The sequence below is a fragment of the Lissotriton helveticus genome, chromosome 1_1 (genome assembly GCF_964261635.1).
Source record: "Lissotriton helveticus chromosome 1_1, aLisHel1.1, whole genome shotgun sequence".
NCBI lineage: Eukaryota > Metazoa > Chordata > Amphibia > Caudata > Salamandridae > Lissotriton > Lissotriton helveticus.
In genome coordinates, this window is record NC_136057.1 from 107469982 (window position 1) to 107614160 (window position 144179).

At 46.7% G+C, this 144179-nt stretch overlaps 1 protein-coding gene across 1 annotated transcript; it reads right to left on the bottom strand.

Moving 5' to 3' along the window:
- Nucleotides 1–68152: 68152 nt before the first annotated feature.
- Nucleotides 68153–121069, bottom strand: LOC144768000 (uncharacterized). The gene is made up of 3 exons (XM_078651394.1): nucleotides 120903–121069; nucleotides 82094–82280; nucleotides 68153–72080 (listed from the first exon to the last, which is right to left on the bottom strand). Exon 3 carries the CDS (start codon nucleotides 71386–71388, stop codon nucleotides 69967–69969), a length of 1422 nt encoding a protein of 473 aa, XP_078507520.1. The 5' UTR covers nucleotides 71389–72080; nucleotides 82094–82280; nucleotides 120903–121069; the 3' UTR covers nucleotides 68153–69966.
- Nucleotides 121070–144179: the final 23110 nt, after the last annotated feature.

The window sequence follows — 144179 nt, forward strand, 5'->3', positions numbered from 1 at the left end:
TTCCCATGTGCTGCTGAACACTGCAATGTCATCCAGGTAGGCGGCGCTGAACTCAGCCAGTCCAGCCAACACCTGGTTGACCAATCTCTGGAAGGTGGCAGGGGCATTCTTCATCCCAAATGGCATAACCCGGAACTGGAAATGCCCATCTAGGGTGGAGAAGGCTGACCTCTCTTTGGTCCCATCAGTCAGGGTGATCTGCCAGTACCCAGACGTTAAATCAAACGTGCTAAGGTACCGGGCAGCCCCTACCCGATCAATGAGCTCATCAGTTCTGGGGATGGGGTGTGCGTCAGTCTTGATGACTGAATTGAGTCCTCTGTAGTCCACACAGAACCGGAGTTCAGGTGTGGCTCCCGGCTCTGCAGCCTTTGGGACCAAGACCACTGGGCTGGCCCAAGGGCTGCTGGAGGACTCAACCACTCCCAGAGCAAGCATCTTTGAGACCTCCTCTTTGATGCAGGCTCTGACCCTGTCAGTTACTCTGTAAGCCTTGTGCTTTACAGGCAAGCTGTCTCCTGTGTCCTTTCATGGACGCACCAATCTGTGACACCAGGAACCAGGGAGAACAGATCAGGAAACTGCCCCAGTAAGTGGCGGCAGTCACTCTGTTGTTCAGGAGTGGGTGAGAGGTTAACTCCATCCACTGACCCATCTTTCTCAGAGGCAACCAAGAGGTCAGAAAGAGGCTCAGTCTCCTCCTCCATCCCATCATCAGTTGCCAAGAGCATGCCCACTGCGGACCTCTCCAAGTGGGGCTTAAGGCGGTTAACAGGTAGGACCCTCAAAGGGTTCCTGGGAGACTGCAAGTCCACCAAGTAGGTGACAGGACTCTTGCGCTCCACAACCTCAAATGGACCTGTCCACTTATCCTGAAGTGCACAAGGCTCCACTGGGGCCAAGACCCACACCTTTTGTCCAGGCTGAAGCTCCACCAGAGTTGCATTCTGGTCATACCACCGCTTCATCTCTTCCTGGCTGGCTTCCAGATTTGCCGCAGCAAGTTGCCTGAATCGCCTGGTCTGGTTTCTGAAGGCCAGCATGTAACTGTATACATTCTGGGGAGGTTTCCTGGGAGATTGCTCCCAGCCTTCCTTAACCAAACTCAGAGGTCCTCTCACTGGGTGACCATACAGAAGTTCAAAGGGGCTGAACCCTAGAGACTTCTGTGGCACCTCGCGGTATGCAAAGAGAAGGCATGGCAAGAGGACGTCCCATTTACGCCTCATGGGTTCTTCTAGACCCATGATCATGCCCTTCAGAGTTCGGTTGAATCTCTCAACCAACCCATTTCCTTGGGGGTGGTAATATGTGGTGAATTTGTAGGTTACACCACACTCTTGCCAAAGGGATTTCATATACTTGGATATGAAATTGGTGCCCCTGTCAGACACAACCTCTAGAGGTAATCCCACTCGGGAGAAAATTCCCATTTGTGCCCGTCCCACCACGGGGGCCGTCACTGTCCTCAGAGGGATGGCTTCAGGGTACCGGGTGGCATCATCCACCAGGACCAGCATGAACCTGTTGCCCATGGCTGTCCTGGGGTCCAGAGGCCCAACAATGTCAATTCCTACTTGCTGGAATGGGGTACTGACCACAGGGAAGGGTTGGAGGGGAGCCTTCTGCTTCCTACCACTCTTCCCAATTGCCTGGCAAGTCTGACAAGTTCTGCAATGAACATCTGCGCTCATGCGCATTTGAGGCCAATAAAAGTGGGTGAAAAGCCTTTCAAAGGTCTTGTCCTGCCCCAAATGTCCTGCTAAGGGAACGTCATGAGCCAGCCCCAGTAGGAAGGCTCTGAACTTCTGGGGTGCCATCAGCGCACAGGCTGACCCAGGTTCAGCAACCTTAGGTTCTGAATACAAGAGGTCATTATCCCAGTAAATGAAATGTGCACCGGACTGACTACCATTGGCTTGGTCTGCAGTCTACTGCCGCACACCCACGAGAGAGGGGCATTCTCTCTGCTCCTTACAGAATTCCTCCCTGGAGGGGCCTCCTTCTTGCTGCCAATGGGTCAGCTCAGGCAGGTCCCCCAGTTCGGCTATCTGTTCCCCGGTAGGCTCCAGGGTATCCCCCTCAAGGTCTGCTTCCTCCTGGGCCGTGGGAATTTCAGGGGCCGGTTTCCCACGCCCCCTGCGCCCTCCCTCTAAGGCCGGTTCCTGGGCTTCTCCCTCAGGCTCCAGGACCTCTTCAACACCCCTACTGGCTGCCATTGACCGGGTTGTCACACATGCCCAGTCAGGTAAACTCACCATCCGCAGGTGAGTTGCTTTCTCTACCTTTTCCCAAGGGGAGTTCTCCAGGTCATTCCCCAGCAAACAGTCTACAGGCATGGCAGTTCTCACAACAACCTGCAGAGTACCAGAGCCCCCCCCCCCCGCACTCAGAGGGAACCTGAGCCATTGGACATTGACTCTCTGAGTTGTCAGCATTGACAGCCCTACAGTAGGCATGGGATATAACCTGCTCTTGAGACACCAGGTGCTACCTCACTGCAGTCACACTGCCACGGCCCTAGGAGGGGGCGAGGGGGTGCAGTCACAGATCCGGCGGGAGGAACACACGGCTCCAGTCAAACAGTCGAGCGAAGATACAGGAACCCACTGGTCCTGGGGTTCCGTTCAGGGGGGCAAGCTCAGTCAAGCCCTTGGAGATAGTTCTCAGCATAATAAAGCAAAGCCCTGGTCAGGGCTTCTCCTCTCCTTCCTCAGCAAGGCAAACAGCAGATCAGTCCTTCAGCTTCTTATTGGGGCCTTCTGGCTGGGCAGAGGTTTGTTGTGGGAAAACAGGATCTGATTTACCAGGAGCAGGGCTCCTACATTTATAGTCAGTTTCTTTTGTCTTTTCAGGCCAGGGGGGCCTTTGCATAGCCCTTTTCAGCACTGGAGCACTTTGTTGTGCAGACTCTGCCTTCTCCTTCCAGTGTGTGGGGCAGGGACAGCAGACGCCCCGCAGGAGGTGGAGCCAGCATTGAAATGACAAGTACAGTCAGGAGCACTTTGTTGACACTCTTCCCTCTTCCTGGGCTCGGTGTCGGGCAGAGTCATTAGCCGCTCCCCAGGAGGTGGACCCAGCATTGTGGTGGCAGAGCACAGCCCTATGTCAAACAACAGAAGAGTGTCGTCAGAGGAAAGTCTGGTTAAGCACAGCCTTAGAGAAGGATGAAATCAACCTAAAAGTTCACAATGGAAGTCACTTAGGGATTTCTTTAGAAGCCCTCACTCACCACCCTGGGTGGTGACATGCTTCATCATTGGGACCACCAGGAGAAGCCGAATGATTCCCTGGTGTGCTACAACGCCAGATTACTGCAGAGCTGTTTTTTCGTGACAATAGTGTGAAAAAATAAGTGGATTAAAAATGCCGAAAAGCTGTACCGTACAAAAAACTTTATTCTGTGGTCAGCCAGACATTAATTAAAATATATGTGTCGGGAAATTTACCAACTAATGTGTTGGGTATTTCCACTTAAAGTGGGATCGACATCTTTCTGCCCGTCTATGTGTAAATTTTACTGGGCTCTCATCAGGACCGCGTAACAATGTACCTCAGTGGTGTGGGCGCCCTAAAGCCCACCCTTACCAGAGGATGTGAAAGTTAAAATTCTGTGTAAAAATAGGTGCAAAAAGAACAAACCAGAAAAAGTGGGTGTTCCTTCGGGTTTGAGGAACCTGTGGTCTGAAGGAAAATGACAAACACACAAAGAAGACAACAACATGACATTAATATGGTGGGTCTGGAACGTATTTTGCAACACCTGATCTCTGTACACTGTGCTTGGGCTAGTCAATATGCGTGCCCGTGGTGCCATATAATGCTATATTAGTGCCTGAAACGCTGTCCTGGAGTACAGGCAGTCTCGGGCATGCACTGAGGCAAAGAGAGATCGCCGACTGACAGGATAGTTAATTTAACATCACTCGTGGTTCAGCGATCAATGTGCCCGAATGCGGGGCTGGTGGTGATGTAATGAAGGGTTAACTATAAACAAAAGATTAAAATAAGTGGAGGAATTCTCACTTGTTATTTAAAAGATCCACACCCCATGGGTCTCGGGAGGGGGGTGGTGGCGACAATGGCACACCCTGGAAAAGGATATAGAGGTTAGATGCACGATGAAAAAAGAACACAGGTTATAGGTTACTTAGCTGAGCGCTGATCTGAGAGATGGTCTTACGCCCGCAACGCCAAACACCCGCTCGGCACCTAGCGACTCCTTCTATCGGACCCCGTGGATGAGGTCCCGGAAGCGGAGTAGTGCTAATGAGGAGTGTCCGCGGGGCTGCGGGCGGGGCTTGGCCGTGTGAGCGGCCAATTGGGGAGAGCAAGCGTGAGGTGACGTTCGCGTGTGGGCCTCCAATCACCGAGCAGATTGAAAGCGAGGCTTGGAATACAAGCCCTCGCATGGTTGTCACCGCAACCGCAAAAATGCTAGCGCGGATGAGGTTTGGAAAAGGCTGTGTTATCCCGTGGGTACAGCGTTGGCCAGGCCAGAATAGTGAGCCACTGGTCGGTTGTATGAGAAAACGAGAGACTGAGAGAGTGAGGGTAAATGGTACTCATTTTAGCAAGGAGGTATATCTCTGTTTTATTTAGTAGTTAACAACCAGTGGATTTCCATTGTGGATTGAGGAAACTACTAAAATGATGGCGTTGAATACATCAGAGGCTAAAGCTATTCCACCGTGGAGGATGGGAGTAACAGTTCTTAAGAAAGGGGGGATTTTGCAGAACTCATTCGGAGGATCATTATTCTTTGAGCACTGAAGACCAAGGTATTTGATCGTTCAGTCCGTTATTGTGAGTTCCCAATCTTTAGACCCAGCGTTGTTCTTTCTCGAAAAGAACACTGGCAGTATTTCTTTCCGTGGGGATCTGTTCGATGATTGTCCAGCGAAGATCATTAGCTGTATGGTTCTGTTGGAGGAAATGTTCGCTCATCGTAGTTGTTGACTTGCGGCACCTGATATTACTATGGTGTTCACAGATACGCTGTTTTACCTTGCGTGTTGGCATTCCTATGTATCTCTTCTGACAAGGACATGTTATCAGGTAGACTACATTTATAGAGTTGCAGTTGGTGTGTGTCCTCTGTGTCCATATTTTCCCTGGTTCCAGTGAGAGTTGTATCGTATCCGTTGTCAAGTGGCATACACTGCAATTTGAGCAGGGAAAATGTCCAGTCACTGGGGGTAGACCCCAAGCATTAGTGACGGATCTCACATTGAGGGTGTTCAGCACGTCCGTTTTAGGGCGTGTATGTACCAAGGAGTCTTTCAGGCTCATACCTTTTTTGAACGAAAAGAAGGGTTTCTCCCAGGTCTTTTTGTTACTTGTTATAATTTTCCAGTGTCTGTTCACAGATTTTTTCATGGCATCTGAAATGGAACTATATGTGGTCACACACGTTAGCAGTATGCTAGAGGCTGCTTTGACAGTGTCTTCAAGGAGTGCTTCACGGGGTTGGTTTCTGGCGCGTTTATTTCCTTTGTCCAGGAGTCACAGGAGGCACAGCCCTATTCAGAGTCAAGGGGCACTCCCACCACCCACTTTGGTGTCATCCCTCCATTCACCACCTGTCATCCCCAGCCCTGTCACTCACACAACCCAGGCAGCAGATACACATCCTGGGCTGAAATGGTTAGGCAAGCAAATGCTAACTTTCTAAAAGTAGCATTTGCAAACACAGTATATTAAAATAAACTTTACTAAAAGAAGTATTTTATTATTCTGAGTTCAGGCATACTAAACTTGATTTTCTACCATGCTCCCCGAGTCTGCTGGGATTATAGAGTGTAATAATTCCAGCAGCCCATTCTGGTCTATGGAGAACAGGTAGTCTTACAATAGTGAATAACGAAAATGGCTGTAATTCACTATTAGGACATGCCACACACATCAGGGCATGTCCTACCCTAGGCTTACAATGCACCCTGCACTTGGGCCTACCATAGGGGTGACTCACATGAAGTAAAGGGAAGGTTTAGAGGCTGGCAAGTGGGTGCACTTGCCCAGCCAGCATGACAGTACCAGACTGCACGCAGGGTCTACAATGGCAGACCCTAGACACATTTTAAAAGGCTGCTTCTGTGGGTGGCGCAACCAGCACTGCAGGCCCACTAGCAGTATTGGCATTTACAAGCCCTGGCACTCCTGGTGCACTTTACTGAGGACTGACAGTAAACCCAATGAAATCAATTATAGGTACCGTTTACATTGGGAGCACTTGCACTGCGGCACGGATTGGCCGTGGCGCAGTGCCCTGAGCAGCGAACACCATCAAAACATCTGAGGCACATCAGCAAAAAGTGGAAGGGTGACTCACGCCAAGGTGCCAGGTCTAACAAATCCCTTGCTGAACCCTTGGTAGCTGGCAGCGAGCAGGCAAGATACAGGTGGGTAATACATTTAAAAACACCAATACAAAACTACTTTATAAAAATTGTTTGTATTTTTATGAAGGAATTGACACCAAAACCACAAAAATCCAATTTAGGGAACTGGAGATATGAATTTTTAAAGAATAAACACTTTTTAGTACACAAAAACAATAGCGCCAAATTAGGAAATCTGCTCACTCTTGGCCAGGAAAAAGTCAAAGGTTGAGGCCGACCACAATGGATCCCCGGTTGGATACACTAAGCGGGAGGCCACAGTCAAAATTTTACCTTTTCACTTAGTCATTTTTCAGGAACTTTTTCTCTCGACACCAAGCAAGGCTCCTCTTCAGGCCAGATTTTTGTCAATGTCATTGTCTAGGTGTTCTTTGATGACCCTACGAAATCCTGGAAGTCTGCAGCTCTGGAGCTTACAGTCGGATGAATCTGAAATTCAGGCCTAGTCGCCGGCGTTAAGTCGGTCAACTTATGGAGCTTTTTACAAAAAGGTTCCCAAACTTTACCAAACTTCTGGATCTTCTTCCAGAAAGTCCCCATGAGGGTTCAAAGTGTCCACTACACAATTCCAGGGGTTTGGAGTCTCTTAGATGGTCCTTTTGATGTTGGTACTACAAATCCCACAATGCACCTGGTCAAATCCTTAAAAGTCCACTGGACACATTCCAGACTAGGGACTTCTTGGTGGAGAGGATGCAGGTGGGCTCAGTTAATGGGTAGCTTGCAGAGGGTCCACTCCTTCATCCTTCTTGAAGGAAGGCACAGTACTTAGAGTGCAGACCTTTGTAATTTCTTCTCGTTGTAGTTTCAGGCAACAGATTGGAGTTGCCATGCAGCTTTTCCATATTTATGCAGTGGTCCTGGGTGTCAAATGAGGGGGACCCCTGAACAATGAGATGAACTTCCTCCAACGTGTGGCATATTCTTGTCTTAGAAGGCACTATTATTCCAAAATCCAAAATGACACAATCTGACCAGGCAAAGCCAACCGACTGATGTGGCTCAGATTCCTCAACACTCCTCTTCCATCCCATTCCCTAATCTAATTAAAGGGGCTCCTGTGTGGCAGGGGTTGCAGGATGTGGGGGTGAACCTGTGCTGACCTAAAGTGTCCTTCTCCTTTTGATGACCAGTCTAGTTCCTCCACCCTATCCTCTCGGTTGCTTTTTCCACTGTAGTTCTCCACCCACAGAAAATCCTTTGGCTACTTCACACCACATTAAGATAGCTTGGCTCAGCCTGGCAAGGCTAGCCAATCAGGAGAAGGCAGCTGGAAGGCTGGATTTTGGCTTACAGAAAAGAAAATGTATTAACGTATTTTCTGCGATAGTTATTATAAATCTAACAGTGTCAAGCTAGTGGATTTATCATAACTATCATTTTAAGTCCTTGAATGACATTTTGAGCTCCTTCCTATCAATATTTTTGCTGAAATAAAATATTCCAAGGTTAGCCTATGGAGCTTGTTATCTACAATGGGGAAAACAAATTTAGCAGTTCTTTCACTTACCAGGACTTATAAAACATCTTTTATAATGTCCCAGCTTATAGTTACATGTAAACATAAGGTAGATCATGTGTATAGAGGTACCTGTAATTCCAAAGTTGAAGTTGCATACGCATTACTTTTAAAGACAGTCTGCAAAGCAGGGCAGCCATTAAAATGACAGCAGGAAACACAGCAGTGCAAACTCCAATGCAGGAAACCTACTGTGCCTCTAAACTCCCTGCTCCATTATATACTAGTGACTAGGGACTTATAGGTAGTTTGAATCCCTCTTGCCCTATTATATCCTAGGGACTTACAGGGGTCTCTCATTGCCAATCCTAATTATACAGAATTACAATATACTTTCAATCAGAGCAGAGGCCCTGGGTCTGGTTAGAAGAGCCCATGGAGCTGTCAGAGACACAAACCCAGCACCTACTAGGCAAAATGGGGGCTAAAAGTGGGGGACACTGCAAACAGGTCCTGATGTCTCACAGTGCACAATTACCTCTTCACATGCGGGAAAGATCAAGAGTTTGTGGGAGAGAGAATCCGGGACTGCCTGGCGCTGGTCTTCGACTGGTTCCAACGGAACGGTCTGAGGGCCAACTCAGGCAAGTCCGAGATTTTATTTTTTGGTTGCGTTGCCGATCCGGAGTGGCAGCATTGGTGGCCGTCCGACATGAGTCCTCCCGCACAGTCCTCCGTGGTGGCCAAAAATTTGGGCGTCAAGCTAGACAATCAGCTGTCGCTCCGAACTCACATTCTTGGCCTGGTCGGCACTTGCTACGGACTATTGAAAATGCTCCGCAAATTTTTGCCCTTGTTATCTGAGGAGCACAGGAGGATTACTGTGCAGGCTCTGGTTGGTTCGAGGCTAGATTATGCCAACGCTCTTTTTCTCGGCCTCCCGGACTATCTGGTCCAGCGCCTTCAGGTGGTGCAGAACTCTGCTGCCCGGGCGATCTTTGGCTTAGGGAGGCGCGCTCGAGCTTCCGGCCTGCTCCAGGCGCTTCATTGGCTCCCCATCAGGAAGAGGATTCAGTTTAAATCCTTGATCCTGATGCATAAAGCTCTGCATGGATCAGGAGCGGGCTATCTGCAGCAGAGACTATCTTTCTACCGTCCAGCTCGTTCCCTTCGTTCGGAAGCTCTTTTAAAAGCGGTGGTTCCACGGGTGAGGAAGGCCCGTGCGGGAGGGCGGTCTTTTGGCTGCAGAGCCCCCCAGCTCTGGAATCTGCTTCCTTTTTCTCTTCGGAGTACTGTCAATCTGCTCCAGTTCAGGAGGGGCCTGAAGACCTGGCTTTTTAACTCCTAGTCTGTTTTCTAATTTCCCACTGTTTTTGCATGGTTTGTTGTCTGTTTTTAGCTGTGTTGTGTTATTTCCTATGAGTTGAGGGTGGAAAGCGTCGGGACACTCCCTGTGAGTAGCTGTACGCTATACAAAAAAATTGAATAACATAATAACATAACATAACTATGTATTTGCCTCTTTTACTGCATCTGTAATACAGTGTGGAGGCAATGCAAAAAGGTTGCCTCATTTCCATGGTCTTTCACTTGAACCGGACGCCACACTGGCAAACAGCAGGAGAAAATGCACTCTAAACTTTTATATACAACAACCAACTTAAATATTCATCAAACTAGGAAGTATAAATGATGACAACATGTGTACTGCGCCCTGATGAAGTTCTTGGTGAACGAAACGCATTGGCTACTGTTCTATTGAGGTGATTGTAAGAAAAAAGAGATGAATAAAGATTTACTGAAAGAAGAAATTATTTTCACATCTGTTTATTGAGACTAGATGATGATATTGCTTGAAGTTACACATTGTGAAATATAGACTCAAGTTAAACTAAGTACATTTAACAATTTTGGAATTGAGTGCTGAGCCACTACCTTGTGTGCCTGTGTAGAGATGTTGTGACTAGCACAGCCTGATAGTGGGCCTATCTCCGATTGTCCAAACAGTACAGTGTTGAAAACTAGAATTCCAAATAAAAGCTGTGCCTTTCACCATGAGACCTGCTGCCTCAGGCTACAATGTAAAATAAAGTTGTGCCGGTCACAAGTTTGAAGTCATATGCTAGCTATATACAAGCATTTCACATAGGTGTAGCTGTCACCGTCTATGCTGTTATAAAATATCACAGGTAACAATAAATAAGCGTATTTACTTTTAGCTTCTTTACGATAGCTCCCTGCACTGTAAACAGACACCTGCATCTTGAGGTTGCTGTGCTGATTAGGCAAGCCTCTACCCCCAGAGTGTTAGGTATCTGTATTATATATTTCCACCCTGGAACTGTGATGCTTTTACTCCGCAACATGGAGGATTCCACTTCTGGAATCTGGTGTGTGTGGATTTTGAGAAGCTCTGAAGGAGACAGTTGACATCGGCCAGAGATCAGAAAGGTGCCCAGGTCATTGTAACCTGCTGAATGAAGCTCTAATTAATGTTATCCTATGAGTCCTGTCTTGCAAAACTGGCAACGAGGATAGGATCCTGTTGAAGAGGACACAGTGGAGAGGAAGAAGATATGTATTGTTACAATGTTTTTACTTGAAAGCTCAATGTCGATGTTAAGGGGTTTTCAGTCTAAAATGGAGAACAACACAGGGTACACAACCCTTTAACGCACACCTAAGGTTAAACAACAGCAAAGGGTACCTGACCCTTCAATGTACAACTCAAGTTAAACAACAGCACAAGGAACACGACCCTTAAACGCACACCTCAGGTTAAACTTCAGCACAGGGTACCTGACCATTCAACAGACACATCAGGTTAAACAACAGCACAGGGAACACGACCCTGAAACACACACCTAAGGTTAAACAACATTACAGAGTACACAACCCTTCAATGCACATCTCAGGGTAAACAACAGCACAGGATACACAAATATTAAATGCACACCTCAGGTTACCCCTTCACCCCGGTAGTAATTCCCCCGCTGTGCTGGGGGGAGGAGGGGTGCACACAGCGCCCCAGTGCTCGTGACGAGCTCAGCTCATCACGCAGCACGGTGGCGCTGTGCTCATGACGAGCTGAGCTTGTCACGGCCACACCGTTTCCTCGGTACGTTCAGCACAGCGGGGGAATTATCCCCGCATGTGAGCGCCGCGGCCGTTATGACAAGCTCAGCTCGTCATGAGCACAGCGCAACCGTGCCTCATGACGAGCTGAGCTCGTCATGAGCACGCATGAGGTTAAACAACAGCACAGGATACACGACCCTTCAATGCACACCACAGGTTAAAGAACAACACAAAGTCAGAACCTATAAAAAATATGGCCAGAATAAGCAATCAGGTACATATGTGAAATCACAGTCAAGCCAACACATGCAGACTATCACCATGAAGAGAATGTTTTCAAATATATGTAGGAACAGATCAAGAATGGAAAAAACTGTTACAAGCAAGCAGCAAAACTAGCACACCACATACTTAAATGCACGTTCAAAATTTTTATTGGCAAAATAGGAAAGGTTAAATATTGCACTGCTCACCATTAAATTATTGCTATGCACAAATGCAGAAAGAAAACGTTTGTGCAAATAACAAGGCATGTTAAGAAAATTGGGGAGAAATGATAAGGCATGCTAAGAAAAATTGGAGAGAAATGACACCGGTACACAAACCTAGTACCCGAGTATCCCCCTGCTGGGAAGGAGAAGGTTATCAAACTACATAATAAGTGCACAATCCTGGAGTACAAATGAAAATATTCCATGATCTCACAATGGAGCTGGGATTTTTGCTGTTCTATGCACCGCACATTTTTGCGTTTTAAAATCAGCTGTGTCGGAACACCACGATAAAGTAACTATCTGCACCTCTTTGAGCAACAATTCACTAGCCTGAGGGTATATTCAATAGCTTTTGCCAGTGAGTTAATGGAGGGTAAGTTATATATTTGGCGCAGCTGACGTGGACTACAAACCCGACCAGACGATGTAGTGGCAGGACAATTTTCTTGAGTGCTTTTCCACCATTATGCATTAATGGTTAACTTTGTGGGCTGTGGCTGGGCACGTGCCACAGGCTTGGCTGTGCTCGTGACCCAGCTCGCACAAAACGCACATTCTGCATAACAGTTTTTAACCTCTTCTCGGGTCCTGTGATAGGATGTCTGTCTGCCTCCCCAGACAAGGCAACTTTTTATTCCTTCACCCGACTCACGGGCAAAGTGTGTCTCTTAATGGTTCAATACAAGGCGCCCGCTGCTGGTGGGTGCCATAGGAGGCCGTCTCCTGCATCCTGGGCCTAGAACCACATGCCCAGGAATGTGTTGTAGTACCCCAGCAGCCCTGGCAGGATGGCCCTCGCGCTGCTCTCCAACTGTTGACACGAGCTCCACTTGTTCACACGAGTGAGGAGTTGAGGCACTGAATGCACAGCACAGCTTTACTGACCCATTTATCTTCAGCGATGCCAATAGGGCGGAATGACAATGCTGTGCAGTGAAGTTGCCATAAACTGGCGGTTTAAAGCCTTTAATTTGGCTGATCATTGAACTGAAGTATTCCGGGAAGACAGGGGGCCATCTGTTTTCACTCAGCTGTGTGTTTATATTTGCATCACACTTTCACTTTAAGTGAAAGGGCCATGCAAAAATAAAGACGGGGCTGAGTGAAAACAGATGGCCCCTATAAAGATAAGAAATTGCTTTGTGACAGCAGCAAAGCAGACAACCCTGTCCGGATTGGCCGGACGAAAAGGTGAAAGGGCGTCAACAAAAATAACTAATTTCCAATGGCAGGCCACCATTTAGCACAAGCATTAAAAATGCCTTTGATTAAGTTAATGCTATTTGCTTTGCTAATGGTATTGTATAGGAAAGCAAATGGCTTTAACTTATATAAAAGACGAGACCTATTGCATTTTAATGCTTGTTTAAGAGGTGATTTCATGTAGATTATAAAGCAGCATATAGGACTTTTCTTGAACTGGGTGATGAGGAGTTAATTATCTGTGTAGGGGCTTTTCTGAAGACTACTGTCCGAGCTCGTAAGTCGATGAATACTGTATGATTGTATTTTAGTGTACTTTCTTTTTTATGTTCCCATTATTAGGTATGTTTTGATGAATAATATTTTGTCTTCTATGGATGTTTTTATCCGAATAAAGCTATGAAAATGGAAATGCCCAAGTCAGGCAAGGAAAGCAGTGCTTTAGCCATGTGAAAGGGGATCAGGGCAGATTTTCCAAATGCTGAGTACATGGTTTCTCATATTGGATTGAGCAGTTCAGCAAAGATTCTGCCTGAATTTCCAGGGCAAGAGTATTCATGTGAAACAGCATAGGAAATGGGAAATGCTTGTATTCTGACCTTGTATGGTAAGAAATATATTTGGTCTTGGATTACAGCATAACAGAATGGATTTACATTCTGTGTCGAATAGCTATGAGACAGTCAGAAGCTTTAGATTGCAGACCAGGGTAAAAGTTGAGAAGGAGTCAAATATTTGAGCATCACTGGCAAAAAGATGCCAGGCAAAACCAAAGTTTGAAATGATGTCTCCAAGACATGCAATGCAACAACAGAAAAGCAGAGGCCTAGAACCAAGCCCCGGGGATTCCTAACTGACAGGTAGGAAACCTTGAGTGGAAAACACCATGAGTCTGAGATACATTAATCAGAGCAATAACAGAAAAATCGACTTAGTGCTTAGAGAGTTGACTACAGTATTGAGTACTAAAATTATGGTACTATGGTCCACGGTATGAAAAGCGAGCGCGAGGTCAATACATTCATACACTAAAACACATCTCATAAAATGTTGAAGATTATGCCCTTGAAATTCCAATTAGCTAAACAACCTTAATGGATGATTTCATAGGTCTGCCGTTAGCACCTTTTGAATTTACTAAAATTATAAAAGACGGGCTAAAAACCACTACATATCTGTATGCTGTTCTGGGTGAAATTAATTTGTAAATGGCATGGCAGCAGACCCGCGGATGAAGAGGACTGACTAAAGGATATAGCCAGTCCCCTTCATCCACAAGTTCGCTGTCATGCCATTCACATATTACTTCCAAACACAATTTCTCAACACGAGCAACTCTAGTAAAATCAAATGTCCATGTCAATAACAGCCTTTTCACTTTGTACACTTTTTGGTCTTTTATTTATTTTTCAATGTAAATTCTTGATTCCATCCAATCACCGGGTACAGGATATAAATAGTTCTTCAATGTTACAAATAGCCAACAGATTGTGCCAACACGTGTTTCGTCTGACTTCTCGGCCAATGACTTTGTCAGGGCAATTCTAATATCTTCCAACTTGTATCATGAAAAAGGTTTTTTGCTCCAATTCAAATCAATAAAATTCCTAAACGAAGATATTTATCGCTCTGTAATCTTCTCTATAAAGTGTTAGTCTGCCAGTATTTCGACCAGTTAGTTCGAATCTCAACTAGTGAGGAACATATCCCATTCTAGTTGAGAAGAAAACCGGTTCTTGTAGCTCAGTATATCTTTCGAGCTTGAACCGGCAAGAAGAATTTTCTTCAATTCCCGTCTTGACTCCTGTTCGCGTGGGCGTCTCTTTTACTTCCACCTAGCACAGAACAGGGCAGTGGGTCAGCCCACTTCAGCCATTGGCTAACATCCCTGAGTGAGGGCATCCTGCTCTTTCATAAAGTACATATCCGTCCACAAAGAAGTTCCCTTCAGAACCAGGAGCTACTGTGACAATAACATACTTTTGGTTTCATCCAATCCTTTTTATCTCATTGGTAGGGGGTCCCGTAGCTCCCACAAAAATAACGTTTTACAAAAGCCACGGCAAAAAAAAAAAAACATTGGCAAAGATAAAACGCCAACAGCCAAAGTATGACCTATTGGTTTTCCTAAGGCTCGTTTTAAAATGTTCTCTATATTAAACCCATTCATTTAAAAATATGTTCGCCAATAAACAGGTAAGTGAAAAATATGTACAACTGCTCAAAATGTCTTCGAATCAATGCTTCAAAAATGCAAGTTGTATTTTTCTATTGAATTTAAACACGAGCCTTACAACTCCAAACCTATTCAAAAATATTGTCTCAAAGTGATGCATTTATAACTACAAAGGTGGCCACTTATGTTACTGAAAGTACTTTTATTAGCTGTCCCCATCAAGCCCATAAAATACAAATTACCTAGAATGTTTTCACAATATAAAAACAAAAAGGTACACCTAAAAGCAAAGCCCTAACGGGTTAAAATGTATGAGTCAACATAGACAAATTGAATTTAGAGGCATCGCAGATCAAAACGAGGGCTGCTGTTTCTTGGAAAATATAGTGGAAAAGTAAAAACAGATTAATTAACCTGGTTGGAAGCGTGAGGAACTAAAATGCCAGCTTCAGAGTTTTTGTATTCAGCAGAAATGCACACACTAATGTACACAAGATCGGAATAGATGACAAATGTTCCCTTCACAGTTATCACATCCGGATATGACGCGTGACATCATCCGCCGGTCTTGGCTTTTTAACCAAATACCACGTTGCATAATATGGTCCTTGTAGTTTCACTTTTACATTGGGGACTACGGGCTCCAGAATGCCTAGTGCTGAAACAAAACATAAAACCAGCAAACACAGCAGAAGAGAAGTACCTGGTTCCATGAGGGTGGTTACAAGCTCCCTGTCAGGGCAGCATGGCTTTAACTGAAGAGACTGAAATAGTAGTGGGAGCAAGAGAGGAGGCATGTAGGAGGGAAGGAATTACAAGGAACACAAACTCAGTGTTTGAATGCACAACATCCCTGCCTTGTGTTGCTGCACGGCGCTCTTTGCTGCTGGCAAGCACACGGAAGAGCATCAGGACTTGATATTTCCCTACATTATACAAAGGAAACAAAACCTTATTAAGGCAAGGTACATGGCTGACATTCAAAAAGGGGCAAATACTGACGGTGCAGAGAGACACAGGAAGAGTGGCGGGAAGGGGAACACGAAGATAGACAGGCATGGAGTATATCTGACATTCAACCAGAGGCAAGCGTTGAGGGAGGCAGGAAGTGGTACTTTATTTTTATAAATAAAATAAGTGAACAGTTACACAGCAAAATGTAGGGAACAATTAGAGGTGGACGGAGTGCCAACACTTTTTTTTAGAGAGGGGGCCCTCGCCCTTAGCTTGAGGCAGAAAGAGGTTTAAATATGTCACCCCTAAAGGTGTAATATAGTTCCTATATTCCCAATAGGCTTTGCGCATTGGAATAATATATTCAGCAGTGTAGACGTAGGACTGAGGTCGACTAGGTCTCTACTGACTATATTCGACTTAAGGTTTGCCAGCTAGCTCAGAGGTCACTAGAAACTTTCTCGAATAAACGAGGAGGAGTTTAACCTCCCTGGATAGACAAGAAGGGATTAGCTTCTGACAACCATAAAACATGACAACTTTGCTCCCTCAGAATAAGAGTTTATCTCTAGAGTCGTGTGAAAACAATAGACAGCTATTTCACTCAGTCAAATGTGCATACTTAGTTTCACCAGATTGCAGAGAATAGAGAGACGGGCGTTTTCAATAAAAGGTGTAATTTATTGAGCAGTCTTCTTTCTCATGCAAGAAAAATGAATTGCCACAATTGCAATACTCATAGTAAAGTAAAGTGCGTACAGTAAAAGGAGGATTATAAAAGAATACTGTAAAAGCATTGATATGGTTTCTTAGCCATATGATACTTTAAAATAGATAAAATATACACATACATATATACATTGACTAACGTACTCAACTGGTGCTTCTAAATACGCCTACCCCGGTGTACCTGACCTAAGCCTAATACGTGGGAAGGAGTAAGTAAGTAGCAGTTTAAGTTAAGTTTGTTTTGCCAAGAATCTGACTCAAGAATTCTCTATAAGGGTTTAGTCAGCTCCGTACCTGGGTAATAGAAAGCAGGAGGTCTTGTATCTCTCTCTCAGGACTCGATATCCCAGTAACCCGCGAAGGTATCTGGAAACACCAGAGCTGGATTTCTTGGCAGGAGAAAAGACAGCGTCTCTCTCAGTGCGTCAAAGAGGAGGGGCAGCGTCCGTGGGCTCTCGCAACAGCTGGGCTCTCGGGCAAGGAGATAGCTGCTCTGCTCCAAAACCACCACTGTGTCTTTGCTTAAGGCAACGTTGGTATATTTATACCTGAAAGGTGCTGGGTTTGACGTAAGGCTGGACATAAGACGTCAATAAAGATGTCACTAAGAACTGGCCGTTCTTACAGTGCTTTACAGGAGTTCTAGGACGAAATCAAAACAAAGGCAAGGGGGATTTCCCAGGTTGCTGGAGGCTTGGTTTTGTTTAGAGAACTCGGTGTGCTTTCTAGGGGGCCGGAGAAGTAGCCTTGCTTAATGTGGCAGCATGTGCTACGGCTGAATTATGAATAGGGTTTTTATGCCGTTTTATGGATATTATTGATTATAACCGGACAAGGACAAAAAATAGAAATATCGATTCTGGTTCCTAGATAAACACACTACACCCACTCCACGAATTAATGTCCATCATTACTAAAACTAAGCAATAGTAAACATATCTAAAAGGTGCATGTGTATACCAACCCACCCCAAAATACATTTTTGCATTTGAAATGGTGTATGCGAAATACATGAAAATGGTTATAGGTACTGTACGCTTTTTAAGCAGTGTAATCATTCATTAAAAGGATGCATATATATATCAGCTGAATGATTATGCGAAAATTACACATGAAATGGCTCTTAATACAGAAAAGAAGTGCGAGACCATTCCATCACATATAAATACAGTTATTTGTAAAAATGCTAGAGGCTGAGGTAATATATTGTCTCTAGAGTTCCTAAAAATAGAAGCTCTGTTCTCTAAGAATAGTTCTACTTTAAGCAGAGTACAAGTGCCAAAAAAAAAGGTAAATATTCTGGAATCGGGGAAAAAAATAATTTCGCTTTTCAGGGGAAGATGAAAAAATAGTTCCAAATATTTTCTGTAGCTTTTGTTTTGTCAAAGCTGAATGCCAACATCAGAGTTCAGGGAACGCTGTGTGCTTGTTTGCTTTAAAGTTATTCTTTCTGTTCAGGGGAGAACATCATTTCAGACAGACTTTTAAAAAAGCAGTTTACCGCTTCAGGTGAAAGTTCGACCAAGTTGGAAAATGCCGCAACTGTGCAGTCGTGAGAATGATTGCTATCATCGATGTCTTGATCAGCAATGCTCACAGAAGGTCGTACCTGGGTGATGCTGCTCTCATCTTGCACTTCACTACCCTTCAATCGTAGTGGTGAAGTTTCTACGAATGCCGTCATCAGGATGGGTAACCACTGGGGACAACACGATGCATGAGCCGTTACAGGACTTAGCAAAGTATCTGTATCCAATTGTACTGCTGATTGTAGTGTAAGACAGACGTCCAACACGCATTCTTCTCCGCATAGCATACATCGAAGCACAGGTAAGATACAATTCTGCCAGATGGGTCTGAATGAAAGAAACCAGGTCATATTCAGATCTCTTAGCCGGGCTAATCCAAGGACTTTAGTTATGCGGCCCGATAGCGTATAGCTAGGATTGTTTCTTCCATTGTTGCTGGAGTCTTGTCTGTGACATGGCTTGCCATAACGAAGCAGGAGAATCAAAAATAAAATGCCTGCTACGAGTCCCAACAGGAGTGGTAGGCCGCCAAAGACCGAATGGACAAAATTAGGAAAGATGTCCAGAACTGCTTTGAAGGGTGTTAACAGTCCCGAAAAAATTGTCTTAAATACATGTGGGACACCACTGGTATCAGACATATTTAGGATTTGGCTTAGCATTTCCGCGAAATGTAAGGGGCAATTTGTTGATAAAAGTGTATGTATTTCTGCCGTTGTCCTTGCAACTTGAAGATCATACGCTTCTTTCGATGACGTCAAGGGCACAGTTGTCTGTAGAAGAACAGACTTCATTCTGCTTAAAGTATCAATTCGAATAGAAGAGATATTCACAAAGGGCCACATTTTTTCCTCCCTGTCTGGAGCGCTGTTTGGATACAATACTTGCATACAACAAGTGACCATGGAACTAACGCTAACTAGATAAGCTTTTCCTGGCACCATGCCACAACATCTGTGGTCCACTATTAGAATGTAGCTCCCGTTAGAAAGCCGTCTAAAAAATGGCTCTATTCGAGTTGCAGGTGTGCCATGCTGGTGGCATGAAAGTTTATTTGAAGTCCCCTCACAGGCCCCATGTAGGTTTATACCCTGACACAGAAGTATACCACTTAGTGACCGTTTACAATTATTACCACTAAGAAATACATTCTGTCCTTTTTCACTATAACATATGTGTGTGTAAGGTAATTTCCATGATGACTTAATGTATCCTTTACCCAACTTTTCATACTGGCCTGCTCGTATATACTCTTGGCAGTATTTAAATTGGAAAGTTGTTATCGGAATAGTTATGATTCCGTGTATTATCCATTCAATGACAGGTCGTTCTGACATTGTCAATGGTAATCTCTCAAGTTTTTCAATGCTCAGAATTGTATATTCCGCTCCTTTTTGTGCCAAGCTGATTTGTGTATCAGTAAGGTTAAAGATAGAGAATAATGACGTTGTGTTGATTTAACGCCAGGGCACGTAGCCTGAACGCAGATTTTGTAACGTCCAGCCAAGCTGTACAATAGAACGTAATTGAGACTGATCGTGTTGTAACATTAGTAAGTCCTGTTCTATTATATCAATTGCAGATGATACAATACTGTCCAGGGAATATATTCTGGAAGACAGAGTCATTAACCCATTGTCCACAACAGAAAGTGATTTTTCCAAATTAATACGGTCAATTTCCCGTATTTTTTCTGCTGTTTCAATTAGCGTTTCTTTCCAAGCTTCGTTGTAAGCTGCGTATATACTGGCTGCTATGGAACGTTTTTGACGCTGTTTGCGTGGTCCCATTAGGAAATCATGCAAGTCAGCACCATCTTTAAGTAAAGTCAAGTGTTGCTTAATTTCTGCCAGTGTGGATTTCTGTAGCCATTCGAGGCAGAGTTTCCCTACACTGTATGTTGTAACTATCCCTGGATGTTGTCTCTGGGAGTATCTAGGGTCCGGCCTGGTCAATTTGAACCCCTGTATTTTGTTCAGGAATCTATCTTGACAGTTATTTGTGTCTGTGGGCCAGATCAACCATTTTTTCCAATCAGGATGTGTTCTGTTTTGGTTAAAAATATGGGATACGTCTATCTCAACATCTGTAGTGCTATTACTGTCAGGTGTTGGCTTTGGAATAGACAGTTTGTTTAAGTCTTTAATTTTGGCTAGGCCAAGACAGGTTGTCTGTTGAATTGTGTCATTCAAGAATATAATTTGTTCTGGGATCATGCAGGCTCTAAACATTGATTCTAAACCTTGGACCTGCCAATCTTTGGTGCCCCAGATGGTTTTTGTTTCAATGTTGTTTTTCCAAAAATCAAAACCAAATGTAGTCATTTTTTCATAAAATGTTTCTGAATAGATTAAGTTAGTATTTGTCACCATTGTTTTCATTCCTGTCTTATTTAACAGTTTGAAATAAAACATTTCTGCATCACTTGTGTTAAACCCTGAGAAGTATGGGAATTTCTCATAAAATGTTTTTGAACTGCCTTTAGGTGGAGTTGCACAATGTTCCCATTGATTATAATTAAAAACATTTCTAGGTTTAGCAGATTTATGCAAATACTGGTGTGCAAAGTGATTGTAGCAGTACATCTGTTCATAATTTGATGAACCCTGTAAGTAATCATGTTCTGTAAATTTTGCTGACATTACTAAATCTGACATCATATCATTAGTACTTTCAAAGTCCCAATCATCAGAGAATGTGCTCGGTTTTACAAAGTCACTTAATGAAACCTTAAACTGGTGTGGATACTTCAAGAGTTCGACCGGGCCATAAATTTCGTAATCTGTTTTGTCCCAAGCTACCCCAGCGGGTATTGGATTGGCTGTGACATTTACTGATGATAGTTCTCTTTTCTCGATGTGAGATGACTTGTGTGGCTTTAGGACCAAGTTGATGTTCTGACTTGCTGTGTCCATTGTACTGTATTTTCCCTCAATGAATTTTCCCAAACAAAGTACCAGGATGAGTCAAAGCAGGAGGAAAAGTACACCTAACACAATCCAGAATTCAATCCATGGAGAAATCAGATAGGTTTCTTTGAGTTGATGAAAGAGTTCTGTTGCTTTGTCTTTAAAAGTTTTTGTTGTTGGCTGTTCTTCAGGTTCGCTTGGATCCTCAGAAAAGTCATCGAAGTTGATGAAGTAGCCAGATGCAGTTCTGTCAATTTTTGGAATCGCTTCTGGATTTTTATTTGCTTTTGGAATATTCTTCGTTCCATTAGCATAGTCTGTGGCTACATCGTCATAGACAGGTGTTTCTTGACGAACTGTTTTAATTCGGGTTTTAAGAGGCATAAGTTCCATGGCTTTGTTGCATAGTCCTTTTTGATTCACTGTAGGTTTATCAAATGTGATTAGTCTCTCAGTTTGAACCTCTTGTATTGTAGCAAGTTTTGGAGTTTTGCTACATCTTGAGTCCACTGGGCCTACTACTTATTATTGGCCACATGATTGTGGTTTTACCAGGTCGATGGATACAACTCGGTTCTCCTTTTTACCAGCAAGGGGCGGTAGTACAACTGATCTTGTTCCGTTGACAGCTAAGACAGGTACTGCTTTTCTGTAAGAAGGCCCAAATTCCTTCTTCACCGTGATCTTCTCTCTGACCAGATCCCCAATCTTTGGAATCCAGACAGGCCTTGCTGTGACAGGTGGTTTCTCTTTAGTGGCTGTTGGCTGCTGTTTTAACTTTATGTTGCTCAGGTCTTTTCTTGTTTCATTTAAGTCCTGTAAAATAGCCAAACGATCTTTGATATCAAAGCATTTCTCTTCTACCACTGAAGTCTGACTATCAAGGTCCTGGATATGCATTCTAGTCCCGAACAATAGTTCGTACGGACTGAAACCTTTTAAGGAATTTCTTGGCAGATTGTTAAGACTACGTTGGACACTTGTTAAATGTTTGACCCACCCATCACCCGAACCTAATACCCTTGCCGTTATAGATTGCTTTATGTCTCGTTTTTTTCTTTCCACAATCCCGTTTCCCTCAGGAAGGAAGTGACAAGAGTACTGCGATGCAATGCCCATGCTGGTCATGTCCTCCCCATAAGCTCGAGAGCTAAAAGCAGGACCCTGGTCAGAATGTAGCATGCCGATTGCGTATATGCCGATATAGACTCGCAAATCTTTTATAACAGTTCTGGCGTCAGCCGAGCGCTGGGGTCTACATTTTTAGTGAATCTAGTCCTAAATAATATACATTGGGACGCATTTCTCCTGTTTGATTATGCGTATAGATCGCCTTATGCTTTCTATCAGGGGTCCTGGCACTACTGTGGCTGGTTCGCCACTGCGATCTCTGTTGCAATCTGGGCAGCTTATTGCAAATTTGTGATGTTGCAGGCTCATTCCCGGCCACCAGTATTCTGATTGCAATTCTTTCAGAGATTCCTTGATCTGATGGTGTCTTAGACCCTCACACATGTGTGCGTCTGCTATTAACAAGACTCTCCTGTTCGTGTTTGGAATTACCCTATGCCCCACTCCAGGGATTCAAGCAAAAGGAACGGAGTTTGCGTCTATTATGTATGTATAATTGAGTGGATAGTTCACGGGTAGTGCTGCACAGTCGCCTTTTGAAGACATTTTTACCGCCAGCATAGTTTCCCCGTCTATGTATTTTTCTGAACGCTTTTTTGTGGCTACGGAAGCCGGTTTAGTTGCTTCCGCTGTGGCTGTCTCAGCCAATGAATTCCCTGCAACGTGAACGCCATCACGCTGATGACTCAGTGTATGTATCACGTGAGTCTTTTGTAGTTCTTTCTGTAAAAGAACTACTTGTTCCCAAAGCGATTTGTGCTTGATTGTGGCACCTGTGTCATCTTTGTAACCGTTTTGACCCCATTTCTGCAAGTCATTATTGTATGATTTGACGCAGGAATGCGAATCGCACACTATTAGTGTCGGGAATTCGCGATCGGCACTATCGAGCGCCATTTTTAAAGCTATTAATTCAGTTTGTTGACCTGAATTGTCTTTTACAGATTGTGACATTGTTACCAGTGGTCTCAATTTACCTCCGCGCCACCGGCATTTACCAACCTCGCACGTAGCGTTATAGGCTTGTTTTCCCCAAACTGAGGGTTGTGCATATCCGTCTGTATATATTACACAGGCGTAAAGTTGTAGGGGCAGAATTTCGATTGGCAGAGGATATTCTTTTTCATATGTTAGATCTTTCAGTTTGTTCATGTTCGGGCCAAAATAGTATTTCACTTTTTCTGTAGCAAGAGAATTTCCCCATTGTATCCATTTTGGATCTAATGCCACGGTAGTTAAATTGCGTGGTCTTGTTAATGCTTCAAAGGCTGATTCTGCTGTTAAAACAGTAATCTGTCTGCCTTGGGCTTGGTCTCTCTCTTTTGCTACAGCTGTTTGAACCGCATTTACTTTTTTTTTTTTTTAAATCTTTTTATTGAAATGTTTTACAATTATATACAGGGCACGGCAATATTAATAAAAAAAAAAAAAAAATAAAAAATAAAAAAATGCATCACATTAAGGGAGAACATCAGATGAAGCAACGACAGCAATAATAAAGAAAACTGCATCCCATTAGGGCGAAAAAGTAAAGTAAGTTAAACCATAATATTATTCCAAATTCTACAACATAAGGCTATTCAAACAGAGTTACCCTTCTCTTATGTTTCCATAGGGTCAAATATATCTCTCACATTATTACTAACATAACAGTTAATACCTCATATATAATCCTGAATCAACCATATTTCAGACAGATCAGAATTTTAATCTATTACTCCATCCTTCCACCGCGTAATAGGATCCCATATTAGCTTACCCAGCTTCCTCCCCCTTTTTCCTTTCCGTGCATAAATCTCTTTCTCCACATTGTATGTTGTTATTAGTTTAGCCAACCATTTATGGAAGGTAGGTGGTGTAGAATCAATCCATGTCGAGGCTATGCATAATCTCATAACAGATATTGCTACAAATAAGAATTCCCTCCCGCTGAATGATCGTACGTCCTCCAGATTCACACCTAATAATATTGTTCCGGGGGTTAACACAATTTCAGTTCCTAAAATATTATTTATGAAGCGTTCAATATCCTTTTTTAGTAAATCTAGATGAGGACATGTTGCAAATACATGTTGTAAATCAGCATCAATACTTCCACACCTATAACACTTAATACCCATTGTGCCTCCCCATTGTGCTATTTTAGCAGGCGTATAATATAAGTGATATATCGTTTTATAATGTTGCGCCTGCAAGGGTGCCGAACATAACAAAGAATGTCCTTTTTCTAGAGAGATACCAAAACTATCTCCACTTATATTAAGATTATCCTTCCATTTTTCGCTCCATTTTTGATGGTCATCCTGTTTTGATTTTATCATTTCTGCATAAAACCTTTTAATTGTGCAATCTTCCCCTCCTTGAATTACATCCATAATTGAATTACGCCTAAACCCCAACACACCTCCTTTTTTGTTCAAAAGGAAACTCCTGATTTGTAAGTATTTAAAAAATTGCCTGGTTTCGATATTAAATCTAGCTTGTAAATCTGAGAATTGAGCGATCCCCTGCTCCCCCTTTACATCACCAATAGTTCTAATTCCCCTGCTTTCCCACTCAGCAAATATGGGCCCCGAAAAAATATCTTGTGGAAGATTTGGGTTATGTGATAGTCTAGTGTACACATGGTATTTCCCCAAGCCTATTCTTTTAGAAAAACTTTTCCAAATTTCATATGCTGCTATGAGCGTCTTAAACTTTGTCCTCTTGTAATAACTCGCCTCTGTAAATTTCAACAAAACATTCTTCACTTCCTTTCCCAAAGTTAATCCAAAAATTGCCAGTGTTCCAAATTTGCTCCACACTTCTGATTCTTCCCCTCCCAGCATGCCAGTCATATTTTGTAGAGCAGCCGCCCAATAGTAAAATTTTAAGTCTGGAACTCCCCAGCCTCCCCTTTCTCTTGGAAGTGTCAAGAATCTCAGGGCTCTTCTCGTTTTCCCCTTTGCCCATATAAATCTATTGATTATACACTAATTTTTTTAATATTTTAACTTCGAATAATAAAGGTATTGCTCTAAATAAATATAAAAATGTTGGGAGGATCAGCATTTTTATTATGTTTGTCCGCCCCACTATTGACATATGCAAGTTGTCCCACCTATTCAGGTCTTTCTCTACTTTCTTAATCAAAGGAATAATATTCTTTTCTACTAGCACTTCCAGATCTGCCATGATAATAACCCCTAAGTATGTACCTTCCTGCGTCACTCGATTATCTATACAAGGAGTAAATGAGTTATTTATTATCTGCGTTTTAGATGTATTTAATTTATACCCCGATATCTTTCCAAATTTCCTCGCCTCGAATTCTAGATATTCTATAGATTCAGAGGGATTTGGAGTAATCACAGCAATATCGTCTGCATAGGCTAAGATTTTACACTGGCCAATGAGTGTTGTTAGGGGTACAATCATCCCAGATGTCTCTATTCTACGGATTAATGGATCCATGTATATAGCAAACAATAGCGGAGAGCAAGGACACCCCTGTCTAGTACCTCTTTTTATTTGAAATTGACCCGTATTTCCCCCATTCACCCGTAATGTTGCTACCGGATTTAAATAGAGAGTCTGTATGGCTTTAATAAATCCTTGTTTAATGCCTGTTCTTTCCAAAGCATACCAAAGATAGCCCCAGGAGACCCGATCAAATGCTTTTTCTGCATCGAGTAACATTACTGCCATCGGGTCCCCTGTGACTGAAGTAACATCGAATAGAGTTATTACTTTGCGTATATGGTGGGTAGTTCCTCTCCCTGGTATAAAACCGTGTTGACAACTACTAACTATTTTATGGATAATTCTGGCAAGCCTTGATGCCAACGCCTTGGAGAACACTTTCACATCTGCATTTAATAAAGTGATGGGTCTATACGATCCTGGATCTTCCGGGTTTTTCCCTTTTTTTAATATCACTACCACCTCAGCACTCCCCCATGACTTAGGTATTGATTTACCTAGCTGTGCCAGTTGCATAACCTTCATTATCTCTTCTGCCAACAAATCCCAAAACACCTTGTAAAACTCTATAGGAATTTGGTCAGGGCCCGCTGCTTTACCAGAGGGCAGATTCCATATTGCCTCCTTAATTTCTTCCGTCTGCAAGACCCCCTCTAGACCATCTGCTTCATCCTCCTCGATTATATCTATAGGGATCTCTTGGAGATACTCCTTCATTTCCCCATTATCTCTTTGCCGGTCTCGCCCCTCTAATTCATCGTCGTACAACCTCTCATAAAAAGTCCTAAATACTTCCCTTATTTCATTTGACTCTGAGTACACCGTGCCCGATGTATCTTTAATTTCTCTAACTATTCCCACCGCTTCTTGTTGTCTTGTCCGTGTAGCCAAAATTCTCCCTACTGACTCACTCAATTCATAACACTTCTCTCTTTTAGTATTATAGATTTTCGCTGCTTTGCTAGCAATTTCGCCCTCTGCCGCGCCTTTTGCTTTCGCTAGTTCTGTCAAAGCCTTATCCATAACACTCCCCATCAAAACACAGTTTTCTAAGTTCTCCTCTGCCTTCAGTACCTTCTCAGCTAGCTCTAGATTCCTCAGCTGTATTTGCTTCCTTTTATAAGAATTGTAACTCTTTGTTTCCCCTCGTACCCCAGCTTTAAAAGTGTCCCAGACCACTCCCATTTCTGCTGTGTCCCTATTGAAGATAAGGAAATCAATAATCCATTTATTCATGTGTTCTAAGTATTTGTCATCTTTAAGCAGCTCTCTTTCGAAGGTCCAATTTGTGTATTGTCTAGTGCTTATTTTTGTTGCCGTTGTGAGTACTAAGGGGTTATGATCACTAAAGATCCGTGGCAGCCTTTCAATCTTTGAGTTCGATATAGTGGTGCTTGAAACAAAAAAATAATCTAATCTTGCACATGTTCGGTGCGGAGCCGAGTAATATGTAAAGCCTTTGTTGTCCAGTCTCTTTTTCCCCCATACATCCGAGAGAGCATTGTTTAGAACTAAACTATGTAATGCCTGGTTGACTTTCTTTTTCCTGCCTTTATATTTCCCAAAGGAACCCAGACCTAATCCGTCTGCTCCATTTATATTGAGGTCGCCTCCCAGTATAATTTTTGGTGCCCAGGTTGCCAGTTCGACATCTAAGAATTGAAAAATTTCGGGGTCATCCTCTGTTGAGCCATAAACGGTTACAAGCGTTGTCCACTCTCCATCAATAAAACACTCAACCATGGCCCATCTTCCCCATTTATCCTGTGCTTTCTTCCTGGTCAAAATATTATTATTTCTAGCTAAGATAGCTACCCCTCTTTTTTTGACCCCTTGGCTTGAGTGTACTAATAGATGGAATCCTAAATGACTGAGGAAGTGTGCTTGTGTTACCATAATATGTGTTTCTTGTATAAATACGAAATCCACATTCATTTGTTTCAAGGCTACCGCAATATTTGCTCGTTTTTGGGGATCATTTAAACCGCATACATTCCATGTTACAGACCTAGCACCCATAGTACACATTATCATGTATCTTTTCCCACCTACAATCTCTTCTGCACTCTAGCCATGTAATCATCCAACATATTATCAATACTCCATTGACGTTATTTCTTATGTTGCCTCCTTTAAGTTTTCGCCGCCCCACCTGTTCCCCCTTTTTTGAAAATGTTCTTTTTAAACTCCGTCTCTCTATTGTATATCCTGCCGTGCCCTGTTCCCCCCCTGAGCCGCATTTACAATGTTTCTGCAAGACTGAATGTTTTTTCAGCTTCTGTGTACAAATGTGATTTGTAAGCTATTGGTACCGTTTCTCCCTCATTAGAGGTCAGGTACGTGAATCCGCATCTTCCTGGGATGACTCGGATTACAAGGTTGCATGTGTTTTCGCGAGTTTGCAATTTTGTTTTAGCTAACATGTCTGTTTGCAATGATCTCAAAATTTCTGTGTGTTTTTGAGTCCAATTGATTGGTTTAAAATCGGGTTTTATTAGTTCATAGAGAGGTTTAACCCTCTCTGCATAATTTAGAATGTAAGTTCTTCCGAAATTCAGGAAACCTAGAATTGATTGTAAGTTCTTCAGCGTTTTTGGTGCTTGGAGTACAGCGCAGAAATTGTCTGCCAGGCTTTTGCCTTCACTTGATAATTCATATCCTAAAAACAGGACAGTTAGATGGGCAATTCATGATTTTTTAAAGTTGAATTTGTAACCCTCTGCTGCGAACCCAAGTATTATGGTGTTCACTCTCTTCAAGTGAGTATCCAAGTCATCATCTGTTAGATAGATGTCATCGACATAAGATAATACCTCATCATCATACATTTGTAGTAACTCTGGTATCCTTGCTGAGAATAATCCTGGGCTATTCTTGAACCCCTGTGGGATTCGACAGAAATTTGCTGCGAACCCATTATTGAGAAAGCGGTCAAATACCTCCTTTCAGGTGCTATGTTTTGACAAAAGAATCCATTAGAGATGTGTAATGTTGTTTTATATTTTTTGCGCACGATGTTATTCATTAGTGCTGCACTGTGTGAGTTTTGTACTGCAAATGTCTTACAACATGAGTTTAGGTGTCTGTAGTCCAAAACTAGACGGTATGAATCGTCTGGCTTGGAGACAGGAAACAAAGGATTGTTGATTTGTGAGGTGCATGTTTCAATCACCCCCTGGTATTCAAGATGATCTAAGATCTCCCTGACCTGTTTTTTAGCTTCTTGCTTAATTGGGTACTGCCTTTGTGCAGTTGGTTGACATTTTAACTGGATTTTGTGAGGAGGAGAGTGCTCATCCCATCCTACATGATTTTATATAATGCAGGAGCTTGGGCTACTGCCCACTTTCTTGCATATAATGCTTTTTTATGAATTGAAATATGATTTGAGAAGGCAGGCATAATCATTTCTTCGCCATGAGGGCACTCCCTGACAAACTCTGGTGGCCAATCTTTTTTCAGCTAAAAGGATGTCATAGCCTTTGGAAAGGTTAGCCCAAAATAGACCCCTTATTTTCCTAGTCTTATCTCCCTCTATACGTAATGTTATTTCGTATATCTTATGAGGTTTGCTAACTCTGGTATCCGCAGTTTCCACCTGAATGTATTCATTCGTGTCCACTGTCTCCAGATGATTCATCAGGATCTTGCGAGCTATGCTCACTTCTGCTGCGCTGTCTAGCATTGTCTGGGCCCATTCTCCGTTTTTCAGCTGTGTCCCCAGAGAGTGAAAGCGAGGGCTCTAAGATACGGTCTTTGGTACGAGGATCACATCTCCCTAGACCTGGATGCCAGGTTGGAACTGAACTGGTGGCTAGAAAACCTGGAAGCCTGGAACGGAAAAGCGATTTTCGGTGCGAAACCCGAATTCGTTTGGAGTCAGATGCCAGCCTACATGGCTGGGGAGCCTGCCTTCTCGACCAGAATACCGGTGGAACCTGGTCTCTGGAGGAATCCTCTCAACACATAAATTACTTGGAACTCACAGCTGGTCTCTACCATTGATGAGTTTCAAACACTCCCTTCAAGGAAGTCCATCTTCAAGGAAGATCAGTCATCTTGAAGATGGACAACATGTCTGCAGTGACCTATACTAGGTGGCACCAAGTCTGCGGACCTTTCGAATCTGGCCCAAAAACTTTGGATGTTCTGTCTAGAACACAAAATTGCTCTAAAAGCAGAATACCTTCCAGGGAAGACCAACATCTCTGCAGACTAGAACTCGAGATTCCTCAAAGACCACAGCGACTGGAAACTCGACATTTCCATTTTCAACTGTGAACAAGGTTTGGGGACCCTTGGAAATAGATCTTTTCGCAAGCAGATTAAAATTTCAACTGGAAAAATGCTTCAGTTGGATGCCCGATCCGGGAGCTCTAGCCGTGAACGCCTTTCTCCAATCCTGGAAGGATCTAGGGGCTTATGCCTTTCCCCCCTTTTGCATGATCCAGAGAGTTTTACAGAAAGTGAGTATCGAACAATGCTCCCTTGTTCTAGTGACTCTCTTCTGGCAATCTGAGGCCTGGTTCCCAGCGGCTCTGGAACTGGCTTGCGACACTCCCTTCCTAATGCCTTCCCTGGATCATCTCCTAACAGACTTAGATGGCGGAATTCATCCTCTAATCCAGACAGGGAGTTTGAACCTTCTTGCTTGGAGAGTGTCAGGAGATCAAACGAGATCTCAGAACATTCGTCTACAGCTTTAGCTCTCCTCTCAGAATCATGGTCTCCTGGCACCCACTACAGATACAACAACATTTGGAGAACCTGGGCTCGTTGGTGCGTGGAAAGGAACCTGGATTCCCTTGAGGCACCTATTGTTGACGTAGTTAATTTCCTCTGTGAACAATTTGATATAGGTCTTAGCTATAGATCCATCAATTGCTATAGATCCGCCATATCTGCTGGTCATATTCTTGTGAATGGTAAAACGGTAGGTAAGAATGTTATCATTTGTAGAGTTATGAAGAGCATCCGCCTAAGAAGACCCCCAAAACCAAAGTATGATTCCCTTTGGGATGTTAACTTAATTTTGGACCTTTTCACAAGTTGGCCTGATAACTCTTTCCTTAACAGAAAACTTCTCTCTATCAAACTCGCCAATCTTCTATGTCTTATTTCCTGTCGAAGAGTCTCCGATGTTAAAGCCTTAGACATTTCTAATAGGTCCTACAACATGCTTGGCGTGAAATTTGAGATTTATAGAAGAACTATGACTATGTCCGATTCTATCTTCTATCCCCGCTTTGTATCCTGTCCTAAACTTTATGTTGTTGATTGTTTAAGGGAGTATGATCACAGAATGTCTCTTCTTCGTCCCCCTGATGTCAATCAGTTACTTATTTCCTTTGTTAGACCTCATAAAGCTATTTCCTCTACTTCCATTGCTAGGTGGGTTAAAACAGCTATGAGCTTAGCAGGTATTGATTTACGTATGTTTCAGGCTCACTCTCTTAGAGGTGCTATGGCCAGCAAATCTCTCTGGTCTGGTGGTAAGCTAGATGATATTCCTAAAGCTGCTGATTGGTCAAATGCTAGCACCTTTGCTCGAAATTACTGTAGGGCTATAGAACATATGTCTGATGTAGTTTAACAAAGCTACCAACATGCATAATGTAGCCTCCGTTCTTGTAATGAAATTGCGATTCTCCTATTACCATGACTAGAGAATCTGGATTTCATTAAAGACACGGAGGCTCACATTACCCCACCCATCCCTCCCTGGGATGTGATCTTTTTTATCTGTTTACTATGTTTACAGCTTTTCATCATTAATTTGTATTACCTTTTGATATGGCTTACAGCTAACATATTGTTTTATATTCATTGTGATACAAATGTTATTATCTTGTCTATTTAGTTTGGTTTGCTCCAAATTTACATTTTTTCTCCTTTTCAGATAATCCTTCTTAATTTCGAGATGCTTGGATCCTTCCGCAGTTTTGCTATCTTCTGATTTTTTTAGCTGAAGTTCTTCTGAAGTTATTCGAATATTTTGGAGTTTATTGTTCTTTTACGGACTTCTCTGTATTTCCACATTTAAAAGAGGCAGTCTCTTGTTGGCTCATGCCCTTTATTTGTTCTGAATGTTCTTTATGGAACCTTTTAACTATGATGTACGCGGCTGCTTAGAGATGCATTAAAAGGTTTATGCATAATGTAAGCCTCCGTGTCTTTAATGAAATCCAGATTCTCTAGTCATGGTATTGAGAGAATCGCAATTGTCATTCGCTAATTTGCAGTTACCAATTTGGTAACTGCAAATTAGAAAATGCAATACCATTCATTCCTATGGGCCTGTATTACCTAATAGTGATTTGTTATTTACCGAATCGCTATTAGGTAGTAATAAGGAATCGTGAAACAATATGCGATTAGGTACAAATCGCTATTTTAGGATCGCAAGATTCTAGGCACAAACATCTGGCCCCTGTAAAGAAGTGCTGCAGGCGACCAGAGGAAAGGTGTCCGGGTGGATCCAAGGGTGGATCGGAGATCTGAAGAACCTGAAAGCAGAGGGGACAGAGTCTGGGTCACTAGCCAGTGACCAGGAAGGTACCAGGAAGGAACCAGGCCATGTCGGGTGCTTTCGAACTGAAGACGGTGAGCTTGTCTCTTCAGCCACGTGGTCCTAGAGGCATCGACGATGACCAGGCGCTGGATTCGAGCTGTCTCACGAAGGATCTAGTTGACTGCGGTGTCGGTATCCGGATTGGACTCAACAAGCCTTGGTAACCGCAACCCACGCAAGAAGTCGAGATGAGCTCTGTTGCAGACCAGCAAGGTCTGGGGCGCTTCTCCTTTGTAGCCACAGTCAAACCAAGTGCTTTCTATGTTTTTGTCCATTTAATTGCCATAATGTGATAGATACAGAAAAGGGGGTGGTGATGAACAGAGTGTCTGAATTAAGCAGACCACTCTTACCCAGTCCAAAGATCAGGGCTTGATCCATCACCGTTATTTATCTCACTGCCCCATCCCAGCTCAGAACCTGGCTATATGCAAATTAGTCTGTCCCTGGCCCAGTGCATCATGGGAACAGGGCAGACCAAACTACCAAGCCAATTCTTCACCAGAAAGGAGACAAGCTACCGGGGACCGGTTTCTGGCATTTCAGCCTCTTCGGCCCGGCTTGCTTGAATCCTGATGGAGCAGTGAGAAAGGGACTCATGTCTGAGTATACCCTGCCACACCTATAGTGGCCAAAAACGATACAGAAAAGGGGGTGGTGATGAACAGAGTGTCTGAATTAAGCAGACCACTCTTACCCAGTCCAAAGATCAGGGCTTGATCCATCACCGTTATTTATCTCACTGCCCCATCCCAGCTCAGAACCTGGCTATATGCAAATTAGTCTGTCCCTGGCCCAGTGCATCATGGGAACAGGGCAGACCAAACTACCAAGCCAATTCTTCACCAGAAAGGAGACAAGCTACCGGGGACCGGTTTCTGGCATTTCAGCCTCTTCGGCCCGGCTTGCTTGAATCCTGATGGAGCAGTGAGAAAGGGACTCATGTCTGAGTATACCCTGCCACACCTATAGTGGCCAAAAACGATACAGAAAAGGGGGTGGTGATGAACAGAGTGTCTGAATTAAGCAGACCACTCTTACCCAGTCCAAAGATCAGGGCTTGATCCATCACCGTTATTTATCTCACTGCCCCATCCCAGCTCAGAACCTGGCTATATGCAAATTAGTCTGTCCCTGGCCCAGTGCATCATGGGAACAGGGCAGACCAAACTACCAAGCCAATTCTTCACCAGAAAGGAGACAAGCTACCGGGGACCGGTTTCTGGCATTTCAGCCTCTTCGGCCCGGCTTGCTTGAATCCTGATGGAGCAGTGAGAAAGGGACTCATGTCTGAGTATACCCTGCCACACCTATAGTGGCCAAAAACGATACAGAAAAGGGGGTGGTGATGAACAGAGTGTCTGAATTAAGCAGACCACTCTTACCCAGTCCAAAGATCAGGGCTTGATCCATCACCGTTATTTATCTCACTGCCCCATCCCAGCTCAGAACGCTGGCTATATGCAAATTAGTCTGTCCCTGGCCCAGTGCATCATGGGAACAGGGCAGACCAAACTACCAAGCCAATTCTTCACCAGAAAGGAGACAAGCTACCGGGGACCGGTTTCTGGCATTTCAGCCTCTTCGGCCCGGCTTGCTTGAATCCTGATGGAGCAGTGAGAAAGGGACTCATGTCTGAGTATACCCTGCCACACCTATAGTGGCCAAAAACGATACAGAAAAGGGGGTGGTGATGAACAGAGTGTCTGAATTAAGCAGACCACTCTTACCCAGTCCAAAGATCAGGGCTTGATCCATCACCGTTATTTATCTCACTGCCCCATCCCAGCTCAGAACCTGGCTATATGCAAATTAGTCTGTCCCTGGCCCAGTGCATCATGGGAACAGGGCAGACCAAACTACCAAGCCAATTCTTCACCAGAAAGGAGACAAGCTACCGGGGACCGGTTTCTGGCATTTCAGCCTCTTCGGCCCGGCTTGCTTGAATCCTGATGGAGCAGTGAGAAAGGGACTCATGTCTGAGTATACCCTGCCACACCTATAGTGGCCAAAAACGATACAGAAAAGGGGGTGGTGATGAACAGAGTGTCTGAATTAAGCAGACCACTCTTACCCAGTCCAAAGATCAGGGCTTGATCCATCACCGTTATTTATCTCACTGCCCCATCCCAGCTCAGAACCTGGCTATATGCAAATTAGTCTGTCCCTGGCCCAGTGCATCATGGGAACAGGGCAGACCAAACTACCAAGCCAATTCTTCACCAGAAAGGAGACAAGCTACCGCGGACCGGTTTCTGGCATTTCAGCCTCTTCGGCCCGGCTTGCTTGAATCCTGATGGAGCAGTGAGAAAGGGACTCATGTCTGAGTATACCCTGCCACACCTATAGTGGCCAAAAACGATACAGAAAAGGGGGTGGTGATGAACAGAGTGTCTGAATTAAGCAGACCACTCTTACCCAGTCCAAAGATCAGGGCTTGATCCATCACCGTTATTTATCTCACTGCCCCATCCCAGCTCAGAACCTGGCAATATGCAAATTAGTCTGTCCCTGGCCCAGTGCATCATGGGAACAGGGCAGACCAAACTACCAAGCCAATTCTTCACCAGAAAGGAGACAAGCTACCGGGGACCGGTTTCTGGCATTTCAGCCTCTTCGGCCCGGCTTGCTTGAATCCTGATGGAGCAGTGAGAAAGGGACTCATGTCTGAGTATACCCTGCCACACCTATAGTGGCCAAAAACGATACAGAAAAGGGGGTGGTGATGAACAGAGTGTCTGAATTAAGCAGACCACTCTTACCCAGTCCAAAGATCAGGGCTTGATCCATCACCGTTATTTATCTCACTGCCCCATCCCAGCTCAGAACCTGGCTATATGCAAATTAGTCTGTCCCTGGCCCAGTGCATCATGGGAACAGGGCAGACCAAACTACCAAGCCAATTCTTCACCAGAAAGGAGACAAGCTACCGGGGACCGGTTTCTGGCATTTCAGCCTCTTCGGCCCGGCTTGCTTGAATCCTGATGGAGAAATGAGAAAGGGACTCATGTCTGAGTATACCCTGCCACACCTATAGTGGCCAAAAACGATACAGAAAAGGGGGTGGTGATGAACAGAGTGTCTGAATTAAGCAGACCACTCTTACCCAGTCCAAAGATCAGGGCTTGATCCATCACCGTTATTTATCTCACTGCCCCATCCCAGCTCAGAACCTGGCTATATGCAAATTAGTCTGTCCCTGGCCCAGTGCATCATGGGAACAGGGCAGACCAAACTACCAAGCCATATCTTCACCAGAAAGGAGACAAGCTACCGGGGACCGGTTTCTGGCATTTCAGACTCTTCGGCCCGGCTTGCTTGAATCCTGATGGAGCAATGAGAAAGGGACTCATGTCTGAGTATACCCTGCCACACCTATAGTGGCCAAAAACGATACAGAAAAGGGGGTGGTGATGAACAGAGTGTCTGAATTAAGCAGACCACTCTTACCCAGTCCAAAGATCAGGGCTTGATCCATCACCGTTATTTATCTCACTGCCCCATCCCAGCTCAGAACCTGGCTATATGCAAATTAGTCTGTCCCTGGCCCAGTGCATCATGGGAACAGGGCAGACCAAACTACCAAGCCAATTCTTCACCAGAAAGGAGACAAGCTACCGGGGACCGGTTTCTGGCATTTCAGCCTCTTCGGCCCGGCTTGCTTGAATCCTGATGGAGCAGTGAGAAAGGGACTCATGTCTGAGTATACCCTGCCACACCTATAGTGGCCAAAAACGATACAGAAAAGGGGGTGGTGATGAACAGAGTGTCTGAATTAAGCAGACCACTCTTACCCAGTCGAAAGATCAGGGCTTGATCCATCACCATTATTTATCTCACTGCCCCATCCCAGCTCAGAACCTGGCTATATGCAAATTAGTCTGTCCCTGGCCCAGTGCATCATGGGAACAGGGCAGACCAAACTACCAAGCCAATTCTTCACCAGAAAGGAGACAAGCTACCGGGGACCGGTTTCTGGCATTTCAGCCTCTTCGGCCCGGCTTGCTTGAATCCTGATGGAGCAGTGAGAAAGGGACTCATGTCTGAGTATACCCTGCCACACCTATAGTGGCCAAAAACGATACAGAAAAGGGGGTGGTGATGAACAGAGTGTCTGAATTAAGCAGACCACTCTTACCCAGTCCAAAGATCAGGGCTTGATCCATCACCGTTATTTATCTCACTGCCCCATCCCAGCTCAGAACCTGGCTATATGCAAATTAGTCTGTCCCTGGCCCAGTGCATCATGGGAACAGGGCAGACCAAACTACCAAGCCAATTCTTCACCAGAAAGGAGACAAGCTACCGGGGACCGGTTTCTGGCATTTCAGCCTCTTCGGCCCGGCTTGCTTGAATCCTGATGGAGCAGTGAGAAAGGGACTCATGTCTGAGTATACCCTGCCACACCTATAGTGGCCAAAAACGATACAGAAAAGGGGGTGGTGATGAACAGAGTGTCTGAATTAAGCAGACCACTCTTACCCAGTCCAAAGATCAGGGCTTGATCCATCACCGTTATTTATCTCACTGCCCCATCCCAGCTCAGAACCTGGCTATATGCAAATTAGTCTGTCCCTGGCCCAGTGCATCATGGGAACAGGGCAGACCAAACTACCAAGCCAATTCTTCACCAGAAAGGAGACAAGCTACCGGGGACCGGTTTCTGGCATTTCAGCCTCTTCGGCCCGGCTTGCTTGAATCCTGATGGAGCAGTGAGAAAGGGACTCATGTCTGAGTATACCCTGCCACACCTATAGTGGCCAAAAACGATACAGAAAAGGGGGTGGTGATGAACAGAGTGTCTGAATTAAGCAGACCACTATTACCCAGTCCAAAGATCAGGGCTTGATCCATCACCGTTATTTATCTCACTGCCCCATCCCAGCTCAGAACCTGGCTATATGCAAATTAGTCTGTCCCTGGCCCAGTGCATCATGGGAACAGGGCAGACCAAACTACCAAGCCAATTCTTCACCAGAAAGGAGACAAGCTACCGGGGACCGGTTTCTGGCATTTCAGCCTCTTCGGCCCGGCTTGCTTGAATCCTGATGGAGCAGTGAGAAAGGGACTCATGTCTGAGTATACCCTGCCACACCTATAGTGGCCAAAAACGATACAGAAAAGGGGGTGGTGATGAACAGAGTGTCTGAATTAAGCAGACCACTCTTACCCAGTCCAAAGATCAGGGCTTGATCCATCACCGTTATTTATCTCACTGCCCCATCCCAGCTCAGAACCTGGCTATATGCAAATTAGTCTGTCCCTGGCCCAGTGCATCATGGGAACAGGGCAGACCAAACTACCAAGCCAATTCTTCACCAGAAAGGAGACAAGCTACCGGGGACCGGTTTCTGGCATTTCAGCCTCTTCGGCCCGGCTTGCTTGAATCCTGATGGAGCAGTGAGAAAGGGACTCATGTCTGAGTATACCCTGCCACACCTATAGTGGCCAAAAACGATACAGAAAAGGGGGTGGTGATGAACAGAGTGTCTGAATTAAGCAGACCACTCTTACCCAGTCCAAAGATCAGGGCTTGATCCATCACCGTTATTTATCTCACTGCCCCATCCCAGCTCAGAACCTGGCTATATGCAAATTAGTCTGTCCCTGGCCCAGTGCATCATGGGAACAGGGCAGACCAAACTACCAAGCCAATTCTTCACCAGAAAGGAGACAAGCTACCGGGGACCGGTTTCTGGCATTTCAGCCTCTTCGGCCCGGCTTGCTTGAATCCTGATGGAGCAGTGAGAAAGGGACTCATGTCTGAGTATACCCTGCCACACCTATAGTGGCCAAAAACGATACAGAAAAGGGGGTGGTGATGAACAGAGTGTCTGAATTAAGCAGACCACTCTTACCCAGTCCAAAGATCAGGGCTTGATCCATCACCGTTATTTATCTCACTGCCCCATCCCAGCTCAGAACCTGGCTATATGCAAATTAGTCTGTCCCTGGCCCAGTGCATCATGGGAACAGGGCAGACCAAACTACCAAGCCAATTCTTCACCAGAAAGGAGACAAGCTACCGGGGACCGGTTTCTGGCATTTCAGCCTCTTCGGCCCGGCTTGCTTGAATCCTGATGGAGCAGTGAGAAAGGGACTCATGTCTGAGTATACCCTGCCACACCTATAGTGGCCAAAAACGATACAGAAAAGGGGGTGGTGATGAACAGAGTGTCTGAATTAAGCAGACCACTCTTACCCAGTCCAAAGATCAGGGCTTGATCCATCACCGTTATTTATCTCACTGCCCCATCCCAGCTCAGAACCTGGCTATATGCAAATTAGTCTGTCCCTGGCCCAGTGCATCATGGGAACAGGGCAGACCAAACTACCAAGCCAATACTTCACCAGAAAGGAGACAAGCTACCGGGGACCGGTTTCTGGCATTTCAGCCTCTTCGGCCCGGCTTGCTTGAATCCTGATGGAGCAGTGAGAAAGGGACTCATGTCTGAGTATACCCTGCCACACCTATAGTGGCCAAAAACGATACAGAAAAGGGGGTGGTGATGAACAGAGTGTCTGAATTAAGCAGACCACTCTTACCCAGTCCAAAGATCAGGGCTTGATCCATCACCGTTATTTATCTCACTGCCCCATCCCAGCTCAGAACCTGGCTATATGCAAATTAGTCTGTCCCTGGCCCAGTGCATCATGGGAACAGGGCAGACCAAACTACCAAGCCAATTCTTCACCAGAAAGGAGACAAGCTACCGGGGACCGGTTTCTGGCATTTCAGCCTCTTCGGCCCGGCTTGCTTGAATCCTAAGCGTGGAAGGGTATACTCAGATGTGAGTCCCTTGCTCATTGCACCATCAGGATTCAAGCAAGCCGGGCCGAAGACGCCTGAAATGGCAGAAACCGGTCCCCGGAAGCTTGTTTCCTTCCCAGTACAAGAATTGGCTTGGTAGTTTGGTTTGCCCTGTTCCCATCATGCACTGGGACAGGAACAGACTAATTTGCATATAGCCAAGTTCTGAGCTGGGATGGTGCAGTGAGCTAAAAAACGGTGATGGATCAAGCCCTGATCTTTGGACTGGGTAAGAGTGGTCTGCTTAATTCAGGCACTCTGTTCATCACCACCCCCTTTTCTGAATCATTTTGTCCACCATAAGCGTGGAAGGGTATACTCAGATGTGAGTCCCTTGCTCATTGCACCATCAGGATTCAAGCAAGCCGGGCCGAAGACGCCTGAAATGGCAGAAACCGGTCCCCGGAAGCTTGTTTCCTTCCCAGTACAAGAATTGGCTTGGTAGTTTGGTTTGCCCTGTTCCCATCATGCACTGGGACAGGAACAGACTAATTTGCATATAGCCAAGTTCTGAGCTGGGATGGTGCAGTGAGCTAAAAAACGGTGATGGATCAAGCCCTGATCTTTGGACTGGGTAAGAGTGGTCTGCTTAATTCAGGCACTCTGTTCATCACCACCCCCTTTTCTGAATCATTTTGTCCACCATAAGCGTGGAAGGGTATACTCAGATGTGAGTCCCTTGCTCATTGCACCATCAGGATTCAAGCAAGCCGGGCCGAAGACGCCTGAAATGGCAGAAACCGGTCCCCGGAAGCTTGTTTCCTTCCCAGTACAAGAATTGGCTTGGTAGTTTGGTTTGCCCTGTTCCCATCATGCACTGGGACAGGAACAGACTAATTTGCATATAGCCAAGTTCTGAGCTGGGATGGTGCAGTGAGCTAAAAAACGGTGATGGATCAAGCCCTGATCTTTGGACTGGGTAAGAGTGGTCTGCTTAATTCAGGCACTCTGTTCATCACCACCCCCCTTTTCTGAATCATTTTGTCCACCATAAGCGTGGAAGGGTATACTCAGATGTGAGTCCCTTGCTCATTGCACCATCAGGATTCAAGCAAGCCGGGCCGAAGACGCCTGAAATGGCAGAAACCGGTCCCCGGAAGCTTGTTTCCTTCCCAGTACAAGAATTGGCTTGGTAGTTTGGTTTGCCCTGTTCCCATCATGCACTGGGACAGGAACAGACTAATTTGCATATAGCCAAGTTCTGAGCTGGGATGGTGCAGTGAGCTAAAAAACGGTGATGGATCAAGCCCTGATCTTTGGACTGGGTAAGAGTGGTCTGCTTAATTCAGGCACTCTGTTCATCACCACCCCCTTTTCTGAATCATTTTGTCCACCATAAGCGTGGAAGGGTATACTCAGATGTGAGTCCCTTGCTCATTGCACCATCAGGATTCAAGCAAGCCGGGCCGAAGACGCCTGAAATGGCAGAAACCGGTCCCCGGAAGCTTGTTTCCTTCCCAGTACAAGAATTGGCTTGGTAGTTTGGTTTGCCCTGTTCCCATCATGCACTGGGACAGGAACAGACTAATTTGCATATAGCCAAGTTCTGAGCTGGGATGGTGCAGTGAGCTAAAAAACGGTGATGGATCAAGCCCTGATCTTTGGACTGGGTAAGAGTGGTCTGCTTAATTCAGGCACTCTGTTCATCACCACCCCCTTTTCTGAATCATTTTGTCCACCATAAGCGTGGAAGGGTATACTCAGATGTGAGTCCCTTGCTCATTGCACCATCAGGATTCAAGCAAGCCGGGCCGAAGACGCCTGAAATGGCAGAAACCGGTCCCCGGAAGCTTGTTTCCTTCCCAGTACAAGAATTGGCTTGGTAGTTTGGTTTGCCCTGTTCCCATCATGCACTGGGACAGGAACAGACTAATTTGCATATAGCCAAGTTCTGAGCTGGGATGGTGCAGTGAGCTAAAAAACGGTGATGGATCAAGCCCTGATCTTTGGACTGGGTAAGAGTGGTCTGCTTAATTCAGGCACTCTGTTCATCACCACCCCCTTTTCTGAATCATTTTGTCCACCATAAGCGTGGAAGGGTATACTCAGATGTGAGTCCCTTGCTCATTGCACCATCAGGATTCAAGCAAGCCGGGCCGAAGACGCCTGAAATGGCAGAAACCGGTCCCCGGAAGCTTGTTTCCTTCCCAGTACAAGAATTGGCTTGGTAGTTTGGTTTGCCCTGTTCCCATCATGCACTGGGACAGGAACAGACTAATTTGCATATAGCCAAGTTCTGAGCTGGGATGGTGCAGTGAGCTAAAAAACGGTGATGGATCAAGCCCTGATCTTTGGACTGGGTAAGAGTGGTCTGCTTAATTCAGGCACTCTGTTCATCACCACCCCCCTTTTCTGAATCATTTTGTCCACCATAAGCGTGGAAGGGTATACTCAGATGTGAGTCCCTTGCTCATTGCACCATCAGGATTCAAGCAAGCCGGGCCGAAGACGCCTGAAATGACAGAAACCGGTCCCCGGAAGCTTGTTTCCTTCCCAGTACAAGAATTGGCTTGGTAGTTTGGTTTGCCCTGTTCCCATCATGCACTGGGACAGGAACAGACTAATTTGCATATAGCCAAGTTCTGAGCTGGGATGGTGCAGTGAGCTAAAAAACGGTGATGGATCAAGCTCTGATCTTTGGACTGGGTAAGAGTGGTCTGCTTAATTCAGGCACTCTGTTCATCACCACCCCCTTTTCTGAATCATTTTGTCCACCATAAGCGTGGAAGGGTATACTCAGATGTGAGTCCCTTGCTCATTGCACCATCAGGATTCAAGCAAGCCGGGCCGAAGACGCCTGAAATGGCAGAAACCGGTCCCCGGAAGCTTGTTTCCTTCCCAGTACAAGAATTGGCTTGGTAGTTTGGTTTGCCCTGTTCCCATCATGCACTGGGACAGGAACAGACTAATTTGCATATAGCCAAGTTCTGAGCTGGGATGGTGCAGTGAGCTAAAAAACGGTGATGGATCAAGCCCTGATCTTTGGACTGGGTAAGAGTGGTCTGCTTAATTCAGGCACTCTGTTCATCACCACCCCCTTTTCTGAATCATTTTGTCCACCATAAGCGTGGAAGGGTATACTCAGATGTGAGTCCCTTGCTCATTGCACCATCAGGATTCAAGCAAGCCGGGCCGAAGACGCCTGAAATGGCAGAAACCGGTCCCCGGAAGCTTGTTTCCTTCCCAGTACAAGAATTGGCTTGGTAGTTTGGTTTGCCCTGTTCCCATCATGCACTGGGACAGGAACAGACTAATTTGCATATAGCCAAGTTCTGAGCTGGGATGGTGCAGTGAGCTAAAAAACGGTGATGGATCAAGCCCTGATCTTTGGACTGGGTAAGAGTGGTCTGCTTAATTCAGGCACTCTGTTCATCACCACCCCCTTTTCTGAATCATTTTGTCCACCATAAGCGTGGAAGGGTATACTCAGATGTGAGTCCCTTGCTCATTGCACCATCAGGATTCAAGCAAGCCGGGCCGAAGACGCCTGAAATGGCAGAAACCGGTCCCCGGAAGCTTGTTTCCTTCCCAGTACAAGAATTGGCTTGGTAGTTTGGTTTGCCCTGTTCCCATCATGCACTGGGACAGGAACAGACTAATTTGCATATAGCCAAGTTCTGAGCTGGGATGGTGCAGTGAGCTAAAAAACGGTGATGGATCAAGCCCTGATCTTTGGACTGGGTAAGAGTGGTCTGCTTAATTCAGGCACTCTGTTCATCACCACCCCCTTTTCTGAATCATTTTGTCCACCATAAGCGTGGAAGGGTATACTCAGATGTGAGTCCCTTGCTCATTGCACCATCAGGATTCAAGCAAGCCGGGCCGAAGACGCCTGAAATGGCAGAAAGCGGTCCCCGGAAGCTTGTTTCCTTCCCAGTACAAGAATTGGCTTGGTAGTTTGGTTTGCCCTGTTCCCATCATGCACTGGGACAGGAACAGACTAATTTGCATATAGCCAAGTTCTGAGCTGGGATGGTGCAGTGAGCTAAAAAACGGTGATGGATCAAGCCCTGATCTTTGGACTGGGTAAGAGTGGTCTGCTTAATTCAGGCACTCTGTTCATCACCACCCCCTTTTCTGAATCATTTTGTCCACCATAAGCGTGGAAGGGTATACTCAGATGTGAGTCCCTTGCTCATTGCACCATCAGGATTCAAGCAAGCCGGGCCGAAGACGCCTGAAATGGCAGAAACCGGTCCCCGGAAGCTTGTTTCCTTCCCAGTACAAGAATTGGCTTGGTAGTTTGGTTTGCCCTGTTCCCATCATGCACTGGGACAGGAACAGACTAATTTGCATATAGCCAAGTTCTGAGCTGGGATGGTGCAGTGAGCTAAAAAACGGTGATGGATCAAGCCTGATCTTTGGACTGGGTAAGAGTGGTCTGCTTAATTCAGGCACTCTGTTCATCACCACCCCCTTTTCTGAATCATTTTGTCCACCATAAGCGTGGAAGGGTATACTCAGATGTGAGTCCCTTGCTCATTGCACCATCAGGATTCAAGCAAGCCGGGCCGAAGACGCCTGAAATGGCAGAAACCGGTCCCCGGAAGCTTGTTTCCTTCCCAGTACAAGAATTGGCTTGGTAGTTTGGTTTGCCCTGTTCCCATCATGCACTGGGACAGGAACAGACTAATTTGCATATAGCCAAGTTCTGAGCTGGGATGGTGCAGTGAGCTAAAAAACGGTGATGGATCAAGCCCTGATCTTTGGACTGGGTAAGAGTGGTCTGCTTAATTCAGGCACTCTGTTCATCACCACCCCCTTTTCTGAATCATTTTGTCCACCATAAGCGTGGAAGGGTATACTCAGATGTGAGTCCCTTGCTCATTGCACCATCAGGATTCAAGCAAGCCGGGCCGAAGACGCCTGAAATGGCAGAAACCGGTCCCCGGAAGCTTGTTTCCTTCCCAGTACAAGAATTGGCTTGGTAGTTTGGTTTGCCCTGTTCCCATCATGCACTGGGACAGGAACAGACTAATTTGCATATAGCCAAGTTCTGAGCTGGGATGGTGCAGTGAGCTAAAAAACGGTGATGGATCAAGCCCTGATCTTTGGACTGGGTAAGAGTGGTCTGCTTAATTCAGGCACTCTGTTCATCACCACCCCCTTTTCTGAATCATTTTGTCCACCATAAGCGTGGAAGGGTATACTCAGATGTGAGTCCCTTGCTCATTGCACCATCAGGATTCAAGCAAGCCGGGCCGAAGACGCCTGAAATGGCAGAAACCGGTCCCCGGAAGCTTGTTTCCTTCCCAGTACAAGAATTGGCTTGGTAGTTTGGTTTGCCCTGTTCCCATCATGCACTGGGACAGGAACAGACTAATTTGCATATAGCCAAGTTCTGAGCTGGGATGGTGCAGTGAGCTAAAAAACGGTGATGGATCAAGCCCTGATCTTTGGACTGGGTAAGAGTGGTCTGCTTAATTCAGGCACTCTGTTCATCACCACCCCCCTTTTCTGAATCATTTTGTCCACCATAAGCGTGGAAGGGTATACTCAGATGTGAGTCCCTTGCTCATTGCACCATCAGGATTCAAGCAAGCCGGGCCGAAGACGCCTGAAATGGCAGAAAGCGGTCCCCGGAAGCTTGTTTCCTTCCCAGTACAAGAATTGGCTTGGTAGTTTGGTTTGCCCTGTTCCCATCATGCACTGGGACAGGAACAGACTAATTTGCATATAGCCAAGTTCTGAGCTGGGATGGTGCAGTGAGCTAAAAAACGGTGATGGATCAAGCCCTGATCTTTGGACTGGGTAAGAGTGGTCTGCTTAATTCAGGCACTCTGTTCATCACCACCCCCTTTTCTGAATCATTTTGTCCACCATAAGCGTGGAAGGGTATACTCAGATGTGAGTCCCTTGCTCATTGCACCATCAGGATTCAAGCAAGCCGGGCCGAAGACGCCTGAAATGGCAGAAAGCGGTCCCCGGAAGCTTGTTTCCTTCCCAGTACAAGAATTGGCTTGGTAGTTTGGTTTGCCCTGTTCCCATCATGCACTGGGACAGGAACAGACTAATTTGCATATAGCCAAGTTCTGAGCTGGGATGGTGCAGTGAGCTAAAAAACGGTGATGGATCAAGCCCTGATCTTTGGACTGGGTAAGAGTGGTCTGCTTAATTCAGGCACTCTGTTCATCACCACCCCCTTTTCTGAATCATTTTGTCCACCATAAGCGTGGAAGGGTATACTCAGATGTGAGTCCCTTGCTCATTGCACCATCAGGATTCAAGCAAGCCGGGCCGAAGACGCCTGAAATGGCAGAAACCGGTCCCCGGAAGCTTGTTTCCTTCCCAGTACAAGAATTGGCTTGGTAGTTTGGTTTGCCCTGTTCCCATCATGCACTGGGACAGGAACAGACTAATTTGCATATAGCCAAGTTCTGAGCTGGGATGGTGCAGTGAGCTAAAAAACGGTGATGGATCAAGCCCTGATCTTTGGACTGGGTAAGAGTGGTCTGCTTAATTCAGGCACTCTGTTCATCACCACCCCCTTTTCTGAATCATTTTGTCCACCATAAGCGTGGAAGGGTATACTCAGATGTGAGTCCCTTGCTCATTGCACCATCAGGATTCAAGCAAGCCGGGCCGAAGACGCCTGAAATGGCAGAAACCGGTCCCCGGAAGCTTGTTTCCTTCCCAGTACAAGAATTGGCTTGGTAGTTTGGTTTGCCCTGTTCCCATCATGCACTGGGACAGGAACAGACTAATTTGCATATAGCCAAGTTCTGAGCTGGGATGGTGCAGTGAGCTAAAAAACGGTGATGGATCAAGCCCTGATCTTTGGACTGGGTAAGAGTGGTCTGCTTAATTCAGGCACTCTGTTCATCACCACCCCCTTTTCTGAATCATTTTGTCCACCATAAGCGTGGAAGGGTATACTCAGATGTGAGTCCCTTGCTCATTGCACCATCAGGATTCAAGCAAGCCGGGCCGAAGACGCCTGAAATGGCAGAAAGCGGTCCCCGGAAGCTTGTTTCCTTCCCAGTACAAGAATTGGCTTGGTAGTTTGGTTTGCCCTGTTCCCATCATGCACTGGGACAGGAACAGACTAATTTGCATATAGCCAAGTTCTGAGCTGGGATGGTGCAGTGAGCTAAAAAACGGTGATGGATCAAGCCCTGATCTTTGGACTGGGTAAGAGTGGTCTGCTTAATTCAGGCACTCTGTTCATCACCACCCCCTTTTCTGAATCATTTTGTCCACCATAAGCGTGGAAGGGTATACTCAGATGTGAGTCCCTTGCTCATTGCACCATCAGGATTCAAGCAAGCCGGGCCGAAGACGCCTGAAATGGCAGAAACCGGTCCCCGGAAGCTTGTTTCCTTCCCAGTACAAGAATTGGCTTGGTAGTTTGGTTTGCCCTGTTCCCATCATGCACTGGGACAGGAACAGACTAATTTGCATATAGCCAAGTTCTGAGCTGGGATGGTGCAGTGAGCTAAAAAACGGTGATGGATCAAGCCCTGATCTTTGGACTGGGTAAGAGTGGTCTGCTTAATTCAGGCACTCTGTTCATCACCACCCCCTTTTCTGAATCATTTTGTCCACCATAAGCGTGGAAGGGTATACTCAGATGTGAGTCCCTTGCTCATTGCACCATCAGGATTCAAGCAAGCCGGGCCGAAGACGCCTGAAATGGCAGAAACCGGTCCCCGGAAGCTTGTTTCCTTCCCAGTACAAGAATTGGCTTGGTAGTTTGGTTTGCCCTGTTCCCATCATGCACTGGGACAGGAACAGACTAATTTGCATATAGCCAAGTTCTGAGCTGGGATGGTGCAGTGAGCTAAAAAACGGTGATGGATCAAGCCCTGATCTTTGGACTGGGTAAGAGTGGTCTGCTTAATTCAGGCACTCTGTTCATCATCACCCCCTTTTCTGAATCATTTTGTCCACCATAAGCGTGGAAGGGTATACTCAGATGTGAGTCCCTTGCTCATTGCACCATCAGGATTCAAGCAAGCCGGGCCGAAGACGCCTGAAATGGCAGAAACCGGTCCCCGGAAGCTTGTTTCCTTCCCAGTACAAGAATTGGCTTGGTAGTTTGGTTTGCCCTGTTCCCATCATGCACTGGGACAGGAACAGACTAATTTGCATATAGCCAAGTTCTGAGCTGGGATGGTGCAGTGAGCTAAAAAACGGTGATGGATCAAGCCCTGATCTTTGGACTGGGTAAGAGTGGTCTGCTTAATTCAGGCACTCTGTTCATCACCACCCCCTTTTCTGAATCATTTTGTCCACCATAAGCGTGGAAGGGTATACTCAGATGTGAGTCCCTTGCTCATTGCACCATCAGGATTCAAGCAAGCCGGGCCGAAGACGCCTGAAATGGCAGAAACCGGTCCCCGGAAGCTTGTTTCCTTCCCAGTACAAGAATTGGCTTGGTAGTTTGGTTTGCCCTGTTCCCATCATGCACTGGGACAGGAACAGACTAATTTGCATATAGCCAAGTTCTGAGCTGGGATGGTGCAGTGAGCTAAAAAACGGTGATGGATCAAGCCCTGATCTTTGGACTGGGTAAGAGTGGTCTGCTTAATTCAGGCACTCTGTTCATCACCACCCCCTTTTCTGAATCATTTTGTCCACCATAAGCGTGGAAGGGTATACTCAGATGTGAGTCCCTTGCTCATTGCACCATCAGGATTCAAGCAAGCCGGGCCGAAGATGCCTGAAATGGCAGAAACCGGTCCCCGGAAGCTTGTTTCCTTCCCAGTACAAGAATTGGCTTGGTAGTTTGGTTTGCCCTGTTCCCATCATGCACTGGGACAGGAACAGACTAATTTGCATATAGCCAAGTTCTGAGCTGGGATGGTGCAGTGAGCTAAAAAACGGTGATGGATCAAGCCCTGATCTTTGGACTGGGTAAGAGTGGTCTGCTTAATTCAGGCACTCTGTTCATCACCACCCCCTTTTCTGAATCATTTTGTCCACCATAAGCGTGGAAGGGTATACTCAGATGTGAGTCACTTGCTCATTGCACCATCAGGATTCAAGCAAGCCGGGCCGAAGACGCCTGAAATGGCAGAAACCGGTCCCCGGAAGCTTGTTTCCTTCCCAGTACAAGAATTGGCTTGGTAGTTTGGTTTGCCCTGTTCCCATCATGCACTGGGACAGGAACAGACTAATTTGCATATAGCCAAGTTCTGAGCTGGGATGGTGCAGTGAGCTAAAAAACGGTGATGGATCAAGCCCTGATCTTTGGACTGGGTAAGAGTGGTCTGCTTAATTCAGGCACTCTGTTCATCACCACCCCCTTTTCTGAATCATAATGTGATAGAGGCGGACAAGCCACAGAAGGCTTGAATTGCATGTGTGGCTCTGCCTGCATAAGGTTTTTTGTGTCCTTGACCTCAAAACAAGCCAAGCTTTTGTATGTCTTCTGCCTGCCACCTAGGGTCACTAAGAATTAAAGACAAAGTAATGTTCGATGTAAAAGGAGAGAGAAATAGATAGCCATCTAGTAGCTGATTAGCACGATGTCAAACGAGAAACCCTGTTCCCATGAGGCACAGGGTCAAGGCTGATTTGCATATGGCCATGTCTGAACTGGGGTGGTATGTAGTGCAAAAAAACTATGGATTTAGGCCCAGATCTCTGTGCTGGGGTGAATATATGACATTGTTCTGCATTCTGTCCATCAACTGTTATTTTTGCAAACGAGAAAACCTGGCATCAGTCCGAGCTACTCCACTTGACCAAAATATGTGATCCTCTGCCATTCTTCTATTTCACCTTGCCTTTCTTTTTATGTATCATGATATATGAGAGCATCTTGAAATATGAGATCAACATGTGCGTTGAACATAAACTTTTCTTGTCTTGCACTCATTATTGGACCAAAGAAAAACCAAAGGTTGTGATGGATGGAGCTTTGACAATACAAACACTCACCCCCAGTCAACTGATCTGGGTTTAATCCATCACCGTTCTTTAGTTCACTCCGCCACCCCAGTTCAGACATGGTCATATGCAAATCAGTCTGACCCTGTGCCTCATGGGAACAGTCCAGCCCGAACTGCCAAGCCATGTCTTCCCTGGACTGGAATCAAGCTTCCAGGACCGGTTTCTGGCATTATAGCCGTCTTCAGCCGGGCGTGCTTGACTCCAGTGGCAAAGTGAGCAAGGGACTCACGTCTGAGCATACCCTGCCAACTTAGGGCAAACAAAGAAAAACCTCATTATTGGACCTACATGTATCAAGTTGTATTTCGGAACAAAAAGGTATTTAGGTGAATTAATGAATGAACTACATCCACCTTCTTGAATAGAACGCTGTTAGTTTTGAGAATACATGGGTGAACCCTCAAAAGCTGTGGATCCAGGCCTAATTTAGCCATTGTGGGAGCAATTCCTGAAGGTTATAATTGCTGAGAATCAATTAGTGAAACCTCAAAGGTTGAAATTCTGACACTTTTTAGCTGCAGGTTTTTAACCTTTTGAATATTCCCCAGCATCAGAGAAGATCTGGAAAATCTTCAGCAGTACCCCTGCGTGCCTGTAGTTGGTACCGTGCAGTTCTGTGCCAACGTTGTTCCACTCCTGAAGTGTCATAATAGTAAGGAGTAGGTGAGTGGCCCCTTAACTGTGTCCATGAAGTTGTTTATCAAAACATTTGAATGCAGCACTCTTTCTTTATTAATGCATAACCAGTCCTATAAACCAGACTGAGGGTCTTATTACTATCTTGGCAGACAAGGTTACTCTGTCACAACCGTGACAGATATACAGTCCACCAAATTAGAATTCCATAGGATATAATGGAATTGTAATTTGGCGAACAGGATATCCTTCTTGTCTGTGATGGAGTAGCCCATCTTCCAAGATCGTAATCAGGCTCTGAGTGAGTGTAAGAGGTAATGAGATGTGTCTGTGAGTAACCGTGCAATACACAGACTTTCTATCCTTAAGAGTCTTACATAGATCCATTGAATACACAAAAAAAATGGAAAGTCTCTACATCTCCTTTAAATCAGATATGTACTTTATAGCAATCACTACAAAAACATGTTTTGTAAACACTGGAAAAACATAGTTTTGGAAAACCCTAAGAAAACGCCATTGAAATCCTTAATAAACAAACACTGTAAACATGAGAGACAGGGTGGATTTGGTCATTGTTGGGCAAGGTGAGTTGATTTAATTAGCTACCTCATTTGGAATGTTCTGTTTATGAAATGTCTTAGTAATTTATTGTAAAACTCTACCATGCCAAGGAATGACCGTAGTTCATCTTTGTTGCTTGGAACGGCTAGGTTTATGTTAGAGTTCATCCATGTCATCCTTTGGTTCAGTACCTTTCCTGGAGATCTTGTTCCCCACATACGTTATTTATTCACATGCAAATTTGCACTTGGCTGCTTTTACTGTGAGTCCAAAACTTTCAAATTTCTCTAGTATTTTCACAGCCCTCGCTTCGTGTTCTGTTTTTGTTGCTCCACGTACCAACACATCTTCCTCGTAATAGATACTCCTGTAATGTCTTTGAGCATTGTTGACATTGTTCTCTGGAACACTGGTGCTGCAGATACCAGCCCAAAAGGCATACGTTTGAACCTGTAAGCGCCTGTGGTTGTGATTAAGGCAGTGAGGTCTTGCGACTCAGGGTGCAACCTTATTTGGTAATAGGCTGATGACAAATTGAGGGTTGAAAAACAGTTGTCTCCCATTAAGGCTGTGGACATTTCATAAATTGTGGGTAGGGGAAATCTTTCAAACGCTACTTCCTTGTTCAGTGCTTTTAAATATACGCACAATCTCACCTTGCTGTCGGCTTTCGTGCTCCCACAATGGGAGCTAACCACTCTGTGTCTTCGACTGGCTCAATGATATTCTGTTCACATAATTTCTCCAATTCGATTTCTCACCAAATCTTTATAATTTCACTGGTAGTCTACAGGCCTTGGATACACGAGGGGTTGCATTAGATTTTAACTTAATTTTGTGGATGTATGATTTGAGACATCCTAATTTTCTGCTAAATACTTCTGAACAAAACAGTTTTCTTTGATCACTTGAAATTGGATTTGTAGTGAGGCATTAGGATCAAGAACTACACCTAAGATTTTCTGGACTGGCCATCCTAAAATGTTGTCACCTTTCTTAGACAAGTATACTTTGCTTAGGGTTTTCTTTCCACAGACCCGAATATCCTCGGGACTACCTTCACCTGACTCATTCATTTGCAAGGCTATTTAATCACATATTTCAGATACTTTGGGACTTTTATATCTTTTCTCATTTTGTACCTTCAATATGCAACAAAATACCCCTGCTTGCCACAACCCTTAGACACAGCCTTCCATTCTGGGCATTCTCTCCAGTTAGCCAAATGGCCTGTTATATCTCACCTGAAGCACTGCCCTTTGAAGCTCTGGCATTCATTTTAATTATTTCCTTCTTCTCTTTCACAACATTTACCTCCCTCTTATTTTCAAGTGAACTGCTTTTGTTCTCAACTTTTGCTTTCACACTGGACGACATATATTCTACTTGCTTTGAAACCATTAACACGTCATTAAAGGGGGGGGGGGTCATCCTTGAGCCGTAATTCTTCATGTATCCTAGCTTTGTTACAATTGGACAAAAACTGGTCACAGATGCGTTCATCTAATGAAACACCAGAAAATACACATCACTGCTAGTCTTCTTAGATCAGAAGCAAATTCTTCTATACTCTCACCCTCTTTCTGACTTCTTTTACCAAAATGATATCCAGGATGGTGCTAATTCTTGGAAAACAATGTTTTCCAGTTTTTTACACATATTTCATAAGCATGTTAAACTCCTGCCTCATGCTCAGATCTGATAGGTATTCCTAGAACCACCTGTCCCTCCGCTCCAAGGCAGCGTGCCATTAATGCTTTTTTCCTGTCAATATTCACATTCGGACCACACACGGTGAGATTATTATCAAACACAGTTTTCCATTTACTCCATAATATTGGGGGTTCGCCTGGCATGTTGATATAGAATGGAGGTGGTGTGATGTTTTGCATTGTGAATAATGATAAACAAGTAAAGAGCCACCGGAAGTAATGTACAGGCTCGTCCCTTAGGTTGTTACATTTGACAATAAACACATTTGTAAGTACTTTACAATTCTTAATGAGGTGTCCACTCCGAGTCACTAGAGCTATAGTGTGTGAATTATGTTCCTTGCCGTGTGCTCCACTGTAATCAGATGAAGACACAGAAAGGTAGAATGAAACAATTAGGATAGTGTGTGGATCACTAAAAGTGGCTTGAATTAAGTACTGTTCCGGAAAACACATGCTACTATAGTGTGTGAATCATTGTGTGATCCACTGTGCTTTGAGGAAAGTTTACCCAGTGGGCGGATCACTGAAAAATATTTATATCAACTCCCAGAATAATCCTACAATTTACACAAGGTTCCAGTAAATAGTGCAATCACCTTTTAAAATATATTTCTAAAGACCGTGATGGGTTCCACCGACAGAGCACAAGGTATCTAGTCATCGCCAGTGACCGGCTCCACCTTCAGAGTTAAGACACTGTGGCGATCCGGGCTGTGCTGACCTCCTTTCACTCTCCTATGACTCCTATGTTAGCTACCCCCAACTCTATGCCAGGGATGCACTAGGAGAGGTTTTGGTGGTGGCCAGAGGGAGGCTGTAAATGCATAGGTTGTTTGTTAGACACCCAGGAGATAATCCCATTTCATGGATTATGGTCTGGTGGAGGCAGACCACATCCAGTGCTTACAAATACAACACTGGGTGATGCAACTGTCTATGTAACCCTATGCAGAGTGCCGCCTTACTCTTGCCACACGGACCTCGGGGGAAACGCGGGCTCACGCTGCCGGGGCCTCTGCCTCCTCAACTGCCTCCTTGAGCATCTCAGGCATTGCGGCCCCCTCCTCCTCCGCTCGGCCGGGCCTGGCATTGTTGGCTCTCGGCTCGACACCGGGGCGGCTCTTGACCGCCCGGTCGGGTGGTGTATCTCGGCTGTCTTTACTCCTTCTGCCCGCGGCCCCCTCCTGGGTTTTTTTGTTGCGGTACTGGACACTCCTGGCAACCCGGTGAGGCCGAGACTGATCCCAGTGCCCCAGGGTTACCGCGCCCTCACTGGCACTCCCTCGTGCTCAGCTCCGGACATGGGCCTGTCGGACTGTGGAGGCACCCACTCTGTGGACGGCAGCCCCCCCATTCCCGGCTGCTGTGGTCCTCGGTGGGGCTGATCTGGACGGGGCTGAGAGCGCCTGTTGGTCTCCTGGTACCCGACTCGCGGCGTGACTCCGTGGTGCGGTAGACAGGTGGGTGCACGGCTGGGGGTGCATTGGGGGACTGACCCCCTGCAGGTGGTGTCCCGGTGGAGGGGCTGCTTAACTAACGGTGCCGGTGTGCGGGGGCTGGGGCTGGGGATCGGCCACTGTACCGGGTGGCGGAAGGTGTGGCGGCGACCTTGGGCCTGCCCCTCACCCTTCTCCTCTACTGCCCTTGGTGCCCTTCCCCTTCGGGAACCCTAGGCTGGCTTCACTGCACGGCGGCTGACCCCGGACCCGGCCCCAGTGCCACCTGGTGTCTCAAGAGGTGTTCTCCTTGGCGCAATTGTCTGGGCTGCACCGGACCTGACTTTGACCAGTGTTGCGACCCAGTGTGGATGGAGTGGACCGCCCATCGTTGCAGAGCTGCCCGGGGCCAGGGTCGGGTGTGTATCCTCCCTGCTCCTTCAGAACATACTCCGATGGGTGGGTTACAGACGGGGGACCGGCCACTGTGTCGGGTGGCATGGCAGGGTAGTAACCTAGCGACTCTGCCCCCCCACATCTCCTTTCATCTTTCGGCCGGGAGTGGGGCTGATGGACCACTTTGACTTCGGGCATCTCGACTGGCCTGGCTGTCCCCTGGGGGTCTGCCCTGCTCAGCCCCGAGGGCGCGCCCGGGGTGCTCTCCCCCTCCTGTCTCAGTCTGGGTTTGGGGGGGGTGGACCTGGGTGCCCGGATCTGAGCATTGACGTCTGGGTGACTGGGAGCCCCCCCTTTCCCCACCCTTCCACTCCTTGGAGGGGCCGATGCCTGGGCCTGCCGGGTCATGTTAGCCCTCTGCCCCGGGAGAATGGGCAGAACCCGCACCACACAAACTCCTGTTCCTCCAACCCAAACAAAAAAGGACCAATTCACTACATCTGATTGCGACCCGGGCGGAGGGGCGACCGTCGCGTCTGGAGCCACCTGGGTGATCTCGCCACCATCCTTCAGGCAATAAGCACATCGCAGGCTTCTGTGGAGAGCAAAATTGACGAAGTGAGGGTGGCTCTTATTCGCCAAGACCTACGCAACGCCATGACGCGCATCACGGAGGCGGAAGCCCGCGGACCCTGTCGTATATTGCTGCCGCACCGTCGAGCTGGGGATACACCGCAAGGTAAGGGACATCGTTCCTCCTACGCTTGCTTTCTTGGACCCCAGGGAATGTAAACGGAGCTGCAAGCCTACGGCCGCTTCATTAGGTAGTTCTGCGCGCGCGCGCTCACAGCGAACTCGTTTGTGCACTAAAGCCCTCCCGGTACAGAGGAGGAACATTCAAAGCACGAGAGCGGATGTTCCTGTCGCATATCAACGCCCACAGCACGCACTTAGGGCGGTCAGGACGAACTGTTTGCCCTAAAGCATTTGACATTAGATACAGAGGAGCCAGTGAGGATAACTGCTCACCCAGTGTAGTTTACAATTGATACCAGAACGTTAACCGTGGTTGGAGGACTTCCCAGACCGGAAGCCCTTAGTTCTTCGGGTCTCTGGTATTAAACACCCAGGCATACTGTACCCCACGTTGGTGAGTGTCGGGATCGGCATTCTTGCGGGGGACGGTGCAGACTGAGTATAACAGGAAGGTCGAGTGGCATTGTCGGCCACTACTTAGCACTGTGCCCTAAGTTGGAGAGTGCCTGGATGGGCACTCATGCGGAGGACTGTCTGAAGGCGTAAAGAACACCTAGGGTGGCGTTAACCCTTGTTGTCCTTACGAGTGTGAAACGTACCAACCTGGAAGTATATGCTTTGCTCATAAAACCCTATTACACTACCCTTGAATTATTCCAGTGTATGTGCGTCACAGTCTACGAGATAGGTTCACACCCAATCCCGAGGGCACTCAGGGATTACACAGGTCTTGAGATGCTTCCTGAAGGCGAGGTGGTCATGTGTCAGCCGGAGCTGGGTGGGAAGGGAGTTCCATGTCTTGGCTGCCAGGTAGGAGAAGGATATTCCTCCGGCGGTGGCTTTGCGGATGCGTGGAATGGTGGCAAGGGCGAGGCTGGCCGAGCGGAGCTGGCGGGTTGGCGTGTAGAATGCGAGGCGGTTGTTGAGGTACATGGGGCCCTCGTCATGGAGAGCCTTGTGTGCGTGGGTGAGGAGTCGGAATGTGATTCTCTTATTGACGGGGAGCCAGTGCAGGTTCCTCAGATGGGCGGAGATGTGGCTGTGGCGGGGGATGTCCAGGATGAGTCTAGCCGAGGCGTTCTGAATGCGCTGTAGTCTTTTCTGGAGTTTGGCCGTGGTTCTGGCGTAGAGGGTGTTTCCGTAGTCTAGGCGGCTGGTGACGAGGGCCTGAGTGACCGTCTTCCTGGTTGCGGTGGGAATCCATCGGAAGATTTTTCGGAGCATGCGCAGGATGTTGAAACAGGACGAGGAGACAGCGTTGACTTCCTTGGTCATCGTGAGGGAGGAGTCCAGGATGAAGCCCAGGTTGCGTGCGTGGTCTGTGGGTTTGGGGGCGGTGCCCAGGGCAGGTGGCCACCAGGAGTCGTTCCAGGCCGAAGGGGAGGGGCCCAGGATGAGGACTTCCGTCTTGTCTGAGTTCAGCTTCAGCCTGCTGAGCGTCATCCATTCCGCAACGTCCTTCATTCCTTCCCGGAGGCTTGTTCTGGCGGTGGCGGGGTCGTTGGTGAGGGAGAGGATCAGCTGTGTGTCGTCAGCGTAGGAGATGATGTTGAGGTTGTGCTTGCGTGCGATGGCCGCGAGGGGGCTCATGTAGATGTTGAAGAGGGTGGGGCTGAGCGAGGAGCCTTGTGGGACGCCGCAGATGACTTCGGTAGCCGCGGACCGGAACGGGGGGAGGCGGACTCTCTGGGTTCTACCGGCGAGGAACGAGATGATCCATTCCAAGGCCGGGCCTTGGATGCCGGTGTTGCTGAGGCGCTGTATCAGGGTGCGGTGGCATACCGTGTCGAAGGCTGCTGAGAGGTCCAGGAGGATGAGTGCGGTAGTTTCCCCGTTGTCGAGCATAGGCCTGATGTCTTCGGTAGCTGCGAGGAGGGCGGTCTCGGTACTGTGGTTTGCTCAGAAACCGGACTGTGACAGGTCGAGGGATCCGTTTGTCTCGAGGAAGGCGGAGAGTTGTTTGTTGACCGTCTTCTCGATGACTTTGGCCCGAACCGGGAGGAGCGAGATGGGTCGAAAGTACTTGAGGTCCGCGGGGTCCGCGGTGGGTTTTTTCAGGAGGGCGCTGAGTTCTGCATGCTTCCAGCTCTCTGGGAAGGTGGCTGAAGCGAAGGAGCAGTTAATGATGTCGCGGAGTTGGGGTGCGATGATGAGGTCGGCTTTGTTAAAGATGTGGTGTGGGCATGGGTCGGTGGGAGAGCCGGAGTGGATGGTGCTCATGGTGCGGGTGGTGTCTTCGGTGCTGACCGGGTTCCAGGTGCAGAGGGTGGCGGTTGGGTGCGCTGGTTTGGTGGTTGGGTGGATGGTCTGTGTGCTGAAGCTGTTGTGTATGTCGGCGATCTTGCGGTGAAAAAACGAGGCGAGGGAGTCGCAGAGGTCTTGCGAGGGTGTGATGTCGTTGTTGCAGGCGCTGGGGTTGGAGAGCTCTTTGACGATGCTGAAGAGTTCCTTGCTGTTGTGGGTGTTGTTGTCCAGGCGCTGTTTGTAAGTAGTTCTCTTGGTGGTACGGCACAGTTGGTGGTGCTTGCGGGTGGCGTTCTTGAGGGCTGTCATGTTATCTGTTGTCTGGTCCTGGCGCCAGGTTTTCTCCAGGGAGCGGCAGGTTTTCCTTGAGTTTATGAGGTCGTCCGTGAACCACGAGGCTTTCTTGCCGTGGGGTCTGCTGGGTGGTTTCTTCAGTGGTGCGAGTTCGTCGGCGCAGTCGGTGATCCATTGTGCGAGGTTGCGGGCTGCTTCATTCGGCGTGATGGCGGGAGGGTTTTGGCTGAGGGAGGTGGTGAGCTGGTCGGCGGTGATCTTGCCCCAGCTTCAGCATCAACGCTCCCAGGCGGTTCACCTTTCCTCCTTCGCGGCATCCCACTCCAATCTGACCTGCGGAGTCCCTCAGGGCTCGGCTTTATCGCCCCTCTTGTTCAACCTTTACAATCACCCCCTGATAACCTCCCTCTGTAATAGCCCGGTTTCTGTCTTTAATTATGCGGACGACCTCCAGCTGGTCTTCAAACTTGACTCCACTTTAGCGTCCCGCACTAACTTTCAAACCACCATGCTGTCTATTAGCAACTGGATGTATCACAGCCAGTTGAAGCTTAAACCGATAAGACGGAGCTTGTTTTAACTGGAGGGCATGCTAACCCTTGGAATGCTAGCTTCTGGCCTTCCCCTCTGGGTTCTCCCCCCACCCTGCGGACTCGGTTAAGAGTCTTGGCGTTATCCTTTGCAAAGATCTTTCTATGAAACCTCAGATTAATGCTGTTACCTCTTCCTGCTTTTTTCATCTTCTCAGAATTCGCAAAATCTGTAGGTTTCTGACCACGGAGGCTCTTATTCTTGTCATCATGGCCTTAATCACCTCTCGTATTGATTACGCCAACGCTCTTTATGTTGGCATTCCTGCTTACCAGCTCCATCGTTTGCAGTTGGTGCAAAATCAAGCTGCCAGGCTTGTTTTCCGCCAGCCTAAACATCAACATGTCTCTCCACTACTGAGGAACCTTCACTGGCTCATGGTGGCCTAACGCTGCATCTTTAAACTCGGGTGTACCATTTTTAAGGCTCTCTCTGATCAGGGCCCTGCCTTCCTTGCCTCCAGAATCCACCGCTATGCCCCCTCTCGTGCCTTTCATTCTTCCCACCATAACCTGCTTGTTATTCCTTCATATAAGCGGAAAAAACATGGTGGCCTTAGATTTTCTTTTCTGGCCCCCAGGCTATGGAATTCATTTCCGAGTGAACGTAGACTCTCCCCCAGTTACGTCTCCTTCAGGACACTTCTTAAAACTTATCTGTTTCGGCAAGCCTACGAGTAATCACATGTCCATCATCACCCCTTCGTCTCTAGCGCCATGAAACCACCTGGTGTCCGTGCGCTGCATAAGTGCTTTTAACATAACATAACATAACATGGAACAGAGTCCTAAGCTAGTCAGAGACAAAACCCAGGAGGCTGCTGCTTTACTCCACAGCGAACAAGCCTTATATACATTTTTACTTCACTCTTTTGGCATTCAGTCCATTGTGAATCAGGGCGGTGTTTGTAGTGGATGACCTGATCAAGGCGGTGTTTGTAGTGGATGACCTGATCAAGGCGGTGTTTGTAATTGATGAACTATTCGATGCTCGGCATTCATACCATTGTTCAATCAGCTTGATCAAGGTTCGGCATTCAGACCATTGTTCAATCAGCTTGATCAAGGCTCGGTCAGTCAGACCATTGTCCAGATAACCTGACCACGGTGTCAAGGATGTTTACCAAGCAGGAAGCAGAAGATGAAAAACAAGCTTGTTTACACAGGGCGTAGGTGTCTCATGGCTTTCTGTAGATGAATTGGCTAACTGCAAAGAACAGGGAGGCTTGGGTATGTGATAGTTTTGAGCGTCGGCAGAAATGGAGGATTTAGGCAGGGTTTTGTCACGAGATGGCAAGGAATGGAGGAATGTACGGAAATTAATGGAACCTAGTGAAACTCATTTTCTTCAGGCATCTCTGCTTCTCCATGTGGGAGGGGCCCCTGTCTTTCTCCATGTAGGAGGGGCCCCTTGCTTCTCCTTGTGGGGGTGGGGTGGAGAAGTTAGATGGATGGAAAGAGAGGAAGAGGAAGGGGGAGGCTGGGACATCTTAAGGATTGTGGGGGCCCTGGACTGAACATTTTGGGGATCCTGCTCAGACCAGTTGCGAATTCATGATCCAATCAGACTGCTCCAGACTCTAAAGTGTGTCCAATGACTCAGCTCACTGACGTCACTGCGCACAATCCTTGCCACCCACATATAATAAAAATATATGAAAACAAACTGTGTTTAAAAACCATTCAAAGTCATCAGGGCAGGGCTGTGTGGAGAACAGAGCCAGGTCTATCAGGGCCCCCTGAAAGCTGGGGCCCGGGGCCAGAGCCCACTTTGCCAAGGCCTTAAAACGTCTCTGGGAGGAGGTAGAGGGAGAAACAGAGGGAGGAGAGCTAGAGAGAAAGCGATCAGAGGGAGAGGAAAGAAGTGGAAATGGATGGATGGATGTGTGGATGGATGGATGGATGGGTGGATGGGTGGGTGGACGGATCGGTGGGTGGGTGGATGGATGGGTAGATGGATGGATGGGTAGATGAATGGATGGATGGTGGATGGGTGGATGGATGGATGGGTGGGTGGATGGATAGGTGGGTGGATGGATGGATAGGTGGGTGGCTGGATGGATGGGTAGATGCATGGATGGGTAGATGGATGGTTAGATGGATGGATGGGTGGCTGGATGTGTGGGTAGATTGATGGGTAGATGGATGGATGGGTTGATGGGTAGATGGATGGGTGGATGGCTACATCAATAGATGGATGGATGGGTGGGTGGATGGATGTGTGGGTGAATGGGTGGGTTGGTGGATGGGTGGGTGGATGGATGGATGGGTAGATGGATGGGTAGATGGGTGGATGGATGGGTAGATGGGTGGATGGATGGGTAGATGAATGAATGGATGGGTAGGTGGATGGATAGGCGGGTGGATGGATAGGCGGGTGGATGGATAGGTGGGTGGATGGATGTGTGTTGGGTGGATGGATGGGTAGATGGATGGATGGGTGGATTGATGGCCGGATGGATGGGTGGATTGATGGTCAGATGGATGGATGGGTGGGTGGATATGTGGGTGGTTTGAAAGGTAAATGGATGGATGTATAGATGGGTGGGTGTAATGGGTGGATGGATAGATGAATAGGCCCAGACACTCTCGGCTCCTTTATCTCACTCTTGATTCCACCTTGTGGCTCTTTAATCCACCCCAGACAATCTCAGCTCCTTTATCTCACTCTTGATTCCACCGCATGGCTCTTTATTCCATCCCCAGACACTCTCGGCTCTTTTATCTGACTCTTGATTCCATCTTGTGGATCTTTAATCTACCCCAGACACTCTCGGCACCTTTATCTCACTCCTGTAGATCCCTGCTTTCTCCCTTTATCACTTTTTCATCTTTCTCTTCCTCTTTCTACCCCCCCTTGTGTGTTTTTCACTCCCTTGTTATGGGTCAAAGTCTGATGAGGAAAAATAAGTGCTGGCCCCCAAAAAGTGATTGCTGACCTGCGAACACCGACTGAAATTAAGGTCTAATCAACATCTTACACCTTGGTTGACAAATTAAAGAATTTAGGGCCATCGGGTGGGGTGGGGGCAAGAAGAAAAACAGACAATAAGGAGAAGAAGAAAGGAAAGAAAACACGAAAAAGAGAATGCTGAGGAAGAGAATACGTGCGAGTCGCTCCATGACCGCATCTCCTCGACCCATCACTGTGGACTTCTTATACAGCGAATGTCTGCGTCTTAGCTGTTGCTCCTCGCTCAAAGGCTATGGTGGTCTCATGATCATACGGGTGGGGCAATCTGGTCTGACTCATGGTGGTCTCATGATCCTTCTGGTCGGGGGTAGGGTAATCTGGTCTGGCTCATGGTGGTCTCATGATCCTACAGGTGGGGGGTAACTGATCTGGTTAATGGTGGTCTCATGATCCTACGGGTGGGGGTAATCTGATCTGGCTCATGGTGATCTCATGATCCTATGGGTGGGGGTAGTCTGTCTGGCTCATGGTGGTCTCATGATCCTATGGGTGGGGGTAGTCTGTCTGGCTCATGGTGGTCTCGTAATCCTACAGTTGGGGGGTAATCTGGTCTGGCTCATGGTGGTCTCATGATCCTATGGGTGGGGTAATCTGGTCTGGCTCATGGTGGTCACATGATCCTATGGGTGGGGGTAATCAGGTCTGGCTCAGGGTGGTCTCATGATCCTACGGGTGGTCTGGCTCAGGGTGGTCTCATGATCCTACGGGTGGTCTGGCTCAGGGTGGTCTCATGATCCTACGGGTGGTCTGGCTCATGGTGGTCTCATGATCCTACGGGTGGTCTGGCTCAGGGTGGTCTCATGATCCTACGGGTGGTCTCATGATTCTACGGGTGGTCTGGCTCATGGTGGTCTCATGATCCTACGGGTGGGGGTAATCAGGTCTGGCTCATGGTGGTCTCATGATCCTACGGGTGGTCTGGCTCATGGTGGTCTCATGATCCTACAGGTGGTCTGGCTCAGGGTGGTCTCATGATCCTACGGGTGGTCTGGATCATGGTGGTCTCATGATCCTACGGGTGGTCTGGCTCATGATGGTCTTATGATCCTACGGGTGGTCTGGCTCATGGTGGTCTCATGATCCTACGGGTGGTCTGGATCATGGTGGTCTCATGATCCTACGGGTGGTCTGGCTCATGGTGGTCTCATGCTCCTACGGGTGGTCTGGCTCATGGTGGTCTCATGATCCTACGGGTGGTCTGGCTCATGGTGGTCTCATGATCCTATGGGTGGTCTGGCTCATGGTGGTCTCATGATCCTACGGGTGGCCTGGCTCATGGTGGTCTCATGATCCTATGGGTGGGTGGTCTGGCTCATGGTGGTCTCATGATCCTATGGGTGGTCTGGCTCATGGCGGTCTCATGATCCTACGGGTGGTCTGGCTCTTTCTTCCAAACATCTTGTGTCGGTGTAAATGTGGCCAAAGAATGTGATCTCTTCTTTTTCTAGTTCATGCTTGACTGGATTCAGTCAATCCAACGCCGTCCTGCTGGTGGTCCATCCTCCTCAGTTGGGAGCCCCAGAGACTCTGGGCCTCATTTATGAGGTTTTGGGTAGGGCAGCACCACAAGGAATCTTGCTGCACTGCTCTACACCAGAACAAAAGGGCAGGAATGTGCCGTATCCATGTGATTCAGCTCATTCCTGTCCTTTTCTCCAGCGCAAGCGCACAATGGGCTGCCATGCGCCAATACAGACACCCTTTTTCCATGGTGCAATGCAAAAAGCAGCACACATAGAAAAAGGAAAGCACGAAGAAAAATGAAAAAAATTCTCCTTGTTGCACCTCCCTAACGTGGCATTAGATTCTGACAAAAGTCAGAAGGGTGTGGTACGTGGACCGTCTGCGCCTCTCCTTGTGCCACCCACCACATCTGCCTCTCCAGGGCCTCCACCTTTATTTCTAGAGATTGAGAGGGGCGGGACCCGCACCTCGCTCTCCAGAGCCTCCACCTTTATGTCCGGAATTTCAGGGGGCTGGACCCGTGGCTCACCCTCCACCTTAATTTCTAGAGATTAAAGGGGGAATAAACTGCTGACAATAAACTTTTGCCATCAAGTACCACACCTGCAGGAATGCTCAGTGGGTTGTGCACAGCTAGATTAACATGCCTTCTGTAGAAGTGTGTCCCTCCAGAAAGCTGAGTAGATAATACAGTGGGGGTCAAGAAAGGTTTATTTAAGTATCACAGCTGCAGAGACCCTAAGACCAACGGACAAATGTCTCTATTCTAGCCCAACGACTAGCAAATATCCCCACATTCTAGAATATCATGACACAGGACATCACAGCTTCTCCCCCTTACACATTCTAAACTTAACCCCTTCGACGCTCATGACGAGCTGGGCTCGTCATGCAGTAGCCTCCTGCTACGCTCATGACGAGCCCAGCTCGTCATGAATGTGCGAGGATCGCGAAATCCCAGCACAGCAGGGGAATTCCCATAGCATCCAAGAGGTTAAAGAAAATAAAAGGAAACTTAATTATGAATGCAAAGAATACAAAAAACATAATAGAGAATGCAGTTACGATCTTTGAAGAACTCAACAAAGCGATTTTATAGGCAAAGAGAATACTGGGATGCATGGTGGGAAAAGCGCTTACTTTAAGAAACACAATTGTGCAAACGACGGGGAATACATTTCAAGCGAAGTGGCCTAGAGCCGCTTTCTAATGCAACAGGCTCTTCCATCTCAGAGCCCGAATAAGGCCCACCAGTTGCGGTGCTAATATCAAAACTAGCATTAGCCTGACACTTCGCCACTCTACTTAGATTCCAAATTCTATAGTCACTGGTCTTTATTGCATTTTTGAAAACCTTGATAACCTTAAACGGAAGACTGAATTTGGATCTGCCTCCGCCTTTCCTTGGAGACTTAATCATTAACCTGTCTCCCACGTCGATCACTGTTCTCTTCACAGCCCTCCTTTTATCATACAAGATCTTTCTTTTTTCATCAACCCCTTTCTCTCTTTCCAGCCCTCCATACTGGCCACCTTTTCATCCACTAAGGTTCTTTTGGTCGTTACCCACAATGGAGTGACGTCCATGTTGGGGACCCTTCCTTCAAATAAACGAAAGAGAGTTTCACCAGTTGATGAACAAGAAGTGAACCTATAGTCCCTAACCTTCTTCCTCATGGCCAACTCCCAACTTTCACCACAGGCAACAGATTGTTGCAGAGTCTCTTTAAGAACCTTGACAAACCTTTCCACCACGCCATTGCCATGTGGATGGTACAGGGACGCCTACTTATGCTTGATCCCCCTGGAACTCTGAAACTCTTCCATGAGTAAGGTTGTGAACTGAACACCATTGTCTGACAAGAGTGTTTTACTGGAAACCCTCACGTTCAAATAACTCTTCTAGAAACTCAATCACTTCACCAGATGAAACGGAATCAACCACCTTCGTATCAGGCCAACGGGAAAACATCAATACACACGATCAAATAGCGATCCAGAGTCTTCAACTTCACAGGTCCCAAAATATCTATAGAAATGTCCACCACGGACCAGTAGCCTGTTCCCTAATAACCATGGGTTGTGTCCTCGAGTTTAATATCCTGTCACAACACACACATTCAGCGCATCCACGCACCAACCTCCCTCATGTACATCCATGGCAGGCCACCAATATGCTTACCTGATCCTTTTCTTTGCCTTGGCAATGCCCATGTGCGAGGCGTGAGCACTCTTTACTAGCTTATCCTTTAGTGCAAGGAGTGCAACCAACTTACTACCAGGCATGAGGAGACTACCCTCCACTGCCAGATCTTCCCTAACTCGCCAAAAGACTTTGAGGACTTCTTCACAGTCCTTCTTCTCACACCAGCCACCTGTGACCATGGTTAGGACTTTCTGCAAGTCTAAATAGATCATGTGATGTTCCCTCCACTCTCTCGGAAATCAACCCTTCACTAATCACACACACATTAATTCCTTCCTCTAGTTCTTCACTTCCAAACCACCCAACATTGTCTGTCATTTCACACTCCTCACCCGAGCCTTGACAGACAGTCTGCCAGGATATTATTGGAACCAGGTAAGTATGAGATGTCAAAGTCAAATTCTTGTAGAGCCACAACCCACTTCCGTATCCTATGGGAGACAAAGTCAATGCCTTTCTTGGAGAAGACCTCCCTAAGAGGTTTGGGGTCGGTAAGATTTCTGAACCTTTTCCCACACACAATCTTTCTCAGCTTGGGCTCCGCCCAGAAAACACCCAGAGCTTCTTTCTCCACTACAGAATAGTTGCATTCAGCACCCCTCAAGGGCCGAGAGACTAAACGAATGGCTTTATCCTCCCTATCAACCATCTGCAAAAGAACTCCTCGTATCACCTAGTCATGAGATAAGATACCTTTGTGGGGTCAAAACATCCTCAAACTCTTCCTCACAGCCCTTGGACCAAACAAATGTGCTTCCCTTCTGGAGGAGAGACCTCAAACAAGAGGTTTTCCCTGCAAAGTTCAGAACAAACTTGTGATAAAATTCAGCCATGCTCAGAAACTTTACAAATTCTTCTTTGTTTAAAGGGGTGCCCAAATTACAAAGGGAGTTTACCAATGAGTATTTGGGTTTGATGCCTGCAGCGGACACAAAATGCCCTAGGTACTCTAGTTCTTTGAAATCAAATTTGCACTTGTCAGCAATAAGGGTGAGGTAAGCATCACGTAACTTCTTCAATACTGACCTCAGCCTCCCATTATGCTCCTTAAGATCCAAACCAAAGATGAGTACATCATCTTGGTACACCTTGACACCCTGAAGGCTTCCAAGAATGCCCTCCATCGCCCTCCATAAAACTGAGGCTGCAGAAATCAGTCCGAAAGGCATTCTTAGAAATCTAAAGGGTGTTACAAAGGAGGTAAGGTCCTGGGAATAGGAGTGAATGTTCTGAAGAGGAGTGTAGCCCGGCCTGGTGACAGGTGGAGGTCCAGTCCAAGGATGAAAAATGCCTTACCCCCTCAAGAGAACACAGCATTTTAGTTATGTTGTGGAAAGGGTAATGATCAACAATAACTGCTTTGTTGAGCTCCCTCGAGCCGACACCAAGCCTGGCCTCCCCATTGGCTTTGCGGGCCATAAGAACAGGAGAGACCCACTCCATTGATTCAACTTCTTGAATGATACACTTGGCTAAGAGATTTTCTAATTCAACTTTCATGCTCTCCCTTACTAACAGAGGTGCATTCCTAACCTTAGCTGTCTTACGAACAGCGTTAGATTTGACCTTTATCCAATGTATATAGTTTTTGAGACACACCCAGCTCACCAGCAAAGACCTCAGGGAATTCCTTGATCCAATCTCGATAAGCATTACTAACAACCCTAACTGGTGGTAAGTTCGTTAGGCAGACAGAGGGATTCTCATTAGGATCAAGGCAGATATGTAGATCACATTGATGGGACCAACTTATGAGCAAGTCCCGCTTCATCAAGACATAGATTGTACCAGGGATGACTCTCCCTTTGAAGTCAAGTGTGCCCCAGAAATAACCCAGCAACTCAATAGTCACTCCACCTTAACCTTTTGGTCTAATGTCTGGCTTCAACAGGGTGACCTTGCACGGCAGATAACGCTCATGAAATGTTTTGGGGACTAGCGGTATCTTAGCCCCAGGGTCGAAGAGCATGCTCATGGGAGCATCATTGATCAAAACTACCTCCTGAGGGCACTGTGACTAGGAGAATATTGATTCCTTCCAATTCTTCTTCATAAACTTCAACTTCCCTGATTTTTTCATGCTTGTTGCCCGTTCTGCAGCTCTTTGAGACGTGACCTTTTCTCTCACAAGTTTTTCACATGGCCTTCCAGCCTGGGCGGTCTTTAAAGTTGGCCATTTGGCCAGGGCTGCCTCACCTGAAGCACTTCACCTGAAAATTCTTTGTGTTAAAGGGCTTTGAAGTGGTGCTCGATTTGGGTTTAACGAATCTATCCACCACCACCATGACATCAATGTTCTCCGTTTTATCACCTAAACTGTCTTTGGGTATAATACCAACACACGCTTTTGAATGCTAGTGACTTTTGGCTAGGGTCAGCACTTCTTGAAGCGATGGCTTTTCTTTTTGCCACTGGGCGTCTCTCGTTTTGTCGAGGGCGCATCCCAACATGAACTGATCTCTTAACCACTCCTCTAAAGCTGCACCACAATTGCACATGAAAGCCAATTTGCACAAGGTAGTTATGTACTGTTCGACCGAATCATCCTGCCTTTGCATCCTTCTCCCGAAGTGACATCATTCAAGGACAGTACTCACTTTGGGAAGGTAGTGCAAGTCCAACTTTTTGAAGCAGATCTCATATTCATTAAGAGTGGCAGAGTGACTATCAGAGAGTTCAGGAAGGTGTTTAAAGAATTCTTGTCCCTCAGAGCCCAAACAATGCATTAACAATGAGGCTTTCCTCTCTGCGCTTAAGGAAGTGCCGCAGACACGAGCATAATGTGTGACAACCTTCTTTCACTTCAGCCATGAGAGAGGAGGAACTCCTGGAGATGTCAACAAGAAGGGAGGGGCAGTGACATTTTGTATGATGTACGTACTATGTTTTGACCTAGGTACAACTTAAGGGTGATCTTCAGTGATCTGCTTACAGTGCGCAATATTCACAAACCTTATATGCTGTGCGTATCAGCGAAACTGTGTGAAAATTCAGCAATAGAAATTTAGCCAATGAGCGCAATCCCAGAACCTGTATATGCTGTGAGCATCAGCAGAACCATCAGCCCGATTACTGATGGCACATATTTATATAGGGAGGAGTCACTTTAGTCTGGTGCTCAATTACATGTGTAGATGTGAGTCTGGTGGTGCCTGATAACTGAAAGGCACACATTTATTTACATACAATTTCATATATGTCTGATTCATTATTCCTATTACAGCGCCTTCTACCTTGAGAAGGCCCATCCTAGAAAAGTGTGCGGACAAAACACATGCCAACAAATCGAGGACAAAGGGATTGGAACATGGTCTAGGAACACTTACAACAAATCCTACATCGAACCTCACGTTTAACTGATGAAGCGCAAAGAGCGATATAAAGCAATATACTGAGAAAAAGTAACCTTGAGAATTGCTGCTAATTAAAGTAAATTTTAAAAAAACTAATAAAGAACTACATAACAACAGCGGTGTGACCTGGAAGCTGATTATTTCTACATGTAGCCCATGTCTGTGATTACCTTACAGTGGTCACATTTATCATCCGCGTGAGAAGGGATGGTTGACTGGGTTTTCTGATTACAGAAGCTCATTTACATACAAAGGGGGGTGACAGCCTGCTCAAAACGCACAGCACAACTTGTTTACGTAAAATGCTTGTACACAAACAGGGTAAAGTCTTTTTTTTTTTTTTCATTTTCTTTAATACATCCTGCACCTCGCTCTCTTCTTCTCTTCCTCTCATTTCAATTCATCGTAAAGTACTCAAATTCACTTTTGCTTTATCAGCATGGCACTTGTCGGGGTTGACACAGTTTGATGGGGTCCCCCCTATTATCTAGAAAAGGGACTCAGTTCCACCTAGCTTCTTAGCCTGCAACTGGGAAATGTTACTTTGCTTCTTGCATCTGCAAACACAGGCCTCAGAGTGTCCCCTTTATTTATTTGTGCGAGTAGCGCAAGAGAGGAACAGAGAACTAGACAAAATTAGCCCTTCTATTGCTTAATACACTGTAAATGTGAAACACTTTGGGGCTTAGGGGCTGGATAAAGAACGTCAGGAAACAAACACAAATTAAAGCACATTTTATTAATTTGCCGAACTGTTTAAAAATGTAATTTCCAAGTTCCACATATCTGTTTAAAAATATTTACACTTACAGTCAATTCCGAGTTTAGTTACAAACCGATAGTGGGAAAAACACATGATGTATAAAAACTGAAACCAAAAACTTCTTTTTACATTATTTTATGTTTCTTGTTTTTGGTTTTTAAAACAGGCCGTCAACCTTTTCCGTGAAAATTATTATGAGGGCCGACATCACTTCTTGTGACATCACTACATGTGACGTCATTGCGATTTGCATATGATAATGGGTTCCATCACTATTTTCCTTACTTGTTCCCTGTTTATTTGCATGACATGGGTCTATAGGTATTAAAAATAAATATATAAATTCACAGGTATTCAGCTCGTTTCTCTGGTGATGTCACACATTGACATGTATTTGGCTGCTTCTTCTATTTTAAGGTGAATACAAATCACCTGCCATTCCCCCTCCTTCCATTTCTCTCTTTCTTTTTCTCCCCCTTTCTTTGTCTCTCTCGCTCTCTTTATCTCTCCTCCTCTCCATCTCCCACACACTCCTGTTAGCATTAGCTTCATGAATGTCACTGCCACTTCTGGCATTCATACAACAAATCCTTCAGAACATTTGAGAACAAGGGACAATCAGTGTGGAAGACAAGTTGCTGTGAGTGCAACTGATTGTCCTGGCACATATATGCTTTTGATGTGGGTTTTCGCTATTTCACTACATTCTTCATAGTCTGCTGCTTACAGTGGTTCAATTCTGGTAAAAAGTAGAGTTTGGCAAGACACTGAATTAATAGAGAGAGCCAAGTCGGAGAGGAGCCACGGGTCACACTTAGCTATAAGGCCCAAAGCACAAGCTGATTCATCAACCGATATCAGTCTGTAAAAGATGCAGCAAACGTTACTTAAAAACAAGGTATATGCTCTTTTATATCTAAAAATAGGTTATTTCTTGAACACCTGTGCTTCGCTTTAGTTCATTACATATACTGCAGTGGCATTTGTTAATAGTAATACATAATTTTTTTCAATGAAGCTTCCCATCTCCAGAGCCCTGACAACATGTCAGTTCATAGGTTTTATTACTAATCCGACAAGTTAGCTGAAAATACCGTTGTTAGTCCTAGTATTGCTCAGTGTTGCTTTTACAGGTAGTGTGGTCAGGTGCGATTTAATGTTTTTCTTTGTATCTCTTCTTCACCAAATAAAAATCAACAATGTTTCTTTTCTTTTAGTCCACATTGTGCTCAGCTCCCACTGTGTATCCTGATACATCATGACGCTTTGCTATGTGTACGGAAATGAACAATCACTGGAAACAAACACTTTTATAATTCTGCAAATACTGTTATCTGTTTTTCTTCTTTACTGCTAGTCGGGTCTTCTATCATCTGGTATTTCAATGTTCCACATAATTAGAATTTAATCTTTTTCTGTAATTCATTCCTCTCATAATACCTGCACTGTTCAGCTCTTGTCTATGTCCTCAGATGGGTCAATATTATTTTTGATGTTCTTAAGTTCTTTCCGGAATCTCTGCATCTCTAGCATTATTTCCATGTGAGTTAAATGAAGGAGTGTATTCACTGAGGGCTGTGTGGGATCGGAAATTGACAAAAGCCCTTCTCACTTTCAGTGCCCTTATATGTTTTCCCCCTGTGTGTTTGCTGATGACTTTGTAGCTCTAATAGTAGACTAAAGCTCTTCCCACATTCATTGCACTTGAGTGGCTTTCCCCCTGTGTGTGTTTGTTGATGTTTTCGTAGGGTTGATAACCGACTAAAGCTCTTCAAACATTCACAGCAATCATATGGTTTTCCCCTGTGTGTATTCGCTGATGTCTTTGTAGGTCTGATAATTGACTAAAGCTCTTCCCACATTCATTGCACTTGAATGGTTTTTCCCCTTTGTGTATTCGCTGATGTCTTTGTAGGTCTGATAATTGACTAAAGCTCTTCCCACATTCATTGCACTTGAATGGTTTTTCTCCTGTGTGAGTTTGCTGATGATACCTTAATGCTGAAGAGTAACTAAAACTACTCTCACATTCACTACAATGATAGGGTTTGTTACCGGTATGTGTTCGCTGATGACTTTTTAGCACTGATAATTGACTAAAGCGCTTCCCACATTCACTGCAGTTGAATGGCTTTTCCCCTGTGTGTGTTTGAATATGTCTCTGAAGGCTTGATAAGTGTCTAAAGTACATCGCACATTCACTGCACTTGAATGTTTTTTCCCCTGTGTGTATTCGCTGATGAATCCTTAATGGTGAAGAGTCAATAAATGCACTGTCACATTCACTGCAATGGTACGGCTTTTCCCCTGTATGTGTTAGCTGGTGTCTTTGTAGTACCGATAACCTACTAAAGCTCTTTACACATTCATTGCACTTGAATGGTTTTTCTCCTGTGTGAGTTTGCTGATGTGTTTGGAGGTTTGATAATCGATTAAAGCACTTTGCACATTCACTGCACTTGAATGGTTTTTCCCCTGTGTGTGTTCGCTGATGTGTTTGGAGGTTTGATAAGTGACTAAAGCTCTTTACACATTCATTGCACTTGAATGGTTTTTCTCCTGTGTGAGTTCCCTGATGATACCTTAATGCTGAAGAGCTGTGAAAACTACTGTCACATTCACTACAATGAAAGGGTTTTTCCCCCGTGTGTGTCCGCTGGTGACTTTTTAGGTCTGATAACTGACCACAGCTCTTCCCACATTCATTGCACTTGAATGGCTTTTCTCCTGTGTGAGTTCGCTGATGAGACCTTAATGCTGAAGAGTAACTAAAACTACTGTCACATTCACTACAATGATAAGGTTTTTCCCCCGTGTGTGTTCGCTGATGAATGTGTAGGCCTGATAATCGACTAAAGCTCTTCCCACATTCACTGCAGTTGAATGGCTTTTCCCCTGTGTGCATTCGCTGATGTGTTTGGAGGGTTGATAAGTGTCTAAAGCACTTTGCACATTCACTGCACTTGAATGGCTTTTCGCCTGTGTGTGTTCGCTGGTGTATTTGTAGTTCTGATAACGTACTAAAGCTCTTTACACATTCACTGCACTTGAATGGTTTTTGTCCTGTGTACGTGTGCTGATGAAGCTTGAGTTGTGATGACAAACTAAAGCTCTTGCTGCAGGTGTAAGATTCTTCTTTCTTGGTTACTGTCTGTAGGTCGGGTATATATTTGTCTACATCCCATGACTGCATTTCCTGATGGGCCAATATGGCTGATAAAGTACTTGTGTTTTTCTCACTCACTTTAAATGTGTGCTGTATTTTGCACGTTTGATTTCTGTTTTAACAATAAAATGCAATAGCCACCAAATATTTGCCACACTCCTAATACGTAGAAGGTGTCTTTGTAGCCGATTGTGCCTTTAGCTTGGATTATGGCTATGCACGCTTGCAGGTAAAGTTGTATCTTCCTTCCGGCCGGTGCAAATTGGAACAGCCTTTTGATTTGTAGATATAAGAACTTATGTTTCCTTTAGCCATCAGTTGTCTGGCTCCACTCTGTTGTGCTTTTCTCCGGTTGCTGTGGTTTGGCCAGAAAGAGTTTACAATCCACCCAGAGCACTGAATGATGGTTGTAATCACATCATACCGATACCATACTCAAAGTTGGTATTAGACATTTGTTTATACAGCAGGCGGTTTGTTATTGTTGTTGCCTTAATTTTCCTAAGGTCATTTCTTCGACTTGTGGCATGGAGGTGCACAGCTCAGACTCTTACATCCACCGAACTGCCCTTGACTGCTACATCCAGTAACTGTCAGTTTGTGTGCAGGTTCCTCTGTCGCCGACTGCGCTGATATTTTCCTGAATACTGTAGCTCATTATTTCTGCTATTATTGAAGATTTACAGCATAAGCTTCTTTATACATTCAAGGCTTGCTTTCTGTTGGATGTAAAGATATTTAAAATTACTAAATTGAAACATAATGGAATGAGAATTCACAGTGTTTAACTGGTTGTAAAAGACATTTCGGGGATATTTACCAAATCTCCACGCAATGCGGCGCAAGACCCCTCCCCTTCCCCCCCATGAGGCTGCGCTGCGTTGCGCGACAGGGAGGGAGCAGGAAAGCACCATATTTTCAAAGATATGGCTCTCTCCTTCCTTTTCCCTTGCTCTGGCGAGAGTGTGTGTGTGTGAGGACAGAATCAAACTGACATGGGAAATCAATCACACATCTATTACATTTTTAGATGTCCTAATCACTATAACCCCAATGGGTTTTACAACTGACCTTCATCGCAAAGCCACTGATCGTAATAATACACTTCATTTTTCAAGCTTTCACCAAAGTGCACTCAAAAGACATTTACCATTTTAACAAATGCTTTGTGCCAAAAGAATTACTTCTAATCCGAACTTGGCGGAAGAACGTATTTAAGAAATGGGTAAGAGATTTAGCAACAGAGGGTACCCCAGCAAGATTGTGGAAGAAGCAAAAACTCGTGTAGCTTTGATCTCTAGAGATGACACATTAAAAAGAAGAACCAAGACTGAACACACCAGAATGGTGTTGGTATCAAAATTCTCTATCACGAGCAAAATATTCAAGAAGATCATATTAAAACACTGGCCAATCTTTAGGATGGAGCCCGACTTTCAAGGTATATTTGAGACACCACCAGTGTTTGCATACACCAGGCATGCAAATATTCAAGAAATTCTCAACAAAGAACCAAGTGAAAAAATGGAATATAAAGGCACTCGAGCGTGTCTGAATTGCAGCAATTGCAATAATGTCATCAAAGGTAACGTGGTTACACATCCCATGAAGGGGCATGCCATCAATCTTAAGGTGAACGCAACCTGTGATTCTGCCAACCTAATCTATCTGGTGAAGTGTCCATGTGGCAAGATTTACATTGGCAAAACTGAAAGGAAAATAAAAGTGCGCAACAATGAACATAAATCGAACATAAGAACCTACAATGAAAAATCAAACATTGCTGTACACTTCATGGAATCTAAACACAACATTTCCCAATTGAAATTTATGGTTCTTGAAATCATCAAAAAACAAGAAGGCATAGACAACAACAAACATGTGTTACAATGTGAGATTGCATGGATCTATAAATTGCAATCAATGAAGCCGTTTGGACTTAATGACCGGCTTGAATTCAGTTGTTTTATTTAGCCACCCTTGGTGGTGGTTTTCTGATGCTACATGTACTTACTGTGTGGTTTACACCGCAGATTACTATTCATGCCTATTTACTGACACATTTAATCATGGCCGCCACACTTGGTTGCAGTACACATTGTCCTTTTATTTTCCTTTTTCTATTTTCCCTCGTCACACCCCACGTGACTGTAGCAGCCGATTCGTGCTACTTTTCTTTTGCTATCGGCACTCCCCAAACACTCGCAAACATTCGAGATCACCCATTTGGAACTCCAAGTAAGTTTGGTTCCCCTTTGCATAATACGCATGGGTGACTTTCACTGTTATAAATTGTCCACACGATTTTTAGAGGCGATGTTAATCGTTACGGTTAAATCGAACCACCGGATTTAATATACAGCCTTACACACTCTCACCGAGCACAGCCCCTAGTTGTTCATTACACTGGATACTCTCTCGCTGAGCACAATTAGTTAAATGCTACCCACCACTGCATTGAAGATTACGCTGCTACCTAAGACATGTTTAATTATTTATTTAGAGCTATGGTTACATGCTAATATAAGTTGTTAGATGTTTTATGTGTCAATCCGATGGTTACAAGAATGTTGATTGCCATATCCTTATGTTTCAGGGCTCCTTGATAAAGGGCCAAGATGCCCGAAATGCATTGGAGTATTTAATAATGCATATTTTGAGATAACGACCTTGAATCATGCATCGTGATGAAATATACAATAAGCTTGATATGAATTGAAATATCAGTCTTGGAAAAATAAAGAAATCTTTGAAACTTTCGAAAACTTAAAAGGAAACTTTTTGGAGTATTTTTATTAAGAACCCATGGTGTGCCCATTTCAGGGATGCTCTCACATATAGGTGGTTGCACAGTTTGGTATCAAGAATTGACGTGCATGGATGGACATGTCACCTGCAGGAGCACCCTAACTTATTGAAATCTTAACATTCTATATACAAACTTGTGGAATTATAGCAGTGCACCCCCCCCACCGTTTGCTTTTTCAATACTTTTGTGACATAAACACAGTGCAAAATTATTTGTACATATCCTCCCTCTTTTTTGCCGCCTTTGAAACTTAGCAATATACACAGATATTTAACTGAAAGTTATTTTGATCAGGTGACATCTTATTAATGTCTGAAAAGTAGGTGATTTACACGGGTTTACAGAGTAAGGGTGCTCACGAGGCACCCAAGTGCTAGAGGTATAGCTTAAGATAGACGCATAGGGTCAAGATTTCATTTAAACAACAATAGATTTTAGAAAAAGAGATGGATCAGGAGTGGCTGCAAAATTTCCAGTAACTCTTTACAAAGTATACGACAAAATTAACTCCATTCACACACTTCTTCTCGTTCCTTTCCTATTCACTTAAGATCACCTCAAATGCCAACTCCTGTCTTTACCTCGCTGTTCATAAGTCACCTTTGACACTTTTAACAGCTCCCTTGGTTCAAGCATTTCTGGTTTCTTTAACCTGGAAGACTGGAATATTATTGTGAGTTGAGGGGGGTTTCCTATCGCCATAACATCTGTCCATCTCCCTGAAACTAGTGAAGCTTTGATAAGAATGTGTTCTCTTTGATCCATCCTAAATCATTGTTGCATTTTATATTGTAATGGTTTTTATTAACTACACAATAAAGAATTTTTTACATCGATAGTGAAGCTTACAGCACCCGGTTCTGGCCCTGAAAGACAACTTTAAAAAGCAAGTCTTTAGTTCTTCCTAAACTAGATAAAGTTCTGTAAGATGCACCTCCTTCCAGGGCTTTTGTGTAAAACAGAACGAGGGGTTCACTGTAAGGCCCGTCCTTTACATTGTAAGCGCAGATAAGGCAAACAAACGTTGATTCATATAATTTATTATTCAACGATATCAGTCATTTAGTACTTATAGAGAATCCATCACAACCAATAATTTACCTGACATATCCCGGCAGCAGATGTGTGCATATTAAGCTTTTTCCCCCTTTTCCACCATTACATGGCATCTGGCATGATGTTGCCCGTTTGGGGCCCAGGATGCCACTTTGTGACTGGATGGGCATTTGGAAGATCGGTAGGAGGTGTCAGTTATCCACAGGTGATGCGGCATTTCTACCTTTCCATATTTCTCAAGTTCAAGTTTACTAATTTCCTGTCCTTCGCCCCCCTACTGCCCTGTGGCTGCCCACTCACTCTGTGGGGTTTATCAGAAGTCAGATAATGGCCTGATAGTCGCAAGGCCATGGATCTCATTTCTTCTACAACACTTATTGCAGACATAGGGCCTAGTTAGGAGTTTGTCCAACAGATTATTGCCTGAAAACTAGGGGTGGTTAAGAATTCCGCTCTGCCGGGGGAGCTTGCAAGGTTTTGCCCACAGGTACGGAGTTCCAAAAACTCCACAAAGTGATGCAGAACTGAGCTTCTTTTCTCAAGCGGTTCGCCAACGGTAAGATGGCGAGCGCTTGTGAGAAAATATGATGCGCTAGACCTCCTGGCGAGATTTCTCATTGCGGGAGATCGTGACCACTTGAGTGTAGATATCTGCCATTCTCGTTGATGAAGTGGCCACCTAATTAGAATGTCAATTCGAGCGGCAGAAAGCAGCAGCGCCCTCTGGCGTGACGCGTAGTGCCGTTCATGCTGATTTTACAATGCAGGACAAACTCCTGGCACTAAATATCAGTGAGAGCAGCGCAATTTAACAAACTCTGCCACTTGCGGAAGTCCGCAGAGTGTGGAGTTTCGTGGAACTCCGCAGGGTAAAACTCTGTGAACTATCAATCAATCAATCATAACACTTGTATAGCGCGCTACTCACCTGGGAGGGTCTCAAGGCGCTTGGGGGAAGGGGTCCGCTACTGTTCGAACAGCCAGGTCTTGAGTTGTCTTCTGAAGGCGAGATGGTCCTGAGTCAGTCGAAGGTGGATGGGGAGGGAGTTCCATGTTTTGGCCGCCAGGTAGGAGAAGGATCTTCCTCCGGCGGTGGCTCTTCGGATGCGTGGAACGGTGGCGAGGGCGTGGCTGGTCGATCGTAGCTGGCGGGTGGGTGTGTAGAAGGTCAGGCGGTCGTTGAGGTACTTGGGGCCCAGGTCGTGGAGAGACTTGTGTGCGTGGGTGAGGAGCCTGAACGTGATCCTCTTGTTGATGGGGAGCCAGTGCAGGTCCCTCAGGTTGCCGGAGATGTGGCAGCATCGGGGGATGTCCAGGATGAGTCGGGCGGAGGCGTTCTGGATGCGTTGGAGTCTTCTCTTTGGCTGTGGTTCCGGCGTAGAGGGTGTTTCCGTAGTCCAGTCGGCTGGTGACGAGTGCCTGGGTGACCGTCTTCCTGGTTTCGGTCGGGATCCATCGGAAGATCTTGTGGAGCATGCGTAGGGTGGGGAAGCAAGATGATGAGACGGCGTTGACTTGTCTGGTCATCGAGAGGGAGGAGTCCAGGATGAAGCCCAGGTTGCGTGCGTGGTCTGTTGGTTTGGGAGCAGTGCCCAGGGCGGGGGGCCACCTGGAGTCGTCCCAGGCGGAGGGTGATGGTCCCAGGATGAGGACTTCCGTCTTGTCTGAGTTCAGTTTCAGGCGGCTGGTCTTCATCCATTCGGCGACGTCTTTCATCCCTTCGTGTAGGCTGGTTCTGGCGGTGTCGGGGTCCCTGGTGAGGGAGAGGATCAGCTGGGTGTCGTCACCAAGGACTAATCAAAACGTGACAGATATCCGGTCTGCCTTATTATAATTGCCATAGGATGTAATGCATTTTTAATGGGACGGGCAGGGTACCCGTCACATTTGTGATGGAATAAACCATCCGCTGAAATCTAAATCAGGCCTTTGATGTACATTGCGTCCAGTGTGGCTAGCTGGGCTTGAAGGATCTTGTGGTTTGTGGGTCTCTCACTGCTTTGAGGTCAGCGCCAGGCAGAACTTCTGTCAGCAGCGCCTTGTGCAGATCTTCCATCCAGGCAGGACTTCTGTCAGCTGCAACTTGTGCATATCTTCCTTTCTAGGCAGGACCTCTGTCAGCTGTGCCTTGTGCAGATCTTCATTCCAGGCAGGAGTTCTGTCAGCTGTGCCGTGTGCAGATCTTCCTTTCTAGGCAGTACTTCTGTCAGCTGCGCCTTGTGCAGATTTCCTTTCTAGGCAGAACTTCTGTCAGCCGCGCCTTGTGCATATCTTCCATTCTAGGCAGGACCTCTGTCAGCTGCACCTTGTACAGATCTTCCTTTCTAGGCAGGGACTTCTGTCAGTCGCGCCTTGTGCTGATCTTCCTTTCAGGCAGGACTTCTGTCAGCTGCGTCTTGTGCAGATCTTCTTTTCAGGCAGGACTTCTGCCAGCTGCGCCTTGTGCAGATCTTCCTTCCAGGCAGGACTTCTGTGAGCTGCGTCTTGTGCAGATCTTCCTTCCAGGCAGGAATTCTGTCAGCTGCGCCTAGTGCAGATCTTTCTTCCAGGCAGGACTTCTGTCAGCTGTGCCTTGTGCAGATCTTCCTTCCAGGCAGGACGTCTCTCAGCTGCGCCTTGTGCATATCTTCCTTCCAGGCAGGACTTCTGTCAGCTTTGCCTCGTGCAGATCTTACTTCCAGGCAGTACTTCTGTCAGCTGCGCCGAGTGCAGATCATCCTTCCAGGCAGGACTTCTGTCAGCTGCGCCTTGTGCATATCTTCCTCCCAGGCCAGACTTTTGACAGCTGAGCTCTATGCAGATCTTCCTCCCAGGCAGGACTTCTGTCAGCTGTGCCTCATGCAGATCTTCCTTCCAGGCAGGAATTCTGTCAGCTGTGCCTTGTGCAGATCTTCCTTCCAGGCAGGACGTCTCTCAGCTGCGCCTTGTGCATATATTCCTTCCAGGCAGGACTTCTGTTAGCTTTGCCTCGTGCAGATCTTACTTCCAGGCAGTACTTCTGTCAGCTGCGCCTTGTGCAGATCATCCTTCCAGGCAGGACTTCTGTCAGCTGCGCCTTGTGCATATCTTCCTCCCAGGCCAGACTTTTGACAGCTGAGCTCTATGCAGATCTTCTTCCCAGGCAGGACTTCTGTCAGCTGTGCCTCATGCAGATCTTCCTTCCAGGCAGGGGCTTCTGTCAGCTGTGCCTCATGCAGATCTTCCTTCCAGGCCGGGGCTTTTGTCAGCAGGGCCTTGTGCAGATCTTCCTTCCAGGCAGTTCCTCTGTCAGCTGCGCCTTGTGCAGATCTTCCTTCCAGGCAGGACTTCAGTCAGCTGTGCCCTGTGCAGATCTTCCTCCCAGGCAGGACTTCTGTCAGCTGTGCCCTGTGCAGATCTTCCTCCCAGGCAGGGTCTTCTGTCAGCTGCGTCTTGTGCAGATCTTCCTCCCAGGCAGGGTCTTCTGTCAGCCGTGCCTTGTGCAGATCATCCTTCCAGGCAGGACTTCTGTCAGCTCTCCCCTGTGCAGATCTTCCTTCCAGGGAAGACTTCTGTCAGCTGTGCCCTGTGCAGATCTTCCTCCCAGGCAGGGTCTTCTGTCAGCTGCGCCTTGTGTAGATCTGCTTTCCAGACAAGGGCTTCTTTTCTCAATGATCAGTTCAAAGGTCGGTAGAGGTAGAACTGTTCTAGGTCATCTTCTTTATTTCAGTTCTACTGGTCATGCCACAGAGCTCGAGCTCTGAGATGAATGAGAGTCTGGATTTTCTGAGCTCTGTAGAGCATTGAGACAGTCCTACCACATTCAGCACAAACTACAAGACTCCAAAAGTCAACACTACAAGTGCTGCTCCAAGGTTTAATTCAACCACTGTATCTGAACATCCCGTGCAGGAAACTTTTCAAAACTAGAGGTACCTGGGCTTTCTCTCAGTGGCAGCTGGTGACATTTGAAAGTGGTGAGACATAAAACAATTGTTGTACTTCACTGTGGCGAGCGAGCGAGACTGAACCACCTACGGGGGGTGCAAATGGTGCATTTTCAAGCAAATTTGAGAGTGTAATCCCACTATTCGGACTCCTGCCTCATATTCGTCATTCCTGCTGACGCCCTGCACCAAAACACGGACAGACCACACCTACCCTACATTAAGATAAGGCCTTCCGCTACTACCACACGCTACACAGAGACAGATCCCACATACTACATAACAACAAGTGATACCTGTAGAGTCCATGTTCAATGGCTTCCAGCGTGCATAGACAAGCATGGGGGCAAATTCAAAGACAGAGCCATATCGAACAGAAGAAAATATTTTAAAAACATGATTTTAAAAAACCGAGGCCTGACAGTTCCCATTCACTCAGCTTTTAGATGAGCCTCGGTGTGACAAAACAAAATCCTAGCCAATGAATGAAAAGTTTTTCTGATGAATTGGTGTTATTCCCAACGTCATTGCGGGGCAATTACAAAGACACGTTTTATATTTCACAGACCAAAGTTGAATACATCTACCACACGAAAGAAGTTAATAATTAATGAACTAAGAACTGCTTAAACAATTGCAGACAAAGGTTGTTTCTGGTTTGGTAACGCCTGTCACAATGCAGCTTGATTAAAAAAAATTAACTCTTCACAGTTTGTACAACACAATAGCAGATGAAAATGATGTTCAATAAAACAAACACTTATGATTCTTATGTACGTACGCAGCCTGTGGTGTGATTCTTAAGCACGCAGCCAGCTCCTAAACATGTCTGTTGAAAGAAGGGCGAATGCCAAGAGTAATGAGGTAGCTAGGTTAAAAAAAAATACCTTAGGGCCAGATGCAGGTAGCCAAATACCGGTCGGTAATGGCTGAAATTACAGTATTTTGGCCGTTACCGACCGGTATTAGGCTTTTCAGATGTAGGGGCCTAATTTAAGGATTCGATAATTTACCGAATCGGTAATTTAAGGAATCGGTAAATTACCAAATTCTTAAATACCGTTTCGGTAAATTACCGAAACCTTAATGCAGGGAGCACTCAAATGAGTGCTTTTCCCATTTTAGGATTTGTTATTTACCACCAACTACAAGTTGGTGGTAAATATCAAAAACCCAAAAAGAAGCAATTTTTTGCAAATTATTACAGTGCCATGTGGCAGACATACATGCCCTTAGGGCATGTATGTGTGCCACATATGCACCCATACACTATTCAGGGGTGCAACAGGGTGTCAAAGTGACACCCTGCCACCCTTCAATGTGTTCCCCCTTTTACCGAATTGGTATTGTATTTACCGAATCTTACCGATCCCGTAATACTTACCGAATGAATACCTACATCCCATTTACCGAATCTAAAATACTGAATCGGTAAATTTGGGTATTTTAGAATCAGTAAATCTGGATTACCTACATCTGGCCCTAAGTCTTGAACTGACTCGTATTTATGACTAACCTTCACGATTCCCACTGCTTTCGTACATTCCCTGCTGCGACTACACCTGGAAACAGCCAATATAAAAGTGGCCTGACCCCATGGTTATGTGTCCCTCTTCGGAAAGCCCCGCAGAGGACTTCTGGTGCCTCTGCAGCCTCTGTGAATGAGAGTTTAGCCGCACAGCTTGTTAGCAGGAAAAGAATAATAAAGTTCACTATCGTAAAGATTAAGGACTGAGCCACACTTAACAGGCAGTGAGAGTGTGAGATGCCTCCTGCTTGTCTGGCATCTGGTCGACGACACTGCAGGGAAGACAATCCGTGGTGCACAGATACGGCCGTGGCAGGGTGGACTGGAGGACGGGTCATTTAGATCGTATTCCCAAGCAGGGGAGGCTATTAAGATATTATCAACATAAAACACAGCAGCATCTTTGAAATGGCAGATAATATATTGTGTAAGGAGAGATGCCGATTTCCAAGCAGGAACACAAGCAGCTCGGCGGGAAGCAGAAAACAGGCAGAGAGTTCTTGCAGGCCAGGCCAGGCACTTCAGCGCTCAACCCTCCAATGACTCCTGAAAAACCTGTCATCAGAATGGAATAGTGTTTGCAGGACACAACAGATCAGTAAATATGCACATGCTATGTATATTGTATTCAAGTTTGATTTGTTTTGCTCGTATTTTACAGTGCAGAGACTGCGGGATTTAGGATGCTAACGGTAATCCACAGTTGAGAACTTAGTAAAGAACGTTGTTGATGCAGATAACTGCACTAGACGTTGATACAACCGTATCGTCTACCCTGGGTGGGCGGCTTTATGTGCACCGTGTCTGAGTCTCACAGACTATCTTTATTAACCAATACTCCACTTGGGAAAACGCCATCTTCTTTTTATTCCGGTTATGAAAGTTCCTGAATAGTTAGCAAAGACACAAGCCCAGGGAGTAACACAGGCCCCCACATCCCCCACAGCCCCCTCAGTACTCTACTTACGCCGGAGAGCTCCGGATTAAACTTGGAGGGAGGCCCCCTCTGTGAACCTTACCCCTTCAACTTTCGTTACACCACTGCACAAGCCTTCTCTACAAAATGCGTCGGAGGATAAGGTACGCTGGAAAACCGTGATAGTATCTTGCTTGTTAACAGAGAACGCTTTTGGTTTTGTCAGCCTGAGAAACGATGGTGACACTATACGTTAGACCCTTGGCATATTAATACGCAAATTCTTGCAAGCAGTGCTACCATGCACTGTCAATCAAAGAAGACCCCTGCTGTTGATATATAGCCCGATTGTTTTCAATGATAGGGTTCCATAATTTTAGGAAGATGAAGCATTTATGGTGGGAACGTTTAATCGGATCCCATGTGGTCATGTAAACAGTCGCAGCCGGCAAAGCGGGGGAGTTCACGCCGGGGGGTAATCTATCAGTATCCTATCTATATAAAATAAAAAAACGTACCTGCTTCCTCCGGGACCGCATCAGGCGCCTCCGCCTCAGCTCCTGCTTGCTCCGGAGTCCTGGAGCTCTTTTAGGCAGCCTCCTTCTCCTTCTTCCTTCTCCCCTAATCCAATCACAACTCTTTGTGATTGGTTAGGCGCAGCGGACAGATCGCACCGGCATTTTCTCTACGTAGGCTGCATGCAACCTTAAAAAAAAAATCAACACTAGCTACAGTATGATTGCAGATACTAAAAATGTAACATCTGATAGCACAGTAAGCATTTACATGTTCTACCTTTTTGCAAATAAAGCGCAACCTTTTACTCTCTCCAGCCCATCCTATAATTTGTATAGCGTATTTTATATTTTGTTTAATTCTTTCTTTAAACTATTGGCTTTCCTATTCAAAGTGCTGTCTCTCACAGGCAGGGCTGTCATAGCACTGTAAATATACAAGTCACTATTCCCTAGTGCACCAACCAGGATTCAAATTAGCGACCCTCCAGTTTGAGAAGAAGACATCAGAATTTATAACACTAAGCAATTGACCACTTCATACGGGATAGTTTAACTTGCATTTTCTCTTCATTTTAGATGTGTATATTATATTACAATTCCTCCCACTCTGCCCCGATTGGCAGGACCCTCCTACAGCTCAAAGTTCTGCTGCCGTATATTGTGATTTTACAAATGAAGGCTAAAATAAATAAATGTAAATATCAGAGGCGCTGCTTGGTCACCCTTTCCCCCACCTTGGCCAAAGCCCGTGCACCCTTGCCTTGAGAGACGGAACTGTGAGTGACTCTGGTACCCTGATTTCATTTTGGCCTCAGCAGGCAGAAGATACTGTGTGCGCACTGCATGACCAGGCTCAAAATTGACCCAAAGACCCAGAGCCTGGCTCTGGGGACGTAGAAGGACACTAAAAGCACACTATTGGTGGGGCAAAGATTACGATCTGTGTCACTGGCTATGTACAGTGAGTAGTGGTGGCAGCGTACCATGTTCCTAGAGGTCATCGGCTGAACTGGTCATTTTACTTGTCCGAGGGTGGCCGCGATGCCTACAGGGCATTGAGTAAAGTTCCATTCATGTGTCATGACTAGACCTCGCATTGTTATGTTATGTTGTTATGTTATTTTATTTTTATATAGCGCAAATTACCACTGGTCTCTAAGCGCTTAAAGAGAGTGAGCAGGACACTGCCAGATTGCCGGACGGAGGACATTAGCATCCCCGTTTGAATTTCGAGACGTGTATTTATAATATAAGGTAGCAGGGCTCTATATCGTTTACACATGTGTAAGTATGTTGTTATCAGTCGCATCCATGTTCGCTTGCCCATCTTCTAACATGGCACAAGATGGTAAATATTGTCAGCAATCCAGACAAGAAGGGTGTAACTTTGGACACAAGGGTGGAGGGATGGAGTCAGGACCGCCTTTTAGAATGTTCACACTTACTGTGCTCATGTTGTAAGTATTCCCACATGAAGGCAGCATCATCACTACCTGCTGTGAGCAGCAATCACCCTGCACAAAGTCCTTGTTTGTGCAGCAGAAGAAAATGGATGATGAAATGCAACCAGGGAAACTGGTAAACCCAGACAGGGAATAAACATTCAGGGTCTGCAAATACCACAGAAAAGTGGGTCGCAGACATATTGGCTTTGTTGTAACTCAAGTTGCTTTACTGCCCGACACGAAGAGCCGCTGTTTCAAGATAAGTATCACTGATAGTGACTACCCTGTAGGCGAGGCCACATTGCCTGGTTTCTGCAAGTCTTCCGGGATGAAACTATTGCCCCGGGCAGTGGCCCTGTGAGCTGCCTGTCTGATGAGAGGGAAGAGGAGAGAGCCTTGTCTGGCAGAAGTCTGCCTGCCCTTTGAGGAGGACCAGCAGCCGAGCGTGTTGTGAGGAACGGCCCGGAAGGAACAGAGGAAATGTGGCAGAGTGCCGAGAAGTCCTGTGAAGTGCCAAGGGTCCCCCAGTCTCCCTGACTGAGCAAGTCTCTGTAGAGGTTGTGTCTCACTAGCCAGTGTCAACTGCTAAATAAAAAAAGCTGATTCGGAGACAGCAGAGGGGAAGATGCAGACAACCACTGCTGACGCTACCGTTGTTGCACTTCTGCGATAACACCAGCACCTCAGACCCAAGAAGGAGATCCTTCCACCGCGACTACTCAACCTTCCGCCATGACTTCTGGGGCAGACATCTCAACGTGTCTTCATGGAGACACTGTCACAGCAGCGAGCTGCCCATGGAGAGGAAATCAAAGGGACAGCGATGGGTTGTCCCTTTGCCCCAGAGCTGGCCGTGTTATTCTTGGCCAAGTTTTAGGAGAAATTTACCTATGATAGCAATCCATTTGTGCATCATATCCACAAATGGTTTCGGTTTATTCATGACATTTTTTGCATTTGGGATGGACAAGATGATATCTTAAATGTGTTTATTGAATGGTTGAATGCCAGATCAGTAGATATACAATTCTGTGTGTCAGTAGCCAGTCATCTATCTCATTTTTGGATGTAGCAGTCTTTGGCCACAATGGCAGATTATGAACTACAATGAGCCTTCTCTGGTGCTGCACCAAAAATTTGGAACTCTTTTCCACCGGAAATTCATAGAATCTCCTCCAAGGTTGCTTTCAAATTGGAAGCAAAAAGATTTCTCGTGAATAAGTTCTTACCTTAACACGATGGACCCTAATCGCTCTGAAAATAGTACAGCATTGGTTAATAATTCTGTTTGTTATAATTCTATTCGCCCCGCTTACATCATTATGTATCATCACTCCCTTGATGTCATTTTATCATTGACTAGCCCCCTCTACGTTAACCCTGAATTAGATAGGATCTGTTATGTTTGCACTATATGGTTTTATGCATATTAGTTTCACCATTTTAGTCTTGTTGTGATCTTTTTCCTTCCTCTCCCTCTAACTTTAAAGCGCTCTGATATCCTTCGGGATCAAGTTTGCGCTATATAAAACTTTATAAATAAATAAATTGTTTACCAAATCAATGGTTAGGAACAATGCCTTGCATTATACAAGTCATCATCCACAGAGTTTACATGACAATTTGCCTTCGGGCCAATTTCTCAGAATAAGACGGAATTGCTCAGGTAAAAGTGCCTATTTCCTGAGTGCAGAAATTCTTGTGCACAAATTAAAGGAACGCGGATACCCAAACAAGTTGCTGAAAATACGATGAAACGTGCTTGGTGGACTCCAAGAGAGACCCTTCTGGAAAATAGACCAGCAAATGACAAGTTAGAATGCATGGTATGCATCTCCACATTTTGTTCAAAGACTACCTGTAGGAAAGTGGGTTTCTGTTATAGTAACCCCCCCCCCACTTTTTGCCAAACGACTGATGCAATTTGACTTGATGTGCCCTGGTACCCTGCCAATCAGGTTCCCAGGGCCTGTGTACTTTCCCCAAAACTAACCCAATTTGCCTATTTATTTATTTATTCAAGAGTTTTATATAGCGCTGGCTAGACCCGGAGGTATCAGAGCGCTTTACATGAGGTTCCACAAAAATTACATTACAAGATTACTTCAGTTCCATTTACATCAGTTGCTAGACAAATAAATGCAAGAGCATAGAAGACGGGATGATTGCAGTGTAGAGGGGTAGGGGGTAAGGGTAAAGGGATAGTAGGGAGATAACGGCAGAGAGACGAAAGGAAAGTCTGTCCAAAGTCCGGCTGGGTATGTGACAGTCGAGGGGAAGTCCCAAAACCCATCTCCTCTATAGCTATCAGGTAGCTCCACCAGGCGTTGGCCAAATAGCTTGGTCTCGATGTGAAAAAAAAACCCATGGATGGCAAGATAAATGGAGCGTAGAGGGGAGGGGGCATGGAAGGAGAGAAAGGGGGATGGGGAAGAGACAACAGGGAGAGACGAAATGAAGTCTGTCTAACGGCCGACTGGGTAGGTGACGACCAAGGAGGGAGTCCACGGCCCATCTCCCCTATAGCTGAACCAGGTAGCTCCATCGGGCATTCGACAAAATAGTTCAGTCTCAATACATTGAGAGAGGGAGAGACAAAGATAGAGGGAGTAAGTGGGAAGAGACAACAGGAGAGACGAAAGGAAGTCTGGCTGACGACCGACTGGGTAGGTGACGTCCAAGGAGGGAATCACCGACCTGTCTCCCCTATAGCTAAACCAGGTAGCTCCATCGGGCATCAGACAAAATAGCTAGATCTCACATGATCACAGGTCAGCCCCTGGTAAATGGTACCACAGGTACCCAGGGCACTGTGATCAGAGAAGGCCTCTAAGGGCTGCAGCACTTATTGTGCCACCCTTAGAGTCCCGGTACCTCTACACACACATACTCCCTTTGCAGGCTGCGTGTTTTGATGCAGAACAAGTGAAGAGTCAACATAGCACACATCCCTGTGAGCCATGCCTACAACCCACTGCCCTGGCCTATATCAGCCACCCCTCCAGCTAGGTGTACTATATGGACGGGATGATACCTTACATCCAACCCAGCAGCTGATTGAATCAGGAACGCTGTGTAAACATCTTCCGGTGTGTAAAAAGAGTAATTGAGAAATCGGCCCTTGTGTACTCACGATTTCGAGACAGCTGGACATGATGTGGGAGTCCTGATGCCCTACAAGCTTTCCTTTTAAGATCAGGGAGACTGGCACTTCAGAGTGAAGTATGAAGAGGGTCACACAGAAGATAATAGTCTTATTGGTCCTGAGGAGAACCCCATTTGTTTACAGGTTCGAAACGCGTCGACCTGGTCCCAGGTCACATAAAAAGAGATTTTTTGTTGTTCCTATTTTTCCAAACGAAAGTAATCACAGCTTTATTCTGTCTGTGAAAAGATAAAATAGGTTTCAAATTTTCTTCACAGTTGGTTTCATTACTATGTTGATGTATATTGTTGTGTACATTGGGACTTGTATGTAGTGTGAGTGTGTTAAGTTTGAGAGCAGTGTGTATGAAGTGGGACTAAAGGTGTCAGGTGTAAATATTGTATATGTTGTATTGATTGTATGCTTATATTTCATGTTTGTATATAGCTTGTATATTATGCACAATGAATTCATTTTTTGCAAAATTTATGAAAACAAAAAAAGTGGAATAAATCATTAGATGGTGTAACTCAAAAAACAGACGTTTATGTTTTGTTCATACAAGTCCATTCTTGGGCATTGTAAGTACAGTCCTGCCATTAAGAGTATATGGTGCTGGGAATTTGTCATACCGAACTCCACAACACCATAATGGCTACACTGAAACCTGGGAAGTTTGGTATCAAACTTCTCAGCACAATAAACCCACACTGATGTTTGTACCTCATGTATTTTTATCTGAAGTGTTTTAGTACACCAAATTATATTTTGTACTGGGGGATTAAAATTAGAACTGTTTATAGGGAGTCACATACATTATTTCCTTTTTACGTACAAAGGAAATAACATGAGTTGTATTTTCCTATATTAAAGCTATTATGTGGAATTTCTTTCTTGGTGGTATATATGTATAATTAACGGATCTTGTGTAGATGTGATTGAGTAGAGTGGATTGAATGGTGGCTATAACTACTTGGTGATACTTTTGATTCCAAGAGGATATTTTAATTTCTACTCTTCAATAAAGACCAGATCTCCAGAGGACAGCGGACCTGTCCAGAAAACCTCTAACTTTAAGGATTTCGAACAATTAAACTCTGAAGTTCTGTTGTCTGCCCTTCTCAACTCTCAACGCACCTCCAGGCCTGGCCACTGTGCCTATAAACCTGTCAATTTATAAAGATGTGTTTTCTTCTTGGTTTCAGTGTCTAAAAGGTGTCAGCCAAGTATGGTTATGGTATGCCTCTCCTGGAGTTCACGGACCTAAGGGTTCGTTCCTGGTATATAGAATGGATGACAGAGGGCGTCCCCACCCAGTGCCCCAGGTGATCTGAATGGCGTCTGAGTTGAGCCCATTTACGTAAACTCAGGCCATAGGCTGTGTGTCCAGCAGCTTCCTACGTGATCTCAAACTCACTGACATACCAAGGCGCCTAAACGTCTCGATCATAAAAGACTGTTCCAGGGAGTCAAACGCCTTATCAGCATCATCAACCTTCATGTGTGTGTTTTCCCGATGAAGCACTGCGAATACCATCCATAGATGAACCGCTGTGGGCAGGAATTTATTTCTAAGCTTTGTAAAAACTCTACACCTGACCTTCAGATCCCGGAGCCTTTCCTCCTCCTAGGGCGTGTTGGACTTGGCCCTTCTGTCAGGTTCACCCCTAAACTTTTTGCTTTTACTTGTGACATGGTGTTAGTGATTTTTGGCTTCTGCGCACTTTACCACGGTGTCCCAGGGTAAAGTGCCTGCATGTAGTAAGGTTGGCCTGCCCTCCCATAGGAATGCTGGGGGAATGTTGTGTCCCTGGTAGTTCCTGATGCGTGGGGAGTGCAGGTGCGAATATGGTATGTGCGGACTCGTGTGATTAAATGCTGCGCAATGATGTGTGCGGCGTTATTGTGTCTAGTGTGGTAGTGCCACTTCTAGAAGTTGGCCTGTCTGTGTAATTTATGTGAATTGGCTGTCTGGCTTGTGATTGGCTGGAGATGGCTGGTGAGCCAGGCTCCATGAGTCTTGATGGGTCTGCCCCGGTGGTGAGTGGAGAGATCTGCATGAGTGATGTGAGGGAGGAGTGCACATGGGACCATAATAGGGCTGGGCTTTCCCCACACAATGCTGGCTCCGCCCCCTGTGGTGCGTCTAATGTCCCTAGCCTGGACAGTGAATGAGAAGAGGGGCTGAGCACATCAGAGTGCTCCAAAACCATCTGCGACTGGTTTTTCTCCCACCCTGCAGCCTAGACAAAGGATTTCTGGGTATAAGAAGGGGCTGTGACCCCATAACAATGTTCTCAGTTCCTGATCCCAATCCGAGGGGGGCCTGCTGCTGCTGGGTGCCAGGAGGACCGCCACTGGGACTGCCTTCCTGCCTGGAGGGCCCTGTGAGCTGGCCTCTGAGCCCAGCCTTTGCCCCCCCTACCTTTCTCTTCTTCCTGGGAACTTTGCTGGACTTTGGCTAGGAGTCTGGCAAGGGGAGCGCTGTTTCCTAAGTGCTGGGAGCACTCCTACTTTTGTCTGCAGCACGGAGCTGCTTTCACCTCTCACGTGGGATTCCCCAGCGTGGGGATCCCTCTGCCTTTGTTTGTCGGCACAGGTGCCCTTGAGGTTCCGTGACGATTTTACCCCGTGTTTTTAACATTGTCGCAAATACATAATTTTGGTATCAGTGAACCGCAAATGATCCATTTAGTATATCCTGGTGTTTTCGCTATGCTACGAGCAAGAGCACTCCTGTTACAAACACATTTCTGTTCTTCCCATGGCATCCATCTTAGAACACGGAAGCCATTTTGTATTCTTTGCCCTCACATAGTCAATGAACACGCAATAACCTCTTTCAATTAAGGACACGTAGGCCTTAGCCGGCAATTCACCTTGCTAGTGACACGTGCACCTTAGGCAAGCAACGCTGTGACAGCATGACTCAGCAAGAGCTGCCTCCCCAGCCTGAGGCCAGTCCTGCTATACTGGTTCTCGTGTCCGTTGGCTTGATCATGATTAGGCGGCCGAAGCTGGTAGCCTTGCCCATTTACGACCCACAAACATCTCTTATCCTACTGTTCTATCTTCTGCACCTGGCTCTGCTCCTTTCCTTCTGGGCCTTTATTAGGGGGAGGTAACGAAATTTACGATGAGGCGGTCCGGGTCTTGAATGAGAAATTGACATGGGATTATGATGGAATAGTGGGAACCCCTCGTTCGTAATGTTTTGACATCAGATATTGTTGACGATTCCTGTGCAACGCCAAATATTTATTGTACAAGATACAAAGGTTTTGGAATGTGCTAACATGTAAAGAATTTGCCTGAAGCCCAATATTCAGTATATAAGGAGCAACCCTCTTTGTACAAATTGAACAGGCTCCTAGATACTGCCCATGTGTAGTTTCTGTGACTTCTGTGTCCCTGCAGTAATAAACCTTTGGTCTTTGACGCCACCATCGAGAAGCCCGTGTTTCTGTTTGTTTGTGCACCGAGGCAGGTTGAACTCCGGGGTCTTCGGGTGTTATCCCTGACACCTCTGGACGGAACCAAAAAGTCCAGAACTCCAATTGGCGCCCAACGTGGGGCGACGTCATTCGGTACCGGTCCAAAAGCCTGAAGAGTTCGAGAAGCTTCGTGTGAAGATTTCAGAGGGAGGCGCCCCACTTCATCGATCCCGGCATATCGCAAAAGTGGCCCGACGTTCTCTTCCACGAGGGTTCCCGTTCAGACGGCTGCAGTGGTTCGTTGCCTTGACCGTCGCCCTGTCTTGGACCCGAGGTGCAGTCCTTAGTACGGCGAGACGTGACGGGTTTCTCCTTGGTGACGTCTTCAGTGCCTCAGTTAAGTATTAAGTGGTTGCTAGTTGGTTATTTCGTAAGGGTTGCTCCTGTTTGGATAATCCTTTTAGTTTTTGGTTTGGTTTGGTTTCGTAAGATTATCACTGGTTGTTCTGGTTAAGATAATCATTTGGTTTAGTTTGGGTATCGATACATTTGTTCGCTTTGGTAGGCCTAAGTTCTTGGTTCGAGTGCGCACCTTTTGTTTGTGTTTTGTCTGTTCTGTGTTCCGGATTATAAAATGGTAAGTCGGAAAAATTGTATGTTGTCTTGTTTTAGTTGCAACAGTGATTCCCAGTTGGAGGACTCGTGTTCGGTTCCTCCGATTGGAACTCCCCTTTATGATCTATATTGCAAATTTGGTGTGGGCCCTATCTCTTATAACGAGGTATGGATCCACTATACAGAGAAAGATGGTGTCCTTAGTTGGCCACTGCATGGTAGTTTTGAACCCCAAGTTCTTGATAATTTAGAAACGAAATTGTTCAAGAAGAAAGCCCGGCCGGCAATGTTTGATTCTTTCCATTATTGGCGAAAAGAATCTAAACAGAGAGAAATTAAAAAGTTGAAGAAAGAACAGAAAGAGCAAGAGTTGACTTTAGAACAGTCTGCTAAGCAGCTACAACTCAACGAGTCTGAGAAGGCGATGGAGGTGGCCAATAGAGAGCGTAATTTAGCGATAGACAAGTGCTATCCTGCTTTGCCATCGAGTACAGCTAAGATAGTAGAGGACCCTGAAAAGGATCCCCTGTTGTCTTACTTGTTACGATCACCCCCACCGTATGCACAGGGTGCTACGGCTCCACCTATACCGAATGTTCAAGTACCGGTTGCTGGACAACCTGGTGTTCCTGCTCCTCTGAATCAAGTTCCTGTACCTCCTGTGGTCAATATTAATGTTCCTTCGGCACCCCCTCTTCCAGGGTTGCCGGCTTCTTTACCTATACCTATATCGCTCACATCTGCTAGTTCACAGGCTATTTTGCCCGCTACTCCTACTGCTCCTGATCTATCTGTTCCAACTGCTACTCTATTTACTGCTTCTGCTAATATTATGACTCCGCTTTCTGTTCGTCGGAGAATCACTGATTCTGTCTCTAATATTTTATCTCCCTTTTATAAAACTCTGATTAAGACTCCTACCTCTGACTCTGTGCAGAGACGTAGTCAGCTTCCCAGTACTGAAGAGCGAGGAATATTAGATTCCACTGCTCTTAGATGGGTTTCGAAAGTTGGAAGATATAATGTACAAGATGTATTAGATACATTTATGCAATGGAACGAACCGACACAACGATATGTGTTCGATGAAATGTGCTTCCTTCTACGTGAGGAATTGGAAGAGGATGACCCTGAATCAAATCTAGAAGAATTAATTAATGTTCAGAAAGAGTTTGCTGCAGGTATGATAGTTGGTCAAAATATAAAAGAAGCAATGGAACTGATTTTAAGTTATAGGAATGACCCATCCCTTCGTTCACCGAGGGAGTCAGAGAAACGTAGTACGAAACAAAATCGTCAATACCCAATGAGGGAGGTTCCACCAATTTGGCGTGAAGCTGTGCAAGCTAATGCAAACCTTGGTATTGCAGCCGCTCCAGCTCAATTCCAGAGAGTATGGATACATATTCCATGGAAGCGAGCTGAAGTATTAGCAGTGAAACAGGCCTTGCCAGATCCGCGTAAAAATCCTGCAGGATACTACAAAGAGTTGGCTCAGACAGTTGACGCCTGTGTATTAAATCTAGCTGACATAGATCTGCTGTTTGGTAATGTAGTACCGCAACCAATTTGGGCTAAGATTCGTAAAGAGAATCATCCAGTTGCCCTAGGTGGTGATTGGGCAGCTATAATTGCAGCGGATGGTCAACAAATAGGTGGTTCTAAACCTGAACCCTTAATTGCTAATTTGCCTGGTAGAATAATCGATTTAATGAAAACCCTGATGCCTGCATTACGCGTTAACTGGGACAAATTGTCCGCGTGCAAACAGAAGAAAGACGAAAGCGTCTCCGACTTTTTCACAAGATTCGAGGAGACTTTTGTGGATCATAGTGGTCAGGATATGAGCACAGAAGGAGGCCAGAGATTATTTGTTGATAAATTTGTGCACAATCTGTTGCCAGAACTTAGTGGTAAATTAAAAAATTCTGAAAGTGCGTGGGCTGTCTCTACGACTGCGCAAATACTTGCGACTGCCCAGTACTATGAAAATAGGGATAAAGAGGAGAAAGAAAAATCAGATAAAAAGACGAAAGATTTAAAAACTAAAGTTCTTTTACAGCAAGCATATCCGCCTCGCACGAATAATTCTCATACACAGCAAGGGTCATATCAAAGGACGGAGTATAATTCTCAGAGGCCACAGTACCAATGGAATCAGTGTGCTTATTGCAAAATGGAAGGCCATTATAAGACTGAGTGTCCAGTCTTAGCGCAAAATAATGCTGCGACAGCTCAGAGAGGTCGTGGTAGTTCTATACAAAACTCTAGAGGTCGAGGACGAGGTGCTATGCCTCCACAGACAAATGATCGCCCTTCTAATCATTTCGATCAGCGAAGTGGACAATCTGCCCAACAAAATAGGTCTCAACAATATCATGTTGAAGATTACTATGAAGCTAGTGAGGAAGTTCAGCCAAGGGAGTACTAGGACAGCCATGGACAAAGAGAGGGAGTAGTATCAGTTCCAGTAGATCAGAGTGGGCCTTATGTCGCAGTAGCAACATCAGGTATAGTCGAACCGTTTCTGTTGGATACTGGTGCAGCAAAAAGTTCTATCATACATGCGAAACTCCCTGGCGCACCTTTGTCTGGCTCAACAAACGTTTCAGTAGGTTTTTCAGGCGCCCCTGTTCACAACCCTGTTTCTGGTCCTTTGTCTATTTCTGTTGGACCCCGCCACTTGAAAGCTCCCCTGATTTTGACGACAGGTTGTAATGAAAATCTACTTGGTTTAGACTTATTAAAACGCCTGTACGCGACATTGTACTGTTCTCCGGCAGGAGTACAGCTTACGCTGGGTAAAAGAATAATTTCTCCGATGTACTTGTCGATGGATGCGCTCCCACCAGAGCTGCGTTCTCTCCCTGATACTCTTTGGGCGACTGGTCCTAATGATGTAGGTCTTTTAGAAATTCCACCCTATGTAGTAACTTTGAAAGCAAATGCCAAACTTCCACGAATACCACAATACAAGATCTCGAGTGAAGGTGAGCGTGCGCTCCTACTGATAGTACAAGATCTGATCAAGAAAGACGTTGTAGAAGAAACTAGAGGTAATGTCTGTAATAGTCCTGTACTGCCTATTCTGAAACGAACTGACCCAACAAAACCTCCAGTATATAGGTTTGTAATTGATCTTAGAGAGGTTAATAAAATTGTGATTCCACAGTTTCCTGTGGTTCCAGACATTACTGCATTGTTAACGTTGATTCCTGCTACAGCAGCATGGTTTTCGGTTATCGACTTGAAAAATGCCTTTTTCAGCATTCCGATAGCCGAGGAAAGCAGAGATATCTTCGGTTTCTCTCTAGGAGGACGAAGCTTCAGGTTTAAACGTGCTGCACAAGGTTATTGTGAAAGCCCATCCATTTACAGTCAAGCATTAAAAAGCCAGTTAGACTCATTTGTACTTCCTCCTGGTTCTGCTTTAATACAATATGTCGATGATCTTCTAGTGGCTGCCGATGACAAGGAAACTTGCAAAACAGCTACAATTTCTTTATTGCATCATTTGTCAAATTTGAATCACAAGGTGTCACCTTCAAAAATGCAATACTGTTGCCAACAAGTGACCTACCTAGGTCATCTCTTGTCAAAGGAGGGAAGGAAGTTGACCCCAGAGAGAATAAAAGCAATTACACAGATGAATGTTCCTAGCACGCAGAGAGAAGTACGTGCCTTTTTAGGTATTACCTCATATTGTAGGCAATGGATCCCAAATTTTTCTCTTTTGGCAAAACCGTTGGTAGCTCTGAATGGGAAAAATGTTCCGAGTCCAGTGCCATGGTCTGCCGAATGTCAGGAGAGTTTTTCTGAGTTACGAAATGCACTGTGTTCAGCTCCTGTACTGGGTACACCCGATTACAGTAAGCCATTCACGCTCTATGTCCATGAGAGAGAAGGTTGTGCGTTGAGTGTTTTGACACAGAAATTTGGTGATAAACAACGCCCTTGTGCGTATTTTTCATCAACGTTAGATCCGGTAGCTAGAGCGTTGCCTACTTGCTTGAGAGCTACAGCCGCAGCTGCAGCCTCCATTCGACAATCTGCTGGTTTAGTAATGAACAACATGCTAGTGGTTATGGTTCCTCATGCTGTGGATACACTCATGAACCGAACCAAGACGCAGCACCTTACCAGTGCTAGATTATCAGGTTACGAACTGACATTGCTAGCGAGTCATATTCAGATCAAAAGATGCAATGTATTGAATCCAGCAACATTGTTGCCGACTAGCCAAGAGTCGAGTGATTCCGAACCACACGACTGTTGTTTCAGAACTGAGGAAGAAACAAAAGGACGAATTGATTTAAAAGACACTCCGTTATCAGACCCAGATGGCACGTTGTATGTTGATGGGTCTTGCTTCAAATTGGAGAATGGTGATGTGACTGCTGCCTATGCAGTAACGACTTTGCGTACGATTGTGGAGACTGCAAGAGTGAGTCAGAATTCTGCCCAGGCTGCAGAATTGATCGCGCTGACAAGAGCATGCGTTTTAGCTAAGGGAAAGAGAGTGAATGTGTTCACAGATAGTCAGTACGCGTTCGGCGTGGCCCATAGTTTTGGCCGTTTGTGGAAAGAGAGAGGTTTCATTACGTCCCATGGGACTAAGATTCAACATGGTCAGCTAGTTAATGACTTGTTGGAATCTCTAACCTTGCCGACTGAAGTTGCGATTGTGAAATGCAGTGCTCATAAAGCAATCACGGATGATGTTGGTCATGGGAATGCTTTTGCTGATGAGACTGCAAAACAGACAGCTAGAAATATGATGAGTAGAATGTATGTTGCAACGTCTGCAAGATGGATTTCTGAGTCTGGAATGTGTGAAGACACAGTGGAAAGCGTGAAAGAAATTCAGAAAGAGGCGACTGAGGAGGAAAAGCGTGCATGGAAAGAGAGCACGGGTAAATTGGACTCGAGTGGGTGTTGGATTGACTTGTCGGAACAACAGCGTTGGATGTTGCCTGATGCGTATGTGCTTGCAGTAGTAACGATGGCACATGGAGCAGCGCACATCAGTTCTAAAGGGATTTGTAAGATGTTGGCTCCAGTTTGGAAGAATGATGGGATTAGTAAGTGTGCAGAGAGAGTGGTGAGAAATTGTATGGTATGCTTGATGCATAATCCTGGCAAGGGAATCCCCACACCTGCAGGTCACTTCGCTCCTCCTTCCTGCCCCTTTGAAGTGATTCAGTTAGACTTCATTCATATGGATCGTTGTAACAATCTAAAGTACGTCCTAGTGGTAGTTTGTGCGTTCTCCAGATGGATCGAAGCATACCCACTGAAGGACAATACTGCTTTGTCCACTGCCAAAATCCTTCTTAAAGAATACTTCCCCAGATTCGGAATGCCACGGATTGTATGGTCAGATAACGGAAGTGAGTTCGTAGGGAAAGTTATGCAGAGTGTGTGTGCCGGCCTAGGGATTAGACAAAAGTTTCACAGTGCGAATCATCCCCAGTCCGCGGGTTTAGTTGAGGGTTACAATGGCACCCTTAAACTGAAACTTGCTAAGATACAAGCATCCACGGGTTTGCCCTGGCCAGATGCACTGCCTTTGGCTTTGTTATCAACGAGAGCAACTGTACATTCTAGAGTAGGGCTTAGTCCATATGAAATAATTTTTGGTCGTCCTGCAAATGTTTGGGGGGTACCTAGACCGAAAGAATTTAAGCAGCTGGAATACCCAATGTTAATTGATTATCTTTTCGACTTGACTGCTAAATTGAGCCTTATTCACCAACAGGTTTTCGATGCATTGCCAAAGCCACCGGAGAGTCCAGGTCATCAGCTGAAACCTGGGGACCAAGTAGTCATTAGAAATTTTGCAAGAACGAAAAATCTTCAGCCCAGATTCGTTGGCCCTTTCCAAGTCTTATTGGCGACGAGAACTGCTATTCGAGTGGCCGGACGGAAGAACTGGATCCACACGACACACGTCAAACGTGTGCCTCTGCCACTTCCTTACGACAACTGGGTAAAGAAAGGAATCAGTGCCTCTGAAGCAGAACAAATACCCAGGTTCATCCCTTTCAGTGATGCAGAACTAATCACTGATACATCAAACTCTGACTCTCCTCCTGAAACTGCTCTTTTGAACCCTGAACATTTGCCATCTGCACCAAAAGAACATTTGTCATCTGAAAACGCGAACATTGCAACGTCGGCTGAAAATATATTGTTTCCAGATCAGACAGCTCCTGCAAAACTGAGATACAACTTGCGACCTCGCAATATGGACAAATAAAGCAGGAAACTGCCTATTTTCACATTTGAATTTTTTTATACATTGCCTCCAGCCAGGAAGTTTGCTATTATTTTGTTGTTTTAAATTTTGCCTTGCCGTCTGGGTAGCCGTAGGGTCGTGGCTGTGTGCCTAGTTGAATCTGCGGGGGTCAGACATAAGGTCGATCTTTCTGTTAATTCTGGGAACTCCCAGGGCTGATAGAGGCATTTTCATCTACGTACACATCATCAGTGGTCACGAGCGGATTGTAGAAGATGGAGCTTCCTGAGCTGCAACGAAAGAATGTAATTTATGTTCGCAGAAATAGACTGTACCGAATACTTCACAGCAAATGCTTTCTAATGCAATGTGCAGTTACATTTTTAATTGTTTTAATAACGTTGGTGGGTGGAATCATCTTTGGTGTGTATTTGATTTTTATGCCGGTAACTACAGTACCTCCCCTTGATCCTACTACTTCTACGGTTTCTTCTATGCATTCTTTTCACTCGTTTCCTGAACACGAACAAGCTCGACGCTCTGAATTTATTAACAATACATTTGTGCAGCTCTTGCATCAACACCAACTGGTAGTTAATACTACAGACTGCTGGGTGTGTGGCTTGATACCTCACACTATGGATAAAGGCATTCCCTATCTAGTCTTGCCTTTCAGCTATAATGGATCATTTCAGGCCTTTCAGACCATTTTTTCCTATGCCCTTGAGACCTATCCTCCGCGTCCACCACGGTCCACTAAATACAACTCAGCCAACAAAGCTTTAGTCCAGGGAATTATTGACATGATTAAAGACGTCAATAATACTCCATCTTACCCTAGAGATGAATTACGGGTGTATTTGAGTTGGAACTCTACCGAGTATCGCCTTAGTTTGGGAGAAAGCAAGCGTAAAAGCTCCACTTCAGTCTGGGTCGTGACTCACCGAGGTCAGGTCTGTTTGCAAGGAAATGGGAGAAATCTGAGAGCTCAGCTAGGGAAGAGTGAGTGCGTTGAGACTTACGTATTTCCGTCTAACTTCTCCCCTGCCTTCCTTACTGCTAGGGGTACTTACTTCATCTGTCAAGACAGAGCGTATACATGGCTGCCTGCTGACTTCTCAGGTTCATGTTATATTGCTCGATTGTTACCTCCGACATACACTGCTTCTTCAGATTATCACAAGACCAGAGTAGCAAGAGGGGTCTTCAGCAAGGAAGATACCGCTGGTCAGGAAGCTGGAGACTTCTTCAAAGGTTTCCTTCCGTTTTGGGGGCCTATGGCCAATAGTAGAAATCTACGTCAACTAACACGGGTAGTTGAATCTACTATTACAGAAACTGCTGGTGCCCTTAGTAACTTAACAGCTGAGCTTCAGGCGGATCGTCTCATGACGTTGCAGAACCGTATGGTTCTAGACGTAATACTTGCAGATCGAGGTGGGGTATGCAGAATGATCCAATCGAGCTGCTGTGTTTTTATTCCCAATAATGCTCCAACCGTCTATGAAGCGATCTCTAAGCTACACAAGATTTCCGACTCTATACACGTAGACAAGGGAAACTGGTCCTTCATGGAGTGGTTTTGGACTTTGGTATCAGCGTGGGGATGGAAGGTTCTGATGGTCATTTGTATCATCCTAGTATTTCTGTTCTCATGCTGCCTTATTATCCAATGTGGTCCCGCTTTGTGTAGTCTCTGTGCAGCAACCTGTTTCAGAAAACCACCTTCATTTGGAGAGAAGGTACGAGACAAGATGATGATACAACAACATGTCACTGACCTAATGAGCATAGAGTTAGATTCTGACATAGACTGAGTAATTGCCTATGTAAGGGCAAAAGGAGGGTCTGAGGTTCCGTGACGATTTTACCCCGTGTTTTTAACATTGTCGCAAATACATAATTTTGGTATCAGTGAACCGCAAATGATCCATTTAGTATATCCTGGTGTTTTCGCTATGCTACGAGCAAGAGCACTCCTGTTACAAACACATTTCTGTTCTTCCCATGGCATCCATCTTAGAACACGGAAGCCATTTTGTATTCTTTGCCCTCACATAGTCAATGAACACGCAATAACCTCTTTCAATTAAGGACACGTAGGCCTTAGCCGGCAATTCACCTTGCTAGTGACACGTGCACCTTAGGCAAGCAACGCTGTGACAGCATGACTCAGCAAGAGCTGCCTCCCCAGCCTGAGGCCAGTCCTGCTATACTGGTTCTCGTGTCCGTTGGCTTGATCATGATTAGGCGGCCGAAGCTGGTAGCCTTGCCCATTTACGACCCACAAACATCTCTTATCCTACTGTTCTATCTTCTGCACCTGGCTCTGCTCCTTTCCTTCTGGGCCTTTATTAGGGGGAGGTAACGAAATTTACGATGAGGCGGTCCGGGTCTTGAATGAGAAATTGACATGGGATTATGATGGAATAGTGGGAACCCCTCGTTCGTAATGTTTTGACATCAGATATTGTTGACGATTCCTGTGCAACGCCAAATATTTATTGTACAAGATACAAAGGTTTTGGAATGTGCTAACATGTAAAGAATTTGCCTGAAGCCCAATATTCAGTATATAAGGAGCAACCCTCTTTGTACAAATTGAACAGGCTCCTAGATACTGCCCATGTGTAGTTTCTGTGACTTCTGTGTCCCTGCAGTAATAAACCTTTGGTCTTTGACGCCACCATCGAGAAGCCCGTGTTTCTGTTTGTTTGTGCACCGAGGCAGGTTGAACTCCGGGGTCTTCGGGTGTTATCCCTGACACCTCTGGACGGAACCAAAAAGTCCAGAACTCCACCCTCCCTGCATTTCGCCCGCATTTTGCCCTAATCTGCGGCGCGGGTGCCTACCCCGCTCATTGCCGTATTTCTGCCGATTTTCGGGAGCCTACCCCGTTGTTGCTGCGGCCCGAGAAGAATTACCTCCGGGCCGCTGCCTAGCGTGACCCGGAAGTACTGTTCCGAAACCGGAAGCCGCAGGGAGCCCACCCCGCGCTCCGGCATCCTAGGGCGAGGTGTGCAGTTCGGGACACCAGCAGAGCTGTGCCGGTGTCCCGGGAAGTGAGGCCCTAAGCGACCCCAGGCGGGAGCCTAACCCGCGCTGGGAGTGAGCAAGACCCGGGGTGTGGGTCGATGAGCAGCCAGAAGACAACGGAGACTCCGCTCCGGGGATTAGAGGAGCATTGGCCGCCGTAAAGAAGACCCGCGGAGATGCCTCCTCCAAGCAGCTGGTGAGTGCGGGCGCCTCTGTGGGAGTTCCCAATTTAATGAGGAGCGGCCCCAGTTGGCAGCGGGTCGCTCCCCTGCTAAAGTACCGCATTTTTCAGGTGTTTCCCGAGTCCCCAGAAGGGGGACTCCAACGAAGGGGCCATTATTGTTTTGGGGGGCATCGGGGCACATTGCCGGTGCCCGCCCCCCTACTGCTAAAGTGCTCGCTTCATTTTATTTTAGAGCCTGCGAGGCTCCACGGACTTCAGGGGCCATTATTTCCCGAGTCCCTAGAGGAGGGACTCCATCGAAGGGGCCATCGTTGTTTAGAGCCCGAGAGGCTCCCACACCCGCATTGTTAGGGGCATTTTGGAGGGTAGAGCGCCCCGGTTGGCAGCGGGCCGCTCCCCCAGTGAGGTGGCATTTGTTTCTTGAGCCCACGAGGCTCCCACGTGTCCTTGGGCCCCATTGTTGTTCACAGCCCCACGGGAGAGCCAGGAGACACACTGGTGCAAGGCTCCCTGCTATAGCTGCTAGGCACTTAGTGGGCAGCTGCTACGTTTAGGCCCTGGTGCATCTTCCTTGGCTGCCCGCGCAGCCTGCCCTGACATTTTGGACACAGGGCGTGTGGTACTGAAAATCTGGACCCTGTTGTTCTGTCTATATCGAGGTCCAATACCCGTATCACAAAACCTCAACGTACCATAACGATTTTGGTATCTATGAACCGATAATGAGTAGGACATCATTCCTATGTATTTACGTTACAATCGAGGGTTGCCAACACCCCTAAATTACAGTTTCCGTCCCATCCCTTAGACTCCATTTTGTGAACGGCATCCATCTTACATCTTGCCCTCATGTTAAGTCAATTAAAGGTCGAGCTTGATCCAAATAGACACGTCCACCTTTCGTGACTGTCCCCTGACCTGTCCCAACTGACTCCACTGTCTTCGGCCAAACCTGTTTAGGCAGCTCCTCGCCCAGTGGCCGAATACGATAGCATCTACGCATAACATTCCACAAACCATTCACTACATACAGACCATGCTTTCTACAAACATGCACCTGTCCACGTATCTTGTTTATGGTCAGTTTTATGGCTGGGTTGTACCTTCCTTTATTGGTGTTTCATCGATATCTGATGGGAGTTCCGGGCCTAACCGGGTAATCTATCACGAACTGGACGTCTAAAATAGGGGCTTGCCTACATGACTTCGCTCTTTTGTATTGTTGTAGAAATATGTGTGTTGCCATACCATAAACTCAAGAATTGTTGCTTGAAGCCATATATTTGATATATAAGGAGACGGCTGGTTCTGTAAAAACGAACAGTCTCCCAAGAACCTACTCTCCGTGTGGTGTACTTCTGGGACACGTGTTACTTGGTAGCTACCAATAAAACTTGATCTTTGACTGCGACTAGAAGACTCCGTGTTTCTGTGGTCCGGAACAAGGGAGAACTCAGAGGTCATCGGGTGTTATCCCCTGACACCAGCGGGTTCCTAAAAACCCGTTACCTCAGTTGGCGCCCAACTCGGGGCGATATCAAGCGGTGACGGTCCAAGCCAGATGTTCGTGAGGAGCTTCGTGTGAAAATTCCGGAGGACGGCCAGCCACTTCAGCGACCCCTGTATGTCGACGTGGTTCCGAAGGTCTTTGCTGCGAGGTTCCCCGCGTCCCGACGGCTACGAAGGACTGCTGCCCTGACTATCGCCTTGTTTTGGACCCAGTGATCCTTGGTAGAGCGAAATGATAGACGAGTCTTCTAGCGACGTCATCGATCTTCAATTACTTCAGTTAAGTATAAGTGGAGCGTCTCCAGTCCTTAGTTTGTCCTTAGTTTTTGGTATCCTTGAGATACACTTTGATTTGGTACTTGCAAGCCCCAAAGCCGAAGGACTCGTGTATTCACGAGAAATATCGTAACAGATAATCCTTTGAAGTTTGAAGCTAGACTAGTGAGCGAAGATGCCTGGTTTTAGCAAACTTGGAAACTTGTTTTGTCTTGGTTATAGTAAGGACTCCCGATTAGAGGATTCTTGTCCGGTTCCTCCAATTGGAACTCCAACGTATGAGCTCTATGTAAAGCACGGCGTAGGTCCTATAACATATAACGAAGTATTGATGAAATACACCCGCAAGGATGGTGTTTTAAAATGGCCCCAATATGGTAGTTTCGACCCAGAAATATTAGATAACTTAGAGGTCAAATTGTTCAAGAAGAAAGCCCGGCCGGCGATGTTTGACTCTTTCCGTTTATGGCGTAAAGAGGCCAAACAAAAAGAAATTAAATTAGAAAAGAAAAATAAGAGAGAAAGAGGTATTTCGGTAATGCAAGCCGCGTTAAAATTTAAAGACAACGAAGAAGATCAAATGAGTGAGCAGTTGCACAGGCAACGTAAAATGGCAATAGATAAATGCTATCCTGTTTTTCCATCTCTTCAGCAAGAGATAGTAAAAGAGCGCGAAAAAGATCCATTAATGGCACATTTGCTAAATTCGCCACCACCCTATGCACAAAATGCCACAGCACCTCCGCAACCTTTAGTTGCGCCTCTGGTAGCTGTTATACAGGCTCCTTTACCGCACCCACCAGCTACTCTTCAGCTGGCTTCTGTTTCTCTGGCGCAGCCTCCTCAAGGCTCACCGATCACATCTACTCCTCCTACTGTTCCTTCTAAAATTTCGCCTAGCGCACCTTCTAGTCTCCCTGATACTCGTTCTACGAACATTTCTGTTTCTGCTTTGCGTGACTCTGTTCTACCACCAGTCATTCCTCCACTTTCACCTTCCGTCTGGCATAAAATGGCCAGCGTTGTTACTAACTTTCCTTCACCACTTTTTCGGTCGCCTAAAACGACCCCTAACACGGAACTAAGACAATTACGAAGCCAAATGCCCGATTATCAGGAAAGGGAATCATTGAATAAGTTAGCACGGAATTGGGCTATGAATACAGCGAGATATGATGTAGAATCTGTCATGAACGTTTTCCGTCAATGGGATGAACCAACACAAAGATACGTCTTTGAGCAGATGTGTGTTTTCCTGTGTGAGGATTTGGAAGATAATGGTCAGAAGAGCAACCTGCAAGAGTTGTGTAGGTTACGATTTAGATTCGGGGAGGGTATGATAGTTGGTCCCGACGTTGAAAGAGCAGTAGAGATATTATTATCACATCGAAGTACAGGTGGTAATTCTGCGTCATCCTCTGACAGTGGTACATCTAATAGGAAAAGAGCGAGACAGTACCCCATGAGAGAGGTTCCTCCGGTTTGGAGGGAAGGTGATGCAAACGCAGTTCCACCGGTTCTGCCTCATTTCCAGCGTGTATGGGTACATGTCCCCTGGAAGAGATCCGAAGTTCTAGCACTCAAGCAGACACTACCCGACCCCCGTAAAAACCCGACTGGGTATTATAAGGAGTTGTCCCAAACTGCAAGCTCATGTATAATGAATTTAGCGGATATAGACATGTTATTTGGGAACGTTGTTCCACATCCTTATGGAGCAAGATACGTCATACGGATCATGACCAAGAATTAGGTGACTCATGGGCGAACATTGCGACTACAGATGCTAGACAAGTCGGTGGTTTCAAACCTGAGCCGTTAATAGCTGAACTTCCTGGTAGAATTATTGCGTACATGAAGACAATTATGCCTGAAGTACGTGTAAACTGGGACAAGCTATCCGCGTGCAAGCAGAAGAAAGATGAGAATGTGTTTTCACGAGATTTGAGGAAACTTTCACTGACCATAGTGGTCAGGATATGGCCACCGAGGGTGGCCAAAGATTGTTTGTAGACAAGTTTGTGCACAATTTGCTTCCTGAACTGTGTAATAAACTAAAAGACTCTGAAAGTGCTTGGGCTGTCTCTACGTCAGCACAGATTTTAGCAACAGCCCAGTACTATGAAAATAGGCGTAAAGACGAGCTAGACAAAGCAGACAAAAAGACGAAAGATTTAAAAACTAAAGTTCTTCTCCAACAGGCCTATCCGCCTCGTATGGCTAGCCAGCCCAATTATCAACAGAATCAGCAGTATTCTAGAGACGCGCAAGGAAACGAGCTTTCCCATCAGCGTCCTACATATGGCCCGAATCAATGTGCGTACTGCAAAGAAGAGGGTCATTTTAAAGGTAATTGTCCGGCTCTTGCGCGACGTTTAAACGGTACTCAAGGTGTAAGGGGAAGAGGTGTTCAGCATGCACCTAGAGGTAGAGGACGTGGAAATTTCACTCAGAATATAACTTCTTTTCCGCCTCAGAAATCCATGAATAGCTTTGACCAACAGAATAATTAATCGTCCAAGTCAGCTCAGTACTATGCCGAAGACTATTACACCGAACACGAAAACGAGGGTAATGATTGCTAGGACAGCCATGGACAAAGAGAGGGAGTTGTTTCAGTTCCAGTAGATCAGGATGGACCTTATGTCGAGGTGATTACCTCAGGAGTGTCAGAGCCATTTCTGCTGGATACTGGTGCTACGAAAAGTTCTATTATGCACTCAAAACTTCCTGGCGCACCTTTGTCTGGCAAAATTAATGTCTCAGTAGGCTTCTCTGGCGCCCCTGTTAGAAACCCGATCTCTAGTCCTGTTTCCCTTTCTGTTGGTCCCTATAAATTAGAAGCACCCCTCATTTTGACAACAGGTTGCAGTGAAAATTTGTTAGGTTTGGATTTACTAAAACGGTTATATGCGACTTTGTACTGTTCTCCCTCGGGAGTACAACTTACTTTGGGGAGAAAAGTAATTTCTCCAATGTATTTGTCAAAAGAAGGTATTCCGACAGAATTGTCATCACTTCCTGATACACTGTGGGCTAATGGTTCCAACGATGTAGGTCGTTTGGAGATAGCACCGTATGTCATAACTTTGAAAGCCAACGTCAGATTGCCACGTATTCCCCAATACAAAATTTCTAACGACTGCGAACAGGCGTTGTTAACGATCGTTTATGATTTGATCGATAAAGATGTTATCGAGGAAACAACAGGTAACGTTTGCAACAGTCCAGTTTTACAGGTCTTGAAACGTACTGATCCTTCACAGCCCCCTGTGTATAGGTTTGTGATTGACCTCCGAGAAGTAAATAAGGTAGTTATACCGCAGTTTCCAGTCGTCCCCGACATTACTGCTTTATTGACAATGGTTCCAGCTTCAGCAGCCTGGTTTTCGGTGATTGACCTGAAGAACGCTTTCTTCAGCATCCCGATCGCCGAAGAGAGTAGAGACCTTTTCGGCTTCAATTTAGGAGGACGAAGCTTCCGCTTCAAGTGCGCCCCTCAAGGCTACTGCGAAAGCCCATCAATATTCAGTCAGGCTCTGAAAACACAACTAGACACAATTGTGCTGCCAGATGGGTCAACTTTGGTCCAGTACGTAGACGATTTACTAATCGCTGCAGACACTGAAGAGATTTGCAAGGAAGCTACGTTGTCGCTATTGCGTCACTTATGTGACATGAAGCACAAAGTCTCTCTTTCCAAATTGCAATTTTGCCGACAAGAAGTGACCTACCTAGGTCACATCTTGTCGAAGGAGGGAAGGAGACTGACACCAGAAAGAATACAGGCAATTACAGAACTAAGTGCCCCAAGGACACAGAGAGAAGTTCGAGCCTTCTTGGGCATTACATCGTACTGTAGACAATGGATACCGAATTTCTCACTACTAGCCAAACCCTTACTGGCACTACTCCGCAAAGACATGCCTAATCCTATGCCTTGGTCTGAAGATTGTCAGACAAGTTTCCACGAGTTGCGCGATGCATTATGTTCGGCTCCTGTGTTGGGAAACCCCAACTACAGTAAGCCTTTTACATTGTATGTCCACGAAAAAGAAGGTTGTGCATTATCAGTCCTAACGCAATACTTTGGGGACAAACAGCGCCCATGCGCGTATTTTTCGGCAACTTTGGATCCTGTGGCTAAGGCACTGCCGAGTTGTCTGAGAGCAACCGCCGCAGCAGCTGTCTGCATTCGACAGTCTGCTGGATTAGTCATGAATAACACTCTGATCGTTTGTCATGCCTCGAGGTCCGCAATCGGGCGGTCCCTTTAAGAAACCCCTTCATAAGCTGTTAGAGCCCTGGGAGCGACGCTTTACGTCTTTGCGTCAAGCTCCCGTTACAGCGTTTCCTGTCCTGGTTTCCTGTTGCCTGATTTCCGGATATCCTTAGTGGTGGAACGAGCTCTCCTCCGTTCCTCTGCGTTTGAGGTTATCTTCTTGTTCCTGCTATAGTTCCAAGCTCTGGAACTAGTCCTTGAGCCCCGTTTGTTTATAGACTGCTCCGCCCGACGGCCGGGTTTGACTCCGCCGTCCGGCCGGGCAGAGTGTCAGTGTTCCCCTTGGTTTGCTGCTCCGCCCGTCGGCCGGGCTTGTGCTCCGTCGTCTGGCCGGGCAATCACTGACCTCTCCTCCTTTTTCCTTGGCTCCGCCCGACGGCCGGGTTTGTACTCCGTCGTCTGGCCGGGCTGTTTCTCCCCCGTCATTTCCCTATTCACTGCTCCGCAATTCAGCCGGGCTTTTCCCCCGCTGACCAGCAGGGGACCCTTTAGGTATTTAGCCGTGTTTATGTCCTTCCCTCACCCGGCGGCCGGGCTTAGTCTCCGCCATCCGGTGATTCCCTTACCCGCAGTTTGTTTCCTTCTTGGTACTTATCATCTTCCCTCACTTCCTGCATTCCTGGCCATACTTGCTGTGTGTGGGTTCTGCACTTGCGTGGACTCGTGAATGATTCATCTACACTACTCCCAGAATCACGGTAACAGCGCAGTGCGCTATTTCTATGTTATTCTCTATGAAGTCATACTTGTATTAATGTATGTTTGTTTTACATCTCAGCCAGTTAATTCTACGTGAATGTTACCGTCTGGTTCGGGTGGGCTCTACTGCAATACAGATGTTGGTTTAAGAGTCTTCTACATATGACCAAGTAAGACTACTATAATCATGAACAGTGTAGACAAGTGCACAGTATTCCTCGAGTACTCATTATTGTGTTTCTTGTTTGTTCCTCCACCTTAGCTCAACCTAACTCCTGTCCCCCATACACAGTTATATGCCAGCAAAGTTTATTTACTCTTGGTATGTAGTACACATAACCTATAGATGTGCCTACTGTTCTTTTGTGCATGTTTCTGAGGGTTAGTAATTCCTGTTTTGGTTTTAGCCCCTACAACCATCAGAGGTCCAGGCCAGGTGCATGTACAACCACACAGAAGTCGTCATACCAAGAAGAATATTTTTTCCCCGCCTTTCCTTGTTTTGTCTCCCTGTTTTCCCCTGGCGAGCCTCTCGGTACTCTAGTGCTTGATAGAGTCGGAAGGCCGTAGGGGAAGGCTGTGGAATATTCATCGGATCCTTGGCGCTCCTGTGGAACCTGCCTGAGAACCATTACATCGTTATGGTTCCGCATGCAGTAGATATTTTGCTAAATAGGACAAAGACACAACATCTTACTAGCGCTCGACTATCCAGTTACGAACTTACCCTGCTAGCAAGTCACATCCATATAAAGAGGTAAGATACACTCAACCCCGCTACGTTATTACCCATCCCGACAGAGACAGACAAGATTGACAAACATGACTGCTGTTTCAGGACAGAGGAAGAGACAAAAGGGAGAGTAGACTTACAAGACACTCCCCTTCCCGAATGCAATGATACTTTATGGGTTGATGGTTCATGTTTCAAGTTGCCAAATGGTGATACGACTACAGCATATGCCGTAACGACATTACACACCATTGTAGAGACTGCACGCATTTCCCACAGTTCTGCACAAGCTGCAGAGTTGATTGCGCTTACTAGAGCATGTGTGCTGGCGAAAGGAAAGCGAGTGAATGTGTACACTGACAGCCAATATGCCTTTGGCGTGGCTCACAGTTTTGGGAGATTATGGCGTGAACGTGGATTCCTTACGTCCCATGGTGCAAGGATACAACATGGCCAGTTAGCTCCTTGAGTCACTCACCTTGCCCCTACAGGTCGCCATTATAAAATGTAGTGCACACAAAAAGATTCAGGATGATGTTGGCCGTGGAAATGCATTGGCAGATGAGGTTGCGAAAGAAACTGCAAGGAACACAATGACTCGAATGTATGTTATGGGTCCCGCTAGATGGATTGCTGATGTGGGAATGTGTGAGGACACCATTGAAAGCGTAAAATCAATACAAGCCGAGGCCACTGAGAACGAAGTGAATGAATGGAGAGAAAGCGCAGGTAGATTGGATGCGAATGGTTGTTGGGTCGAACTATCGGAACACCAGCGATGGCTGTTACCTAATGCATACGTACTTGCAGTAGTGACGATGGCTCACGGAATGGCACACATTAGTTCGAGAGGAATATGTAAACTATTGGCCCCAGTATGGCAGAATAGCAATATCCCAAAGTACGCAGAAAACGTGGTCAGAAACTGTATGGTGTGTTTGAAGTACAATCCCGGTAGGGGAACGCCAACTCCAGCTGGTCATTTTGCGCCTCCAACGTACCCGTTCGAGGTTTTGCAGCTCGATTTCATCCACATGGAGAGGTGCAACAATCTGAAGTACGTTCTCGTTGTTGTTTGCGCCTTTTCAAGGTGGGTGGAAGCGTACCCCCTTAGGGACAATACCGCTTTATCAACTGCCAAAGCACTTGTCAAAGAGTTCTTCCCTAGGTTCGGTATGCCTAGAATTGTCTGGAGTGATAACAGAAGTGAATTCGTAGGATGCGTGATGAAGAGAGTGTGTGAGTGTTTAGGGATCCACCAGAAATTCCACTCTGCCAATCACCCCCAATCAGCTGGATTAGTAGAGTGCTACAATGGCACTCTGAAACTCAAACTAGCCAAGATCCAAGCCAGTACAGGTCTTAAATGGCCTGATGCCTTGCCTCTAGCACTCTTGTCAACCAGGACGACTGTCCACTCCAGATTAGGACTTAGCCCCCATGAGATTGTGTTTGGCCGCCCAGCCAACGTCTGGGGCGTGCCGAGACCCAAGAAACTAAGCGAGATAGAGCACCCCGTGCTGCTAGACTATTTGTGCGAATTGACAACTAAATTGCGTGTTTTACACCAACAGGTTCACAGTTCCTCTCCACCAGCCTCTGACGATCCTGGTCACCTCATCGAACCCGGTTCATGGGTTTTGTTGCGGAACTTTCAGCGCACCAACAACTGACAACCGAGGTGGACCGGACCGCACCTAGTACAACTTTCAACAAGATCTGCTGTGCGAGTGGAAGGCAAGAAGAACTGGGTACATGGGACCCACTGCAAACGGGTCCCTCTACCCCTTCCATACGACCGGTGGGTCAACAAAGGACTTGCCGACTCTGAAACAGAATCCGTACCTCGTTTCATCCCTTTCAGCGATGCACGGTTGAAAGAAACTAGTACCGAAAAAGAGAGTGGTCATATTTTGCAAGGACCTGTGTCACCTTCTATGCAATTGGACACTACTGAACCTAAGACATTGTTTGAAGATCACACCGTACCTGGGAAACGACGATACAACTTACGGTCTAAACAAAAGAACTAATAAAAGTTTGATCTAATGTAATTTCCTTTTTCCCCCTAAGAACTATTTTTGGATTTTTCAGCTCTCTCGTCCCCTGGGAACTAGCTCATTTTTGATTTTTCGAACCGCCATCCGGTTCTGCTGCTAGGGTCGCGGTTGAAGTCTGGGGAGTGCAACTGGGAAGTTCTAGGTCCACGGTTCTGATTGGTCCACGGGAGTTACCCCGGACTGAGCAGAGCGCGCTCCCTGGGAGAATCAATCAAGCACCACGGGCAGCAACTAGAGGATGGAGTTTCCGAGGGTGAAGAGACCTATCAGACTCACGAACTTCAAAAAGCAGTTATGCACGATACTGTCCAAAAGAAGATTCCTGATATTATGTGTTTTAATGTTATGTAGCATACTTGTGTTTTTTATTGGTTATACTTTGTTTGTATTTAAAGTTACCTTTTCGAATGACACCCAGACACCACCTCCTCCCACTATTTCTCCACACTACTTTCATCCTCTACCTGAACACGAGTCTGCCCGAAGACTCGAATTTGCAAACAACTCTTTCATTCAGCTCCTACACCAACACCAGTCCATAATGAACAAACTGTTGGATATGTGGACTTATGCCACACACAACCGATAAGGGAATCCCATACTTCATTTTGCCGTTTAGCTACTATGGTTCTCTGTGGGCTTTCCAGACCATGTTTTTATTCGCCCTAGAACCATATCCGACCCGTTCCCCTGCAAGCGATTCCAGTAACAAGGCGCTGATTGCAGGGATAAGGAATATGAGTAGGGATATCGACACATATCTGACAATGCCCAAAGAGGAACTCAGTCCCTACACCCGTCGGAACGTGACCAAACATGGGGTTTACCTGGTCAAGAGCCAGGCAGCAAAGAAATCCCGCCCAGTTTGGATAGTGCCCCACCGAGGTCATTTATGCTTACAGGGTATTGGTAGGGACCCCACAGCACAGCTAGGAAAGAGCATTTGCACGGAAACATACGTATTTGCTTCCCGAACTTCCCCTATACTCTTGGCAGCCAAAGGCACGTATTTCGTTTGCCACGACCAAGCCTACACGTGGTTGCCCCCTGATTTCTCAGGCACGTGTTTCATTTCATTTCTGCTGCCTCCCACCTACACGGCCAGAGCAGATTACCATCGGACAAGAACAGCTAGGGGTGTCATGAGTAAAGACGACACCGCGGGTCAGGAATTCGCTGACTTTACAAAGGGTTTTCTGCCATTTTGGGGGCCTATGGTGAACAGCAGGAATATTCGCCAGTTAGCAAGGATAGTTGAATCCGCCGTGACTACGACGGCCAGAGCCCTTGGCAATTTGACAACCGAGCTACAGTCGGATCGACTTATGACCCTTCAGAACCGAATTGCCTTAGACATTATACTCGCCGATCGTGGTGGTGTGTGTAGAGTCATCCAATCCAGTTGCTGCATATTCATCCCTGATAACGCACCGACAGTATACCAGGCCATCTCCAAACTGCACGAAATATCTGGTTCCCTTCACGTTGAGAAAGGGGATTGGTCCTTGCTGGGGTGGTTCTGGGAACTGATCACTGCCTGGGGATGGAAAACTTTGATCTTCATTGGGATGATCTTGGCACTTCTGTTCATGTTTTGCCTGTGTATACAGTGCGCTCCTGCACTATGTGGCCTCTGTGCTACCTCGTGTGTACGGAAGCCTGTGTCACAGAACGAGCTGAGTAACAGAATGATGCTACAGCAACATCTCCACGAATTTCGTCATACCGATTTGGACTCAGATTAACATGAGTTATTGCCTTATATGAGGGCAAAAGGAGGGTCTGTGGTACTGAAAATCTGGACCCTGTTGTTCTGTCTATATCGAGGTCCAATACCCGTATCACAAAACCTCAACGTACCATAACGATTTTGGTATCTATGAACCGATAATGAGTAGGACATCATTCCTATGTATTTACGTTACAATCGAGGGTTGCCAACACCCCTAAATTACAGTTTCCGTCCCATCCCTTAGACTCCATTTTGTGAACGGCATCCATCTTACATCTTGCCCTCATGTTAAGTCAATTAAAGGTCGAGCTTGATCCAAATAGACACGTCCACCTTTCGTGACTTTCCCCTGACCTGTCCCAACTGACTCCACTGTCTTCGGCCAAACCTGTTTAGGCAGCTCCTCGCCCAGTGGCCGAATACGATAGCATCTACGCATAACATTCCACGAACCATTCACTACATACAGACCATGCTTTCTACAAACATGCACCTGTCCACGTATCTTGTTTATGGTCAGTTTTATGGCTGGGTTGTACCTTCCTTTATTGGTGTTTCATCGATATCTGATGGGAGTTCCGGGCCTAACCGGGTAATCTATCACGAACTGGACGTCTAAAATAGGGGCTTGCCTACATGACTTCGCTCTTTTGTATTGTTGTAGAAATATGTGTGTTGCCATACCATAAACTCAAGAATTCTTGCTTGAAGCCATATATTTGATATATAAGGAGACGGCTGGTTCTGTAAAAACGAACAGTCTCCCAAGAACCTACTCTCCGTGTGGTGTACTTCTGGGACACGTGTTACTTGGTAGCTACCAATAAAACTTGATCTTTGACTGAGACTAGAAGACTCCGTGTTTCTGTGGTCCGGAACAAGGGAGAACTCAGAGGTCATCGGGTGTTATCCCCTGACACCAGCGGGTTCCTAAAAACCCGTTACCTCAGGCGTTTCAGCCCCTGAGAGGCCAGTTGGCCTGGCGACAGTTCATGTGTTGTACCCTTGCGTGGGGTACATGTTTTTGGCCCTATGTGATCTTTGCGCAATGTGTAATGACCTGCCTAGTGTGATTTCTGCATCATGTATAATGTCTCTGTGCCTATACCTCTGAATGTGTTTTTATGCTTAGGTGGTTGTTTTTCCTAGTATAGTTATGCTAGTGAGTTCATGATTCCCTGCGTGATACATGCCTAAGGTGGTTAGGGTTGCGTAGGTGGTACTTACCTGTTACCAGTGGTTACTGGTTGTGTGCTACATTTGCTATTTGGTGCTACAGTTATTATATGTGCTAAGTGTTATTCCTACAAGTATTCTATGTTCTACAAAGTGCTAATTCTACCAAGTGATAGTTCTAAAAGCGCTCATTCCTCACAGTGGCCCACGTGGCCCTGGCCCGTGTTCCTAATCCCCTGCAAATTCTGCCCGTGCCTATGGCACATTGTAAAGTGTGTGTTTATTATCTAATGTGTTTGGTATAATACAAAGGCTATTTATATATATAACTTTGTGTGGAGTTTCCTTTGTGGTGGGCCTTGGGTGTTGTTGCTGGGCGCGTGCGCAAATACTTAACCTACATTGCCTCCGGGATAAGCCTTACTGCTCGCGTCACGGTACCTAGAGGGTGAGCAGGGGTTATCTTTGGCATGTAACTCCCTTGCCCTAACTAGAGTGGTGGTTTCTGCCTGACTTTGGCACAAGCCTTAGCCAACCGGAAATCCCATTTCTAACAGGCGTCTATAGCTGCAACGATCTGTTGCCCAGAGATTGATGGCTTATGACTGGATGTGAAAGCAAATTAATATAGCACTGAATAACTAGTTCGGGAAAGAAGTGTCCTGGCGCTAGTATAAGCACATACGTATCAAAATCCCACAGCCGCAGAACATGAACAGAAAGGTTTTGATTTGTTTCCTGAAAGAACTCATGTTTTCTTGGGCGCACGGGGCAGGTGGGAGGGCATTCCATTCCAGGTACCTGCAGTCACCACAGGAAGAGAGCAGCCTTCTATTCTGATTTTTATAAACTTAGAGACTTTACGCCGCAAAGCATGATGGGCTCTCACCACTTGGCCAGCTGATACCAGGCAAAAGGCGAGGACATATAAGAATGAATCCCCTGATTGTAGAGCATTTATGACATAAAGTGCTTTATATTGACATCTTTTCAGGACAGGAAGCGGTTGCAATTTGACCAGTTTGTTGGAGATCGACCTTGATTTTATTAACCTCAGAACAAGCCCAACTGCTGTCTTTTTAGCAGCAACAATCTATGTAGGCGATATTCAGATATGCCTACGTATAAGGTGATACAGGAATCCATTCTCAATAGAATCAGAACCTGTACCAGGTCCCTCCTAGATAAAGCAGGGATTAATGGAAGTATTTTTCTGATAACTTTCAGCAGTCAGAAGCCTGTAGAGCAGGTGATTTTAATGTATCCTTTTAGGAACAGATGCAAGTCCACCCAAACTTCCAGTTTGCTGACCTGAGGGAATGGGGTGAACAGAGCTCCCAAAGACACCAGCCGCCACCCTTGTGTCATGAGGCTCCGGTCCCAAATACCACTATTTCCGTTTTTCCACTGTTTAGCGCCAAGGAGTTTGAGCTCATCCAATCAGCTACTTCCTGGCGGCAGCTCCTGAAATTAGTGAGCATTTTATCTGTATTTAATTCTAAACCAATGATTTGTGAATATTCGAGTAGAGGTGATATTGAATGGCTCCATCAGGCGTATTTTCTTCTAATCTAATGATTTGTGTATCATCGAGTAGATGTGATATCGATTATCGAATGACTCGATCAGGTGTATTTTCTTCTATCTAATGATCTGTGTATCATCGAGTAGAGGTGATATTGAATGAATCGATCAGGCTGGCCAAATGGGCCATGTAAAGATTGAAAAGATTGTGGCTCAATATCAGCCGGGGAGGGAGAATTGTCTTAGGGGTTGATCTGAAGTTAGCGGAGGGCACCGCTTGGGTCAGATCTTTCAAAAAGGATAAGAACCAAGCAGGCACTTTCCCCAAAGACCCACCATCTCCAACCTCTGTTGTAATGTGGAGTGGGAGATGGTGTCAAAGGCTTCTGATAGATCTAATCAGATCAGAGCCCCACCTCCCCACCCCCATACATAATTTCTCTAATATCCCACGTGGCTTTAGCTCTGTTGGATCCCTGGATGGACTTTGTGCAGAAGTTGGTCGGACTCAAGGTATTTGGTGAGCTGCTTGTTCACCGTGGCCTCAGTTAGTTTGGTGAACATCAGGAACAGAGAGACAGGCCAATACTTAGAGTTAGAACTGCTGTGACTACTGGAGCAAACATCTGGAAGTAATGTTGTCTAAAACACTCTGATTGGCTGCAGGCTGGGGTGCAACGGAGGGCGAGAACAAGAAGGTTGGGCTTGGATGTGCCCCAGAGTAATTACCAGAGCCTGGGATGAACTCAAACATCCCACCCATCATTTTGCCTATTCATAAATACACCAGGTGTGCCCAGATGTGGGTCCCGTGCGTGTTGCACCGCTGGAATCAAGTCGCACCCTAGAGTCAGAGCCCAGATGTGGGTCCCGTGCTCGCTGCATCACTGGAATGAAGCCGCACCCTACAGTCAAGGCCCAGATAGGCTGAAACCGGTCTTGGGTTGATTGTGTTGTGGTTCAGAAAGGATCTGGATTGGCTCTTCAGGTTGGACTGCCCTATTGGAAGAAGTCTAAAGCTGATTTTCATATGTCTGCTTCCTGTTTGAGGTGGCATTGTGGGCCAACAACCAATTGATCTCCCTCTCCGGCTTGGCCTGGTGAGGACCTAGCAGTGAGCTGGAGTCTAGTGAGGAAGAGGATGTGATCAGGGCCTGTTGAGGACCAGGACGTGAGCCAGGGCCTTGTGAGGACCAGGACATGTGTCGGAGCCTGGTAGGGACCTGGACGTGAGCCGGAGTCTAGTGAGTACAAGGATGTGAGCCGGAGTCTGGTGAGGACCTGGATGTGAGACAGAGTCTAGTGAGGATGAGGATGTGATCAGGGCCTGGTGAAGACCAAGATGTGACCCGGGGCCTTGTGAGGACCAGGACATGGGCTGGGGCCTTGTAGGGACCAGAAAATGAGACTGGGCCTTGTGAGGATGAGGACGTGAGCCTTGGCCTGGTATGGACCAGCACGTGAGCAGGGGCTTGGTGGACCAGGACGTGAGGCGGGGCCTTGTGAGGACAAGGACGTGAGCCAGGGCCTTGTGAGGACCAGGATGTGAGCCAGCGCCATGGGAGGACCAGGACATGAGCCGGGGCCTTGTGAGGATGAGGATGTGTGCAGGGGTCTGGTGGACCAGGACGTGAGCCAGGGCCTTGTCAGGGCCAGGATGTGAGCCAGTGTCTTGTGAGGACCAGGACGTGAGCCATTGCCTTGTGAGGACCAGCAGTTGAGCCAGAGCCTTGTGAGAACCAGGACGTGAGCCTGGGCCTGGTATGGACCAGCGCGTGAACCGGAGCCTAGTGAGGACCAGGACGTGAGCTGGGGCCTAGTGAGGACCAGGACGTGAGCCAGGGCCTTGTGAGGACCATGACATGAGCCAGGGCATTGTAAGGACAAGGACGTGAGCCAGGGCTTTGTGAGGACCAGGACGTGAGTCAGGGCCTTGTGAGGACCAGGACGTGAGCCAGGGCCTTGTGAGGACCAGGACGTGAGCCAGGGCCTTGTGAGGACCAGGAAGTGAGCTGGGGCCTTGTGAGGACCAGGACGTGAGCTGGTGCGTTGTGAGGACCAAGACTTGAGCCAGGGCCTTGTGAGGACCAGGATGTGAGATGGGGCCTTGTGAGGACCAGGTCATGAGCCAGGGCCTTGTGTGGACCAGGACATGAGCCGGGGCCTGTTGGAACAGGATGTGAGCTGGAGCCTGGTGGACCAGGACGCGAGCCGGGCCTTGTGAAGACCAGGACGTAAGCATGGGCCTGGTAGACCGGGACGTGAGCCAGGGTCTGGTGGACCACGACATGACCCAGGGCCTTGTGGGGACCAGGGCGCGAGCCAAGACCTTGTGAGGACCAGGACGTGAGCTGGAGCCTGGTGGACCGGGATGTGAGCCAGGGCCTTGTGAGGACCATGACGTGAGCCGAGGCCTGGTGGACCAGGACATGAGCCGGGGCCTTGTGAGGACCAGGACGTGAGCTGGAGCTTGGTAAACCAGGACGTGAGCTGGGGCCTGGTGGACCGGGATGTGAGCCAGGGCCTTGTGAGGACCATGACGTGAGCCGAGGCCTGGTGGACCAGGACATGAGCCGGGGCCTTGTGAGGACCAGGACGTGAGCGTGGGCCTGGTAGACCAGGACCTGAGCTGGGGTCTGGTGGACCAGGACGTGGCCCGGGACCTTGTGAGGACCAGGACGTGAGCCGGGGCCTTATGAGGACCAGGACATGAGCTGGGGCCTTGTGAGGACCAGGACGTGAGCCGGGGCCTTTAGAGGACCAGGACGTGAGCCAGGGCCTTATGAGGACCAGGACATGAGCTGGGGGCCTTGTGAAGACCAGGACGTGAGCCGGGGGCCTTGTGTGGACCAGGACGTGAGCCAGGGCCTTGTGTGGACCAGGACGTGAGTCAGGGCCTTGTGAGGACCAGGACGTGAGCCGGGGCCTTGTGAGGACCAGGATGGGAGACGTGACATGCTGGACCAGGATACTGAGCCAGCTCTCGCGCCCTTTGAGAGGCCAGACTAAACACCTGGTTTGTCCTCTCTTGCAGGACCAGGGAAGGGTCAGTCCAGAGATCCTAAGATACCAGAGACTGAGGCGCCCCCTGTTTTTCAATGTATTTCTCCCTGAAACAGATAATACTGTGTGAAATCTCCTTGAGAGAGATTCATAATATCACAGATCTCACTGGACTCACAATCTGCAGAAAGAGGCTGAGCATGGAAGCCCTTGCACATGAACTGTTCTACTCTTCTATGCCACGATGTCCTGGGAAGTACCAAACATTTCCGTAGAGTCATCCCCCGAATATTCATGCCTGTACTTTCATGTAATACGTAAGTGCATTCTGGGGGTTGTAGTCTTGGCTACTTTACTAAAGACAGTGGTTTAAAAAATAAACTCCATGCTTGGAGGAGATGTGTGCCTTTGTCACAAGCCATCTGCGGCTCAGTGGTAACTCTGGATACTTTTCAAAAACTCGAATTATGAGCTCTTAAAATAAAATGATATGTCTGGAAAGGAGCCTCTCTGGGCGGTGAGAGCAGCGGCTGAGGTGGTTCACATTCTTCATACCAAGAGAACAGGACAGGCCTCACCTCCTACCCCTACAGGGCATGTTTCATCCCAGCAGACGACACGCCTCCACTCCTCTGCATCCTCCTGGACAGACCTCAACGACTCTGCACCCCTCCCGGATACGCCTCACCTCCTCTGCACCCCCAGCGCAGGAGAGGTACCACCTCCTCTGCACTCCTGGGCAGGCCTCACTTGCTCTTAACCCCATGGACAGGACATGCTTCACAACCTCTGCACCCCGGACAGGCCTCGCCTCCTTTGCTCCCCCTGGACAGGCTTCACCTCCCCAGCCCCCCTGGACAGACCTCTCCTCCTCTGCGCCCCTGGACATGACTCTCCTCTTCTGCACCCCTGGACGGGCCTCACCTCTTCTGCACCCCTGGACAGGCCTCTCCTCCTCTGCACCCCTGGACAGGCCTCTTCTCCTCTGCACCCCCACGGAACAGGCCTCAACTCTTCTGCACCAGCTTCACAGGCCTCATCACCTCTGCACCCCTGGACAGGTGTCACCTTCTTTGCAACCCCCCCTGAATAGGACATGCCTCACCTCCTTTGCACCCTTTGGCAAGCCTCACCTCCTCTGTACCACCCTGGACAGGCCTCACCTCCTCTGCACTCCTGGACAGGCCTCACCTCCTCTACACCCCTGGACAGGCCTCACCTCCTCTATACCCCTGGACAGGTCTCATCTCCTCTGCACCCCTGGACAGGCCTGACCTCCTCTGCACCCCTGGACAGGCCTCTCTTCCTCTGTACCCCTGGACAGGCCTCTCCTCCTCTGCACCCCTGGACAGGCCTCGCCTCCTTTGCTCCCCCTGCACAGGCTTCACCTCCCCAGCCCCCCTGGGCAGACCTCTCCTCCTCTGCGCCCCTGGACATGACTCTCCTCTTCTGCACCCCTGGACGGGCCTCACCTCTTCTGCACCCCTGGACAGGCCTCACCTCCTCTGCAATCCTGGACAGGCCTCACCTCCTCTGCTCCCCTGGACAGGCCTCACCTCCTCTATACCCCTGGACAGGTCTCATCTCCTCTGCACCCCTGGACAGGCCTGACCTCCTCTGCACCCCTGGACAGGCCTCTCTTCCTCTGTACCCCTGGACAGGCCTCTCTTCCTCTGGACCCCTGGACAGGTCTTACCTCCTTTGTACCCCTGGACAGGCCTCGCCTCCTCTGCACCCCTGGACAGGCCTCTCCTCCTCTGCATCTCTGGACAGGCCTCACCCCCTCTGCATCCCTGGACAGGCCTCACCTCCCCTGCCCCCCTGGACAGGCCTCTCTTCCTCTGTACCCCTGGACAGGCCTCTCCTCCTCTGCACCCCTGGACAGGCCTTACCTCCTTTGTACCCCTGGACAGGCCTCGCCTCCTCTGCACCCCTGGACAGGCCTCTCCTCCTCTGCACCCCTGGACAGGCCTCTCCTCCTCCACTACCCTGGACAGGCCCCACCTCCTCTGCACCCCCTGGACAGGCCTCTCCTCCTCTGCACCCCTCTGGATATGCCTCTCCACCTCTGCACCCCTGGACAGGCCTCACCTCCTCTGCACCCCTGGACAGGCCTCACCTCCTCTGCCCCCTGGACAGGCCTCTCTTCCTCTGCATCCCTGGACAGGCCTCACCTCCTCTGCACCCCTGGACAGACCTAACCTCCTCTATACCCCTGGACAGGCCTAACCTCCTCTGCACCCTGGACATGCTTCACCTCCTCTGCCCCCTGGACAGGCCTCTCTTCCTCTGCACCCTTGGACAGGCCTAACCTCCTCTGCACCCCTGGACAGGCCTCGCCTCCTCTGTACCCCTGGACAGGCCTCTCCTCCTCTGCACCCCTGGACAGGCCTCTCCTCCTCCACAACCCTGGACAGGCCTCACCTCCTCTGCACCCCCAGGACAGGCCTCACCTCCTCTGCACCCCCTGGGCAGGCCTCTCCTCCTCTGCACCCCTCTGGATATGCCTCTCCTCCTCTGCCCCCTGGACAGGCCTCTCTTCCTCTGTACCTCTGGACAGGCCTCACCTCCTCTGCACCCCTGGACAGGCCTCACCTCCTCTATACCCCTGGACAGGCCTAACCTCCTCTGCACCCTGGACATGCTTCACCTCCTCTGCCCCCTGGACAGGCCTCTCTTCCTCTGTCCCTGGACAGGCCTCACCCCCTTGCACCCCTGGACAGGCCTCACCTCCTCTGCAGCCCTGGACAGGCCTCACCTCCTCTGCACCCCTGGAAAGGCCTAACCTCCTCTATACCCCTGGACAGGCCTCTCCTCCTCTGCACCCCCTGGACAGCCCTCACCTCCTCTGCCCCCTGGACAGGCCTCACCTCCTCTGCCCCCTGGACAGGCCTAACCTCCTCTGTCCCCTGGAGGACAGGCCTCTCTTCCTCTGCACCCCTGGACAGGCCTCACCTCCTCTGCACCCCTGGACAGGCCTAACCTCCTCTATACCCCTGGACAGGCCTCCCCTCCTCTGCACCCCTGGACAGGCCTCACCTCCTCTGCACCCCTGGACAGGCCTAACCTCCTCTGCCCCCTGGACAGGCCTCACCTCCTCTGCACCCCTGGACAGGCCTAACCTCCTCTATACCCCTGGACAGGCCTAACCTCCTCTGCACCCCTGGACAGGCCTCTCCTCCTCTGCACCCCTGGACAGGCCTCTCCTCCTCTTCTCCCCTGGACAGGCCTCACCTCCTCTGCCCCCCGGACAGGCCTCACCTCCTCTGCACCCTGGACAGGCCTCTCCTCCTCTTCTCCCCTGGACAGGCCTCACCTCCTCTGCACCCCTGGACAGGTCTCTCCTCCTCTGACCCCTGGACAGGCCTCACCTCCTCTGCACCCCCTGGACAGGCCTCACCTCCTCTGCACCCATGGACAGGCCTCTCCTCCTCTGCCCCCTGGACAGGCCTCTCTTCCTCTGCACCCCTGGACAGGCCTCACCTCCTAAATAGCCCTGGACAGGCCTAACCTCCTCTGCACCCCTGGACAGGCTTCACCTCATCTGCACCCCTGGAGAGGCCTCACCTCCTCTGCACCCCTGGACAGGCCTCACCTCCTCTGCACCCCTGGACAGGACATGCTTCACCTCCCCTGCACCCCTGGACAGGCCTCACCATGAATGTCAGGCAAGGGGGGATTAATAAATTGCAGCCAAGTGAGTTGGCAGCTCTCCTACCTGAGCAGAAATCTGTCCGGGCTCTCTCCTCCCCCTGGGGCTGGATGGGGGAGGCAGATCTGGGGTCTGTGAGGGTCTGAAGATGGAGGTAACTGTCCTCCAGACAGGGTTCCTTCCTCCTCTGCAGCAGGCTGGACACACCAGGAGAAACCGGAAGTGATGTCACTACTGCTGCTAGTGCTGTCTCTGCCACCGCTGACCCGGAAGAGGAAACCCTTCTCCCGTACATCCAATGTGCAGCTCAGTGGTTTTTCATCAGCAGGCGAGGAGCACCCTCTGGTGGCCGCTGACGGAACCGCCGCCTCCAGGCTCCAGCAGTGAATACATTTCACACAAACAAGCAGTTATACCTGTAAAGACCTGGGATTTCAGATGTCACAGACGTGAATGTTTTTAAGGGTCAGACAGTTCAAGTACAGGGCCTCATACTTGGTTGCTGCTGTAAAAAAGTATTTATAGCTTCTCTTCAGATGAGCTTCTTCCAACCACTGATGTAAAGGACTTGAGAGTGTTTACAGAAAGGTGACAACTGGAAGTAGCAGTCTGTATTTCAAAGAATATATCTGTATTTCAATGAATATATCTGTATTTCAAAGAACATACTGAATTTCAATTAATATATCTGTATTTCAAAGACCATATCTGAATTTCAATGAATATATCTGTATTTCAATGAATATATGAGTATTTCAGTCAGTTTTGCAATTAAACTGGACAGCTTATTTATTCTTTTAAATAATTTATTTGCAGTTGTTCAATTCCACAATGTCCTAGAAAGCAAAGTAAACAGAGGTAAATACCATGAAGTTTAAGACACCAGATCAGTGACAATGAGGCATAGGTCATGTGTCAAAGCGACAATTGAATGAACAGCTTATTTCTAATTTTTCTATGTCTGTGGCTTATTCCTTATATTTGGTACAGTTTTATATCCTCGAACAAGACTGAATTGTAGGTTCTAATTAGGTTGTGAGTTTCTGGTTTAAGAGCACAACTGTCTCCTAAAATATTAAGATAGCGGCCTCTTCCAGGCTTTGTTGTTTTGTTTACAGTAACCACCATCCTCTCTCAACAAAGATTCACTGACAAACAATAAAGCAATTTATCCTTGAAACAACTAATTCCTAAGATAGAGAGATCAAGTATGAACCAGTAATTTCTCACACAGTTTGCATTGTATCATAAAAATGAGTGGGTATTACTGGTCTGAGGAACAGGGGAGGGGCATTTAATTACTCGAAAATATTCTACTCCTTCACATAGGCCCCTATATCACAGTACACTCGTCACCAATACACCATTGATTAGTGAGTGCGTCAACTCTTTGTAGCATTGTCATGCAAGCAGTCTTGAATGCCTCGATAGTGACATTATTTTGGACGTGCATACATCAGAGCCCTCAAACCTCACTCATCATGAGGACACTCACACATTTGGAGGTCGGTCTGAGGTGTCACTCAAACCTGGCTCATTCTTCCAAAATATGGGGATTAACTAGAACTTCACACGTGACTATTCGGCACAGAGCAGACCCTCTGCCCCACCTTTTAGTGGCAAAACTTTTCTTATATTTCACCATGAGTATTGCACACAGTTCAGAGGAATGTTAAATTGAATGTCAATTTTAGTGAGACTTGGTTGTTAATTTTATCACTTTACATTTGTTCTGATCATGTCTATAAATTCAGTAATGTTGGGTGACCTAAATTGTCATCTATGCCCAAATCTGTTCCCTCTGAACAGAGATTGGTCATGTTGCTCGACGGAGAAGGGCCCACATTTTAAACACACGGTGGAGGGAACAGCTCTTAGTAAGCTCCTAAGAACGTATGCTCTGGAACACACTGGCCAGTTTGGAGAAAGATGGGTCTCTGGCCCCGACCTTTAAAGGAAGAGGATGTACCTCGTACATAGATTACATTTTAGTGTCCAAACTCTTTAGAAACTGGATTAGTTCTGTAAGGATTGAGTGGAGTATATTTAGTGATCACAATCCTCTGGTCCTAGTACTTATACACCGAGGAAGACCTAAGAAGAGTTTACACCCGGACACTGAGCTGAGGGCAACTGATCAGGGTAGACGGCTCAGGTGGTCAAAAATTGACGGTCTCACTCGTAACAAAGCTCCAGGCCCCGATGGCACCCCACCGGACATATATCTTATCTGAGCAATATAGACTTATGGGCCCCCATTCTGACGAGGGTATTTAATGCGGCCGTTAAGTCTGGATTGCCCCGTTCATGGTCTACTGGAATAATTGTCCCCATCTTCAAGAAGGGCAATAGGGACAATCCCCAATGCTAAAGACCAATCTCATTCATCGATGTCTCAGCCAAAATTCTGGGCCAGGTAACCTTGGAACGGCTTATGGATTGGACGGATGAGCATCACATTATCGCAGATACCCAGTACAGTTTTAGATCGGGAGGTCCACTAGTGATCAATGTTTGAACCTCTACATGCTGGTGTCAAAATACACCAAAGCCAACAAAGAAGCCATATTCATGGGGTTCATGGATCTAGTCCAATACTGCTGACAAATAAGCACAAGGTCTTAACTTACCACCAAAACCTTGTGTTAACACTGAAAGTGAACAACCATCTACCTCGTGCAAGTTCAAGTTCAGAAATTTGTATAGCGCACTACTCACCCAGAGGGTCTCAAGGCGTTTGAGGGAGGGGGGTGCTTTACTTATCGAATATCCAGGTTTTTAGTTGCTTTCTGAAGGAGAGGTGGTTCTGTGTAAGGCGGAGGTGGGTGGGGAGAGAATTCCAGGTTTTAGCCGCTAAGTAGGAGAAGGATCTACCCCCATGGTGGATTTATGGATGCGCGGAATAACGGCGAGGGCTTGATTGGACGATCGTAGATTGCGGGTGGGGGTGTAAAAGGATAGTCGCGTGTTGAGCCATTCGGGTACTAGGTCGTAGAGGGCTTTGTGTGCGTGGGTAAGGAGACAGAACGTCATTCTCTTGTTGACTGGGAGCCAGGGAGGTCTTTCAGGTGACCGGAAATGTGAGCCTGACGGGGGATGTCCAGTATGAGTCTGGCTGAGGCGTTTTGGATGCGTTGGAGTTTTTTTGTAGTTTGGCTGTGGTTCCGGCGTAAAGGGTATTTCCGTAATCCAGGCGGCTTGTGACTAGTGCGTGGGTAACCGTCTTTCTTGTTTCAGTGGGGATCCAGCGGAAGATTTTTTTGAGCATGCATAGGATGTTGAAACATGATGATGAAATGGCGTTGACTTGTCTGGTCATCGAGAGGGAGGAGTCCAGGATGAAGCCCAGGTTGCGTGCGTGATCTGTAGGTATGGGTGCAGTTCCCAGGGCCGGTGGCCACCATGAGTCGTCCCAGGCAGTGGGGGATGAACCTAGGATGAGGACTTCCTTTTTGTCCGAGTTTAGTTTTAAACGGCTGTTTTTCATCCACTCGGCTACTTCTTTCATTCCTTCGTGTAAGTTGGTTTTGGCGGTGTTTGGGTCTTTGGTGAGTGAGAGGATCAGCTGGGTCTCATCTGCGTAGGAGATGATGTTGAGGGTATGTTGGTGCGCGATGGATGCGAGGGGACTCATGTATACGTTGAAGAGGGTGGGACTGAGTGATGATCCTTGTGGTACGCCGCAGATGACTTCGGTGGCCTCTGATTTGAAAGGGGGGAGGCGGACTCTTTGTGTTCTTCCGGCGAGGAACGAGATGATCCAGTCTAATGCTTTTCCTTGTATTCCGACGTTGTTGAGGCGTTGTATGAGGGTGCTATGACAGACTGTGTCAAAGGCTGCGGAGAGGTCAAGTAGGATGAGGGCGGCAGTTTCTCCGTTGTCCAGTAGAGTCCGAATGTCATCTGTTGCTGCGATGAGGGCGGTCTCAGTGCTGTGTTTGGCTCGGAAGCCGGACTGTGAGGGGTCGAGGGATTTGTTGGATCAAGGAAGGCGGCGAGCTGATTATTGACGGCTTTCTCAATGACTTTGGCAGGAAATGGGAGGAGCGAGATGGGGCGGTAGTTCTTAAGTTCAGTGGGGTCTGCTGTGGGTTTCTTCAGAAGGGCGCTGAGTTCGGCATGTTTCCAGCTTTCCCGGAAGGTGGTGGATTTGAGGGAGCAGTTGATGACGTCTCGAAGATGGGGTGCGATAATGGAGTCTGCTTTGTTGAAAATGTGGTGGGGACATGGGTCGGTTGGTGATCCTGAATGGATGGAGTTCATCAGGCGGATGGTGTCTTCAGTGGTGATTGGGTTCCAGGCACTAAGGTTGTTAGAGTGCTGTTTTGGTTCGGAGGTGGGTGGAGTGGGTTGGTGTTCGGACTGGTTTTCAAAGCTGTTATGTATGTCGACGATTTTGTTGTGGAAGAATGAGGACAGAGAGTCGCAGAGGTGTTGGGAGGGAGTGATGTCGTTGGTGCCGGCGGTGGGGTTGGTAAATTCTTTGACGATGTTGAATAGTTCCTTGCTGTTTTGGCCGTTGTTATCAAGTCGATCCTTGAATGCTAATTTCTTGGTGGATCGGATCAGTTGGTGATGTTTGCGGGTGGCGTTCTTGAAAGTGGCCCGGTTGTCCGTGGTTGGGTTTTTTCTCCAGGCTTTCTCGAGGGTACGACAGAACTTCTTGGATTTCTTAAGGTCATCGTTGAACCAGGGGGCTTTTTTGCTACCTTGCTTGATGTGATGGTTTTTCAAGGGTGCTAGTTCGTCGGCGCTGTGGGTAATCCATTGTGTGAGGTTGGTGGCTGCTTGGTTTGGGTCCGATGATTTGGCAGGGGGGTTTTGGTGAAGCGATGTGAAGAGGTGGTCGGTGGTAATTTTGTTCCAGTTTCTTCGGGGAATAGGTTGTGGGGGGTTGTGGGTCGTGGTTTTTTTGTAGTTGAAGTGAACGCAGCTGTGGTCAGTCCAATGGAGAGCTGTGGTGTGATCGAAGGAAATGTGCTTGCTGGAGGTGAAGATTGTGTCGAGCGTGTGTCCGGCATAATGGGTGGGGGTATTGACTAGTTGTACGAGTCCGAGGTTGTTCAGGTTGTCCAGAAGGGTGGTGGTGTTGCTGTCATTTTTCTTTTCCAGGTGGAAGTTGAGGTCTCCCAGTAGAATGTAGTTCTCTGAGGGGAGGGCTTGTGGGCTGATGAAGTCTGTGATGTCTTCGCTGAATTGTGTGCGGGGTCCTGGTGGTCTGTAGATGAGGGTGCCTCTGAGTTTGGTCTTGGGGTCGGTGTGGATCTGGAAGTGAAGGTGTTCAGCAGTAGTGAGGTTATCGTCGGAACTGGTCGTGACGCGGATGGTGTTCTTATGGACAATGGCGATTCCTCCTCCTGTTTGGTTGGTGCGGTCCTTTCGGATGATTTTGTAGCCGTCCGGGATGGTTATGGCGAAGTCGGGAGCTGATGAGGCGTTCATCCAGGTTTCTGTAAGGAAGGCGACGTCCGGCGATGTAGTGCCGAGTAGGTTCCAGAGTTCGATGGAGTGTCTGTGGACCGAGCGGGTGTTGAGTAGGATGCACTTCAGGTGGTTAGTGTCAGAGCTCTGTTTGGAGATTGTGGATTTGGTGTGGGTCCTGGTGCTTTCGAACTTGCAGGAGTGGCAGCCGAAGGGTCCATGGGTGTGTCCTGGGGCTGCTTGGTAGCAGATAGGTGGGTGGCTGGTGTTAAGGGCTGAGAGAGTTGTGGCGTCGTACGTTATGCGGGCAGGGAGTATATTGCGGGGACCAGGGGGTCTGGCGCTGGGCGCGGTGCAGGCGTGGACGGGCGTAGAAGGGCTTACCTTTGGCGCACCTTCGGCGCACTTAGGGCGCGTCCGCTGCGTGTGAAAGCTGCGCATAGGTTGTACTGACATAAATGGATAGTGGGGGGGGGCGGAGCGAGGGAGGGTTAGCTGGGAGGCGGGAGCGGGGTGGAGGGACGGGCTGGGACGGCACAACAACAAAATGGCAGCAATAATAACAAAGCGAAGCAGGGTGAGATTGGGGCCCAATGTGTAACAGCAGTGCGAGCAATAGAGCGCAATGAGTAAATTTAAAGCACAAACAGCAGTGATATAGCGCTACGATACCCAGGAGGTCAGGGAGTGAGGGGAGCGACCGCTTCTGCACGGGTCAGGACGGCCACAGCTCTTCACGAGAACGGGATCAGCCTATACTATCAATGGGAGGGAGTGTCAGCTGGGAGGCAGGAGCGGGGTGGAGGGACGGGCTGGGACGGCACAGCAACAAAATGGCAGCAATAATAACAAAGAGAGCAGGGTGAGATTGGGGCCCAATGTGTAACAGCAGTGCGAGCAATAAAGCGCAATGAGTAAATTTAAAGCACAAACAGCAGTGATATAGCGCTACGATACCCAGCAGCAGTCGAGCAATGACACAACGCTATGAATAATTTTAAATAACAAAACCCAGCAGTCGAGCAGTGCGATGCGGGTGATAGAGCGTTAGAGCGTTCTGAGCAATTTTAAAGCACAAACAGCAGTGATATAGCGCTACGATACCCAGGAGGTCAGGGAGTTAGGGGAGCGACCGCTTCTGCAGGGGTCAGGACGATCACAGCTCTTCACGAGAACGGGATCAGTCTATACTATCAGTGGGAGGGAGGGTCAGCTGGGAGGCGGGAGCAGGGTGGAGGGACGGGCTGGGACGGCTCAACAACAAAATGGCAGCAATAATAACAAGGCGAAGCAGGGTGAGATTGGGGCCCAATGTGTAACAGCAGTGCGAGCAATAGAGCGCAATGAGTAAATTTAAGGCACAAACAGCAGTCATATAGAGCTACGATACCCAGCAGCAGTCGAGCAATGATACAACGCTATGAATAATTTTAAATAACAAAACCCAGCAGTCGAGCAGTGCAATGCGGGTGGTAGAGCGTTAGAGCGTTCTGAGCAATTTTAAAGCACAAACAGCAGTGATATAGCGCTATGATACCCAGGAGGTCAGGGAGTGAGGGGAGCGACCGCTTCTGCACGGGTCAGGACGGTCACATAAAGTACAAAAGGCTTCTGGTAGTCTGGAGTTCCTCAAACAGGTGCAGAGCAAAAATCAGTTTTCAAAGAATCAAAGGCTTCCTGACATTCTTCCGTCCAGGGTAAGGGCTCATGCACTTCTTTCGTAATCAAATGTAACAATGGTTTAGTAAGAAGAGAAAAGTTAGGAATCCACTGGCGACAGTAAGAGGTTATGCCAAGAAATGAACAAACATCTCGTTGAGTACGAGGAACAGTCATGTTAGATATAGCAGACACACGTTCGGGAGTCAGTTTCCTCCCCTCTTTCGACAGTAGATGACCGAGATAAGTCACCACCTGTCGACAATATTGAAATTTGGAAAGAGACACTTTGTTACCATGTGCCGCCAAGTGGGACAGCAATTTTACCGTCGCCTCCTTGCAGCCTTCCTCTGTATCAGATGCCACCAGCAAGTCATCGACATACTGGAGGAGCACATTTCCTGGAGGCAAGGTCAATTCATCCAAGATGACCTTTAAAGCCTGGCTATAAATACTAGGACTTTCTGTATAGCCTTGAGGAGCGTGACAAAATCTGAAACTGCGGCCTGATAATGTGAAGCCAAAAATATGTCTGCTCTTTCGTAATCAAATGTAACAATGGTTTAGTAAGAAGAGAAAAGTTAGGAATCCACTGGCAACAGTAAGAGGTTATGCCAAGAAATGCACAAACATCTCGTTGAGTACGAGGAACAGGCATGTTAGATATAGCAGACACACGTTCGGGAGTCAGTTTCCTCCCCTCTTTCGACAGTAGATGACCGAGATAAGTCACCACCTGTCGACAATATTGAAATTTGGAAAGAGACACTTTGTTACCATATGCCGCCAAGTGGGACAGCAATTTAACCGTCGCCTCCTTGCAGCCTTCCTCTGTATCAGATGCCACCAGCAAGTCATCGACATACTGGAGGAGCACATTTCCTGGAGGCAAGGTCAATTCATCCAAGATGATCTTTAAAGCCTGGCTATAAATACTAGGACTTTCTGTATAGCCTTGAGGAGCGTGACAAAATCTGAAACTGCGGCCTGATAATGTGAAGCCAAAAACATGTCTGCTCTTTCGTAATCAAATGTAACAATGGTTTAGTAAGAAGAGAAAAGTTAGGAATCCACTGGCAACAGTAAGAGTTTATCAAAATATACAGTTTCCCTCGCGACCTCTTAAGGTATTAACCAAACACTTTTATATCTACTTATTTTATACACAAGGTGACTCCATATGTAACTATTTTTAAACTTTTTTATTTATTCATTTTTTATCATTTCTTTAAATTCTTCATTCATTTCATAGAAAAAGATTTTTACAAGAACACATTTAAAATTTATAGAACAATTCATCAATAGACATCGTACAGACAAGAAAAACACTGGATATTCATTTATAATACACTCATACAACCATTATCATACATACTGCATTCATTCTACAATCTGTGTCGGAGGGATCACGTGTGGTTATAAAATAAGTAGATATAAAAGTGTTTGGTTAATACCTTAAGAGGTCGCGAGGGAAACTGTATATTTTGATGTTGTTTTCCCCTCTTTCCCTGACCTAGAAAATACTTACAAGAGACTATGTGTGGTGCAAGGAATGTGATGTGAAGGAGTGGAGTGTATGTGATAGGTTAAAATTACCTGCCTAGTGAGTTTCAAACCATTTATTCTGGCTCCCAGGTTGTAAAGCTAAGAATGGGGTAGAACTGGTAGGATACCTAAATTACAATGGGTTTAGGTGTACCTAACAACTCCTGTCTGCCAACATGTTTCGTGCGTCCCCCTAGCACTTCCTCAGGGCTACACAGGGATAGCCCTGTGTTCGCCACTCCTTATCCTAAGCCTAATACGCTATTAAATATAGAAACAATTTTATGCTGCAAACAATTAAGGCATGCATCTGGTACCTACGCGACCGAACTTAATCACGTGGTCATGAAAAGAGGCTTAACTGTGCCCCATGGAGTCGGTAGAGTACAATACCCTGGTTTGTTTTGCTGCCGGGATACCACAATCGGTCTCACCTAGGCCCTTCCCTCCGACAACATTCGATCGGACCCTGGTGAGTGAGGGGACACCTAAAAAAGGAATAATTTTTCCTTTTTTCTTCTTGAAACTATTGTTACTATTCCAACACCATTGTGTGCTTTGGGTAGAGTGTCATAGATACAGGCTGGGTTCTTGGTCTCTGTCCTCAGAGATTGTTTGTGACAGCAATTTAACTGTCGCCTCCTTGCAGCCTTCCTCTGTATCAGATGCCACCAGCAAGTCATCGATATACCGGAGGAGCACATTTCCTGGAGGCAAGGTCAATTCATCCAAGATGACCTTTAAAGCCTGGCTATAAATACTAGGACTTTCTGTATAACCTTGAGGAGCGCGACAAAATCTGAAACTGCGGCCTGATAATGTGAAGCCAAAAATATGTCTGCTTTCAGGATGTATAGGAATGCTAAAGAAAGCATTCTTTAGATGGATAACTGAGAAATATTTAGCCGTAGGAGGGATCATAGTAAGTATCATTGTAATATCAGAAACCACTGGATACTGTGGCACTACCACTTTATTAACCTCCCGGAGGTCAATTACAAAGTGGTACGTATCAGCATAATCAGGACTGCGCCCAATAGGAGCCTTCTTAAAGATAGGTAATATACGACTATTACAAATATTAGAAGCTGTTTCTTCCACCACCCCTTTATCAATCAAATCCTGAATTATCAACATTAATGCCTTTTCACCAGCTTGGGATATTTTATACTGTGGAATACGGGGCAAACAAATGTTTGGTTTCAATGTAATAATAACTGGTGGAATATTTAGTACCCCTACATCAGTATCGCCAACTGCCCATAAGGCAGGGGGAATGTTTGCCACCTCTGGAGGAAGCTGATCAGTTTTCATGAAGTTCTGCTTAGTATATTCTTCTGGTGTTTGGACTGTTAAATATACTCCATCCGGGGAACAATAAATCTTAGCATGCATTTTCTTTAATAGATCCACCCCCAGTAAGTTTTCTCCACATTGCGACGTCAACAAGAATGGAGAATCCACTGTGACCGGACCCACCGTGAATGCAAGGGGCTTTGAAATAGGACTCACCACGGGAACACCAGAAAAACCCACCGACACATTATTTTGCCCAGACAGAGCAGCCCCTGGGACCAACGAATGAGAAATTGAACAGTTCATTGCACCTGTGTCCACTAAGAAATTTTCAGAAACTCCCATGATCTGTCCCTTTACATAGGGTCCCCTTTGATCAACAGGTACTGACACTTGGCCCCCTCTCTGTCCGTGGCTGTCCTATGCACAAAAATATCTGTCCGACTCACTTGTTCCATAATCTTCATTATAATACTGCTTTCCGTTATTTCTATCGAAATAATTCCCTCCAGACTCACCTCGTGTCATGTCATCTTGTCTCATATCAATCCAGTCAGTACCACCTCGTCCTCTGCCTCTACCTCTACCTCTACCTCGCACGGGTCTGGTCTGAGTGGGGAGGTAGGAACACTGAGCTCGTCAATGTCCTTCCTCTTTACAATAAGCACAGTGATTCGGTCCCAAAGTGACGGCTGGCCCTTCTTCTTTTCTTTCAGTTCCTGCCCCCCTTTGACCAGTTCCCCTTGCTCTTCCATTCCAGCCTCGCCCCCTAGCCACCTGTTGCAATAATACTTGAGTTTTAAGATCCTTAGCCTTCTTATCTGTTCTATCCTTACTCTTGTTTTCCCTATGTTCGTAATACTGAGCCATGCTCAGTATAATTGAAGGGGTAGAGGTGGTCCAAGTACTTTCGGCGGCTTGAAGCCGTGCCGATACTTCCGGCAATAAATTAGTGACAAAACGATTAACAAACAATCTTATTCCTCCTTCCACGGACAGACCATGTACCTGGTGCCATACATCGACGGGGACCAATAATCTAAAAATAGTTCTATATCAGCCAACATCATTACTGCTGAGGAGGCTGCCTCAGTGAGTTCTTTGTAATAGGCAGTAGGCTTTTTGCGTGGATCAGGTAATTGCGATTTTAGGGAAAGAACCTCACTTCTCTTCCAAGGAGTATATACCCACTGCTCCTGAAATCGAGCCTCCACGTGAGCTCTAATAACTTGATTAGCATTGTCTTTAAGTTCGGGGATTTCGGGGTGATAAATGGGGTGGACTTACCGCATCGGGTGCTGAGAGTTCCAAGCCGTACTATTAGTAATGAATCGTTGCCGGTATCGCAAAATGGTAACCAAATTCCCATACACATATTCCTGACCTAATTCAAATTTATGGGCCAGATCCACTATATCATATAAAACCTGGGGGGCCCTCCCATCTTCAAACTGCTGTTCCCATTATGAGATCAGACGGTTTGCCATAGTTTCTAATGCATATTGCTGCATAACTGGTCATAATCCTTCATAGTCCCCCAAATATCTTCAAGGGTATAAATAGTGTTACGCACCCATTGGGACGTCTGATCTATTAGCAGATGCTTCTCCTCATACACTACTACCGCCCGTGTATATAATCGCCGAGCACCCCCCAACATGGGGGCTTGAGAGTAAGTCATGTCTTTCTTAACAGGAGTAGGGGTAGCTGACTCAGAGGGCCAGGCTACTGACGACGAAGGAGAAATTAAAGTCATTGGGAACGTAACAGAGATCAACGGACCATCTGTCAACAAGGTTGCGGTGGCAGATGTCGTAAAGGGGGAAGCAAGAATAGCACTACTTGACACAGCAGAAACGGGGGCGTAGGAGCAGTGGCCATCATGATGGGTGCGGAGGGGGCACTAGCAAAAGGTATCGCAGGATACACTTGTTGTGGAACATAAGGGGGCGGAGGACGGGCATTCAGTAGATCCTCTATTTCGTCCTCCGCATCAGGGCGAACTGTGTAACTTTTATCTGTTTGTAATCGAAACTGTCTATCTATACATTCGATTTTCTTTTCTGTCTGATCTTTATCATATGCTATACCTTTTTGCGTTATGGTCTGTCCATTTTGTATTTTTAACAATTTTTCCTCTCTAATTCGACGGTGTTTTGACTCTTTCTGCCATAACTGAAGAGGGTCAAACATTCCTTGTCTACTTCGTTTTGAAAATAATCAGTCTTGTAAATGCTGTATCTTTTTCTCATCGAAAGAGCCAGTTAGAGGCCATCTTAATTCTTCATTATCCTTTGTATACTTGTGCCATAAATTACTAAATAGAATGGGTGTAACACCATGTTTCACATACATATCATAATTTGGGCTGCCCTCCGGTGGGGCGGGTTGACTTTCATCTAATCGTATACTTTTTCGTCGACAACAACATCCAAAACATATTTTGCTAAAACATGACATTTTTCTCTGACAACTGGTTCTTACACTCTGTTACACAGACTCAAAACATGGCCATGTTTCATTCCCTCTCAACATATCATTAACCTCGCACTAACCATACACATTGAATTGACACACAATGTATTACAACAAGAAGGGAAACATTTTTCTTTTTAAAATTCTAAATCATGATTTCAAAAACAACCAGAACAGAACCCGTCGACTCCTGTTCATAGAGAAGTTGTGGCCCACCGGCCACCGGACCAAACAGAAACCAAAAAACATCAGGCAGTCCAAAGACTACCAAGAGGCCATCAGACAGGAATTAACCACAGACCGGCCTACAGACCATCTCATGGGCCTCCCTGGTTCACCTTCAGGACTATTCTGACTGAGCCCGCTGCCTTAGTGTCGCTTCAGATATGTCAAGAAGTCACCCAGTTACCGCCATGAGCCTTTCCGAGTGCAGTCCGGCCGGGTGTGCAAACAAAATGCCACACCAGGGTGTCAGATCGTCACCTCTATTATTCACCAAACAAGCCCGTGGAGCATCTGCCCATGCAGCCTCACTGCTACCCCATCAGATCTCCAAAACTCCTCGTGGTACGCCGACCACCAACCTAACCAAATCCAATTATTTCAACAACGTGGTTTCAAGAGCACAATCCATAAATAATAGGACCAATTCACTCGGTTCCCGGGTTACACCAGTAGGACTCCGGCGAGGGGTCACTAGCAGCAGGGGGCCCTCTGATCGCGAGAGCGGAGTCCGGTCAAATGTCTTCCAGAAAATTGAGTCCGCCCCCTCGACCAAAGTACTTCCCTAATGTCCTTAATTCACCCCGTGTTACGGGAGGACGGCCCCATACGCGAGTCCCGGCGGAGTCGCCAACTGATGTACCATAACAAATCAAATCCAGACCATACTTACCAATGGCCCGATAATTACTAAATAAGTCAATCAGTCGGCAGTGAAGAAGAGGCAATCGTTTATTCTATATAGACTCTGCGTAGAGGAGCCCCCTCGTCAGCACCCAGTCAGTGCACCGAGAAGACTCCCAAATTACACATGAGATCAATCCTTTATACAAACACAAGTTACATGAAATAACCATATTTGGCAGAATTCCAATAGGTATGAGATCTTTCGGGAAGGACCATATATGGGAGACAAAGAGCTTAGAAGTCTGTTTCTTCTATTAGAAGGAAGGTCAGTAAGGGTAACTTCCTTTCGTCTTGGGACATGGGAGTAACGGCCTGGCGCCAGCAAGAATGCGCTTATCGTCCCTTAAAACCAGATGTGACCTTGGGCCTTAGTAAAGGAAAACAGTCATGAGTTCATCTCTCCAGTAACTCAGCTAATTGGGACTTGAGCGATATATTCAGCAGGCAACATGTGATAGCCGCCCAGGCCCTGGTCGACAGATTAAAAATGGAGTCTTAGTTATCTCTCGAACTAGGATGCGATTTAGCCTATTTACAAGGAGCTCGAACTACACTCGGTTGCTAATATAGAAATAACGCATAAATGAGAACACATATACATACAGCTATATCATGCTAACAAATATAACGTTAGCAACTATGCAAAAAACATTCTGTCCCTCAGGTGGGAAGGGCTGGAAGGCATGCCCCCGGGGACTAGAATAACTATTATCCTAGTTTGGGCTCTATTCATCTACTACCAGAGTCCACGACGCTTGTTGTGGTGTTAGCTAGAGTACCATGCCTCAACACCGGGACCAAGGAAGACTTTTACCAGCTAAACAATAAGGTGGTGCACTGGCTCAATTAAAACATTGCCCCTGGGCTTAGGGTGGAAAACCAAATTCTCATGGTGCGCTAGACACAGTGGGTTGGTAGTGCCAAGAAATCCTGGCTGGGGGACTGCATTATCATCAATTTTAACAATCCAGTCATGGTAAACCGAGTCTTAAGCATGGTTGCACAGTCTAACTACAGGTGTTGGAACTCAGCAATCTTGACACTCCCGCTGGGATACTTCTACATACCCAACTATTACCAACTACGTTCCCAGCACTAGCGGCTCCAAGAAGTGGGCCATAGGGGTTGTGCAGAGGGGATTATAGGGGTAAGCACAGCAAATAGGTTTACTCCTCTGAGCTCATTGGAAGATTGCGATTGACGATGTATGGGTCTTTCGGACCCTGTGGCACCCGCATCCCAGGGTAATGTATCGCCCCCCAGAACAGGTATCGAGTGTGAATGGAGGGTGTAAATTTCTTTCTTGGAATATTGTGGGGCTGGAGAGTGAGATTGAGAACACCGAATGGTTGGCCCTTGTTAAGAGTTTTGATGTGATATGCCTCCAGGAAACTTGGGCTGTAGACAATAATTATCACCTGGATGGCTATAAAACCCTCTTTGTTCCAGCTACCCCATCCAGGACAGGGAGAGTCAAGAGGGGGCTTATCACCTTTGTTTCTCTAGCTGTCCTTGGCATCTCCGCTCCGTGTAGGAAGGAAAATGCTACTTACCAGTGTGCATCTGTTCTTGGCATGTAGAGCTGCAGAGATTCACACTCTGCATAGATCGCCATCTGGTGTGGGGCTCGGATGCTTGCACCTTGTTGTTGTCTTGGAAGAAGTCTTTTTAGTAACGAGATAGGTGACTTCTCCTTTGAACGATAGTGCGCATGGGCATCAACTCCATCCTCAGATTGTTTTTCGCCATGTGAGTTTGTAAGAAACAGAGATGTCCATGAGAATGTATCTAAGATAACACTGGAACAGATACAGGTTCTGGGGAGGTGGGGGCGTGTGAATCTCTGCAGCTATACATGCCAAGAACAGATGCTTACTGGTAAGTAGCATTTTCCGTTCGAGGCATATGAGTCGCAGAATTCCCACACTGTGCATAGACAGCCGTGTCTCCCCTAGCGGTGGTCGCATGTATCTGTTGCAGTGGTTTGAAAAAGTGTTTGCCTGTACATCTATACAATAGTGTTTAGTGAAGGTGTATGTAGTAGAATATGTTGCTGCCTTACAAATGTCTTCTAGGGGAATGTTCCCTAAGAATGCCATGGCAGGGGAGGAGCTACGCTCGTGACCAAGATGGCCGCATAAGCTCCCGGCTCCGTCGACCTCCGCCAGAAGCTCATAAATCCTGTGCATTATCCTGACTTCCCGCCGGACTCCAGTGCTGGTGAACTGCGCCTGATTCGAAAGGTGCAACTCCGAAATTTCTGGCGGCCCGGAGAGCGGAGATATCCCGTGCGCCATTTTTGGCCTGCCCCAGACTGGACGCCGGGGCCTCGAGTTTCAACTTGGCCGGGTTGGAGTCGAACAACATCGGCGGTGGAAAGTGGGTGGTTCCGGTCTCCCGAAGTGACTTTGTTTCCTTTCCCTATTGGATGGCGCGCCGGTGACGGCACTACCCTGCAACTACGGTGGCCCGTGATTATCGAGTATTTGTTCGAGGATTCTTCTCCCGGAGGCCCCGTTGAGCTCCCGGTGGTTCTCTGGGATAGATTCCTCGTGGGCGGCGACGGTGTACCTCTCGTGCTGTGGAAGTGTTTTACAGTGGACTTTACATCGATTTTGCCCTGTGCCCCGGAGAAGTCGACCTCTGGGGTTTGGATACCCGCCCGGTCACTCATTGAGGGGCGATGGAGCGGTCTGAAACTACACCGTCGCTACGCTCTGTAATGGCCGCCATTTTGCAGCTTCACGAACGGGTCGCCGCCGCCATCCAGGGGATGATCGTCACTGTTGACTGTATTAGTCTTGGACCGGATTCCGACCCTCTGTTGCTAGAAAGCCGAGCTACTTCACCCGCGGAAACCGTCTTGATTGGCGCCGAGGGCCCCGAGCGGGTTATTCATATGCAACCTCCCAGCAACCCTAAGATGGCGGCGATCGAGGCCGGAACGACTGGAAGTTTCTTCAGCCCTGAATTGATACCACCCGAGATGGCTGTGACTAACCCTCTGAGACGGTATACCTCCTCCCACGACTGTCAAATTCGACCTTCGCCTCTTCCTGTGAGCGATCGACACCGCATGGTCACTTTCTCGTTGATGGGCAGTGGACTTGCTCTGACTTTTGATCTCTGTGTATGTTCATCCTGCTTTCCCTCTCCTCGTATTAACTTTGACATTCTCCTGTATTTTGGCATTCTTGTTGTGATGGCGGTCCGATTGGATGTATCCGAAGTGGAGAATCATGGCGACTTGTTTGTGCTGAGGGGAATTTTTGTTTTTGACCGTGAGGGTTTGGGCTGAACTTTATTGAACTTCGATGCACTGTTTTCTCTAGTTTTTGGCTGGGTTATATCTATGGGAGCGGGGCCGACTGTGTATCTGAATAGACTGGTTGTTGTTTTCTAATGTATCTGGACGGGGTCTGCTATCTCTGTTGATTGGGGTCGGACGGGATGTTCTCTTCCCTCTCTGTTTGCGGCTCCCCTACAGGCTAATTTTTGATTTGCTCTGCTTTGCTATTCTGACGGTAGGGGGTGTCTGCTTTTGGCGGGGGATGGGAGTCCGGGAGCTCGTATCGTATTGTATATTCTCCTCCTCCACCTTTTTTTCCTTCCTTGGGGTGTAGTTTATGGGGCGACAGGCACGCTGCTAGTGGGGTTAGGTCGTAGCCATCGGCAGGGTTGTAGGGTGGGGGGTTGTGGGGGGGTTTATTATTTTTCCTTTGTTATTTTCTATGACCTTTCTATTCCCTTTTCCCTCTCTCACAAGAACTGTGGCATATGCTCCTATCTTTATCGTGTCTGGGTGTCACTTGTATGCTTCGTAAATCCTGTATTTTTGGTGGGTGGATGGGGCGGGGGGAGGCCTGCGGTCGTTGACGTTTAATTGTTTTGTTCCAGCCATCCGCTGGTATCGATCATTCTGCCGCTCATGACTGTATGGTGTTTCTTTCCTTCGCTCGCCCATCCCCAGCTGTAATGTGTTTCGTTTACTGGCACCCGATATGTATATTACCTTTCTTGTGTTTAAAATAATAAAAATATATATATAAAAAAAAGAATGCCATGGCAGCTCCTAGTTGGCATGTTGAGGGCGCTCTAGGGGGAATTTTTACCATGCATTTTGCTTTCTGATAGCATATTTGAATGCATTTTACTATCTACCTGGCAATCCCAGCCTTGAAAATTGGGTTGCCTTTAGGAGGTGGTGAGAAAGCCACAAACAGTTGTTTTGTTTTCCTAAAGGCTTTAGTCCTGTCTATTTAATAAAGTAAAGCTCTTTTGACATCAAGCGTGTAAGACCTCTTTCTGCTACAGAATCAGGGTTTTGGAAAAATACTGGTAACTCTACTGATTGATTAAGATGGAATGGAGAAATTACCTTTGGATGAAATGTTGGGTTTGTTCTAAGAACCACTTTGTTGCGATGTATTTGTAAAAATGGTTCTTGTACGGTTAAAGCCGGAATCTCACTTACTCTCCTGAGATGATTGTGACAAGGAAAGCTACTTTCCATGTAAGGAATTGTAATTCGCATTTGCGTAAAGGCTTAAACGGGGGACCCATGAGCCTAGTAAGAACAATGTTTAGGTTTCACACTGGAGATGGTGGCAGTCTGGTTGGAATTATTCTTTTAAGGTCTTCCATGAAGGCTTTGATAACAGGTACCCTAAACAATGGCAAATATTGCCTGCTTTGTAAGTAGACTGCAAGAGCAGGTAGATGTAATCTGATTGATGAGTATGCAATATTTCATCTTTGTAGATGTAGTAAATAGCAAATAATGTTCTAAATTGAAGCATCTAATGGGTCAATTTTGTTGTTATTGCAGTAAATGACACATCTCTTCCTTTTAACTGCATTGCAAGCTCTAGTAGTGGGGCGTTTTGCTTCTTTAATAATATTCATACAGTCCGTGGGAGGTTCAGGTAACTGAACTCTAAGATTTCCGGAGCCAGATTGCTAGATTCAGTTGTGCTGGATCTGGGTGCCTTATCTCTCCATGGTTCTGCGTCAGAAGTTTTGGGGACAAACGTAGTTTTTGGTGTGGAACTATTGAGAGTTCGAGGAGTGTTGTGAACCATGGTTGCCGTGCCCATGTGGGAGCAACCAGGATCATCTTGAGAGACGGCTGTTTGAGCTTGCGTACTACTAGTGGGATGAGTGGGAGTTGCGGAAAAGTATATGCAAATCTCCCTGGCCAGTTCATCCATATTGCATTGCCCTTGGACAACGGGTTTGGGAACCTGGAAGCGAAGGAGTGGCATTTTGCGTTTGAGTGTGTGGCGAACAGCTCTATGTCTGGTTGGCCCTTCATTTGGAAGAAAGGTTGAAGAACTTGTGGATGAAGTTCCCATTCGTGTATTTGTTGAGTCTGACGACTTAACAGATCCGCTATCTGATTGTTTACTCCTGGAAGATGTTCTGCCAGGAGATATATGTTTTGTGTAATTGCCCACCTCCATATACTTTGCGCTAGGTAAGACAGCTGCAAAGAATGTGTTCCTCCTTGCTTTTGCATGTAGTACATTGCTGTCATATTGTCCATCCGGACTAAGACAGCCATGTTGAGAAGATGAACTTGGAACTAGAAATATTGCCAGTGGTTCTAGGTGATTGATGTGGAGCGCTTTTTGTTGAGTGGTCCACTTGCCCTGAATTGTGTGATTTAGGAGATGGGCTTCCCAGCCGGTGAGTGATGCGTCTGTTGTTAGCACTATTTGTGAAACTGGCTCTAGGAACGGCCATCCTTTGGAAAGGTTTTGTGTGTTCCACCACTGCAGAGAGCGATGTATTTGGCTGTCTACCAACACCAGATCTGTAAGTTATCCCTGAGCCTGATTACACTGACATGCCAAACATGCTTGTAAAAGGCGCATCTGAAGTCTTGCGTGAGGTACAATGAAAATGCAAGAGGCCATCATGCCTATTAGCTGCATAAACACTTGTGCTTAGAGAGAGTGTCGAGGCTGAAACTTGGTGATGAGGGTTTGCATGCTGGCTATCCTGGCTGGATTGGGGTATGCTAGAGCTTTGCAAGTGTCTATTGTAGCTCCTAGATACTGATGTACGTAGGAGGGTTGAAGGGGTGACTTGGTGTAGTTTAGTGTGATCCCTAAGTGTAATAGCTGGATCATTTGATAAGTGTGATGAACACACTGACGTATGACTTGGCTTTTAAGGGCCAGTCGTCCAGGTATGGAAATGTGTGGATTTGCTGCCTTCTTAAGTGCGCTGCTACTACTGCAAGGCACTTTGTGAACACCCCGAGTGCTGTGGTCACCCCAAATGGAAGGACCTTGAACTGATAATGCTGGCCGTCCACTGTGAATCTTGGGTATTTCCTGTGAGCAGGGTGAATGGGAATTTGGAAGTAGAGTCCTTGAGATCTAGTGTGGCAAGGAAGTCGCCTCTTTGAAGCAGTGGAAGGTTCTGCTGAAGAGTGATCATGTGAAAATTATCTAATTGAACGTAGAAATTGAGAGGTCTGAGGTTCAGTATTGGTCTTAGAGTCCCGTCTTTTTTGGGGATTAGGAAATACAGTGAGTAAACCTCAGTTCATTGATGTAGTATGGGAATTGGTTCTATTGCGTGCTTTTGAAGCAGTGAAAGAACTTCTTGTTTGAGGAGTGTTAGATGTTCCCCGGACATTGGAGGCTGTTTGGGTGGTAAGTTGAGGGGAGTAGCAGAAAGTTCCAGACAGTAACCATACTGGATAATATGTCTTACCCACTTGTCCATAGTGATGGAATTCCAGACAGGTAGCAACTGTGATAGCCTCCCTCCGACCGGAGTGGAATGGGCTGGAGGAAAGTCACTGCTTACTAGCGGGGGAGGTGCGAGTGCTGTTGTTACCTCGACCTCTCCCTTTGTTGTTACTTTCCCTGTATCCACCTCTAAAATATCCCCTACTGGGAGATGTTTGTGTGGTGTTTTTGTATGAAGATGAAGCAGTGTCTGTACCAATGTTCCTGGATGCTCCTCTGTAGAAGGAGCGGCGAAAGGAACCACGTATGGATGGAGAGACTGTAATGCTCCCATGGATTTAGCAGTCTCCGTGTCCTTTTTAATTTTTTGGTGCCTACAGCCAGTCCAAAAAGTTGTTGCTGATTGAACACCTGGTTGAGGATAGTTGTTTTTGCCTCCAGTTTGAAGCCAGAAATGTGCAACCAAGCATGTTGTCTGAGTAACATGCTAGTGTTAAAGGTTAAAGGCCATAGAGGCGGTGTCTGCTGCATTAAGGGCACACTTTTTGTTTTTTAATTTGTTTATTGGTTTTACTTAATGCACAATTGTCAATGAACAGCTTATACCACAATATAAGTATACAGTAGAAATCAATGCCAGTTGAATTACGAGAGAACAACAAACCAAACTTCCGGTACCTCCTCTAACTTCTCTGCATTATATCAATCTCCAGAGGGGGGGCATAATAGCAATAAAGCAGATCCATTTGAAAATAATCAGTAGTGATCAAGGAACATAACATCAATACTCTTCACATATAATTAATGACTTGGAATAACAGGTCACAGATACATTGCATCGACACAGGCAGTGACATAATTACATCTCATTAAATACATGTCTTCAAATTCCCAGCCCCTATACACATAGGAGGTGGACTGCTGACTAACCCCATCGTACTGTAGTTAATCCGACTCACCAGCTGAAGTCGGAGCAGCCGCACTAGCTGGAGAATGTGCCCTGCTGTTGGACCATTGTATAAACGGCTCCCATATGTCTTTGGGCCGAGATGTTGGTGGCATAAGTTCCGAGTACACGCCCATTTGGGTGTGGCCGTATGTGACATCCGATAACCATTCATCAAAAGTGGGTATCCTTTTCCTGCCCCACTTAAGTGCAATCTGCCTGCGCGCATATAGCAATAGGAGAGCATGTAACTTGCGCCTACGGGGTAATGTGTGCTGTACCAGACCAGCCCAGGTGTGGTGATGCCTCATCTCTACGTTCAACTATCTGATTGATTGCCGAAAAAATGTCTGTCCAGTAATTTATTAGCGACGGGCAGTCCCATGCTGTATGTAAGAAGGAAGCAGGTTCATACCCGCATCTCCAACATCGCTCATCCTCGCGCAACTTCATTTTGTGGAGACTAATAGGAGTTCTATAATACCGATGTAAGAATTTAAAATGTATAAGTCTGAGTTTGTAATTGGGGGATAAGTCCAATAACTGTTTGCAACAGTAGTCCCATTGCTCTTCTGTCAAGGGGGGATCCAATTTGGCGTTCCAGAGCTGCAAGGATTTGGGTTGAATAATTGGGGTCTGGTCCTGCAAGGTGGTGTATAGCCTAGAGACTAGTTTCCGAGGGAGGCCCTGGCCAAGATGTTTTCTAATGCGTTTAGTTCGGAGGGGCCTCCGGGAAACCCTTCCACATCGCGCGGCATGCAGCCTTCAATTTATGGTAGGTGAACCGCTCAGCAAATGTCAATGCCTGATCTTCTGTGTCTGCGGGAAGGGGCCTAAAACTGCCCTCTGGATATAGGTCGGCAAAGTTTAGCAGCTGCGTACCTCTTATCTCTAGCACCCCACCTCCTTGCTCCAGACCCGGTATAGTGGGGTTATCGCGCAAGGTTATGGAGGGCGCGTACAATAGTGGGACATTAGCTCGCCGCTGGAGTTCACTCCAGACCCATCGCAACATGTCAGCAGTGTCGATGTCCTGCCGGGGCCGTGGCACCTTTTTGTAGAGTGCAACTTTCAAAGGAGTGGGCGCAACAGCGTCCATCTCAACCGCGACATGCAGCTGATAAGGGGTAGGGTATACCCAGAAGTGAAGGAATTGTGCTTGTGCACACAGTGCATAAAGTGGCATGTCAGGAGCTCCGAGGCCACCTTGCTTGAGTGGAAGCATCAGGAGATCCCAGGATACTCTCGCCTGACTCCCAGCCCACACCAAAGACAGCAGCTGTGTTCTAAGGCTTTTATAAAAATGCTGCGTAAGAGGGAGCGATACGTTAGCAAACAGATACAGGAATTTCGGCAATATGAAAATTTTTATCAATGCCACCCTCCCAGTAATGGATAGCGGCAGTTTAGACCATATAGCTACTTTCGTCTCCAACCAGTCCATGGCCCTCCCAAAGTTTAAATTCCATATGTTCTGCAGATCATGGCTTAGGCACACTCCCAGGTATTTTACTTCGTCTGCTTCCCAGCGCAGCGGATATTCTGAAACCACCTCAGGAGTACCATCTGTAAGCGGGAATATTACAGATTTCTTCCAGTTGATGGCAATACCAGAGATACCGCCAAAGTTAATGAATTCACAGAGCACAGGATCTAAGTTTTCGGAGGGGTTGAGGATGTACAAAGTAACATCATCCGCATACATGGAGATCAATAGGCCTCTGGAGCTGAAGCCAATCCCCCGGGCCGTGTGGTGCTGCCGAATTCTGGCCGCAAGTGGTTCCATTGCGATAGCAAACAAAAGGGGGGAAAGGGGACGGCCCTGCCTTGTTCCCCTGCATCAAGGGCCCACTTGATTGATGCATTGGTTATTAATTTACCCTCTTGGATGAGATCATTGGCCTTGGTCTTGTATTAATCTGGTAAATGTTGCAATAGGGTTTCTAGTTGGTCATAGTGAGCCCAATCATACCTAGCAAGTAATACTTGTGTGTTGGCTATCCGCCAGTGATTAGCTGCTTGAGCAGCAACTCGTTTGCCGGAAGCATCTAATAATTTATACTTCTTGTCCAGAGGTGGTGCCTCACCAGAGGTCTGAGAATTAGCCTGTTTTCTAGCGTTAGCTACCACCAGGGAATCTTAAGGGAGATGACTTTTGATGTAGGCGGGATCATTGAGAGGAGGTTTATATTTGTTGTCAATTCTCAGATTGAGAATTCTAGCCCTAACAGGGTCTTTAAATATGTCAGGGGCATGCTCAAAAGTGTCTGAATGCATTGAAACACCATGGTATGTAGCTGCCCTATTTACCAACTGACTAAAGCCAATATTGTCATCTGGGGGAGATGGCTTTGTTGGGTATACCTGGGGATCAGGGAGGTCTGGAGG

Coding starts and splice junctions, on each gene's coding strand:
- LOC144768000 (XM_078651394.1), bottom strand. CDS start 71,388: ATGCAGTCATGGGATGTAGACAAATATATACCCGACCTACAGACAGTA.